At 40.8% G+C, this 144,179-nt stretch overlaps 4 protein-coding genes and 2 pseudogenes across 6 annotated transcripts; 4 read left to right on the forward strand and 2 right to left on the reverse strand.

The window, feature by feature from the left end:
* The first annotated feature begins 12,868 nt into the window (after positions 1-12,868).
* LOC122748375 (immunoglobulin superfamily member 1-like) lies at positions 12,869-28,272 on the forward strand. Its single transcript, XM_043994021.1, has 8 exons — positions 12,869-12,952; positions 23,496-23,578; positions 23,840-23,875; positions 24,085-24,360; positions 26,402-26,692; positions 27,007-27,306; positions 28,032-28,199; positions 28,241-28,272. The coding sequence occupies exons 2-8, from the start codon at positions 23,545-23,547 to the stop codon at positions 28,270-28,272; spliced, it is 1,137 nt and encodes a 378-aa protein (XP_043849956.1). The 5' UTR covers positions 12,869-12,952; positions 23,496-23,544.
* LOC122746608 (T-cell-interacting, activating receptor on myeloid cells protein 1-like) lies at positions 28,251-31,576 on the forward strand. Of its 3 annotated transcripts, none has more exons than XM_043992352.1 (6): positions 28,251-28,331; positions 28,777-29,064; positions 29,436-29,546; positions 29,875-29,945; positions 30,059-30,096; positions 30,612-31,576. In XM_043992352.1, the coding sequence occupies exons 1-6, from the start codon at positions 28,277-28,279 to the stop codon at positions 30,640-30,642; spliced, it is 594 nt and encodes a 197-aa protein (XP_043848287.1). In that variant the 5' UTR covers positions 28,251-28,276; the 3' UTR covers positions 30,643-31,576. The 3 variants fall into 3 exon arrangements, with proteins under 3 accessions (XP_043848287.1, XP_043848288.1, XP_043848289.1); XM_043992353.1 differs by having other exon boundaries at positions 30,065-30,096; XM_043992354.1 differs by lacking the exons at positions 29,875-29,945; positions 30,059-30,096; positions 30,612-31,576 and adding an exon at positions 29,679-29,736.
* Positions 31,577-50,419: 18,843 nt separating this feature from the next.
* Positions 50,420-54,944, forward strand: LOC122748376 (annotated as a pseudogene).
* An 840-nt stretch (positions 54,945-55,784) lies between these two features.
* Positions 55,785-78,609, forward strand: LOC122748378 (annotated as a pseudogene).
* A 393-nt stretch (positions 78,610-79,002) lies between these two features.
* LOC122748379 (immunoglobulin superfamily member 1-like) lies at positions 79,003-86,860 on the reverse strand. Its single transcript, XM_043994022.1, has 5 exons — positions 86,827-86,860; positions 86,533-86,568; positions 86,051-86,326; positions 83,140-83,439; positions 79,003-79,313 (listed from the first exon to the last, which is right to left on the reverse strand). Exons 1-5 carry the CDS (start codon positions 86,858-86,860, stop codon positions 79,003-79,005), a joined length of 957 nt encoding a protein of 318 aa, XP_043849957.1.
* Positions 86,861-111,222: 24,362 nt separating this feature from the next.
* Positions 111,223-124,839, reverse strand: LOC122748380 (immunoglobulin superfamily member 1-like). Its single transcript, XM_043994023.1, has 8 exons — positions 124,806-124,839; positions 119,853-119,888; positions 119,371-119,646; positions 116,458-116,757; positions 113,305-113,604; positions 112,572-112,859; positions 112,037-112,147; positions 111,223-111,281 (listed from the first exon to the last, which is right to left on the reverse strand). The coding sequence occupies exons 1-8, from the start codon at positions 124,837-124,839 to the stop codon at positions 111,268-111,270; spliced, it is 1,359 nt and encodes a 452-aa protein (XP_043849958.1). The 3' UTR covers positions 111,223-111,267.
* Between the last annotated feature and the right edge of the window lie 19,340 nt (positions 124,840-144,179).

Raw genomic sequence — 144,179 nt, forward strand, 5'->3', positions numbered from 1 at the left:
CTTGGCAGCTCTGAGTCTCTGTGACTCTTCTCCAAACCTCAGCTCAGTCCCCACCACCACCTTTCTTCCCAAGATTCTAGATCACAACAAAAATGCCTCATTTCTTCCAAGACCCCTGTGTGCTGCCAGGCCCCAGGGCTCAGCTGGTTTTGTAGATACCATTCCTTTTTTAGTCTAAGGCCCTTTTCTGGACAGAGAGCAGAGGGGTCATACTTAGAGTCATTCTGGGGACCACAGACAGCTCACCTGGCACGACCAGCTCCAGGGCCTCACTGGGCTCTGATCCTCTGTCAGGGGCTCTCCCCTCCCTGTAAGCACAGCTGTAACTCCCAGTATCCTGGGGTCTCACAGAAGGGAGGAGGAAGCTCGTCCAGGGCTCTGCTGAGCTCTGCTGCCTTAAGGGCTCCTGGGTCCCAGCCTTCCACAGACTGAAAGTCACCTCTTCAAGAGAAAACAGCTTGGGCCTTGAGCACCAGAAAGTGAGGTTTGCCCCTTGGGCCAGCACAAGGCCAGGCTGGGCCCAGAGTGTGGGCTGGGGGAGTTGTCCTGTGGAGAAAGGGGCACTAGAGGTCAAGGGCACATGTCATTCCAGGGACCATCCCCCTGACCTCTTAAGAGATGGGAAATAGCAGCCTAGCCTTTAATCTCCATTTCTTGTCAGCAGCCTGCCTTGAGCTGGGAAAACCACCACTGTCCTTGAAGCCCAGTGTGAGTGCATGCAGCAAAGGGGGGGTGGGGGTGTGTGGTCTCCTCTAGGCTTGCCCAGACCATCCCCACAGAATTCCCAGGATTTTCTGCTGCTCCCATAGGTCTGTGGGTGCCTATGTGGGGGATGAGATTAAGGACTTTGGGAGGTTTCCATCTCCAGTTACCAGACACACTCAGCTCCAAGGCCTCACTGGGGTGAGACACACTGTGCGGGTCATTCTTCCTGTAGTAAATACAGCTGTAGTTCCCAGAGTCCTCAGCCCTCACAGAGGGAAGCGAGAAAAAGGCCCAGTGCTCAGCAGTGCTCTGTCTCTGTAAGACCTGCAGGCTCTTCGCCTCCAGAAGGGCAAACATGTTGTCCTGAGAGGACTCCTGTGGTAATATTTGACACTCAGTGGTCACTTTTGTCCCTGGGGATATTATATAATGCTTTGAAGCTGTAAAGGTGGGTTTGGGAAGGTCTCCTGTGAGAGGTGAAAGGAAGAAAGTTAGGGACCTTCTCTCTCTCCCCAGTCTCCTCAAATGCTTCTCTGAAGCAGAGCTGTGTAGGATCTGGGTAGGCTGAGAGACCCTGTTAGTCCCCCCTTGCCCAGTCCTGTGGGCCTGTTCATGGCTGGGTCACTTGGATGCCTGGTCACAGATATTCTGGGTCCAGTAAATTGCCCGCTCCCACCTGCCCTTCTTTCCACATCCTCCAAGGGGCCCAGCTCAGTCCCTACATTCTGCGCTGCAGGTCCAAGGCAGGATCCTAATGCAACATCACTGGCAAAATCAGAGCTTCGTCTTAAACCTTGAGGTTTGCAGAGCTCTTTGCCCCCAATGACCCCATGATTGGGGGTTAGACAGAGACCCAGATTCCCAGTTCTGAGTCCTCCTCATTTGCCCACAGCGTCATGTGCTGGCAGGTCCCTGTTAGGACACCCCCTGCCCACCCCCTCAGTGAAGCCAGAGCAGAGCAGGCAGGGCTGGGTGTGTCCCACAGGTGCTGTGGGAGGAGGAGGGGGCTCCCTCTGGGCAGTTCTCTGAGGACTTAGGTTTCCTCTGGCTCCCCTGCAGCCCTGATCACCCACCTATCAGGTGCCTCCTGCTCCACAGTGGGGGAGGCCCAGAAGATTTGGGAAGACTCCACCCTGCTGCCCTCAGGGAGCTCAGCGTCCCATGGATCTCAGGGGATTGAGCTTAAATGGCCTCATTTGATGAGCTTCATGTCATAGAAGAGGACACCGAGGTCCAGAGAGGGTTGCTGACTTTCCCACACTCATGCACCCAGGACTGAGGGGGCAGGAGTTTGAACCCCCTGCCCAGGCTCCTACTCTCAGGTTCCTTCCTGCTTCAACAGTCTGCATCCTATCTCAGGACAGAGGGTCAGTGTCCTGGTGCGGGGGAAAGGGACTCAGTGTTGGAGGGAGAACATGAGGGAGGTGTGGGCAACAGGCTGGAAGGCCAAGGGCCAGGATACTGCCCTTTGATTGAATCAGGGACAGGATTGTGGAGCGGCCAGGATCTGACCTGGGCTTTAGGTGTGGGTAGGAAAATAATGAAGGGGGGATGGAATCACAGGCAGGGGGGACCTGTGTGAGCAAAGGCAGAATGGTGGGACGTGATGGGAGGTGATGTGGTCATCGGTCCAGGCTAATGTAGTTTGGGCAGAAGGGAACAAGGGGAGAGACAAGTGCACAGGTTGGATGTTCCCAGTCTGGGCCTTAGAAAAGACAGGAAAAGTTTATCTAAATAAAGCTTTCTCAGTACAAGTCTGTGCCCCTTCTCCCAAGGGCTGCTGAGTACCCTCTGAGGGAGGAGCAGCCCAGCTCTCCTGACTGTGTCACCAGGGGACACTGAGCATATGGGGAAGTTCCCTGGGTTTGGGAGTGCAAGAAATGGGTTCAAATCCTGGCCCTGACATTAGCGATCAAATGCATCATTTCACCTTATCTCCTCTCCAGCCCTCACTTTCCCCATTTTAAAAAGGAAAATCACGGTACATGTGTTCTCCTCCTTGCATGGTTACTGGGGAGAAAGATTTCAGCACCTTATTTGTGTCCTCACAATGTGGTCTGGAGAGCCAGGGGCTCCCAGAGTGTGAGGAGGTGGGAGGTCCCAAGGAGAGGCAGGTAGTAAAGCCTGAAGGTTTTCTCCTCTTGTAGCCCGCTCTCTAGAGAGGGATCTCGGGCTTGTCTCTGAGGACTGATCTCCTTCCCCCTAGGGATGGTTGCATACCAGCACCCCCTTACCTGTCATGACAGTCAAGGCCAGGACTTCGCTGAGGTCTGACCACCAGGGCCCCTGCCCAGAGCGGCAGCTGTAGCTTCTCGCATCTCTCACACCATCCACCTTCCTGAGCACAAACTCTGCCAGTTCCCAGGATGCATTTCTCTCTTCTCTGAGCTCTCCATCCTTCCACAGCTGGAACTGTTCACTCCCCAGGGGGCCCTGGCACCTGAGGGTCACATTGGCTCCCATGAGGACCACAGGACTGGGGACAGCCCAGAGGGTGGGCCTGGGGAGGGTGGCTGAGAAGGAAACAAAATCGATTCTTTGAGATTGCTCTGGCCTTGTTTCTTTATTCTCTGGCTTCTGAAGCTATTCCACAAGTCACCCCCATCCATTCATTGCAATGTCCCCATGTCCCTCCCTACTTATCCTGGGAGTGGACATCAGAATAGTTGTGGGAGCAGGAAGGGGAAAAGGGCCTTGGGAGGTTGGGGGCAGGACTCATCCATCTGTGCCCTAATCGCCCAGTGTAGACACAGCCCTGGAAGAGAAGTTCAGGTTATAGACAGCTTCCCCGCAGCTCACACTGACCCATCCCCAGCTCCTGCTAAGACCCCAGAACCTCTTATTCGGCTTTGGTCAGAATATGAAGGAAGAGCCATTTCCAATGACACTGGGTCCTGCTCTGCCCCAGAAGTTGTTGGTTCCTCCTCAGGCTTGTTTCCTGTTCTTCAGCATCAGCAGGCAATGACCTAGTCATAGCCTCCCTCCCCAGTCCTAACCCTGGAGACTCACCAAGGGAGAGCAGGAAAGTGACTGTGGGGTCCATGGTGGGTCTTCAGCTCTGTCCTGGGCTGCCCAGCCCCAAGTGTGTGGAGGGGAAATGGTAGCAGGACTGGAGGCTGGTCCAGGATGTGGTGACCAGCCCTACAGCCTTACACCCCCTAAAACCCAGCCCCAGAATTTCTGCTCTGATACTGATGAAGTAGGAACTGTGGTCCTTCAAGGCTTTATTCTGAGGGCTTCAAGGTGTCTTATGTTTAGTATAACCTGGCAAGGACAGGGGCCTCTGATGGATAGTCAGTAATGGAGACCACTGAAGGGGACCAGCGTCAGAACTACTGAGGCTTGTCTGGAAATGAACTGGGTCCCATGAAAGTTGTACTCTGAAGAGACCAAGGTCTGGAGCAAAGGCCTAAGGCCATTTCTCATTTGATCCTCACCACAACATGAGAAGGAGCTTTGAGATCATCCATCTTTTACACATGAAAACCTGAGGTAGACAGGTCAATTTCCCTTGCTTGATAAAGGACACACAAAAAATACTGAAGAAGATAGCACCTTGAAAATATACCAGGACAAAAGGTAAAAAAGGTAGAAAAACTCAACGAGGAAAAGAATCCCTGGAAAAGTCAAATTGACCAAATGAAAAAGGAGATACAAAAGCTCACTGTAGAAAATAACTCCTTAAAAGTTAAGATTGAGGGGCAGCTAGATGGCGCAGTGGTTAAAGTGCTGGCCCTGGATTAAGGAGTACCTGAGTTCAAATCCAGCCTCAGACACTTGACACTTACTAGCTGTGTGACCCTGGGCAAGTCACTTAACCCCCATTGCCCTGGCCAAAAAACCCACAAAAAACAGTTAAGATTGAGCAAATGGAAGCTAATTACTGTATGAGAAATCAAGATACAATCAAGCAAAACCAATACAGTGGGAAAAAATAGAAGTCAATGTGAAATATCTCATCTGAAAAAACAAACAAACAAAAAACTGACCTGGAAAATAGATCCAGGAGAAATAATTTGAAAATTATTGGGTTACCTGAAAGACATGATCAAAAAAATTCTTCTACATCATCTTGCATTAAATAAGTAAGCAAAACTGCCCTGATATTCTAGAATCACATGGTAAAGTAGAAATTGAAAGAATAAACTGATCACCTCCTGACAGAGATCCCAAAGGATAACCACCAGGAATATCATAGCCAGATTCAAGTGCTCCCAGATCAAGGACAAAATATTGTAAGCAGCCGGAAAGAAACCAGTGAAGTATAATTGAGCCTCTGTCAGGATAACACAAGATTTAGCAGTTTCTATATTAAAGCATCATAGGGCTTGGGATATGATATTCCACAAAGCAAAGGAACTGGGATTACAACCAAGAATCAACTACCCAGCAAAATGGAGTATAATCCTTCAGGGGAAAAATGGGCATTCAATGAAAGAGAAGACTTTCAGGCATTCTTGATGAAGAGACCTGAGCTGAATACAAAATTTGACTTTCAAATATGACTCAAGAGAAGCATAAAAAGGAAAACAGGAAAAAAGAATAATAAAGATTTCTTTACATGTATGATTGTATAAAATATTACTGTACATGTCATTTTGTAAAAGAAAACTAGATTAAAAGAAAAGAAATGAAAGAAAATGAAAAATAGCATGCTTCAAACTTTTCCCTCCATATAAGTTCTTTCTTTGGAGGTAGATGATATGTTTTATCATTAGTCCTTTGCAATTATCCTGTATCACTATATGGTTGAGAATAGCCAAGTCATTTACAATTCTTCATCACACAATATTGCTATCTCTATGTACAATGTTCTCTTCATTCTGTTCATTTCACTATAAATCATTTCATACATGTTTTTTCTAGGCCTTTCTGAAGTCATCCTGCTTGTCATTTCTTAAAACACAATAATATTCCATCACCATCATATACTACAGTTTGTTTGGCCATTGGCCAATTGGTGGGCATTCCTGTGATTGTCCAATTCTTAGCCACCACAAAAAAGAGGTGCTGTAATTTTTTTTTTTTTTTTTTTACAAATAGGTCTTTTTCTCTTTTGGGGAATGTCTTTGGGATATAAATTTAGTAGTGGTATTGCTGTATCTAAGGAGTTGTATAGTTCTGTAACCCTATAGGTATATTTTCAAATTGTTCCCCATAATGTTTGGATCTTTTCACAACTCCACCAACATTGGATTAGTGTCCCACCTTTCCCACATCCTCTAAGACATCCAGTATTTTCCATTTCTGTTATATTTGCACTCTGATAGGTGTGAGGTGATACCTCAGAGTTGTTTTAATTTGCATTTCTCTAATCAATAGTAATCTAGAGCATTTTATCATATGATTATAGATCACTTTGATTTCTTTGAAAACTGCCTGTTCATATCCTTTGACCAATTATTAACTGGGGAATGACTTTTTTTTTTTTATAAATTTGACTCAGTTCTCTTTATATTTGAGAAATGAGGCCTTTATTAGAGATATTTGTTCCAAAAATTATTTCCCAGTTTTGTGCTTCCCTTGTCATCTTGGTTACAATAGTTTTGTTTGTTCAAAAGGTTTTTAATTTTATGTAATCAAAAGGAACTATTTTATATTTTGTTTTACTCTCTATATTTTCTTTCATCCTAAATTCTTCCTTTGTCCATAAATCTGACAGATAAACAATTCCATACTCTCTTAATTTGCTTATGGTTTTGAATAAATCATGTACCCATTTTGACCTTATTTTTGTATACAATGTGAGATGTTGGTTCATATCTAGTTTCTGCCACACTGTTTTTTAATTTTTCCAGTATTTTTTCCAAATAATAAGTTTTTGTCCTAAAAGGTGGGATCTTTGTGTTTATCATATACCATATTACTATAGTCCTTTACCATAGTGCAATTCATTCCTATTTTATTACACTGACCCACAACTCTATTTCTTAGCCAGTACCAGATTGCTTTGATAATTACCACTTTTGATTACAATTTGAGATGTTATTACTAGACCACCTTCTTTTGTATTTTTCGTTGATGCCCATGATATCCTTGAAATTTTCTTTTTCCAGATGAATTTTGTTAATATTTTTATATAAAATATCTTAGATAGTTTGATTTTTATAGTACTAAATAAACAAATCAACTTAGGTAGGATTTCCATTTTTATTTATATTGGTTCTGCCTACCCATGAGCAATTAATATTTTTCCAATTGTGTAGATATGTCTTTATTTCTTTGAAAAGTATTTTGTAGTTCTGGTCATATAGTTGCTATGTTTGTCTTGGCAAGTAGATGCCCAAGTATTTTATGTTGGTCACAATTATTTTAAATGGAATTGTTCTTTCTATCTCTTGTTGTTGGATATTATTGGTAAAACAGGGAAATTCTGATGATTTATGTGAGTTTATTTTGTATACTGCAAGTTTGTTAAAGTTGTTAATAATTTCAAATAATCTTTTAGTTGCTTCTACAGGATTTTATAAGTATAATATCATATTATCTGGAAAGGATGAAAGTTTTGTTTCCTCATTACCTATTCTAATTTTTAAAATTTATTTTTCTTCTCTTATTTCCATAGTTAATATTTCTAGTAGAATATTACATAATAGAGGTGATAATGGGAATCCTTGCTTCAACCCTGATTATATTGGGAAGGGTTTTAGCTTATTCCCATTACAGATAATGTTTGCTAATGGTTTTACATAATAATATTTATAATTTAAAAGTAAACTCCTTTTTTTTCCTATGCTCTCTAGTGTTTTTAATAGGAATGGATGCTATATTTTGTCAGGGGCCTTTTCTGCATCTATTGAGATGATAGGATTTCTGTTGCTTCTGTTATTGATATGGTCAAATATGTTGATAGTTTTCCTAATATTGAACCAGCCCTGCATTCCTGGTATAAATATGACCACATCATAGTGTATTATCCTTGTGATATATTGCTGTAATCTTTTTTTTTTTTTTTTTAGTGAGGCAATTGGGGTCAAGTGACTTGCCCAGGGTCACACGACAGTAAGTGTTAAGTGTCTGAGGCCGGATCTGAACTCAGGTACTCCTGACTCCAGGGCTGGTGCTCCATCCACTGTGCCACCTAGCTGCCCTTGTAATCTTTTTGCTAGTATTTTATTTAAAATTTTTGCATCAATATTAATTATTGAGATTGGTCCATAATTTTTTTCTCTGTTTCGTCTCTTCCTGCTTTGGGTATCAGCACCATATTTGTGTCACAAAAGGAATTTGGTAGGACTCCACTTATTTTTGAAATTATTTATGTAATGTTGGCATTAATTATTCATTAAACATTTGGTAGAATGCACTTGTAAATACATCTGGTCCTAGGAATTTTTTCTTAGGAAGTTCACTGGTGGCTTGTTCGATTCCTTTTTCCAAAATTGTGTTATTTAAATATTTTATTTCTTCTTATGCTAATGTGGTTAATTTATAATTTTGTAGATATTCATCCATTTCATTTAGATTGTCAAATTTATTGGCATATAATTAGACGAAACATTTCCTAATAATTGTTTTAATTTTCTCTTCATTTCTGGTGAGTTAAACCCTTTCATTTTTGATACACGTAATTTGTTTTTCTTCTTTCCTTTTTTTGATCAAATGAATCAATTGTTTATCTATTTTATTTGTGTTCTTTCCATAAAACCAGCTTTTAATTTTGTTATTCTCTCTTTGATTTTCAGGATTTCCAATTTGGTGTTTAGTTGTGTATTTTTCATGTGTTCCTTTTCCACTTAGTTTCCAGCTGTTGAAGGATGTAGAGCTCAAAGATGAGAGAAATGCATCCTGGCAGCTGGCAGAGTTTGTGCTCATGAAGGTGGGTGACTGGACAGATGTGAAAAGCTACAGCTGCAACTGTGGAAAGGGGCTCTATTGGTCAGAGCTCAGTGAACCCCTGGCCCTGTTGGTGATAATAGGTGAGTAGGTGCTGGTATACAACCATCCCTGGTGTGAAGGAGGCCAATCCTGAGAGATGAACCCCAGGTGCCTCTCTAGAGAGTCAGCTATAAGCAGGGAAAAATTTTAGCCTTTACTACCTGCATCCCCTTAGTACTCCACCTACCAAGGTTCTGGGAACCCCTGTCTCCCCACCTCACATTTTGGGGATTCAAATATACTTCTGAAATTGTTCCTTCAATAGCCCTCTGAGGAGGACAGCATATGTACGATGATTTTTCTTTTAGAGATGGGGAAACTGAGGCCTGAAGAAGAGCCAAGGTGACTTGAGCAGGTCACCTGGATCTTTAGCATCATGGCCAAGATTTGAACCCATGCCTCCCACTCTCAAACGCAGGGATCTTTTCCCTTCTCTCAATGTCCCCTGGTGACATAATCAGGAGAGCTGGGCTGCTCCTCCCTCAGAGGATACACAGCAGCCTTTATGAGAAGGGGCACAGCCTTTAACTGGAAAGCTTTTTCTGCCCCAACCTGCACTTTGTCTCTCCCATTGTTCCCTTTTGCCCACTGCATTCACCAAGATAGATGACTCTATCACCTGTCACCATTTCCTACCATTCTGCCTTTGCTTACACAGTCCCCCTGCCTGTGATGCCCTTCCCATCTTCATCTATCACTTTCATCCAGGTGCTTAAACCCAGGCTCAAATCCCAGATGCTCCAGCATGCTGTCTCTGATTGCATCAAGTGTCCTCAGGCCTCCAGCCAGGGGCCTATACCTCTCTCATGTGCCCAGTTTAGCAGCAGGACCCTTCTAATGACACCAGGATGCAGTCCTTCTGGCCTGCATTAGAAGTCAGTCTGGGGGCAGCTAGGTGGCGCAGTGGATAGAGCACCGGCCCTGGATTCAGGAGGATCTGAGTTCAAGTCCGGCCTCAGACACTTAACACTTAGTAGCTGTGTGACCCTGGGCAAGTCACTTAACCCCAATTGCCTCACCAAAAACCAAAAACAAACAAAAAAAAGTCAGTCTGATGGATGAATAATCCAAAGCTACTTATTGCCATATTAAAAGTGCTCTAAATCACTATATTTTTTAATTTTTAATTACAACTGTACAACAGACCACCTGATTCTTACATCTTCTCAATGGTTTCTTCTTCATATTTGACCTTTTCCTTTCCAATTTGTCAGGATTTGGCTTTATGCTCAAAAATCTTTTTACAATCTTTGTCCAGTTTTCATCTGGTGATAACTACCTTACTAGGGTGAATGCCCACATGGACAGTTAGCTTTTTCACGCTGCACACGCTCAATGTAGATGACCTATTTCTTTCTTTAAATCTGCACTACCTTGCCAATTTGCTGGCCTTTGTAGTGTCCACAAACAACCTGGACGTCGTCGTCCTTCTGGATGGGCATGGAGCAGACTTTGTATTTCTGCCTCAGCTCCTTGGAGAGTGGGGATGACGTGATCTTGCGCCACATGTACGGGGGCACGTCGAAGTGTCTTTTGTAATTCTTGCTGCAGTCCAAGGTCACAAAGGGATTGAACTTCATTTTGGCTGCACAAACTGGACCACCTGAAAAGAGACACTTGTGCCGCCAGGCACCAGAAACCTAGCCTTTAAATCACCATTGATTAGAGAGATGCAAATTAAAAGAACTCTGAGGTACCACCTGACACCTATCAGATTGGCTAATATGACAAAAAAGGAAAATAATAAATGTTGGGAAGCCATGGAAAAATTGGAACACTAATGCATTGTTGGTAGTGCTGTGAAATGATCCAACCATTCTGGAAAGCAATTTGGAAGTATGCCCAAAGGGATATGGGACTGTGTACAACCTTTGACCTAATAATACCACTACTCTGTCTGTATACCACAGAGATCATAGAAAAGAAAGGACCCACATGTACAAAAATATTTATAGCTGCTCTCTTTGTGGTGGCAAAGAATTGAATGCCCATCATTTGGAGAATAGCTGAACAACTTGTGGTATATGATTGCAATTGAACACTAATGTGCTGTAAGAAATGATGAATAGGCAGATTTCAGAAAAAACTGGAAAGTCTATGAGAAAATTATTAATAATGGGTTTTGGGGAAAACCCAGTGACCCTACCCCCACTGAGGAACTCTGGCTGGTTTCTGAAAGCCAGCCTAGAATCATTAGAAATGGAGATCAGACTCCCAATAGAAACCACACCTACCTGAGGGCCTTTGTCTTCAGAGGGTCTGACTTTCACTGGACCCTGTAGCCACTGCTCATTTTGATATGGACCACCATCATGTCCCATAAACCAATAGAACTGAATGATGCTAGCCAATTTGCTTTGAGCGATGTGGAAGACCTGTCTCTGGGTTGGACCACAGGAGGCTTAGTCTCACTCTCTTGGCCTGGGATCATGAAGGGGGTAGCCAATCCTCCCCCTTCTCTTCTCTCTCTAGCTCTATGTGATGTAGGATCTCTGACCTCTGCAGGCATGTGCTTTCTCTCTCTCTCTCTCCCTCTATGGTGCTGGTTATTTTCAGCTTGTGCTAAATGCAGTCAATTCTTTACTAAAATTACTTTGATTTAATAAATGCTTGCTGCCCCAAACCGGTGCAATAGCCATTAATTTATAAGAAGCAATATATTAGAAATCCCAGCTAAGTTCCCCAATAACTTAGAACAGCGACAGATTTCCCCATAATATTTCAAATGACACAAGACTTAAGTGTACTGGTGCTGAGTGAAGTGAGCAGAACCTGGAGAACTCTTCTCAGCAGTGCAATGATCCAAGACAATTCCAAAGGACTCAGGAAGGAAAATGTTCTCCACATCCAGAAGAAAATACGGTGGATCTGAATGCAGATTGAACCATACTGTTTCTACTTTTTTCTTCTCTTTTTAGGTTTTTCCCTTGTGTTCTGATTCTTTATTCACAACCTGTTTAATGTGATTGTACATATATAACCTATATTAGATACGTTTCTCTCTTGTGGAGGGGGGAGGAAATGGATGGAGGGAGAACAATTTGGAACTAAAAATCTTTTGAACACAAATGTTGAAAAGTATCTTTACCTGTAACGAGAAAATAATAATATACTTTTATAATAAAAAAAGAAGTCAGTGCAATGGAGGGGGAAGGACCCTGAAAGAAGGAACCTAGGATAGGACGTATAAGCATCTGCCCCTTTAGTTCCTGGGTGCATGATTGTGGGCAAGTCAGCAACACTCTGTAGACCTTAGTTTACTCTTCCCTGACATGAAGTCCATCAGCCATATTATTTAATGAGGCCATTTGGGCATAAAACCCTGTGCTCCATGGAACTGTGAGCTCCCTTGAAGGAAGCAAGGGTGCTTAGGAGAAAGATTTGAATTTGCAAGTGTTAAGGGCTAAAATTCTAGCTAGTCTGTCTAAAATATCTAATGAGTGGTCGCCAATAAATTATAAGCTTTAGCAAGAGTTAGGCTTTTAAGCATTTATTAAGGAAAACAAGAATTTGGTAAAGAGAGAGAGAGAAAGGCCTAGATTCCTATCTATTAAAGGGAGAGCACATTTCTAGCTCTGCTCTCCATCAGAGTCCAAAGGCAAGAGAGCAAGAGTGAGCGCCAGTCTCTTCCTTCCTCCTCCCACTAGTCCGCGTCACTTCCTGATGCCAAAGAAAAGATTCCTGGTCTTGCCCTCAAAGACCTTCGCTTCATGGGCAGAACTCTTCTACAGTAAGTCTCCAGCAGGTGGCGTTATTCCAATCGTTACACAAGTGATGTAACATTAGGATCCTGCCTTGGCCCAGAAAGTACAGGCTATAGAGCCAGAGATGAGCCCCTTGGAGGTGAGAAGAGGGGCAGGTGGTGAGGTGTGACCTCTATCCCCTATCTCCCTTTTCCTCCTATCATTCTGTGTCCTCAGAAACCTCCTGGGCCCAGAACATGATTCTGAGGGAGCGCCAGGGAGTCCAGTTATGCAGCCATGAAAAGGCCTAGAGGACTGGGCCAAGGGGCTTGGCCTGGGGCACTCTGCTCACCCTGCCTCTCTGGGACTTAGAGAGGTTGCAGCATAGGGGAAAATGGAAACATGGCCCTGATTTCTCAACTTTCTGATGAATAAATGTGGCCTGGGGTTTGACCAACTCTCATATGTTTCTGGGGGACAGCTGTTCCTTCTACTGCAGGATATCCTGTACCCAAGCTGTAGTCCTGTTATCTCCTTCATTTTGCCAAGAAGAAGTGCATTCTGGGTGCTCACTTCCCCATTTCAGCCAAATGGGTTCAAGGGCTGCACTGCAGACATGGCAGAGAATCTGAAGAGACCTTTGGAATGGAGGTTTTATAGGACAAAAGGCACCCCTGGGGACTAAAGTGAGTAGAGAACAGAACCCATGCACCTGATCACTCTCCTTTTTGCTCTCTTTCTGTTTTTATCTATGTCTCTGTCCCTCTGTATCAAAGTCTGCCAGTCTCTCTCTTGCCTTCAGTTAGTATTTTTAGCCAAGGACAGGACCTGGGTATTTGGGGGAAGCAAGATTATCTGCATGTGGCTGGCCAACAGTTCAGAAAAGCAAAGAAGAGGAAGGTATATCCTTCTCCTTCAAATTCCCCTTGTCCCTGCTCAGGACAAATGTTCCTTCAGTAGAGCTCAGGAGGCTGAGGCTGGAGAAATCCAGTAAAGAATGGCAACTTTCTTGGAAGTTCAGACTTTGATTTTCTTCTAAGGACACACTGCCTCACCCCAGTTCTGGACCCAGCAGGGCTCAGAGTCTCCAGAAAATCAGATATGAGTCTTCATCACCAGGGATCCCTGGTAAGATCTTTTTTTCATGACTGAAAAATAGAAACCTTAGAACTATCAGAAACTGATCAACATGGCAACGGCCACAGAGCCCTCCAGAATGTAGGCTCTGATGATGTAGACTTGGGTGATGTCATTGAAAAATGATCACTTGCCAGGGATGTTGTATTGGGAACACTTTACACAAATGAGTGGGAGACCATCATTCCTGAAGTCCCTTCCAATGTTCACATTCACATGCAATGAACTTGACATTCACCAGGGATGTGATCAGGATTCAGTGGACTTTTGGGAACTGGTTGATGCAGAGAAGAGGGAAATGATATCTGAAGAGTGGCTGCAGCCATGGATAGAGCCACAGATGGATACAGCTGGACTTGTTACATGAAAACAGCAGTAGCGACTCCATTTTGCCTTTATATACCATTTCGTGAAGCTAAGTCTCAGCTGCTTGCAAATCACCTGATTATTCCTCCTTCTTATGGTCATTTAACTTAGGGAATGTTACAAAACTGCCCCTTTTAACTCAGTATTTCCTGATCTCCTCTACCAAGTCTCAGTCTCTCTCTCACTTAAATATCACCTGATTCTCTCCACCAATAAGAAAACATGTGTCTAAATCCCTACATCTGTTTTTCTTCTTTTTCCTTCATCCACTAAACTGTTTAGGAACCAATAGGAAATATCCTTGGCTGATGAGTGGCTTGCACTTGGTTTGTTTCTGCAACCATATCCATTGCTAAATTGATCATTGTTTGGATATAATTACTCAGTTGCTTTATTCCTCTGTAACCACCCCTTCTTCTACGGATGCCAAGAAGATTCTATGGCTCCTCTATGCAGAAGATAGAAACAAATAGGTTCTGAATCTAGTATGCACGGATAGGGGAATCAGGACAAGATGGCTGTAGCTGAGGGTTCCATATCCCTGCCTGCATTCTGTGGATAGGACCCTAATGCATGATCATGCACCACAAGCCAACAGGAGGGGAAGAAGGGTGGTCCCTTAGCTGCTCAACCCTGTCCCAAAGCTGAGCCCCAGGGAGATGAATGGTAGAGAATATGTTTCCATATTTTGTATCTCCTCTCCCCAGAATTCTCCACAAACTCTCCATTCCAGCTTCATTCAACCACAAGCTAGCTAAAAGAGCAAACTTTTCTTTTTTTTTTTTTAACATTTGAGTCTCAATCTCGGTATGACATCTGTGTTGCTCAAGAAAGAGGAGAGGGAAATAGCACCCTTGTTTGTTTGTTTTATCAAAAGATCTGGTGGTTTTAGTGGGCAGAAAGTTTGAGAAGTCAACAATGTGGTGAGATGGTGGCCCCAGACGTAGCTGGGATCATCTGTAAAAGCCATAGAATGTTGAAAATACAGGTGGTGATGGTCTTACTGTACCATGCTCTGGTCAGACCCTGCCCAGCATATTTTGATAAGAGCTGGGTAGAATACTCTAAGAAGGAAATGTAGAACCTGGAGAAAATCTAGTGTAGAGTGATCAGAATGGATCTTTTTTAGCACCATAGATTTCATAGAGTTTGGAGGGATCTCAGAGGCAGTTTATTCTAACCCTTTCATTTACATATGGGGAAACAGGGGCCATTGACTTGGAAGACCTTGTCACAATAAGGATAGAGTGGAGTAACAGAGCAAATGGACTTGGAGAAAACTGAGGGGCCATTGTTGTTATCATCAAGTATTTGAAAGGCCACTGGGTGGAGACAGCATTAGATTTGGAGTGCTAACATCCAAATTGAAGAATTAGGAGCAATATTCTCAAATTATAGAAAGACATATTTTGCCTTGATGGGAGGAAAATATATATATATACATAACTTATAACATATATATGAATAATTAATATATGTAGTTTTCCAAAGGGGAAAAGTGCTGCCTTAGGAAATAGTGAGTCCTCTGTCAGTAGAGGTCTTCAAGCCAAGTCTAAAAACTTGTCAAATAAATGTAGTGGTGTAGTGGGAATCAGAATGATAACTTATGATAAATGACTCCATTTTATTTGAAGACTTCTTTTTGTGACTAAGTAATTCTGATGTAGCTTGTTTTCTTTCTTTTTTTTTTCTTGTAAGAATGCCCACACTTGAGTGGTATAGTTTGGCAATGACAAATATTTCCCTCAAATATGATTAAAATATCTTACTAATGCCCTGTGTCGGCAAACCATTCATACTGTGAATCCCCCAATTCGGTAAACACTTGACAAATACTAGCTAATAATGTTAGTTTTGATCAATAGTTCCCTTTTCAGAACTTAAATGTAATTTGTAAACATCCTTGGCCAGAAACCTAAAAACCACCTAGTGACTCCAGCCATCTACCAGTTCCTGGGGCACCACATGGACAGATTCCTGTGTAACATACACATGGAAATATGAGGCTAACATGTTTCCTTGAAAGGAAAACTGATTAAGGGAAACTTATCAGAATACCACCTCAGTGGTGGAGGTTATGAAGGGGGTGGTGTGTGTGGGGGGACTCATTACCTTCACCTAGGAAGAGAGAGAAGTTTTTCATGGGCATTGGTTGTACTACTTGCTTCCTGGGAAGTATAGGAATCAGACTGTTACTTTCTGCTGAGAGAAACATATGTTTGTACTATTAATTGCATACACTGTTGACTATAATTTTTCTGAGTGTTATATCAGCCCTAATATAAGCATAAATAACACTAATCCTATTCCATACATGTGCTGTGTACCACAGTACCTTTTGCTGTAGGTACCTATGAAGGCAGAGGTAGACTCGATATTCTTTGACATTCATGGTCACTGAGAAATTCTGTAATTCTCTGTATCTAAAAGAGTGTAAAATATCATATGACTACTCTTTAGATTCTTACCAACTTACCTTCTGAGTTTCTTCTTGACTTGGATCTTGCATTTATTGGGAGTAGAGGAGAAGACCTGTGTAGTCCCCCCTGGACTCCTTGCTTATTCTCCCAAGAGTCTATTTGGAAAGGTGCAACATTTTTTACTTTGACTTAGTCCCTACATATGGAGAACTCATTAGATCCAGTTAGAAAACAATAGGATCAGCCCCATGTTGTAGCAAAAGAAAATGTTTTTTTTCCCAATCAGGAAGCAGATGTTTTAGCTACATCTTGGTGCCAAATATTGGCTTAAGGGTTTGGGATACACATATTAAAGCAAATTAGACCTTGCTCTCAAGGAGCTTAGATGCTACAAGAAGAAAAAATGCACCCATATTTATGTTAAGGGGAGGGGCACTTTACTATAGAAAGTTGTAGGAAGGGCAAACTTTTAGGGACTAAATTGGCACAGACTATTCAGGAACAATGGAACCAGTCTAATCAAGGTTGGTCTAATGTTCTTGTCTCTAAAAATGGAGGAGGGGCAATGGCAGGGTCTGTAGTTACTGAGGAAAGCCTGAGCTAGAGAGAAAGGAATGGAGTGAAACCCAGCTGGAGTTTTCCTGAAATAATATTCTGGGAAAGGTTGTCAACAACTAGGAAAGTGGGGACTCAAGGTAGAACATCCTCCAGGTGATGGTCTAGGGTGTTTGGAGCAAGTTTTTTTCAGAAGATGTGGTGGATTTGGCTGCCGAGGAACTATATAATTCAGAGTACATCACTTCCCCATTTCTATTTTTAATGTATTTTTTCAACTGAAAATTTTCACACTTGCCTACTCTCTCCACAAGTGGAAAAATACCCCCAATCTTGTAATAAATATATAGTGAAGTGAAACAAGTTCTTACTTTGGTCATGCTCCAAATACATGTTTAATTTTGCATTTTGAGTGCACTGCTTTTTTGTTTAAGAAGTGGATATAACATTTCACTATTGGTCGATATCATGACTTCCCAAGGTCAACATTCTTTTCTGCCATTGAAACCCAGTTTTGAGAGGAAGGTGTCATGTCTGATTCCCAGTTGGTCACAGCCATATATTTTCTGTCCCTATGTGTCCATTCTTTCTTCTATATTTTCACCTATCCTACTACCTCAGACCTTCTGGCTGGCTCACTTTTCTTCTAGGTCCCAGAAAAAGAAAAGAGAAAATGAAACTAAATTGGAATATCAAGGTCCTGGCCACACACACACACACAGAGACAGAGAGACAGAGAGAGACAGAGACAGAGAGAGACAGAAAAAGAGAGAGAGAGAAAGAGAGAGAGAGAGAGAGAGAGAGAGAGAGACAGAGAGAGAGACAGAGAGAGAGACAGAGACAGAGAGAGAGACATAGACAGAGAGAGACACAGACTAAGGACCCAACAGGGAACAAGTGATGTCTGGTACACTGAGTTCAGAACTTTGAATCAGATACATGGGTACCAGTGAAAACAGTGAGTAACTCAGAAGGGAAGGATTTTTATAGAGCACTTCAATATTAACAGATCCTTTTACAAGTATTGTATTTTCTGATAATTAACATTAGCTTCTGCAGACAAGAATACAAAAACTCTGAGGGCTTCAGTCACTTTTTCATGACTGCACACTATGGTAAGACCAATCAAACCATGGCTACTGCAGGATGATCCATATCACTATTCACAGTCATTCTTTATCACTGTTCCTATGGTGTTGAAGAATCTGTTCCCTGTAGAGGGTTCTTAGAGCTCCAAGGGTCATCTTTCCTCTTTAAATATAAGGAATTTGATAGTGTTTAATTTATTTTAACCAAATCACTAAGTTTTATCCTCCCCCTCTCTGCTGTCCTCTCTTTTCTTCCATCTCCCTTTTGTCCCCTCTCCTCTTCTTTCCCCTATTTTCCTTTGCCTTCTCCCTTCTCTTCCCTCCTATTCTTTCTTCTCTTACCTTCCCCTCCACTCCATTCCTTTCTACCTTCTTGTTCCCCCTTTTCTTCCCTCCCTTCTTCTACCTCTTTGGTCCTTATTCTCTCATAGAAAACAGGAAAGATTGTGAACCATCTTTGATTCTAACACCTGGGGCTGACTTGGGTGGTAGCATTTCCCCTCCCCCTCTCCCACACTGACCACAGGTTTCTATATTGCCCATAGCTGGTGGAAAGCCATTTCTGTCACTGCAAATTTCTGAAACCCCTGCTATGACCACTAGACATTTGGAGGTATGAGCTGCACCCTTCCACTTCAGTTTTCTACTTAAGATAATTTAATGCTTAAGACTTATACACCTCTCCCAGAGTTAACAGGGTCCTAACTCCAGATGTAGTTCAAAGCAGCATCCCATATTGTTTCCATTTTTGGTGACTGGTTCCAAAACTAATCGTTCTATAAGATCTGATGATTCTATGCATTTGTGTTGTTTTCCCCCATCCTGCTTTTGGTGCTTAGTTTGGCACAAAATCACTCATTTGAAGGACAATTGCAGCTAAAGGTAGAACAAAATGTTAATAGGAAAATATAATGACTCACCCCTCAAAAAAACCCAAACAACCTGATACTATATAAATGTTATCCATTACTGTTGTTGCAATAATCAACCTCATGGGTTTATTGTAAGAAAATCTCTCTTTCAAGTACTATGTAAATGCAGTATAGTATAAAAACATGATGAGCAGGATGCTATCAGAAAAACCTGGAAAGACTTACATGAACTAATGCAGAGTGAAATGTACTGTATACAAAATAACAGCAATATCCTAAGATGATCTGCTGAGAATTAATTAGTTATTTTCAGGAGTGCAATGATCCAAGACAACTCTGAAGGGCTTATGAAAAATGTAATCCATCTACAGAGAAAGAACTGATGGTACCTGAATATAGATGGAAGTATATTTTGTTGTTGTTTCTCTTTAAAAAATTGAAAAGCCATCCATTCCTTCTAAAGATATTCATTAAGCTCCTGTGATTTTCTCATGCACAGTGATTGGCTCTGGAGAGACAAAAATAAAAAAATAATGTCTCTGACCTCAAGAAATAGATAATCTAAAAAAAGGATACAGTAAATCTCTGAATGTCTGGAATACAAGACATAACGGGATACATTTACAGATTTTGTCTAAATAGGATGGGAAGAGGGATTTAAGAAGGTAGAAATGTCAGTCAGCAAACATTTATTAAGCTTCTACTATGTGTCATGTCCAGGGCTAGGCACTAGAGACATAAAGACAAAAACCAAGACGTACTTACTCTCAGGGGTGGGGAGAGTGGTAGTCAAAGAAGTGCTTATAGAATTGAAGAGGGGGTCATCCTTTGGAATATCCTTGAGGTTGCCCGTCCTATTTCTTGCTGAATCACATAAAAGTTGTTCTGGTGACCAGGTTACATGGTTATCTCAGTGCCCCTTCTATTTTCTTCTGATCTGATAAAAAAATAAGTAGGACAGAATAAATTATACTCACTTACCCATATTATTAGCTAGATGCCACAGTAGATATAGTGCCTGGCCTGAAGTGAGGGCAACTTATTTTCCTGAATATAAATCCAGGCTGGATTTGCATTTCTCTAATCAATAGTAATTTAGAGTGTGAAACGTGTTTTGTAATTATGTCCATATAGTGTTCCTGGGCTTGTGTAGGCAAGTAGACACCCAAGTATTTTATATTCTCTATCATGACCTTAAATTTCTCTTTATATCTCTTGTTGCTGGAATTTGTTGGTCATGTATAGGAATTTTGATGATTTATGTGAATTTATTTTATAGCCTTCTATTTTCTAAAGTATTAATTGTTTCAAGTAATTTTTTAGTTGATTCTCTAGGATTCTCTAAGTATACCATCATATCATCTGCAAAGAGGGATAGTTTTGTTTCCTCCTTGCCTATTCTAATTCCTTTAATTCCTTTTTCTTCTCTGATTGCTAAAGCTAACATTTCTAGTAAAATATTAAATAATAGAGGTGATAATAGATATCCCTGTTTCACACCTTATCTTATTCAGAAGGCCTCTAACTTATATCCATTACATATAATGCTTGCTGATGGTTTTAGGTAGAGACTGCTAATCATTTTAAGGAAAGCACCACCTATTCCTAAGCTCTCTGGTGTTTATATTAGAAGTGGGTGCTGTATTTTGTCAAAAGCTTTCTCTGTATCTATTGAAATAATCATATGATTTTGATTAGTTTTCTCATTTATGTGGTTGATTATGTTAATAGTTTTCCTAATGTTAAACGAGCCCTGCATTACTGGTATAAATCCCACCTGGTCATAGTGAATTATCCTGGTGTTCACTTGCTGTAATCTCCTTGCTAATATCTTATTTAAGATTTTTGCATCAATATTTATTAGGGAAATTGGTCTATAATTTTCTTTCTCTTTTTTTTGCTCTGCCTAGTTTTGGTATTAACATCATATTTGTGTCATAAAAGGAATTTGGTAACACTCCTTCTTCACCTATTTTACCAAATAATTTCTATAATATTGAAATCCATTGTTCTTTAAATGTTTGGCAGAATTCACTTGTAAACCCAGCTGGCCCTGGAGATTTTTTCTTAGGGAGTTCATTAATGGCATGTTCAATTTCTTTTTCTGATATGGGCTTAGTTAACCTAGGCAGTTTGTATTTTTGTAAATATTTATCCATTTCATTTAGATTGTCAAATTTATTGGCATACAGTTGGGCAAAATAGTTCCTAATTATTACTTTAATTTCCACTTCATTGGTGGTGAAATCACCCCTTTCATTTATGATACCAGTAATTTGGTTTTCTTCTTTATTTTTTTAACCAAATTAACCAAAGGTTTATCTATTTTATTCTATTGTTTTTTTCATAAAACCAGCTCTTAGTTTTATTGATTAATTTTATAGTTTTCTTGCTTTTAATTTTATTAATTTCTCCTTTAATTTTCAGGATTTCTAATTTAGTATTTAATTGGGGATTTTTAATTTGTTCTTTTTCTAGCTTTATAAATTGCGTGCCCAATTCATTGATCTTCCTCTTTTTTATTGATGTAAGCATTTAGAGATATAAAATTTCCCCCTAAGGAATGCTTTGGCTGCTTCCCATAGATTTTGTTGGTGTTTCATTATGGTCATTCTCATGGATGAAGTTACTGATTATTTCTATGATCTTTTGTTTGACCCACTCATTCTTTAGAATGAAATTATTTAGTTTCCACTTAATTTTCAGCCTACCTTTCCATGGTTCTTTATTACATGTAATTTTTATTGCATCATGATCTGATAAGGATGCATTTACTATTTCTACCTTTCTACATTTGATTTTGAGGTTTTTGTGCCCTAATACATGGTCAATTTTTGAATATGTGTGATGTACCCCTGAAAAAATCATATATTCCTTTCTATCCCCATTCAATTTTCTCCAGACATCCATCATGTCTAACTTTTCCAACTTTCTAATAACCTCTTTGACTTCTTTCTTATTTATTTTGTGGCTAGATTAATCTAATTCTGAGAGGGGAAGATTCAGATCCCCCACTACTATAGTTTTGCTGTCTATTTCCTCTAGTAACATATTTAACTTCTCTAAGAATTTGGATGCTATACCACTTGCCACATGCATGTTTACTATGGATATTACTTCATTATAGTAACTTTTAGCAAGATGTAGTTTCCTTCCTAATCTCTTTTAATTAGATCTATTTTGCCTTTTCTTCATTTGAGATAAGGATTGCTACCCCTTTTTTTTTCTTTTTCTTTTTTTTTGGGGGGTGGGGCAGGGCAGGGCAATGAGGATTAAGTGGCTTGCCCAGGGACACACAGCTAGTAAGTGTCAAGTGTCTGATGCTGGATTTGACCTCAGGTCCTCCTGAATCCAGGGTTGGTGCTTTATCTACTGCACCACCTAGCTGCCCCTACCGCTGCTTTTCTTAAATTCAGCTGAAGCACAATATATTTCGCTCCAACCTTTTACCTTTACTCTGTGTGTATCTCTCTCCTTCAAATGTGTTTCTTTTAAACAGCATATTGTAGGATTCTGGTTTTTAATCTGCTCTGCTATTCGCTTCCATTTTATGGCAGAGTTCATCCCATTCACATTCACAGTTTTTATTACTAGCTGTATATTCCCCTCCATTGTATTTACCCCCTTTGTACTTTTCCCTCCTTTGTTCACCCTATTCCTCCCCACCAACATTTTGCTTCTTACCCCTGCCTCTCCCAATCTGCCCTCCCTTTTATCAGACCACTCCCTTTTCTTTATCCTTTTCTCCCCTGCTTCTGCCCTCCCTTCTGTCAGTCCCCCCTTTTCCCTTTTCTCTTTTACTTCCCTAGAGAATACACTAAGTTTCTTTATCCAAATGAATGTATATGTTATTTCCTCTTTGAATCAAATCTAGTGAGGGTAAGGTTGAAACAATGTTCACCCTTCCCTTCTTTCCCTCTATTGTAATAGGTTTTTTGCACCTCTTCATATGATGTTATTCACTCCATTCTACCTTCCCTTAACTATTATCCCCATAAACTACTTTTTAAACCCTTAATTTTCTTTTTATCATCAAATCAAAGACAATTTATATTTATACCCTCTGTGTATAATCCTTCTCTCTGCCCAAATAGATATACAGTTCTCAAGAGTTATAAGTACTATTTTCCCATGTAGGCATGTGAACAGTTTAACCTTATTGAATACCTTTTTTCCCCCTATTTACCTTTTCTTTACTTCTCTTGAATCTTGTATGTTAAGATTGAATTTTCTATTCAATGCTAGTCTTTTCATTAGTATTCCTTGAATGTCTCCTATTTCATTGAATGTCCATCTTTTCCCCTGAGAGAGAGAACGATCAGTTTTGCTGGGTTATAGATTCTTGGCTGCAATCCATGCTCCTTTGCCTTCTGGAATATCATATTCTACCTCAGGTTTTTTTCATATGTAAAATAGGAATAATGTAGAACCTGCTTCCTATCTTGCTGTGAGGATCAAAGGAGAAGAGCTGTTAGGCCTTTGTGCCCAGTCTTGGTGCTTTCAGACGGAGGCTTTCATGGGTTCCCAAGTTATTCCCGGGGAAGTCTCAGTATATTTTATCCTGGTCCCACACATTGTCTCCAGCACTAGATGCCCTTCAGAACCCCTGCTCCTTGCCAGGCTACACTGACCTTAAGACACCCTCATCCCCTCAGAGTTAAGCCTTGAAGGCCCATGGTCCTTCTTTGATCAATAAAAAGAGCGGAAATTGTGGGGCCGGGTTTAGGGGGTGTAAGGAGCAGGGCTGGCCACCACATCCTGGGCCAGCCTCCAGTCCTGCTACATTTTCAGCTCTGTACAGTTGAGGCTGGGAAGCCCAGGGCAGAGCTGAAGACCCAGCATGGACCCTACAGTCACTCTTCTGTTCTCCATTGGTGAGTCTCCAGGATCAGGCCTGGGAAGGGACGGCACTGGGACAAGGCTTTTGACTGGCTGGCTCTGATGGGCAGGGAGGAAGCCTAAGGAAAAGCCAGAATATTCTTGGGCAGAGCAGGACCCAGTGTCTGCTCTCACAGGGCTCTTCCTTCATATTCTGACCAAAGCAGAATGAGAGGTTCAGGGGCTTTTGCAAGAGCTGTGGATGGAGTCAGCATGGGCTGGAGGGGAGACATGAATAACCTGAGCTTCTCTTACAGGGCTGTGTCTGCACTGGGTGATGAGGGCACAGATGAGTGAGTTCTGCCCCCAAGAGCCCACTTTCCTCTTCCCTCCCCCGTTTTCCAGATAAAATCCAATAACCACTACCAAGATAAGTAGGGAGGGAAACATGGGACATTGTGATGAATGGATGGGGTGACTCAGTGAGGAACTTCAGATTGCAGAGGTAATAGAAACAAAAGGGCCAGAGGCCTCTCTGGAAATCAATTTGTTTCCTTCTCAGCCACCCTCCCCAGACCCAGCCTCTGGGCTGTCCCCAGTCCTGTGGTCCCCAAGGGAGCAGATGTGACCCTTAGGTGCCAGGGCCACCTGGGGAGTGACCGGTTCCAGCTGTGGAAGGATGGAGAGCTCAGAGAAGAGAGAAATGCATCCTGGGAGCTGGCAGAGTTTGTGCTCAGGAAGGTGGATGATGTGATAGATGCGAGAAGCTACAGGTGCCGCTCTGGGCAGGGGCCCTGGTGGTCAGAGCTCAGTGAACCCCTGGCCCTGGTGGTGACAGGTGAGGGGGTGCTGGTATATACCCATCTTTGGTGGGAGGGAGGCCAGTCCTGAGGGAGGAGCCAGAGATCCCTCTCTATGGAGTCGGCTACAAAAGGGACAAACCCTTAGGTATTAGTACCTGCCTACCCTTTGTACCACCACTTCCCAAGACTCTGGGAAACCCTGACTCCCCAGCTCACATTTTGGGTTCTTAAAACTTTCTCCTTAATAACCCTCTGAGGAGGAGAGTTCATGTGCTCTTTCATAGATGGGGAGACTTGTGCCTGGGGAGGAGGTAATGTGACTTGCACAGATCACCTTGATCATTAGAATCAGGTCCAGGATTTGAACCCAGATCCCATTGTGGAACGTCAGCTACAAGTGGGGAAAACCATCAGGCTTTACTACCTTGCCTTTTCTTAGCACCTCCGCCTTCCCAGGTTCTGGTACCACCTTGCTCATTGCTCACATTTTGGGAACACAAATAAGTTTCTCAAATCTTTCCCTCAGTTATCCTGTAAGGAAGAGAGCACATGCACCGTGATTTCCCTTTTAGATATGGAGAAACAGATGCCTGGGAAGGAAGTCGGGTGACTTGAGCAGGACAAATGGAACTTTATTGTGAGGGACAGGATTTGGCCCCATGTCTCCAACCCCTAAACCCAAGGTCTTTTCCCATCAGGTCAGTGTCCCCTGGTGACCCAGCCAGGAGAGCCAAGGTGCTTCTCCCTCAGAGGACACTCAGCAGCCTCTGGGAGAAGGAGCACACAGCTTGTACTGAGGGCATTTTATCCTATCTTCTCCATGGCACAAACTGGCAACATCTACCCTAGCCAGATGTCTCTCCCCTTGTTCCCTTCTGCCCAAACTACATGACCCTGGACAGATGACAACTTCACCTCCCAACATGCCCCACCATTCTGCCTCTGCTCACACAGCTCCCCTCCCTGGGATGCCCTGCCCACCTTCACTCATCTTTTTCCTACACATGCCTAAAACCCAGCTCCGACCCTGACTGCACCAGGAAGCCATCCCTGATTGCATCAAGGGGCAGTGTCCCGGTCCTTCTCTTCCCACCTTGGTGCCTACTCCTTTCATGTGTGCACTCTGGCACTGGGTCCTTCCCGCCACCCCAGGCCACTGTCCATGCAGACTGTGTTAGAAGGCAATTTATTAAAGGGCAGGTACCTAGTGCAGGGGGTTCAAACTCCTGGCCCGCTAAGTCGTGGCTGCATGACTGCAGGAAGTCCCTTCTCCTCTGTGTACCTCGGTTCCCTCTTCCATGACATGAAGCTCAGGGGCTGTATTATCTAAGGAATCACTTGAGCTCCAACCCCTTTGATCCATGGGCCTGTGAGCTCCCTGGGGACATCAGGGATGGAGTCTTCCCTAAACCTTTTGACTTCCCCATTGTGGAGCAGGGGGCACCTGATAGGTGAGTGATCACTAAGGCAAGAGAAGCAGAGGAAACCTCATTCCTCCCAGAGCTGCCTGGAGGGAGCCCCCTCCTTCTCTCCAGCCCCTGCTGAGCACACCCAGCTCTGCCCTGGCTAACCTGAGGAGTGGACAGGGGGTGACAGGACGGGCAATTGGCATGATGTGGCTGTGTGGGGAAGTGGATGGTGGACAGACCTGGGAATCTGGGTCTCTGTCAAACCCCCAATCATGGGCTTATAGAGAGGAAAGGGCTTTGCAAACCTCAAACCTTAAGAGAAAGGTCTGAACTCACCAGAGATATTACATCAGGATCCTGCATTGGTCCAGCAGCCCAGGCTGTAGGACCAGACCTGGGCCCCTTCCAGAAGCTGAGAAGAGGGACGGGGGGAGAGGACAATTTCTTCTTCCCTTGGCCCTTCTCCCATGAATCTGTGCTCTCCAAATCTTGTTGGGAGCAGGGATCCAAGTAACATGGCAAGGAACCGGCCCAGAGGACTGGGCCAAGGGGCTATAAAAAGTTTCCTTGGCCCATAGTCACTTCAGAACTCTGTTTCAGGGATGTATGTGAGGAGAATGGGGAAATGGTTCAGGTCCCTAACTTTTTTCCTCCCTTCCTTTCACAGAAGTCTTTCGCAAACCCTCCATTGGAGCCTCATCTGGCCATATGACACCAGGAACCACAGCGACCATTTGGTGCTCAAAACAGGGATCCTCTCAGGACTACATGTTTGCTCTGTTGGAGGCCAAGAGCCTGCAGGTCTTACAGCACCAGAAGGCTACAGGGACCCGGGCTGATTTCTCACTTCCATCTGTGAGAGCCGAGGACACCGGGAGCTACAGCTGTATTTACTATAGGAAGACAGCCCCCCACAGGGGCTCACATCCCAGCCATGCCCTGGAGCTGACTGTGTCTGGTGACTATAGAGAGAATGCCCCTAAGTCTCCAATATTATCCCAGACATAGGGGCCCATTGAGCTAGGGGGACAGTATGAGATCCAGGGAATTCTGAAGGGCTGTTTTGGGGGAGACTGCTGGAGACCCCAGGATCCTTTGCAGCTCTACACGGACTCATACTTGGGATGCCGGGATAGTGGGGGTTTTCCCAGCCCAAGGCAGGCCCAGGCAAGAAAGGGAAAATAAAGGCTAGGCTGCTATTGCACTTCTCACCAGGGGGAGGGTCCCTGATATGAAATCTCACCTTGACCCCTATTGCATCTTTCCCCTCAGGACCACTCCCCAAGCCCACTCTCTGGGCCCAACCTGGCCTTGTGGTGAATACAGGGACCAACCTCACCCTGTGGTGCTCACGGCCCAAGCTGCCTTCCCTTGAAGAGGTGACTTTCACTCTGTCCAAGGCTGGGACTCGGGAGCCCTTAAGGCAGCAGAGCTCAGCAGATTCCTGGGCTAGCTTCCTCCTCCCTTCTGTGAGTCCCCAGGACACTGGGAGCTACAGCTGTGCTTACAGGGAGGGGAGAGCCCCTGCTAGAGGATCAGAGCCCAGTGAGGCCCTGGAGCTGATGGTGCCAGGTGAGGGGGGTGTGTGGGCCCCACAATGACTCTGAGTGTGACCCCTCTGCTCTCTGCCCAGACAAGGGCCTCATAAAGACATAGACATGGTGTGTACTCAGGCAGTTCTGTCCTGTGGCCTGTCCAGATGTGGGGTCATTGAAGAGAGGAAGCATTTCTCTTCTGATCTAGAATCTTGGGAAGAAAGGTGGTGGTGGGCTCTTAGCTGGGGCTTAGGACAAGAGTCTCAGAGCCCCAGAGCTGAAAGGGGCCTGGAAGGTGCTTGAGGGCCAACCCTCCCATCACCAATGAACAAAGTGAGGCTCTGAGAGAGGGGAGGACTTGCCCAAGGTCACACAATAAGTGAGTGAAAAGAGCCTGGAAATGAGCCTGAGCCTCTTTGCTCCTGGTGCATGATCTGAGCCCAGGTTTATGCTGAGCCCTGGGCCTCTCTGTGACACCCCAGATGAAAGTGAGGAGTCATGAACTTTCCTCACAGTCCTCCTCAAAGGCCTAAGGACAGAGGTTACATGAGCCCCCTCGAATGTGAAGGTATCTCTAGATTCCTGGGTTACTAGAGCAGGAAGGGTCAGAGATATTTTAGTCCAACCAATGTGTTTACAGAGGACTTAACTGGGGTTCATATGGGGCCAGTGAATGGGCCAAGGTTTCACAGGGACTCAGGGACACAGCAGGACCTTGACCCAGGTGTCCTGATTTCCTGCCCCATGTCCTTCCTCTCCCAGGCTCTCTGCCCAAGCCTTCCCTCTCAGCCCTCCCAGGCCTTGTGGTGGAGCCCGGGACCCATGTGACTCTCCAGTGCCGGCAGCCCCCTCCGTCATCCCTCTGGAGAGTGACCTTCACTCTGCTGAAAGGGGGAACCTTTCAGCCCTTGCAGAGCCAGAGCCCAGCTGGTTCCTCAGCTGACTTTCCCCTCCTGTCTGTGAGGGCCCAGGATGCTGGAAACTACAGCTGTGTCTACTATAGCAGGATGGCTCCATCCCAGGTGTCTGAGCCCAGTGAGGTCCTGGAGATCTGGGTGACAGGTGAGGGGGTGTCCAGGTTCCCAGGGAACCAAGTACAGGATTAGAAGTCAAGATTAAGAGGCAGCCCAGGAAGTTTGGAAAGGAAGAGAGTGAGGGTCTCTTTTGAGCATCATGAGGTGGAGGTTGGGATAAGGGCTGGGGGTCCCTATGGAAGGGGAAAGACAAAGTGGAAGGATAGGCCAGCTCAGGTCCTACCTCAACCTCTAGAGACAAGGATGGAAGAGGAACAACGTCCCTGTTCCTAAGCAGCCTCAGAGAACATGTGAGATTTAGCTTCCAACCCTCCATAAGAAGGAGGTTTGGGGCAAGGATGACCAAGGAGCCATTGAAAGCAGGAGTCAATGGTCAGGGAGCTCTTCTGGGACCTCCACGTTCTTGTTCCCCCCCATCCCCTCCCAACTGTGGGAAGGACCTCGTGTTCTCTGGTTTCTATTTGAGTTTCCAGGTTCTCTTCCCAAGCCTTTCCTCTCAGTCTGGCCTGGTCCAGAGGTGACATCAGGGTCTGATGTGACCCTCCTGTGCTGGGGGCCCTCAAGAGCTACTAGGTTTATTCTCTACAAGGAAGGAGATGAAAAAAACCTGTCAAGCATAGATGCCACTCAAAATGGGACCCAATATTTCTTGACTCAAGTGACACCCAAAGATTCTGGCAGTTACAGCTGCCAATACCAGCTTGTCACCAATGGAAGTCTCCTGACACAATGCAGTGACCCCCTGGAGCTCATAGTGAGAGGTGAGAGGGATAAGTCCACAGGACCTACTGGATGGTACCAAGAACCACTCCTTCCCTCAGTCTCTACAAGGAAATAATACCAAGGCTTTGATTCTGGCCGAGAGACACAATGTAAGAGACGACAGAGACTGAGTCTCCTCAGTTCCTGACCCATAGAGACCAAAGGGCTGAGTTGTCTCATGAGGCTTCCCCCATACTTCTCTGTGACTTCCGGGTTTCTCAGTGCAATCCCAAGGGCTAAGCCCTCTCTGAACAGGGTTTGATGTGGTGCTGGGGAGGGGGCATCAGAAGGGAAAAAGCAGGGACCCTTTCAGGGCAAGGGGAGGGTCCCTTAGGTGATTTCTGAAGATTCCTCTCTCCCCCAATCCCAGGTTCAGAAGCTAGAAACCCCCTCATCATCACCCTCAGCTGTGTTTCCTTCCTCCTCCTCCTCCTCTGCCTTCTCTTGCTCACATGCCTGTGCTGTGGATCCAGCCCAATGGGTGAGTGTACAAAGACAGAACAAAACCCATTAGAGTCTGAAGGAATAAAGAGATGGGTCAGGACTGGGACCTCCATGTCCTTTGTGGTCTTCCCTGACCTTGCTTCTTCCCTTCCCACGTGTCTCTCACCAGGGTCTTTACAAGGAGGGAGCCCTAGCAGGTAAGGAGACTCAGCTTCTCTTCCCATAGTTCCTTGTTCCTTCTATTCCATGGAACCCTGGAATGTCTACACTGAAGAGAGTCTCTGGTGAGGAGAGGATGGTCCCAGAGACTTCCAGCATGAACTCTGTAGCCATGTCCCATTTCTTACCTCTCACTCTCCTAACAGCTGCCCTTGTTGCCCTTGTCTTCCTTGGAATCTGTCCAGTCAGCCTGAGGCCCCCGGAAAGGAAGCCCTGTGTAAGTTATGTTGGCAGGAAAGGGGCATGATGCTGGGACAGGGAGAGGGGCTGGTGAAGGGGCTTTTTGCTTCAGAGAGGTGGGAGATTGATGGAAGCTTCCCTCTGCCTCAGATACAGATGTGTTGCATGCCAGACCAAGGGAACCATTGGTGAGTAAGCACCATCCTGTCCTTCAGCTAGTGGAATTGGTTTCATCCTTAACTCTAGTCAAGCCAATAGGCTCTATACCCAATGTTGGACCACTTCTAATTTGCTTGCCTATTATTTCTTCTCCTCCCAAATAGACTACATTTGACTTGGGCATTCTTGAAATTATTTAGTTTTTTTAATATTTCAATAACTGTATTTCATTATCATTCATTTCCTTTAAAATCCTATGGAGTTTAGTTCATGTAATTAAAGGAATGAGACTGAGAAGCCATCCCTAGGTTTTGCCAGACAGGGTATCAAAGCTTTCATGACACACAAATACATTAAGGACTTTTGCTCCAATGTCACTCACTGTTCTCTATTTTTGTGTGTGTGTGAGATAGTTGGGGTTAAGTGTCAAGTGTCTGAGGTCGGATTTGAACTCAGGTCCTTCTGACTCCAGGTTCGGTGATCTATCCACTGCACAACCTAACTGCCCCTCACTGTTCTCTTTATCTTTGCATTTCTCTTTCAGGCTTCCACAGCTGAAGATCCCCAGGGAGTGACCTATACTCATCTGAACCTAAGAACCTTGAATAAGAAAACAACTGACCCCAAGGAGACTCCCATGGAGCCCACCCTCTATGCTACTGTGTACTTGGACTAAGGATTTGGGCACCTTTACCAAAGGAATCCCTCCTTTTCCTTCCTTCATCTCCTCTCCTCTCTGCAACCCCATTTTATTCTCTAGTACTTCTCCAGGTTCTCATCACCATGGAGCCATAATATCTATTCAGGTTATCCACTGGAATCTAGAATCGTGCAATCCAAATGTATCAGTCTACCATGATGAGATACATCCAAATTATATATGGAGTAGAAGCAGGACGGGTGATCATCTCTGGGTTCAAGTCACTAGCAGTTGTGGTCAGAAGTAAGGGACTTCTGTACTCAATGGGATTGGAACTAAGTTTTAAAGGAAACCAAGCAAACTAAGAGGCAGATTGGAGGAAAGATTCCATTCCAAGGATGGGGAAACAGACACCACAGAGATTTGGAGTTAGGAGACAATTTTGTGCCAAAAAAAAAAAGTCAACCTGGGTAGCTGGCTTATGGAGTGAGTGGATGGAAATAAAGTACAAGAAGATTGAAAAAGTAAGAAACCACTGAGGAACATCACTTCACTGTATTCATCCACTTATCACTCCAACTAAGCTCATGCATTTGGTCTGGTGCCAAGTCCTATTTTTTCTACCTTAATAACATCTCTTGTATATGCCCCCTTCTCTTTGATCACAGTTACTACCCTAAAGCTCACCTCACACCTGGACTATTGCAATCACCTGGTGGTGAGTCTGCCTGACGTCACTCTCTCCCACTCCAATCTACGGTCTATTCAGCCATTAAATTGATGTTTCTAAATTGCCCATCTGACTGTTTTAGCCCCCTAGTTAATAAATTCCATTTGCTCCCTATCAGCTCTAGGATTCAAAATAAAACCCTCTGTCTTTAAAAATCCTTTGTAACCTCCCCCATGATTTTTCAAGTCTTTTTTTTTTTTCCAAGTCTTACAGTTTATGTCCTCTCACACACTTACTGGCACAAAGTACAAAACAAAGTCCATCAAATACATCAAGGAAATTCCATGACCACCCCTCTTCAATTCAACTCATTCATATGGTCAGTGACTATCACAGTGGCTCATACAGTGTAGGTGCTTAATAGCTTTTTGTAGAATTTCATTGGCAACAAGTTCTGGCAAGCCAGGCCCAGACAGTTCTCTAATACAGCTTTAAGGTCTAATGGGACTTCTATATGGCTTCTTGATTGATCATGGAGGTCGGCACAGATTAGGTGGCTAGGGAGCTGAAAGGTTAGAGACTCACAAAAAGTAGGATTCTTTTGGAATATAGGCTCGATGAAGAAGTCACGAAGGGGCTAAGGAATGATGGGGCACTGGTAAGGGAAAGGACCTTAACTTCAAACAAGGTTTTCTAAGGAAAAAGGCAGATTGTTGGGAATTGTGTGGCATCCCTTTAAATATCTATTGCAGGGGCAGCTAGGTGGTGGAGTGGATAAAGCACCAACCCTGGATTCTGAAGGACCTGAGTTCAAATCCAGCCTCAGACACTTGATACTAGCTGTGTGACCCTGGGCAAGTCACTTAACTCCCATTGCCCACCAAAAACAAACAAACACACCAAAAAAAAAAATTAAGTAAAAGGTTTGTTTTTTTTTAATTATTTGGCACACAGAGGTATGGCCAGGAGAGGAAGCCTATACTTCAATTCCCAGGGAGGTACAAGTTTATGGCATGTTCCTTAATCAGGCAGCCTTAGAGGTGTGGCTGGGAGGAGAAGTCTAACTTCAACTCCCCAAACAAAAAAGGTGACAATTTGATAGAGGCGAGAAGGGGGTGGGGGTAGAGACCTAAGACTGAAAAGTTACAGCAGTTTGAAAATGATGATGTTCGCTATTCGGATATATGAAAATTCCACATTTCCAACTTGAGATTATTGTCACTACCTGGCCCTAATCACATAGCAAACACGACTGGCTCCAGACTAAGCTCATGTTGTAAATTCAAGGCGCCCAGCTTTCTGGGTGTCCCTGACATGTCTGCTTTATTATCTGTTTGACCAACCACTGCCTGGCTAATCAGATACTTTGCTTCTTCAAACAAAGAGTCATCTCTAACTGACCCCAGCAAGCTGATCAACTGTATTTCTTCATGGTCATAGTGTCCCCCTCAGGGCCACAGCATCCCTAACTGGGCCCAGGCCCACCAGGCTGCTACTACAATTTAAACATGGAAAACCACCCTGCACATTTCCACATTTCAAATGGAACATAAAAGCAGATTGCATATGAGATGAAGAATGTCTGTTTCATACACACGTAGGCACACACATACACATGTAACTTTCATGTGTTTTTAAAAACAATCCTGGAGGGGCAGCTAGTTGGCGCAGTGCATAAAGCACCAGCCCTAGATTCAGCAGGACCTGAGTTCAAATTGGGCCTCAGACACTTAACACTTACTAGCTGTGTGACCCTGGGCACGTCACTTAACCCTCATTGCCCCGCAAAAAAAAAAAAAACCCAAAACAAACAAAAAACCCAATCCTGTTTAATATCCTTCCTATATGTGTGTGTGTATGTATGTGTGTGTATTGTGAGATTTAAAATGTGAGATTTAAAATTGGATACAAGAGCATTAAACTCCCTTTTAACCTTTCCCTTATATATCTCCCAGACCAATAAGTGAAAGAAACCTCTGAGCTTTAGTTAGAGCTTTTATTGTTTGGGAATTACAAGGTGATGTTGATTAGAGAGATAGGAAAGTAGAAATACAAATAAATAGTCTTAGACCTAAGCTTAGTCTATATTCCATATAGAACTCACCAAAAACCCAAGGCCACCTCTGAGGTTGAGAACTGCATCAAGCACGTGCTGTTATGGAGAACCAGGCCGAGTCGAACCTGAGTCAGCGTCTGTGTGTGCAGAGCAAGCCAGCGGGCGAGGAGAGCGGAAAAAGACCTCACTTCCATTCTCTCCTTGCCTGTTAAGCTCGCACCCTGGAAGTGGAATGCTTAGCAGGCGGACAGACGGTTCGTCAGGGTCTCCTCCCTGAAAGAGTGGTCCTTCAGTTTTCGCTAACCGACAGTTAAAAGCTTTCACTTTTTACCACAGTATATACACACAAACACACACATATACACTTCTCTTCTTTTGGCATTTCCTTTTAAAAAAATAAACATTTGATTTAAATTTTGAGTTCTAAATTCTATCCCTCTTTCCCTCCTTTCCCTCCCCCCACCATGAGGCAGTAAACTATAGATGTAGGTTATACATGTACAATTATGTAAAGCATTTCTAGATTATTCATTTTGTATAAGAAGACTCCAATAAAAGGAAAAAAAATGAAAAAAGAGAAAGTGAAAATTAGCATGCTTCAGTCTGTTTTCAATCAATATCTGTTCTTTTTCTAGAGGGCGATATGTTTCATCATTAGTCCTTTGGGATTGTCTTGGATCATTGTATTGCTAATAATAGCTGTCATTCACAATTCTTCATTGAACAATATTGCTGTTATCATTTACTATGTTCTCCTGGTTCTGTTCTGTGTTTTAAAAATTATTTGTGTTAGGCTGTGCTTGCTAAAATATTTGCTACTTATAATTTTAATGATTATTTATATAAGGGCTATTTCACCTAGTTTGGCAGTAAGCATTTATTATTAATTAATATTAAAAACTAGTAAAGAATAGACTGTGAGGAAGTTAACACAAGCAAAAAAGCACCAGCACCATGTTGTCTCCCAGAGAGCACATGGCCTACCCACCTACCCTGTGCTGAGTGCACACCAAGTGACAGTGGGTCCAGGAAGCCTAGAACAACAAAAACAATGGCGTCCCTCATGTGATCTCATCTTTTATCCTCTTTTGATAGAGGTGAATCATTATATATTGATCAAAGCTAATTGGATAGCATCCTTCAACTCCATTGGTTGACATGACTTGAGGGTGGGTCATATTAAAATGATCTCTACAGATGACAGACATCAGGAAGAAGTGTGCAAAAAGACTCTCCCCCATGGTGCTCAGGACAAAGTCCATTATGTGGGTGTGGTAAAATCCCATAAAAATAAAATAAAAATAAAATCACTTTGCTAGACAAAAAGGTTATCTCCATTCCCATTATACACCTGGAGTTGGCCCTGAACATGATCAAAACTTCCTCCTAAGAATTTCACTTGCTGGCATCAGGGGGAGAGAAAGACAACTAAAACCGATTCTCCTCAAGAAATCCATTATTAATAATCATTTTCTCACAGTTCACATAGGTATGCATCAATTCATGTAAGTCTTTCCAGTTTTTTTCTGAAATCATCCAGCTTGTCATTTCTTATAATTCAATATTTTGTTATATTCATATACACCTGCTTGTTTAGTCATCCCCAAATTCATGAGCATCCTATTGATTTCCAATTCTTAGCTACCACAAAGAGTTCCTATTAATATACATATATACACATACATACATATTTACATACATATATACATATATGTAGATAGACACATTATACATACAGGTCCTTTCCCCTTTTTTTTGATGTCTTTAGTATATAAACCACACAGTGTTATTTATGGATTAAAGGGTATTTTCTAGAGCATTTTTACATAGCTGTAGATAGCTTTTATTTCTTTGTCTGAAAACTGCCTATTTATATATTTCAGGCATTTATCAATTGGGTAATGACGTATTTGTTTATGTAAATTTGTTTTGTTTTTGGTTATTTGTGGGGCAATGAGGGTTAAGTGACATGGGTCACACAGCTAGTAAGTGTCAAGAGTCCAAGGATGGATTTGAACTTAGGTCCTCCTGAATCCAGGACCGGTGCTTTATCCATTGTGCCACCTACCTGCCCCTGTTTATATAAGTTCGAATCAGGTCTTTGTATATTTGGAAAATGAAGCTTTTATCAGAGATACTTATTGCAAAAATTCTTTCCCAGTTTTATGCTTTTCTTATAATTTAGGTTACATTGGTTTCATTTGTGGAAAAGGTTTTTAATTTTCTATAATGGAAATTATCTATTTTACATTTTTTAATAGTCTCTACAGCTTTTTTGGTTCTAAATTCTCCCCCTCTCCATAAATCTGACACATAAACTATTCCATACTCTTTTAATTTGCTTATGGTATCACATTTTATGTGTAAATAATGTACATCTTTTGACTTTATTTTAGTATGGAGTGTGAGATGTTGGTCTATGCCTAGTTTTTGCCATAGTGTTTTCCAGTTTTTGCAGAAATTTTTGTCAAATAATGATTTTTTTGGTCCCCAAGCCCTAGATATTTGGTTCATCATGTACTAGATTACTCTGGACATTTACTATGGTATAATTTTTACCTATTATATTCCCCTGATCCACTACTCTATTTATGAGCCAATACAAGATAGTTTTGATAATTACTGCTTTATAATACAATTTGAAATCTGCTAGAGTTAGAGCACCTACTTTCCTTTTTTTCCCCCTCCAATTGATCCCTTTGATATCCTTGAGCTTTTGTTCTTCCATAGTTTAATTTAGATAGGATTCCCATTTGTGTTATATTGGCTCAGCCAACCCATGAGAAATTGATATTTTTCCAGTTCTTTAGATCTGACTTTATTTGTATTTGTGACTTTGTGTTTTATAATTGTGTTTATATATTTCTTGTGTTTGTCTTGGGAACTAGACTCCTAAGTATTTTATTATTCAGTTATTTTAAATGGAATTTCTCTTTCTATTTCATGCTGCTTGACTTGGTACTATATAGAAATGCTTATGATTTAATTTTGTATCCTGCAATTTTGCTAAATTTGTTAATAATTTAAAGTAGTTTTTAGCTGATTCTCTATTATTTTCAAATATAATATCATATCACCTATAAAGATTTGTTGTTTTGTTTCCTCATTGCCTATTCTCATTCCTTTAATTTATTTTTCATCTCTTATTGCAATAGCTAACATTTAAAATATAATATTAAATATTATTTAATATTTTATTGTTCCTCAATTACATGTAATTTTTTATTAAGTATTTTATTTTTCCAGGATAATTTTCAACATTTTTTTCACAGGATTTTTAGTTCCAAATTTTCTTTTTCTACCACCCTCCCTTCCCTCCCTCCTCCCCAAGATGGAAAGAAGTCTGATATAGGTTGTATATGTGCAATCACATTAAACATATTTCTGTATTAGTCATATTGTGAAAGAAGAGTTAGAGCACAAGGGAAAACCTCAAGCAAGAGGGAATAAAAACAGTACAAAGTAGAAACAGTATGGTTCAATCTGGATTCATAATTCACAGTGATTTTTTCTGGATGTTGAGAGCACTTTCTTTTTTTTAATTAATTAATTAATTAATTAAGTTTTAAACATTTGTTTATATAAGATTTCAAATTTCAACTTTTTCTACCTCCCTCCCCTCCCTCACCCCTCCTCTAGACAGCAGGTAATCTGATATAGGTTATATATATATGTAACATTAAACATATTTCTGCATTAGGGATGTTATAAGAGAAGAATCAGAGCAAAAAGGAAAAACCTCAAAAAAGAAAAACAACAGCACCAAAAACAAAAGAACTAGTATGTTCCATCCAGCATCCACATTCCACAGTTCCTTTTTTTTCTTCTGGATTTGGAGAGCCTTTTCCATCATGAGTCCTTTGGAACTTTCTTGTACCATTGGATTAGTGAGAAGAATCTAGTCTATCACAGTTGATCAAGACATAATGTTGATCTTTGGAAAGGAGAACAGTTTATGACCAAACAAGATATAGAGAATATTATGAAATTCAAAATGGATGATTTTAATTACATTAAATTAAAAAAGATTTTGTACAAACAGAAGCAATGCATCCAAAATTAGAAGGGATGCAGAAAGCTGGGAAACAATTTTTATGGCCAGTACTTCTGATAAAGCCCTCATTTCTAAAATATATCAGGAACTAAATCAAATTTATAAGAATCCAAGTCATTCCCCAATTGAGAAATGGTCAAAGGATATAAACAGGCAGTTTTTTGATGAAGAAATCAAAGCTATCTATTGCCATATGAAAAAATGATCTAAATCACTATTGATTAGAGAGATGCAAATTAAAACAACTCTGAGGTACCACCTGACTCCTATAAAATTGGCTAATATGACAAGAAAGGAAAATAATAAATGTTGGAGAAGCTGTGGAAAAATTGGAACACTAATGAATTGTTTGTGGAGCTGTGAACTGATCCAACCATTCTGGAGAACAATTTGGAATTATGCTCAAAGGGCTATAAAGCTGTGTATACCCTTTGACCCAGCAATACCACTTTTGGGTCTTTTTCCAAAAGAGATCATAAAAAAGAGAGCACTTTCTATCATGAATTCTTTGAAACTTTTGGATCATTGCACTGCTGAGAGGAGCCGAGTCTATCCCCATTGTTCATCACACAATGTTGCTATTACTGTGTACAATATTTTCCTGGTTCTGCTCCTCTCAGTCAGCATCAGTTCATGTAAGTCCTTCCAGGTTTCTCCTCCTATTCCTTCTCCTCCTCATTGTTTCTTACAGCACAATAATATTCCATATGCCACAACTTGTTTAGCCTTTCCACTATTGATGGACATTCCCTCAATTTCCAGTTCTTTGCCACCAAAGACATTTTCTCCTATTCTCTCTCCTTTCACCCTGTCCCTCCTCAAAAGCATTTTGCTTCTGACCACTCCCTCACCCAATCCAACTTCCCTTATATCACCCATCCTACCTCTATTTGTTATCTTTCCCTCCTATTTTCCTCTAGGATAAGATAAATTTCTATACTCAAGTGATCACACATTATTCCCTTTTTGAGGCAATTCTGATGAGCATGAGGCTCACTCATTTCTCTTCAGCTCCCCATATTCCCATCCTCTGTATAAGCTTTTTATTGTTTCTTATAAGTGAGATAATTTATCCTGTTCCACTTCTCTCTTTTTCCTTCTGCATTTCTCTCTCACTTCCTATTTTATTTTTGTAAGAAATCATCCCTTCCTATTCAGCTCGTGTCTGTGTCCTCTATATATTATCCTTGAAATTGCTTAATAATAAAAAAGTTTTTATGAATTACAAGTATAATCTTCCCATATAGGTATCCCTTATGATTTCCTCTTTCTGTTTCCCATTTTATGCTTCTCATGAGTCTTGTATTTGAAAGTTAAATTTTCAGCTTTATGGAGAAATAAAAAGTCACCATAACTATAAATATGAATGGGATGAACTCACCCATTAAATAGAAGCAGATAGCAGAATGGATTAAAAAACAAAATCCTATAATATGCTGTTTACAAGAAACACATTTAACACTGAATGATACACGTAGGGTAAATGTAAAGGGATGGAGAAAATATATTATATTTAAGCTGAAGCAAAGAAATCAGGGGTAGCAATAATTATTTCAGACAAAGCAAAAGCAAAAATAGATCTAGGTACAAGAGATAAAGAAGGAAAATATATCTTGCTGAAAGACACCATAGACAATGAAATCATATTAATACTTAACATATATGCACCAAATGGTATAGCTTCTAAATTTTTGAAGGAGAAGTTGAATGACTTACAGCAGGAAATAGGTAACAAAGCTATCCTAGTGGGAGACCTTAACTTTCCCCAGTTAGAACTGTATAAATCTGACCAAAAATAAATGAGAAAGAAGTTAAGGAAATGAATAAAATTCCTGAAAAATTAGATATAATAGGTCACTGGATAAAATTGAATGGGAATAGAAAGGAATATACCTTCTTCTTAGCAGTACATGGGACTTACACAAAAATTAACCATGTATTAGGGCATAAAAATTTAGCAACCAGATGCAGAAAAGCAGAAATAATAAATATTTCCTTTTCAGATCATAATGCAATAAAATTACATTCAATAATGCACAATTGAAAAAGAGATTAAAAACCAATTGGAAATTAAATAATCTGATCCTAAAAATCAAGTGGGTCAAAGAACAAGTCATAGAAACAATTGATGATTTCATTAAATAAAATGACAATGATGAGACGACATATCAAAATTTATGCAATGCAGCAAAAGCAATTCCAAGGGGAAAATTTATATCCCTAACCACTTACATAATTAAAATAGAGAAGAAGAAAATCAATGATTTGGTCATCCCACTAAAAAAAACTCGATAATGAACAAATTAAAAATTCCCATTTAAGCACCAAATTGGAAATCCTGAAAATCAAAGGAGAGATTAATACAATTGAAAGTAAGAAAACCATTGAATTAGTAAATAAAACTAGAAGCTGGTTCTATGAAGAAAACAAAGAAAAAAAAACCATTGATTAATTTGATCAAAAAAAGAAAAGAATAAAACCAAATTACTAGGATCAAAAATGAAAGGGGTGAAATCACCACCCATGAAGAGGAAAATTAGACAATTATCAATAACTAGTTTGCCAAATTGTATGCCAATAAATTTAACAATCTAAATGAAATGGATGAATATCTACAAAAATATGAGTTACCCAGATTAGCAGAAGAAGAAATAAAATATTTAATTAACCCAATTTTAGAAAAATAAATTGATCAAGTCATCAATGAACCTCCTAAGAAAACCCCCCCAGGAGCAGATGGATTCACTAGTAAATTCTAGCAAATGTTTAAAGAACAATTAATGCCAATACTACATGAAATATTTGAAAAAAAATAGGTGGAGTCCTACCAAATTCCTTTTATGAGACAAATATGGTGCTCATACCCAAAACAGGAAGAGCCAGAACAGAGAAAGAAAATTATAGACCAATCTCACTGATGAATATTGATGCAAACATTTTAAATAAAATAGTAGCAAATAGATTACAGAAATATATCACAAAGACCATACACTATGACCAAGAGGGATTGATACTAGGAATGCAGAGATGTCTCAATATTAGGAAAACTATTAGCATAATTGACTACATTAATAACAAAAGCAACAGAAATAATATGATTATCACAATAGATACAGAAAAGACCTATGACAAAATACAGCACCCATTCCTATTAAAAACTCTAGAGAACATAGAACTAAAAGCTTACCTTAAAATGATAAGTACTAATTATCTAAGAGTATCAGCAAGCATTATCTGAAAGGGGGATAACCTAAAAGCCTTTCCAATACAATCAGAGGTGAAGCAAGGATGCCCATTATCACCTTCATTATTTAATATTGTATTAGAAATGTTAGCTATAGGAATAAGAAAAGAAAAAGAAATGAAAGGAATTAGAATAAGCAGGGATGAAGCAAAATTATCACTCTTTACAGATGATATGATTGTGTACTTAGAAAATCCTACTTGAAGACCAGAAGATGGAGGTTCAGCTTTCCTCTTTGTGGTCAGCCAAACTGTTGTTCAAAAATCTAAATGTGGGTTCTAATCTGTCCCCACCCCCAGTTTTGGGGGGAAACTGGCTAAAATCACTGATAAATTCACCAGGAGTTTAGGCTTTTAAGGGTTTATTCAAAGATATAAGATAGTAAAGAGAGAGAAAGACTGAGGACAGATTTCTTATATTATGAAAATCCTAGCCTTCCTAACCTCCCACATGAAGTCCTGCCACCAAGCCGATGTTTCTCACCCAAAGAGGAAGAACCCCTCTGCCAGCATCCGTTTCCTACTTTGTGTTCTCCTCCCAGAAATGGGAGGCTCCTCAAGTGGATTGGCTGGTAGTTTTGATAGACAGTACCCACGAGCAAACGTCATTTCCTGAGGCCAAAGAACTTGACCACATGGATTGCCCTCAGACGCCTTCTCCTCATGGTGGAGCTTTCCTGTAGTAACTCTCCAGCAGGTGGTATCACTCCAATTATTACAGTGGTAATTATCAAAACAATCTGGTACTGGCTAAGAAATAGAGAGGTAGATCAGTGGAATAGAAGAGATAGAAACAACACTATAGTAAAATGACTATAGTAATCTAGTCTATGATGAAGGCAAGGTTGTAAGTTTTTGTATCAAAAACTCATTGTTTAACAAAAATTTCTGGGAAAACTAGAAAACAGCATGGCAGAAATTAGGGATAGCCAAACATCTCACACATATACTAAAATAAAGTCAAAATGGGTACATGATTTACAAATAAAAGCTGAAACCATAAGAAAATTAAAGGACTATGGAATTGTCTGGCAGATTTATGGACAGAGGAAGGATTTAGGACCAAAGAAGATATAGAGAATAAAAGTAAATGTAAAATAGATCATTTTGATTATATAAAATTAAAAAGCTTTTGGAAAAACAAAACTAATTTATCCAAGATTACAAAGCAAGTAGAAAACTGTGAAAGAATTTTTGAAACAAATATCTCTGATAAATGCCTTATTTCTTAAATATATAAAGAACTGCATCAGTTTTTTAAAAATACAAGTCATTCCCCAATTGATAAATGGTCAAAGGATTTGAACAGACAGTTTTCAGACAAAGAAATCAAAACTATCTATAATCATATGAAAAAAATGCCCTAGATCATTAATGAACAGAGAAATGCAAATTAAAACAACTGAGATATTACCTTACACCTATTAGAATGCCAAATATATCAAGAATGGAAAATATTGGTTGTTAGAGGGATTGTGGGAAAACTGGAATGCTAATCCACTGTTGGTGGACCTGTGAAAAGATTCAACCATTCTGGTGAGCAATTTGGAACAATGCCCAAAAGGCTATGGAATTGTGCATACCCTTTGATTGAGGAATACCACTACTTAGTTTATATCCCAAAGACAACACCAAAAAGAGAAAAAAAGACCTATTTGTACAAAAATATTTAGAGCAGATCTTTGAATGACTATTCTCAACAATATGATAATCCAAGACAATCCCAAAAGAATATTCATGAAACATACTATCCACCTTCGAAGAAGGAACTGATATTGATGGAACAGACTGAAGGATGCTATTTTTCACATTCTCTCATTAAGTGACAAATATGGTGATGTTTTGCATGATCATATATGTATAACCCATATCGGATTGTTTGCCACCTCAGGAAGAGGGGAGGGAAGGGATGGAGGGAGGGATAGAGATTGAAATATAAAAATATAAATAATAATGTTTAAACTGAAAAAATATTTAAAAATTAAAAACAAACAAAACAAACAAAACTTTATGTAATCAAAATGATATATTTTACATTTTATAATGCTCTTTAGATTATTGGTTCTAAATTCTTCACCTTTCCATAAATCTGACATGCTCTCTTAATTTTCATAAGGTATCACCCTTTATATGTAAATCATGTATCCATTTTGACCTTATATTTGTATACAGTGTGAGATGTTGGTGTATAAACAGTTTCTGCCATACTGTTTTCCAGTTTTCCCAGCAGATTTTGTCAAAAAATTAGTATTTCTTCCAAAAGCTTGGATATTTGGGTTAATCATATACTAGATTACTATAGTCATTTACTATGGTATAATTTCTACCTACTCTATTACACTGATTCACCTCTTTAGTTCTTAGCCAGAACCATAGTTTTTTCATTGATTTCTTTGATATCCTTGAACTTTTGTTCTTCCAGATGAATGCTATTATTTTTTCTGCATATTCATCTTCCAGATGAATGCTATTATTTTTTCTGCATATAAAACACATTTTTGATAGTTTGGTATACTACTAAATAAATCGATTAATTGAGGTAGGATTGCCATTTTTATAATATTGGCTCAGTCTTTCCTGGAGCAATTAATATTTTTTCAAATTGTTTATATCTGGCTTTATTTTTGTGAAAAATGTTTTATAGTTGTATTCATATATTTCTTGGGTTTGTCTTGGCAAGTAGACTCCCAAGTATTTTAGACTGTTTATAGTTATTTTAAATGGAATTCCCATTTAATTTTAATCTCTCTTGCCATTGTCCATTATTGCACTATGAAATTTTATTGCACTATGAAATTAAAAGAATTTGTTTACTATTTCTGCTTTTCTGTATTTGGTTGTAACTATTTTTTATATCCTACTACATGGTTAATTTTTGTGTGGCTAGGTACTAGGTATTGCTGAGAAAATGTACAATTCTTTCTATCCCCATTCACTTTTTTCCAAAGATCTAATTTTTTCCAGAATTTTATTCACATCCTTAACTTCTTTCTTGTTTATTTGTTAGTTAGATTTATCTAGTTCTGAAAGGGGAACATTAAGGTACCCTACCAGTATGGTTTTATTATTTATTTCCTCCTGTAACTCATTCAACTTCTTAAAACATTTAGATTCTATACCATTTGGTGCAAATATATTAAGTATTGACTTTGTACCTATGGTACCTTTCAGGAATGTATAGTTTCCTTCTCTTTTAACTAGATCTATTTTCACTTTTTCTTTGTCTGAAATCATGATTGCTACCCCTTGTTATTTTTCATTTGTTTGTTTTTTGCTTTAGCTGAAACATAATTGATTCTGCTCTAGCCCCTTAACTTTACCCTGTGAGTATCTCTCTACTTCAAATATGTTTCTTGTAAACATATTGTAGAATTTTGTTCTTTAATCCATTCTGTTATCTGCTTCCACTTAATGGATGAGTTAATCCCATTCACATTTATAGTTATGATAACTAATTGTGTATTTCCCTATATCCTTTATTCCCCTGTTTCCCCCTCTTTAATTTATCCCCACCTTTTCCCTCATTACAAGTTTCTTTTTTACTTCTGATCACCACATTCCCCAATGTGCCTACCCTTTTATCTATCCCCCATTCCTCTTCTATTATTCCCATCCTTTTTCTACTTCCTCAAACAATAAGATAGATTTCTATATCCAACTGAATTTGAATGTTATTTACTCTTTGTGCCAATTTTGATGTGAGTAAGGTTTAAACTGTTCCTACATTCCCCCTGCCCCATCTTCCCCTCTTTTATAATAGCTCTTTCATGCCTCTCTTATGTGGTATAATCTTTTACCCCTTTCAACCCTCCCCTTCTTCTTCCAGTGCTATATCTCAACCCTTAATTTTGTTTTTTAGGGTATCATTCCATTTTGATGTCCACTTATATCCACACTTTCTATCTACATATACGCTTTCTAATTAATAGATTTTTGGGAGTTATAAATATGATTTTTTTCATATAGAAACATAAACATATATTCAGTTCTGGTCTTTTAATTAGAAATGCTTGACAGTTTTATATTTCATTAAATATCAATTTTCCCCCAAAAAAGAATATATTCAATTTTCCTAGCTAGGTGATTCTTGGTTGTAAACCTAACTCCTTTGCCTTCTGTTATTTCATATCCCAAGCCTTCTGCTTCTTTAATGCAGAAGCTGCCATATCTTGTGTAATCTTTAATGTAGTTCAATTATATATGAACTCTTTCTTTTTGGTTGTTTGCAGTAATTTCTCCTTGATCTGTGAGCTCTTGAATTGGGCTATGATTTTCCTAGAAGTTTTCATTTTCAGATCACTTTCAGGAAGTGATCAGTGGATTATTTCCATGTCTATTTTGCCATCTGGTTTTAATATTTCAGGGCAATTTCTTTTTAAATAATTTGAAAGATGCCCGTAATTTTTTATTTAATTTTTTGTTTTTTATGTTTGTTTTTGATCATGGACTTTGGGTAATTAAACAATTCTTATATTATCTTCCTAGTATCTATTTTCTAGGTTAGTTAGTTAGTTTGCTTGTTTTTATAGAGTCATTAGTTTTCACTTGTTCAATTCTAAATTTTGAGGAAGTACTTTCTTCAGTGAGCCTTTGTAGTTGTAGTTCTTTTTTTTCCTATTTGGAAAAATTCTTTTTTTGTTTGTTTTTGTTTTTTATTTTAAGGGAGCTTTTTTCCGCAGTTAATTTTGTGTATCTTTTCTCATACTATTTACTCTTTTTGATGAATCTTTTTTCTTTGTTGGTCAGTCAATAAACTGAATCTCTTGCTTTAGTCTTATTTCTTTTCCCAAATTTTCTCCTTCTCTAATTTGCTATTTAAAACCATTTTTAAACTTTTCCAGGAATTTTTTTTGGGCCTGGGAAAAAACTATATTTTTCTTTGAGGTTTCAAATGTAGACATTTTCACTCTATCATTTTTCTGATTTTCTGCTTTGATCCTCCCTATCAGTATAGAAAGCTTATATTGTCAAGCTTAATTTTTTCCTCATTTTTTTGCCTTTATTTCCATGACCTGCTGTTTTTATGTTGGCGTCTCTCCATTATTGCTAGCCAACTGTTAAAACTTTTTTTTACCACATTCCCCCCTTTTGTTCCTCAAGAAACAAAATATTTCCTAGATGGAACAGTAAAAAGAATATAATAACTATTGCTAACTAATAATATGTGAACAATATAGAAAAGGAAGAGAGGAAAGTTTTGTTCAGAGGGGTGATTTTTTTTGTCCTCATGAACTGATGCTTTGACATTAGTCTGTAAAGACTAAAAGTTTTAACAGTCGGCTAGCGATAATGGAGAGATGCCAGTTTTTTTAAGGACCACCCTTTTGGGCAGGAGACCAACGGCATGAGCTACGCACGCCAGATTGCCTGCTATGCACTCGACTTCCGGGGTGCAAGCTTAAAAGGCAAAGAGAGAATGGAAGTGGGAGATCTTTTTCCTGCTCTGCTGGTCTCCTGACTGCACTGTACTCCAGACGCTGACTGGAATTCGACTCAACCCGGCTCGCGGTTAGCAGCACGCGCTTGACTCGGTCTCTCTCTCTCCCCAAAGGTGGCCTTGGGCTTTTGGTGAGTTTTATACGGAATATAGACTAAGCTTATAGACTAAGCTTAGACTTAAGATGATTTGTATTGTATTTCTACTTTCCTATCCCTCTAATCAACATCACCTGGTAACTACCACACACTAAAGCTCTAACTAGAAAACCAGAAGCTTCTTCCATTTACTAGTCTGGGAGATAAATTAAGGGAAAGGTTAAAGAGGGGAGATTTATGATCTAATATCCAATTTTAAATCTCACAGTGTGAGAGTTGGACTTTAGTCCTGCAGTGTCCTTTGTTTTTGTGCTTGGGCTCAGGGTCTTACTGCTGGCTTCCACTGTGCTTTAGGGCTTAGCAGCTTGCTTTATTTCTATAATAGCCTTCTTTCCTGGTTTGTACTGATGGGTGGATTCTCCATGTCTGCCTTCCCTGGTGTGAGGTTCAGCTGCTGGCCTGCTCCAATGATTGGTTTCTATGGGAACAGAGTCTTTCTGGTGGCTGGTGCTAAAGGAAAGATATGGTTGCTCATCAGTTCCATGAGTAGTGAACTGTTGCTTGGTTGCTATAGAAGCAGGGTCTCTCTACTAGCAGGATCTGGGGGAATAATTTTGTTCAGGATCTGCCTGAGGGTTGAGGGACCTGCTACTGGGTTGTGATGGAAACAGAATCTCTCCACTGGTAGGCTCTCAGGGCAGGAGATTTAATACTGTTCAGTAGTGTGATGAAGGCCTCCCAGGTGGCTTGTGCTATGAGTGGGGTCAATGGTGTGGGGCCTGTGGAGCTCTGCAGCTCCAGTTGCTCACTTGTTTAGGGGATAGCTGGTTTGTAAGAGGGCAGGGCCTCACTGATGCATTGAACTGGGCTTATACCCTTGCAGCAGTTAGACTGGCTGCTGTTGTTACTGCTGCTCTCAGACTTCACCCCCACTCTCACTCCAATAAGAAAGATCATTCCTGAAGGACTGGTAACCTGATTTCATGGTCCTGGAATAATTCTGTCAGTTTATTGTTTAGAGGGGAAATTTCTGAAGGCGTCAGAGGGTTCCTTCCACGCTCCACCATCTTTGCATTGGGAGATCTTGCATTCCTATTGTTAATCCTATGTAGACTCAAACAACTTTCTAATTAAAGGGGGAAAAAAAACAAAAACAAATAAGCACAGTTAAATAGAATTAACCCAAATTATGTTCCTGTCAAAAATATGTTTCTGTACTTTATGTCTGTCTATTACTTTCAGTCAAGAGTTGAGCACCATGATTCAACAGAGGTCCTCTTAAAACATTGTAGTTTTTTGAGTTGTTCATGAGTTCTTAAGTCTTTGAAAGTTTTTTTCCACCCTTACACCATTATTGTCCTTGCATAAAATATTCCCCTACTTATGTTCCATTCACTCAACATCAGTTCATATTACCCAGGGTTCTCTGAAATAATTTGATTTGCAGTTTCACATAATTGCACTATGACACCTTCATTTTCATTTACTCTTCATATAGCTATTTCCCCAATTTTCTTTTTTTTCATAAAATGCAGAATATGATATATTTTATTTATTTAGTTAGTTGTTATTTTTGCAGGGAAATAAGGGTTAAATAACTTTCCCAGGGTCACACAGCCAATAAGTGTCAAGTGTCTGAGGCCAGATTTGAACTCAGGTACTCCTGAATCCAGGGCCAGTGCTTTATTCACTGCACCACCTAGTTGCCCCCATATTTTATTTTTTAATCATAAAAGTATTTTATTATTTTTCAGTTACATGTAAAGATAGTTTTCAACATTTGTTTTGAGTTCCAAATTTTTCTCCCTCCCTTCCTTCCCTCCCCCTCCACTAGACAGAAAGCAATCTGATATAGGTTACACATGTACAATCAGAATAAATATATTTCTGCATTAGTCGATGTTGTTAAAGAAAAATCAGAATAAAAGGGGAAAAAACCTCATAAAAGAAAAAAAAAAGTAGAAACAGTATGGTTCAATCTGAATTCAGATTCCACAATTCTTTTTTTTTTCTGTATGTGGAGAGCATTTCCTATCATGATTCCTTTGGAATTGTCTTGGATTATTTTTATTGCTGAGAAGAGCAAAGTCTATCACAGTTGACCATCGCACAATGTTGCTGTTACTGTGTACAGTGTTCTCCTGATTCTGCTTACTTCACTCAGCATCAGTCCATTTAAGTCTTTCCAGGTTTTTTCTGAAATCTACCTGCTCATCATTTCTTATAACACAATAATATCCCATTACATTCATTTACCACAACATGTTCAGCCTTTCCCCAATCGATGGGCATTCCTTCAATTTCCAATTCTTTGCCAATATGTTTTGTACATATGAGTCCTTTTCCCTTTTGTATGATCTCTTTGGGATACAGACCTAGTAGTGGCATTACTGGGTCAAAGGGCATGCACAGTCCCATAGCCCTTTGGGCATAGTTCCAAATTGTTCTCCATAATGATTGGATGAATTCACAACTCCACAAACAATGCATTAGTGTACCAATTTTTCCATAACTTCTCCCACATTTATTGTTTTCTTTTTTTGCTTTATTGTCATATTAGCTATTTTGATAGGTGTGAGGTGGTACCTCAGAGTTGTTCTTTATTTGGGGGGGCCAGGTAATGAGGGTTAAGTAACTTGCCACACAGCTAGTGTCAAGTGGCTGAGGCCAAATTTGAACTCAGGGCCTCCTAAATCCAGCACCAGTGTTTTATCCACCTAGCTGACCCAAAGGATTTTCTATATAAACATGAGGTTTGTTATGCTTGTAAATAATCTTTATTCATTTTTTTTTTTTTTTTTTGGTGAGGCAATTGGAGTCAAGTGACTTGCCCAGAGTCACACAGCTAGTAAGTGTTAAATGTCTGAGGCTGGATTTGAACTTAGGTCCTCCTGACTCCAAGGCCAGTGCTCTATCCACTGTGCCACCTAGCTGCCCCTCAGAGTTGTTTCAATTTTCATTTCTCTAATCAGTATTGATTTAGGGAATTTTTTTCAAATGGCAATATATAGTTTTGATTTCTTCATCTGAAAACTGCCTGTTCATATCCGTTGACCATTTCTCAAATGGGGAATGACTTGCATTCTTATAAATTTGATTTTGTTCCCAGTATATTTTAGAAATGAGGTCTTTATCAGAAACACTCAGTCCAAAAATTCTTTCCCAGCTTTCTGCTTCCCTTCTAATCTTGGTTGTATTGTTCTTGTTTGTACAAAAACTTTAATTTAATGTACTCAAAATACTACATTTTGAATTTCATATTAATCTTTATCTCTTATTTGATCATAAATTCTTCTTCCCTCCATAGATCTTAGTTCTAAACTTTTCCTTCCTCTCCTAATTTACCTATGGTATCACTATGTCTAAATCATGTACACAATTTGATCTTCTTTTGGTATATGGAGTAAGATGTTGGTTTTATTTTGTCTACAGTTACTTTGAATGAACTTTCTCTTTCTTCAATTTTCTAAAGGATCATATAGGGTACCCACTTAGCATCTTGTTCTCTGATTTTCCCTCTTTGATTCCTTCTTTAAGATTAGATAGATTTACTAATAACTATTCCCTCCTTACTATTGTCCTCCCCTTTAACCCATTCCATCACGGTCCCTGCTTTTTCCTTCTTGAGTGTGATAACTTCTTATAATAAATAGTTTATATGTATGTGTTTGAATCTTATTTGTATATTTTCTATAAAGGTGAGGTTCTTCTCCCACTTCTCCCTACTTGTTTGTATGCTCTTTTTCCATGTATCCCAAATACAAGGAAAAGTTAACCCACCTTCCTCTCTTCTACACTAATGCATTCTTTCTACCCTTCCTTCTCTTCTGGCTCTCAAAACCATTAAAACAATAAGAATTCATGGTGTGTGGTTTTTTTAAATTTAAAACTGGGGGCAGCTAGGTGGTACAGTGGATAAAGCACTGGCCCTGGAATCAGGAGGACCTGACTTCAAATCCAGCCAGAGACACTTGATACTTACTAGCTGTGTGACCCTGGGCAAGTCACTTAACACTCATTGCCCTGCCAAAAAAACTACAAAAAACCCCCCAACTAAATGTGCATTTCTTTGTAGCCACACTCAAGTCAAGTATGGAGTCACTGCCTCTGACTGAACAAGATGATGCTGAGCATCAAAAGGCAGAGAAGGCTTCATGGGGAAGGTTCAGGGCTTGCCCTGGTCCTGCTTTGCTGATAAAGTCCGATGCTCCTTCTTAGAATGCAAAATTTGAAAAGGGGAATCAGGCATACCTTTCATCTATACCTCAAAAGCCAGACCAAGTGGAGAAATATTTGTTGAACTTGAACATGAAGTCAAATTGGCACTGAAAAAAGACATAGAAACAATGGGACACAGATATGTTGAAGTATTCAAGTCAAACAACGTTGAAATGGTTTGGGTGTTGAAACGCCTGATGCTGCCAATGATGGCTTTGTGTTCCTTAGAGAACTCCCATTTCACTGTAGCAAAGAAGATAACACAGGCTATAACAGCCTTGGTAGAGGAGCTGGGTTTGAAAGAATGAGGTGAGGTGACTATGGTGGAGGGTATGGAGGTTATTGTGACTACAATGTATATAATGATGGATATGGCTTTGGGTCACATAGATGTGGAAGAGACAACAATTACTGATCTGCAGGAATGTCTGGTCATAGATATGGTGATGGTGGGTCCACCTTCCAGAGTATAACAGACCATTGTATGCACACAAGGGGATTACCTTACAGAGCTACTGAAAATGATATTTACAATTTTTTCTCACCACTCAACCCTCAAGGACACGTTGAAATTGGACTAAATGGCAGAATGACTGGAGAGGCAGATGTTGAATTTGCTACTCATGAAGATGCTGTGGGAGCTATGTCAAAGAAAATATGCAGCACAGTAATGAAGACTTAAATTCTACAGCAGGAGCAACTGGTGGTGCTTATGGTTGCCAAATGATGTGAGGTGTGAGCTTGTCAAACAAGTCCACTTATGGTAGTCCAGATAGCCAGCAGCTGAGTGGGAGTTTCAGCAGAGGCTAATGTGGTCAAAGCAGCATGAGCAGATATGACCAAGGAAAATTCCAGTGGTTTTTGTTTGTTTGTTTATTTGGGGTTTTTTGGGGGGGAAGGGTGGCAATGAGGGTTAAGTGATTTGCCTAGGGTCACACAGCTAGTAATTGTCAAGTGTCTGCAGCCAGATTTGAACTCAGGTCTTCCTGAATCCAGGACCAGTGCTTTAGTCAAAAGCACCTAGCTGCCCCCCAAAACTGCCATAATTTTCTTTTTTTTCCCCCAGCAACAAACATTTATTTTACTTTCCAGTTACATGTAAGGGTAATTTTCAACATTCATTTTCATAAGATTTAGAGTTCCAAATTTTTCTCCCTCCCTCCCTTTCCTCCCCCCTCCACAAGATTGCAATCAGGTTATATATGTACAATCCACAAGTGTTCTTTTTATCAGTTCTTTCTATAGGGGTTCAGAGTAAGCTTCCTCATTAGTTCCTTGGGATTGTCTTGGATCATTGCACTGCTGAGAGTAGTTAAGTCATTCACAATTGCTCATTGAACAATACTGCTGTCACTATGCACAATGTCCTGCCAGCTCTGCTCACTTCACTATACATTGATGTTCATTAGTCTTTCCAGGTTTTTGGGGGATCATCCTCTTTGTCATTTCCTGGAGCACAAGATCATTCCAGTACAATCATATAACACAGCTTTTCCCATCATTCCACAATTGATGGACATTCCCTTGATTCTCAATTCTTAGCCTCCACCAAGAGTTGCTATAAATAGTTTTTGTACAATTTTCCCCCTTTTCTCTTTTTCATGATTACTATTGTTAACTGTTTCCCTTCCATCCTATTCCCTTCTCCATGATATTTATTCTATTATCCATCTTCTTTCATCCTATCACTCTTCAAAAGGGATTTGCTTTTTTCTGTCCCCTTCCCCCACTCTGCCCTTCCTTCTTTTGCTCCTTTCTCTTTATCCCCTTCCCCTCCTATTTTCCTGCAGGGTTAGAGAGATTACTCCACCGGATTGAGTGTGTACATTATTCCATCCTTGAGCCAATTCTAATGAGATTGAGGTCTTTGAGCCAATTCTCTACTGTCCAGATTAAACAGATTACTCCACCCAGTTGGGTGTGTGTGTGTGTCAGTACCTCCTTGAGGCAGCTCTGATGAGTTTAAGGTCTTTGAGCCTTTTCTGATGAGTGTAAAATTAATTTGCTGTCCTGCTCCTCTCCCATCTCTTCCCCCTCTTCATAAACCTTTTCCTGTTTCTTTCATGTAGGATTTTACCTCTGCCCTTCCCCCTCCCCCAGTGAATTCCCTTCACCCCTCAATTTAACCCTAAAGATGTCATCACTCAGCTAAGTGACACAGTGGACAGAACATCACCCCCTGGACTCAGGGGGATCCCAGCCAAAACCTGGCCTCAGACACAAGACAGTTGCCCACTGTATGACCCAGGTATGTCCCCCAGCTTCAATTTTTTATGGTTCTCTAGGGTCTTGTAATTGAAAGTCAAATTTGCCATTGAGTTCAGGTCTTTTCATCACAAATATCTGAAAGTCTTCTTTTTCATTAAAGTCCCATTTTTTCCGCTGAAAGATTATGCTGACTTTTGCTGGGTAGGTGATTCTTGGTTGTAATCCCATTTCCTTTGCCCTCTGGAATATCATATTCCATGTCCTCCAGTCCTTTAATGTAGAAGCTGCTAGATCTTGTGCTATCCTGACTAGGGTTCAACAGTATTTGAATTCTTTCTTTTTGACAGCTTGCAATATTTTCTCCTTGACCTGAGAGCTCTGGAATTTGGCTATGATATTCCTAGGAGTTTTCCTTTGGGGATCTCTTTCTGGAAGTGATTGGTAGATTCTTTCAATTTCTATTTTAGCTTCTTCTTCTAGAATTTCAGGGCAATTTTCCCTGAGAATATCTTGGAAGATGGTGTCTAAGCTCTTTCCTTGATCATGGTTTTCAGGTAGACCAATAATCTTCAAACTATCTCTCCTGGACCTATTTTCCAGGTCGGCAGTTTTTCCCAGAAGATATTACACATTGCTCTCTATTATTTTATTCATTTGGATTTACTTTATTGTGTTGTGAGATTTAAAATTGGATATATGAGCATTAAACTCCCCCTTTAACTTTTCCCTTATATATCTCCCAGACCACTAAGAAAAAAAAAAGCCTCTGAGCTTTAATCAGTGAGGGATTGGTTTTTATCGTTTGGGAATTAATTAGACAACAAAAGGTGATACCAATTAGGGAAATAGGAAAGTAGAAATACAAATGAATAATCTTAGATCTAAGCTTAGTCTATATTCCTTTATAAAACTCACCGAATCCCAAACTTCCTGCCAGGCCGAGAACCAGAGCCGACCACCAAACATGTGTGCCACCACGGCTAAGCTGCAAAGCCACAGAGAGAGTCTAAACTTCCGTTCTACCCTCAGTTTTAAGCTGGCGTCCCGGAAGTTCATCACAGTCTCCACCCCAAAAGGGAGGTCCTTCAAAAGCCACTTCAGTAGCATGCACTCAACTCTCAAATGATTCAGCTAAAACTTCCATTTTTTACCAGTGTCTTGGTTTCTCCTAAAGTCACTGGCTTCCATTTGTTCAATCCTTATTCTTAGGCAATTATTTTCATCAGAGAACTTTTGTACCTCCTTTTCCATTTGGCCAATTTGACTTTTCAAGCTGTTGACTTTTTTCTCATGTCTTTCCTGCATTACCCTCATTTCTCTTTCCATTTTCCCCTCTACCTCTCTAACTTTATCTTCAAAGTCCTTTTTGAGCACCTCTATTGCTTGAGACCAATTCATATTTTTCTTGGAAACTTTAGATATAAGGGCCCTGATGTTGACATCTTCCTTTGAGGGTGCAGCTCGATCTTCCTTGTTACTGAAGAAACTTTCTATGTTGCTCACCTTTCTCTGTCTGCTCATCTTGCCTTTCTTTTACTTGACTTTTAGCTCCTTAAAGTGGGGCACTGTTTCCAGGCTGCAGTATCCCAAGCTTAAGAAGTCCCAGGTGGTAAGATTTAAGGAGAATCAGGTTCCTCACTCACACGGCCTGTTCCCTGGCCCTTATATGACCCCAGACCAACTTGCTAATCAACCAGCTTTGTGTGTTGTGGTTGTTAGCTCTGATGAGCCTGTGCCCTTCCCTGTCCTGGGCCACTCTTACTCGAGCCTACTTCCTGGTTCTCAGCAGGGGTGTAAAATCCAAGTTCTGCCTTAGCACCAGCATAGAACCCTGTATTCTCCCCCCTCCCCAGGGCTCAGCCCTCTTACCAGATTGTGAGCTTAGTTCCAGACAACACTGGTGCTTCAGCTGATTGAGAGGCTCTGGGGGTCTGTTTCTCTGGTGAGGCCTTCCTGGGACTGGCTCTATGTCAGGGTGACTGTGGGGTTGGGCTCGACCCCTGTATTAGCAGAGCATCTCCCTCCTTCTGACCTTCCAAGCCGTTCTTGGTTAGAAGATGATTTCAGCACATTCTTCTGTGAATTTTGCTGCTCCGGGCATTTTCCTATGAAGTTATTTGGATGTTTTTTTGAGCGATTGTGTCATGAGTTCAGGAGCTCACTGCCTTTCCTCTGCCACCTTCAACTGCTGTGATTTTCAATCAGACATTGCATAGGGAGCCAAGGAGGGATGAACAGCAGCTACTACAGTAGCAGGAGCCATGTATCTATGGGACTGAACAGAATGGGAGGGATGCCTGGAATGTCCAGTATGAGTGGTGGATGGAGAATGTAATCCTGATCAATGACTCTTGGTCAACTTTTTTTTTTTTTTAAAGAAACACACACACACAAAAAATGAAGTTTAACAGTTTTGCAATGCAGGCTTGTGATTTATGCTTACTGCAAGTAAAATCAGGATTGTTTTAAAAACTTCAGGTTCAGTATTTTTGAACACAGAAAAACATTCATCTAGGATGTTATAACCAAGTTGAGTAAAGACTATAACATTTTTTTGTTTGTTTGTTTTGTTTGTTTTTTGTTTGTTTGTGTGTGTGTGTGTGTTTACAGGGCAATGAAGGTTAAGTGACTTGTCCAGGGTCACACAGCTAGTAAGTGTCAAGTGTATGAGGCAATATTTGAACTCAGGTCCTCCTGATGCCAGAGCGAGTACTCTACCTGCTATGCCACCTAGCTGTCCCCCAAGACTAAAACTGTTAAACAATTTCAGCTTTTCTCAAGGTCACAGTTATGTTGTAGGACTGTACTTAAGCAGTAAGCTTATTTAGGTTAAAGCAGGTTCAATAATGTTAAATATTGCTCTTATACTGCATTACATGGAACACTGTTGGAGATGCATTTTGGGAGACATACTTTTTTGGAAAACAAAACAAATATATGAGCTGTGCATTTGGCAGGTTCTAGTTTATTTTTTTTTAGTATCCTATAAGGTGCATGTGCATTTAAGCTTTTTTTTATGGGAGAGGTCAACACTGTAAAGCATGGAGGTCTCTGCTTCCTCTTGACAGTGGAGGCCACTTCCCGGACATGGCTATGGCTGCCATTCTCCTGAGACCCCACGAGTCCTGGGTGGTGTCCTTGCAGCTGTCAGCCTGAGGCCTCTGGGCCATGGGCACCCCACATGCAGCAGGAATTCATAAAGTTTTGCAACACCAGCAGCAGTATGTTGCCTTGGTGCACATGTCTGTGAGGGAACCACAGAGTTACTGAGAAAAGCAAAGTGCTAACTGTGCATGGCAATTTATATTCTGGAAAAGGTGACCCCAGAAGCAATTAGCAGAAAATCTCAGTTTGTAGCGCTTTCCTGAATTTGACATTCATTACTCGGAGAAAACCTCTGGGGTGGCATGATTCAAGTCCAGAGCTGGGCTACAACTGCAGCTTAGAGAAGTTCTATGATGCCCCCAGGAGTAACCATGGCAACTTGGAGTGCCTGCATCCTGGCTCAGTGCTAACCACGTTCTTCAGTATTCCAGATGCCCTGGAGCACATGCTGAGCACAGGACAAGATGTCGTCCTAGAGCAGTCTATCTTCAGTGACTTAGTCTTCATGGAGGCCATGTTCAGGGCTTCATCAGAAAACAGCACATAGAGAACTACAATGAAATGAAATGTTTCACTTTTTCCGCATATATGCCACCTCATCTGGTTATCTATATGGACGTGCCTGTTCCCAAGATGCTAAAGAGGATTCAGGAGCAAGGAAATGTCCATGAAAGAAGATCACAGATGCCTGCCTAGAAGACATTGAAAATGGCCACAAGAAGACCTCCCTTCTGGAAATGAGTAATCATTGTGAGATTTTACAATATACATGAAAGGAAGCAAGGATGTAGAAAAAGTTTTGGAAGACCTTGAGTACATCAAGTTTGATAAGGGCCCTCAGCTGGAGCAGAACAACCATTCTTTGCTCCAATTGAAGATGTTGGTCTAGAATAAATACGAGGTGTTGAATTGCAGGACTGTTCCCATCTGCCTCCTGGAGGTCCCCATCAATGCTCACCAGTGTGATCATCTCTATCACCAGTTCAGAGAGCTGAAAGGTCAAAATACAGTCCACGCTATAATGCAGACATGAGGGACAAGTGGATGGCTGAAATGAAGCCTTTGTCCCTTGGAAGAAGCAGCCAGAGTAATTACAGAACCCAGCCAGTACAAGAAGCAGCCACTAAGGAAATGAGCATCCAGTTACCTGAGAGAAGAAAGGAATGGCCTTGCCAAGAAACAGTGCTCTGTGCACCCCACAATGAGGATGCAGGAGGGGAGCAGTTTTCTGCCAGGACCCTGAGCATTGTTAGACTAAGAAATGGAAAACAAAAACCCAGAATGTCCCTATGATAAAATAATGGAATTTGGTAGAAGCCCAGGGGTCCCACCTGATTGATTTTGTTTGATATTGATATTGCTTGAGAAACCAATGAAGTACCTACTAGGGATGATTAGATATAGGCCACACCTTGCCTGCCCTGAGTGATGTATACTGCTGATGTCAGCAGGGGGACCACTCTCAGCCATGTAACTTAAAGGACCTCCCTTTTGGGGGAAGGAGAGAAAAGGTAGAAAAGAGAATGCTGAGGCTGGGAGCTCTCTCTTTCCTGTTGGTGAACTTCTGTGAGGGGACTGGAGAGGGGCTGCACAGCTCACTGCCACAGAAACTACGGACCCCAGGTGGTGACTTAATAGAAACAAGACCAGCTCTTTGAATTAGCTGAGCTGGAAGCAAGTTTGGGGATTGAGTCAGTCTTTGCTAGAGCCAGGGAGCTTATACATTTTTCTCTTCCCCTATTACCTTGTTCCTGGCTTTATTAACTTCACCTTTGTTATACATTTTATTCCTATTAATAAAACCTGATTTGTTTGTGGAAAAGAGGCTGTTAATCTCCTTTCTTATTAGTCTGGGAGAAATAACTAAAAAAGGGAATTTGGAAGGGAGGAAACTTTGGACCTCGAGGTTCCTCATTATTTTCTGAAACCCAATATTACAGCGAGCCACCCAATTAACTCTCCCCATATTAAATTTGGCCCCTACATCCCCAAACTAGTCAGTAGAACCAGAAGCACCTTCCTTTCATTGCTTCAGCCTCTGGCTCTTGTAGGGGCTGTATTTTGCTTCCTTACCCTTCCAAGAAATAAAACCTTTTGGGCAGTTTGGTGGCACAGTGGATAAAGCATTGGTCCTCCATTCAGGAGGACCTAAGTTCAAATTTGGCCTCAGACACTTGACACTTACTAGCTGTGTGACCCTGGACAAGTCACTTAACCCTCATTGCCAGTTCCCCCCCCAAAAATAAAACAACAACAACTATATGAGTCCTTTGAAGACATTAACTTTCTGAAAGGGCACTTCTTTCTTCTCTACTCAGATGTCAGCAAGGCAGACACAATATGGCAGAGGGAGAGCTAGCAACTTTGCCTCAGCTCCCACAAAAGCTTTTCCAAAATAACCAAGAAAATGTGTCAAACCAAATAGTGAGAAGCAAAACCAAGAAAAAGTCACCATGAGTAATTTTTTCAATACAGTATATTGAAATGTTGGAACTCCACCAATCATAAAGCCCCATTCAATTTTTCAAGTAAATTTGCCTTTTTAGTTTTCTCTGGACTCTTGTGTTTCTACCCAACTGTTATTACTCTTCTTCTTGTTTCTTAAATCTATCAGAAAATTTTGCACGTTCTCTATCCCATTGAATTTCTCCATTATTTTTCCTTTTGGGCAGATACTCAGGTTTACTATGTAAGTTATTCTAAATCTTGATGTTACGCAGTTTTGAATATTTTATTCCAAAAACCTTCACTAATTTAGAAGAGAAATTTCCAAGTCTTTTGTGATGCTGATTTGAAGATTCTCTTTCAAATGCTGGCAGCATCATTTTTCTCTAAAGTGAGAGATCCAGAGTTTGGTGCATGGGATTCCTCTGAATTATTCTGTTGATATTCACTATACCCTCTAGTTCTAATATATGCGGATCATTTTTAACGATTTCTTGAAATATAATGAACAGGGGGATTATTTGGTCATGGTTTCAAGAAATCCAGCAATTCCTAAAGTATTTCTTCTTTCTTTTGTCTAGACATGTTGTTTCCTCTATCAGATATTACATTTTTTTCAGTCCTTTTATTTAAAATTTCTTGATATCCATGGAATCATTTATCCTCATTGCATAAATTTTAATATAACTCTTTAAGAAAATCCACATTTTCCTTATGAATGAATACTAATAAAATTTTAATTCATTCATGTAGTAATGAGATTTGGTGACTGATTGGATTGGGAGGGATGAGAGAGAAGAAAGAGTTAAGAATGACTATGGGCCGTGATCCTGGTTGAATAGATGGATGGGGATGCCTGAAGCGGAAATTGAAATTTCAGAAAAGCAATAGATTTGGGGAAAGAGACAGTGATCTCAGGTTTAGACATCTTGAGTTTCAAATAGCTATTGGACACCCAGTTTGAAATGTCAAAAAGTCATTTTCAACAAAGCATTGTAAGACTCAATATCCCAGTATTGACATTGGGGTAGGTAGAAAGATTTGGGCATCAATAGCATAGATAGTAAGAAGTTAAAATTTTTATTTATTGATGGAGAAGCCTCTTGTAATGAAGTAAAATAATAAAGAAAAAACAAAAACGAGATAGTGACCTTATCTTAAAGCGAACATGACATCCTATATCTATAACATTTCCACTTCTATATAAAAAATAAATACCAGAAATCTATTCTCATCCCTCACCCTATTATTAAAAATGTAGAAAAAATCCTAGTTAAAATATGCATATTTACACAAAACAAATCCTTCACTGGCTGGAAGTGTCTATGTCTATGCATATGTGTCTATGTATGTGCATTTATACCCACATATATGTATATATGCAAACAAATATGCATAATGTGCATGTTTATATAATCCTCTCTCCCCTGTGTGTATATATATGTATGTAAATGCTGTGAGGGCCAAAATTTGATATATGGAGCATTATTTGGGTGACTCGCTTTAATATTGGGGCCCCAGAAATATGAGGGACCCTTTAAGGTTTAACCTCCCCTCTGAACTGCCCCTTTTAGATATTTCTCCTAGGCCAATAAGAAAGGAGCCTCTAAGCTTTAGTTCACAAAAGGATCAGATTTTATTACTTGGGAATTAAACAACAAAGGTGAAACTAATACAAAATCAAAGATAAGGAAATAGGAAAATGAAAATACAGATGAATATTATTAACTCTAAACTTAAACTATGCAACCCCAGACTGATTTCCAATTAAGCTAATTCAAAGGAATTTAGGGTTTTCTGTAAGTAATTCACCGAACCTGAAAGTTTCCAGTTGCTGACCAGAGACAGCAGTCACCTGAGAGAGAGCACGAACAAAGCTGCACCACCACCACCACCACAAGGGCCCAAGAAGAAAGAATGAGTGGCAGCTTATGTTCTGGAAACAGCCTATGCTCCCTTCCAGTAGCGTTCAATCCCCTCTCCCCCAAAAGGGGAGTTCCTTCAAAAGCTGCTCAGTAGCATACATAATCTCAGGGTAGGCCAGGTGTGGCTCCTCCCAAATGAGCTAGCTAAAAATGGGAATATTAATCTTTAACGCAAATAATTTTTACCACAATGCATATGTATGTGCATATGCATATGGGTATGCATTTGTATATACGTATATATACTTTTACATACAAATATATGTATATGTGTATATATGTATGTGTATGTATATGTATATGTGTATATATGTGTGTATGGTTGGAAGGATATCTATTTCCCAACAAGTTTATGGAGCTTTCTTCATAGAGGTTTTTGTTTGTTTGTTTTTTGTGGAACAATGAGGGTTAAGTGACTTGCCTAGGGTCATACAGCTAGTAAGTGCCAAGTGTTTGAAGTCAGATTTGAACTCAGGTCCTCCTGAATCCAGGGCCAGTGCTTTATCCACAATGCCACCTAGCTACTCTCAATATATGTGCATATGTATGTATCTATGTGTGTGTATACAAACACATGTATGTATGCTTATATATATGTATATATTCTATCCCTGAATCCATCTCCTTTCTTTTTTTGGGGGGGTAGTATATTTCATCATCAGTCTTCATGAATTATGGATGCTCACTGTTAAGTACAGTTAATATAACTTTCAAAATTGTTTGTTTTAAAATGATGTCATTGTAGAAATCATTCCCCTTGTTCTGTTAATTTCATTCTTCATCAATATACAAAAGCTCTCCAATTTGTTCAGTTTTGTAATGCCATTGTTAGAATATAAATGCTAATTTTATACTCTTCATCTGCATCCCTTGATATGTCTTTCTATATGTTTTTTAAAACCATCTATTTCCTCAGGTTTTTTTTTTTTTTTTACAACACTAATGCATTACCAGTGCAGCTGTTAACTGATTCAATCATTCTAAAGAGCAATTTGGAACTATGCCCAAAGGGCTATGGGCCTGTGCATACCCTTTGACCCATTAATACCATATCCCAAAGAGATGATAAAAAAAGGAAAAGGACCCACATGTACAAAACTATTTATAGCAGTTCTCTTTGTGGTGGCAAAGAATTAGAAATTGAGAGAATGTCCATCAATTAGGGAATGGCTGAATAAGTTGTGATACATGAATATAGTGAAAGACTATTGTGCTGTAAGAAATGATGAACAGGCAGATTTCAGAAAAAAACTGAAAAAACCTAAGTGGACTGATGTTGAGTGAAGTGAGCAGAACCAGGAGAACATAATACACCTTAACAGCAACATTGTGTGATGATCAACTGTAATAGACTTAGCTCTTCTCAGCAATACAATGATCCAAGACAATTCCAAAGGACTCATAATGACAATGCTCTCCATATACAGAAAAAAAAAAGAAACATGAAATCTGAATGGAGATTAAACCACACTGCTTCAATTTTTTTTTCTTATTTTGAGGTTTTTCCCTTTTGTTCTGATTCTTCTTTCACAGCATGACTAATGCGGAAATATGTTTAATGTGATTGCATATATATGTGTGTGTGTGTGTGTGTATATATATAACCTATATCAAATTGCCCTTTGTTTTGGGGAGGGGGGAGGGAAGTGAGTGAGGGAGAAAAATTTCAGTCAAAATTTTTCAAAAACAAATGTTGAAGGGGCAGCTAGTTGACACAGTGGATAAAGGACCAGCCCTAGATTCAGGAGGACCTGAGTTCAAATTCAGTCTCAGACACTTGACACTTACCAGCTGTGTTTCCCTGGGCAAGTCACTTAACTCTCATTGCCCCCTCACCAAAAATGTTGAAAATTATCTTTAAATGTTAGTGGAAAAAATGTAAGGGGAAAATAATAAAATTCTTATAAGATTAAAAATAAAAGTTACTGCCTTTTAAAAATATAAACACTTCCAATGAGTCACTCAACAAATCAGTTTTTTTTCCTGAAATTTGCCTCCTCATTTCTTACAGCACAATAATTACCATTACATACATATATGAAAACTTGTTCAGCCATTTCTCAATTGATGGGCATCCCCTCGATTTCTAATTCTTTGTCACCAGAAAGAGAGCTGCTATAAATATTTTTGTACATGTGGGTCCTTTGCCCTTCTCATTTTCTTTTTTTATTTCTCTTTACTTTTTAAAATTTTGTTTTATTATATTTTGATGTCTCATAGAGTCATTAGATTCTATTTGTTCAACTCTAATTTTATTATTTTTAATTTAAAAAAATTTTTTTTTGCAAGGCAATGGGGGTTAAGTGACTTGTCCAGGGTCACAGAGCTCATAAGTGTCAAGTGTCTGAGGCCGGATTTGAACTCAGGTACTCCTGAATCCCCGGGCCAGTGCTTTATCCACTGTGCCACCTAGCTGCCCTCAATTCTAATTTTTTTTTCTGATTTTTTATTAGCAGTTTATTTAAATTATATATATTTTTTAATGTATGAGGTATTTTATTTTTTCCGTTACATGCAAAGATAGTTCTCAACTTTTGTTTATACATGCTTTACAATTTCAGATTTTTCTACCTCCCTCCCCTCCCTCCCCCCTCCCCCAGACAGCAGGCAATCTGATATAGGTTATATCTATATATCTCTATACATATAGATATAGATATAGATATACACACACACACACATATATATATACACATAATAACATTAATCCTATTTCTGCATTAATCCTCTTACAAGAGAAAGAATCAGAGCAGTGATGCAAAACCTCAAAATAGAAAAAAAAAACAACAGCACCCAAAACAAAAGAAATAATATGGTTCAATCAGCATCTATACTCCACAGTTCTTTCTTTCTTTTTTTTCTCTTGTTGTTGGAGATCCTCTTCTATCATGAGTTCCCTGGAACTCTTCTGTACCTTTGCATTGGTGAGAAGAATATAGTCCATCACAGTAGGTCAACACTCAATGTTGATGATACTGTGTACAATGTTCTTCTGGTTCTGCTCATCTCACTCATCATCAGCTCACGTAAGACCCTCCAGGTTTCTCTGAACTCTTCCTGCTCATCATTTCTTACAGCACAATAGAATTCCATTGTATTCATATACCACAACTTGTCCAGCCATTCCCCAATTGATGGGCACCCTCTCAACTTCCAATTCCTTGCTACCACGTAAAGAGCAGCTATAAATATTTTTGTACATGTGGGACCCTGTCCCCCGTCCATGATTTCTTTGGGCAAAAGACCTAAAAGTGGGATTGCTGGGTCAAAGGGTATGCACAGCTTTATCGCCCTTTGGGCATAATTCCAAATTGCTCTCCAGAATGGTTGGATCAGCTCACAGCTCCACCAACAATGCATTAGTGTTCCAATTTTCCCACAGCCTCTCCAACATTTATTATCTTCCTTTTTTGTCATTTTAGCCAATCTGATAGGTGTCAGGTGGTACCTCAGAGTTGTTTTAATTTGCATCTCTCTAATCATTAGAGATTTAGAGCATTTTTTCATATGGGAATAGATAGCTTTGGTTTCTTCATCAGAAAACTGCCTGTTCATATCCTTTGACCATTTCTCAATTGGGGAATGACTTGGATTCTTATAAATTTGATTTAATTCCCTATATATTTTAGAGATGAGGCCTTTATCAGAAGCACTGGCCTCAAAAATTGTTTCCCAGCTTTCTGCCTCCCTTCCAATTTTGGATGCATTGCTTCTGTTTGTACGAAAATTTTTTAATTTAATATAATCAAAATCATCCATTTTGCATTTTATAATATACTCTATCTCTTGTTTGGTCAAAAACTGTTTTCCTTTCCAAAGATCTGATAGGTACACTATTCCTTTCTCTCCTAATTTACCTATGGTATCACCTCTTATGTCTAAATCATGTATCCATTTTGACCTTATTTTAGTATAAGGTGTAAGATGTTGGTCTATGCCTAATTTCTGCCATACTATCTTCCAGTTTTCCCAGCAGTTTTTGTCAAATACTGAGTTCCTATCCCAGAAGCTGGAGTCTTTGGGTTTATCAAACACTACATTACTAGTGTCATTTACTACTGCATTTCCTGAGCCTAGCCTATTCCATTGATCTACCACTCTATTTTTTAGCCAGTACCAGATAGTTTTGATGACTGTCGCTTTATAGTAAAGCTCCAGGTTTGGTACTGCTAACCCACCTTCCTGTGAATTTTTTTTCATTATTTCCCTGGATATTCTTGATTTTTTGTTTTTCCAGATGAATTTTATTATTATTTTTTCTAGCTCTATAAAATAATTTTTAGGTAGTCTGATTGGTATGGCACTGAATAAGTAAATTAATTTAGGTAGAATTGTCATTTTTACTATATTAGCTCTGCCTATCCATGAGCAATTGATATCTTTCCAATTATTTAGATCTGATTTGATTTGTGTGAAGAGTGTTTGGTAGTTGTGTTCATAGAGTTCCTGGGTTTGTCTTGGCAAGTAGACTCCCAAGTATTTTATATTATCTACCGTTACTTTAAATGGAATTTCTCTTTCTATCTCTTGCTGCTGGACTTTGTTGGTCATGTATAGAAATGCTGATGATTTCTGTGGATTTATTTTATATCCTGCTACTTGGCTAAAGTGGTTAATTGTTTCAAGTAATTTTTGACTTGATTCTCGAGGATTCCTTAAGTATACCATCATATCATCTGCAAAGAGTGATAGTTTTGTTTCCTCCTTGCCTATTCTAATTCCTTTAATTCCTTTCTCTTCTCTGATTGCTAAAGCTAACATTTCTAGAACAATATTAAATAATAGGGGTGATAATGGACATCCCTGTTTCACCCCTAATCTTATTGGGAAGGCCTCTAATTTATCTCCATTGCATATAATACTTGCTGATGGCTTTAGGTAGATACTGTTTATTATTCTAAAGAAAGCTCCTCCTATTCCTAAACTCTCTAGTGTTTTTATTAGGAATGGGTGCTGTACTTTGTCAAAAGCTTTCTCTGCATCTATTGAGATAATCATATGATTTTAGTTGGTTTTCTTATTAATGTGGTTGATTATGTTAATAGTTTTCCTAATGTTGAACCAGCCCTGCATTCCTGGTATAAATCCCACCTGGTCATAGTGTATTATCCTGGTGATCACTTGCTGTAATCTCCTTGCTAATATCTTATTTAAGATTTTAGCATCAATATTCATTAGGGAAATTGGTCTATAATTTTCTTTCTCTGTTTTTGCTTTGCCTGGTTTTGGTATCACCACCATATTTGTGTCATAAAACGAATTTGGTAGAACTCCTTCTTCACCTATTTTTCCAAATAATTTGTATAATATTGGAATTAATTGTTCTTTAAATGTTTGGTAAAATTTACCCGTAAACCCATCTGGCCCTGGGGATTTTTTCTTAGGGAGTTCATTAATAGCTTGTTCAATTTCTTTTTCTAATATGGGTTTATTTAAGGATTTTATTTCCTCTTCAGTTAACCTGGGCAGTTGGTATTTTTGTACATGTTCATCCATTTCATTTAGATTGTCAAATTTATTGGCATACAGTTGGGCAAAATAATTCCTAATTATTGCTTTAATTTCCACTTCATTGGTGGTAACATCACCCTTTTCATTTTTGATACTGGTAATTTGGTTTTCTTCTTTCTTTTTTTTAAATCAAATTAACCAATATTTTATCTATTTTATTGGTTTTTTCATAAAACCAGCTCTTAGTTTTATTGATTAATTCTATAGTTTTTTTGCTTTCAATGTTATTAATTTCTCCTTTAATTTTCAGGATCTCTAATTTAGTGTCTAATTGGGGATTTCTAATTTCTAATTTGTTCTTTTTCTGGCTTTTTAAGTTGCATGCCCAATTCATTAATCTCCTCTCTCTTTTTTATTCATGTAAGCATTTAGAGCTATAAATTTTCCCCTAAGCACTGCTTTGGCTGCATCCCATAGATTTTGGTATGTTGTCTCATTATTGTCATTCTCTTGGATAAAGTTATTGATTGTTTCTATGATTTCTTGTTTGGCCCATTCATTCTTTAGAATGAAATTATTTAGTTTCCAATTGATTTTCATTCTACTTTTCCCTGGCTCTTTCTTACATGTAATTTTTATTGCATCATGATCTGAGAAGGATGCATTACTATTTCTGCCTTTCTACATTTGACTATGATGTTTTTGTGCCCTAATACATGGTCAGTTTTTGAAAATGTGCCATGTACTGCTGAGAAAAAGGTATATTCCTTTATATCCCCATTCAATTTTCTCCAGACATCTATCATATCTAACTTTTCTAGTAATTTATTCACCTCTTTCACTTCTTTCTTATTTATTTTTTGGCTAGATTTATCTAATTCTGAGAGGGGGAGATTCAGATCCCCCACTAGTATAGTATTACTATCTAATTCCTCTTGTAACTCATTTAACTTCTCCTCTAAGAAATTGGATGCTATACCACTTGGCGCATACATATTTAATATTGATATTACTTCATTATCTATAGTACCTTTAAGTAAGATGTAATTTCCTTCCTTATCTCTTTTAATGAGACCTATTTTTGCCTGCACTTTGTCTGAGATAAGGATTGCTACCCCTGCCTTTTTTACTTTAGCTGAGGCATAATATATTCTGCTCCAGCCTTTTACCTTTACTCTGTGTGTATCTCTCTGCTTCAAATGTGTTTCTTGTAAACAGCATATTGTAGGGTTCTGGTTTTTAATCCACTCTGCAATTCGCTTCCGTTTTATAGCAGAGTTCATCCCATTCACATTCACAGTTATTATTACTGACTGTCTATTCCCCTCCATTCTATTTACCCCCTTTGTACTTTCCCCCCTTCTTTCACCCTATGCCTCCTCACCAACATTTTACTTCTTACCCCTGCCTCTCCCGATCTGCCCTCCCTTTTTATCACCCCCCTCTCTTTTCTTTACCCTTTTCTCCCTTGCTTTTGTCCTCCCTTCTATCAGTTCCCCCTTTCCCTTCCCCTTTTGTTTCCCTAAAGAATGAGTTAAGTTTCTTTATCCCAATGAACGTATATGTTATTCCCTCTCTGAGTCAAATCTAATGAGAATAGGGTTGAAACAATGTTCCCCCCTCCTTTCTTTCCCTCTATTGTAATAGGTTTTTTTCCACCTCTTCATATGATATAATTCATCCCATTCCACCTCCCCTTTCCTCTCCTCCCTATAGACCCGCTTTTTATCCCCTTAATTCTTTTGTATCATCACATCAAAGACAATTTATATTTATACCCTCTATATAAAGTCCTTCTCCCTGCCCAAATACATTTACAGTTCTTAAGAGTTATGAGTATTATCTTCCTGTGTAGGGATATACACAGTTTAACCTAATAGGGTAACTTTTTTTTTCCCCTCTGTTTACCTTTTTAAACTTCTCTTGAGTCTTGTATGTTGAGATCAAATTTTCTATTCAGTTCTGGTCTTTTCACTAGGAAAGATCGAAAGTCCCCAATGTCATTAAATGTCCATCTTTTCTCCTGAAAGAAAATGCACATTTTTGCTGGGTAATAGATTCTCGGCTGCAATCCAAGCTCCTTTGCCTTCCGGAATATCATATCCCAAGCCTTGCGGTCCTTTAATGTTGAAGCTGCCAGGTCCTGAGCAATCCTGACTGTGGCTCCATGATATTTAAATTGCTTCTTTCTGGCTGCTTGGAGTATTTTCTCCTTCACCTGATAATTCTGGAATTTGGCTACAATATTCCTTGGAGTTTTCCTTTTGAGGTCTCTTTCAGGAGGTGATCAGTGGATTCTTTCAATGATGATTTTATCCTCTGATTCTATGATATCAGGGCAGTTCTCCTTAATAATTTCCTGGAATATGGTGTCTAGATTCTTTTTCTGGTCATGGCTTTCAGGCAGTCCAATGATTCTCAAATTGTCTCTCCTCGATCTGTTTTCCAGATCAGTTGTCTTTCCAATGAGGTATTTCACATTTTCTTCTATTTTTTCATTTTTTAATTTTGCTTGACTGATTCTTGGTGTCTCATGGATTCCTTATCTTCCAACTGTCCCATTTTAATTTTTAAGGCATTGTTTTCTTCAGTGAGATTATGCACCTTTTTTTCCATTTGGCTAAGTGAATTTTTTAAGGTATTGTTTTCTTCAGTGAGATTATGTAGCTTTTTTTCCATTTGGCCAAATGAATTTTTTAAGGCTTTGTTTTCTTCAGCTTCCTTTTCCAAGCTGCTGATTCTTTTTTCATAGTTTTCTTGTTTTGCTTTCATTTCTCTCCCCATTTTTTCTTCTACCTCTCACAATTGATTTTTAAAATCCTTTTTGACCTCTTCCAGGAAGGCTTTTTGTTCTTGTGACCAATTCACCTTCCCTTGTGAGGCTTCAGATGTAGACAATTTGAGGCTATTGTCCTCATCTGAGTTTGTGTTGGCTTCTTCCCTATTGATACAGAAGCTCTCAATGGAGAGGGCTCTTTTTTGCTTCTTACTCATTATTGGAGCTTATTTATTTATTCTTTAAGTTGAGGTCTGCTCTGGGGGCACCAGGGTCCCTGTTTTGGGCTTCTTGTGCAGGTGTATAGGTGCTGTGTGACCGGGCTTTTATTCTGAAGCCTTTATGGTGTGTGGAGATCCCCCGCCCTGCACTTCCTGTCTGATTGTGCTTGGCCAGCCAGGAGCCAGACCTCGGCGTCTGATCCCGCCGTTCGTGGCCCTCTCGGCCAGTGCAGGTAGGTTTTTCCACTGTCCTTCTTGGCCACCAGATTTTTGAACCAGGTTCCGGGAGCCTCAGTTGTTCGGCTGTGGCCCGCAGCTCCTGCTGACTTGCCCCGACCCCCTCAGTGCTGGGTTGCTGCCCTGCGCTGGGCCTCCCTTTTGCCCGAGTCAGACCGACCTTTTCCTGAAGTCTTCTAAATTATCTCTGGTTGGAGGACTGTGTCTCTATGTCTCTTTGCAGGTTCTGTAGTTTCAGAATCCGTCCAGAGGCTTGATTTAATGTTTGTTTTGAGGGAACAGAAGGAGAGCTCAGGCAGCTTGCTGCTTCCTCTCTGCCATCTTGGCTCCGCCCCCCTCAATTCTAATTTTTAAAGAATTATTTTCTTCAGTGACCTTTTGTACATTTTTTTCCATTTGGCTAATTCTGTTTTTGGGGGGAGTTATTCAGTAAATTTTTGTATATCTTTTTCCATGTTATTGAGTCCTTTTTTTTTCATGGTTCTATGGTATTACCTTCATTTCTTTTACCATTTTTCTTCTACTTCTCTAATTTGCTTTTTAAAGTCCTTTTTAAGCTCTTCCAGGATTTCTTTTTGGACATGAGACCAATTTACATTTTACTTTGAAAATTCACCTGTAGCCATTTTGTTACTATTATCCTCCTCCAGGTTTATACCTTGATCTTACCTATCACCATAGTAACTTTCAATAGTCAACCTTTTTTGTTGTTTTTTAAATTCATTTTATGCCTTTCTTGTTGTGATGAAATAATGAGATTTAGTAGATACTCAAAGACCCACCTGGAGATTAATCTAGACTGATTGAATCAAGTGAGAGTGATTAACTGCTGATTAGCCTACTTCAAGTTAACTGGATTGTAATCACAATTTGAGAACACCTTCAGAACCAATGGATTTGGATGACACCAACCAATCAGCTTAAAGCAGTGTGTAAGGACTGCCTCTGTTCCAGACCTATAAAAAGCTTCCACAATCAGTTTGCTGGAGAGAGTTTGTGATTGAAGCAGGCTAGTGGCAGAGGACTTGAGGAAGAACCAGACCAGGCTGGAACTCTAGGCTAAATAGACTTTTTTCTTAACTTCCTGAACTCTTTGTAAATATCTGTATGCTTTAATAAATGTTTAATGCCCAAGGACTGGTGCTAAAGCTTCTAATTTAAGGCGACCATAATTTAGATTTTAAACATCACATTGTGATAGTGTTTTTTGTTTTGTTTTTTTTTAGTGAGGCAATTGGGGTTAAGTGACTTGCCCAGGGTCACACAGCTAGTAAGTGTTAAGTGTCTGAGGCTGGATTTGAACTCAGGTACTGCTGACTCCAGGGCTGGTGCTCTATCCACTGCGCCACCTAGCTGCCCCATGATAGTGTTTTTTAATTATAAAAGTATTTTATTATTTTCCAGTTACATGTAGAGATAGTTTTCAGTATTTGTTTTTATAAGATTTCTAGTTTCACTTTTTTCTCCCTCCTTCTCCTCCCTCCGCCCTCCCCAAGACAGCAAGTAATCTGATATAGGTTATATATGTACAATAACATTAAACATATTTCTGCATTAGTCATGTAATAAGAGAAGAATCAGAGCAAAAAAGGAAAAACCTCAAAAAATAAAAACAACAGCACCAAAAACAAAAGAAATAGTATGGTTCAATCTGCATCCATATTCCACAGTTCTTTTTTTTTTTTTTTCTGGATTTGGAGAGTGTTTTCCATCATGAGTCCCTTGGAACTATCTTGGATCATTGTGTTGCTGAGAAGAATCAAGTCTATCACAGTTGATCAACACATAATGTTGATGATACTGTGAACAATGTTCTCCTGGTTCTGCTCATCTCACTCATCATCAGTTCATGCAAGTCCTTCCAGGTTTCTCTGAAATCAACCTGCCCATCATTTCTTACAGCACAATAGTATTCCATTATATTCATATACTACAACTTGTTCAGCCATTCCCCAATTGATGGGCATCCCCTCAATTTCCAATTCCTTGCCACCACAAAAAGAGCAGCTATAAATATTTTTGTACATGTGGGTCCTTTTCCCGTTTTTATGATCTCCTTGGGAAAAAGACCCAATAGTGGTATTGCTAGGTCAGAGGGCATGCACAGCTTTATAGCCCTTTGGGAATAATCCCAAATTGCTCTACAGAATGGTTGGATCAGTTCACAGCTCCACCAACAATGCATTAGTGTTCCAAATTTTCCACAGCTTCTCCAACATTCATTATTTTCCTTTTTTGTCATACATATTAGCCAATCTGATAGGTGTCAGGTGGTACCTCAGAGTTGTTTTAATTTGCATTTCTCTAATCAATAATGATTTAGAGCATTTTTCCATATGGCAACATATTACTTTGATTTCTTCATCAGAAAACTGCTCGTTCGTATCATTTGACCATTTCTCAATTGGGGAATGATTTGGATTCTTATAAATTTGATTTAGTTCCTGATATAGTTTAGAAATGAGGCCTTTATCAGAAGTACCGGTTATAAAAATTGTTTCCCAGCTTTCTGCCTCCCTTCTAATTTTGGATGCATTGCTTCTGTTTGTACAAAACCTTTTTAATTTAATGTAATAAAAATCATCCATTTTGCATTTAATAATATTCTCTATCTCTTGTTTGGTCATAAACTGTTCTCCTTTCCAAAGATCTGAAAGGTAGATTATTCCTTCTTTTCTAATTTACCTTTGGTATCACCTTTTATGTGATAGTGTTTTTATGAGAGTGTTGGGAGCTATTCATAAACTGTCCCAAGTTTTTGTGCTGAGGCCCTAGGTCTTACTATTGGTTTTAACTGGGCTTCAGGGTTTAGCTGCTTGCTTTCTCTGTAGAGTAAGCTTTCCTTCTGATTTGTATTCGGGTGTTAGTCCTCCTTTTTGGCCCTCCCTGACTGTGGATTGGCCTTCTCCAGGGGTGGTATCCTGGTCCTGGGTTGCAAAAGTTAACAAAGTCTTTTTGGTGGCTGGCCCTGGAGAAGTACTTTTGTTGTCAATCTGCCCAAGTGTAGGGGCCCTACTCCTGAGATGCTATGGCAACTGAGTCCCTAAGCTAGCAGGGCCTGGAAAGTTAATTTTTTTGAAGATCTGCTAAGGGTTGGAGCCCCCTGTTACTGATTTACCCCAGAAAGAGTATCTCTCCTGGTAGGTCCCAGGGGAGAGAACTTGCTGTGGCCCCACCTTGGGCAGGGCTTCACTACTGGTCAACAGTGTGGTCAAGGCCTCACTGGTGGTCTAAGCTGGCTGTGGGATGGCTGGTGAGGGTCCCTCCAAGGCTGCCCAGGCTGCTCACTTGCCCAAGGGGTTTCTGGTTTGCAGGTAGGTGGAGCCTCACTGGTGGCTTGCTCCAGGCTCAGAGTCCTGCTCCAGGATCCCTGCTGTGAGCCCAGAAGATGTTGCTACTGCTGCTCTTGGACCTCACTTCCCTCCCACCCAGGTAAGATAGACCTTTTCTTCAGGGCTGCTAGACTGCCTCCCTGCTATTCAAATACCTCAGAGGTAGTTGGATATTGGTTTGGAGGGGAAATTTGGGAGAGCTCTAGAGGGTTCCTTCCTCCACCATCTTGGCACAGGAAGTCAAATCTGGCGATTTCAGGGTTTTTCCAATTATTTTTTCCTATTGCTCATTGTCTGAGTCCGTCCACTCTGTTGGTGGTTTCCTCAGGGACTGGATCTCTAATCATCTCAACTTTCTCCTTTACTGAGGCAGTCATGGTTTAGCAGATTGAGTGTATGGATGAAATAAGTTTTGGGTGAACAAAACTGACATGATTTTGATGTTGAAGTTTTGACCTCAGCCTGAGTAGAGTGCTAATAATCCTACCTCTTCCCCTCTATGCAGTGAGAGATTCCAGTTTCCTTGTCCTGCTCCCCCTGTTCCCCAGTTCTCTGGCCCAGCACCAGCAATTAGAGAGGTGCAGCACTGGTGAAGTGGTGTTGATTTCTGTAATTTGGTTTTCCAAGGCTCTAGGATGATATGGGCAGTGGTATATGTATATGTATATGTATATGTATATGTATATGTATATGTATATGTATATGTATATGTATATGTATATGTATATGTATATGTCCATGTCCATGTCCATGTCCATGTCCATGTCCATGTCCATGTCCATACATACACACATATAATACATACATACATACATACATACATATATATATATACATAGCACTAGTTGGGGGGGGGAGCAGATAAATATGCAGTGGACAGAGCATTGTCCCTAGAGTCAAGAGGACCTGAGTTCAAATCTTACCTCAGACAGATACTTGCTTGTGTGACCTTGGGTAATTGCCTAAGGCATCCAGGGCCATCTCCAGTTGTCCTGATATACATCTTGCCACTGGTCCCAGATGACTCTGGAGGAGAGACTGAGGCTTGTGACTTTGCACAGCCCTTTCTCACTTAAATCCAATTCAGTGCAAGTCATGACATCACTTTCTGATGTCATGGTCCTCTTCAAGAATAAAGGACAACCAACAATGACAAGTGGGGGACCGATTTTGTATAACTATTTATGTTTGTTATGAGGAATTTTCTTTTCTTTTCCTTTTTCTCTTTAAAGAAAAAGTGTAAAAATTAGAATAAATGAATTATTTTGTTAGTACAGAAGATGCTATCAATTGTGGGATGCCATGTGCTCTTACAGATGTGGTAACTGTGATGTTAGTTTTGCTTACTAATTTTACTTAGCTACAAAGAGCTTTCACAGAGGCATGGTCATTAATCAATAAACATGTATTAAGTTCCTACTGTGGGACTTAGTAAGTGCCATGATGTACTTGGATTTCCCATCTACCAACACATGGGAGGTTGTCCTGAGATGCAATTGATAAAATATATAAGACTATGGTCCAAGATTCACCACAGGTTTACATTAATGTAAGAGTAAACACAGGGACTATGGCTTGAGAAAGAGCATGTTGAGAATGAAGTTCTGTCTCAGAGTTTTGTGGGTTTGGGGTTTTTTTTTTGCCATAATCATGACAAGAGGATGCTACATCCACATTACCACCTGTGTAATCAAGGTTGAGAAGCCAACCACTGCTCCTACAGGCAGAGGCCTGGGCTTCTCCTTTCTGATGGGTGTACAGTGATCTTCCTCTCCTGATTTCAGTATTTTTCTTTATGCTTCTTATCTTTTCACATGCTACATATTGTTACTAAAGCAAATGACATTCTGTGCTCCCTGACATTTCCATCCAGATGAGCCTGTACTCTAAGCATTGTGAATCTGCAGAAATGTATCTCCATGCCATTAATTCAGTGAGTGAAAGGAGTAGCTAATCAATGGACTGTTGGATGAGCTGATCATACCTTGGAGGCCTGCCAGGGTCAGAGGAGTGAATAGCCTTGGCCACACATAGTTTCTCCATGGGTGCCTCCGTACCATTCAACTCTAAGTCTGTGCCCATTCTTCCCATGGATCTGGTATGTGTTTGTTGGAGAGTGTTCCTTACGGATAAGAGGGAAATTATCTACAATTACTGTTCCTGGTATGTCATCTGATAAAATCATTTTTCTTTTAGCTTTCTTTTTCTACTAGTCAACTATTATAGGGGAAGGACAACCATAAGGACTCATGAGCTTGGGGAGTAGTGAGTACAGATCCATGAACTATGGCCATCACCTAGAAGCAATATCCTCCCTCTGGGGAAGTAGCCTAAAGTGTGGGTTACATTCACCCATACTCTTGCATAGGGATGAGAACTGAAATGTGTGTGTATGTATATGTGTATGTGTGTGTGTGGGGGGGAGTGGCCAGCATTGCTAAATCCCCAAGAGCAGAAGCAGGAGAGTGTCCTTGTAGTTTTTGAAGCTGATATGCTAATCATGTTTTCTTGTTGCTCCCACTAGGGCCCGTGATCTCACAGCATCTACTGGATCGATGTGTTCCCCATAGTCTCATAGTCTATGACAAACTCCTCTGTTGTACACATGGACTTCCCAAACCTGCTTGGTAAGATGCTACTTGGTTGTCCGCTTTTCTGTGCCAATGTCTGACTCAGCTGATATCCATGGAAATCATCTTTCCATCTCCTCTGTACTCTGACCTTGGCCCTCTTCTTTTTTCCTTCTATGCTCCCTTGTTCTCTGGGTTCACATCGGCTCCATTGGGTTAAATTTCCATTTCTATGCAGGTAATTTAATTGGGAAATAAGCAAGAACTGGGGTACAGATGGTTAAGAGGGAGAATTAGAGCAAGTAGGAAATACTGAATAGCAAACCTAACTTACAAGTCCTGAAGAGGAGCTTAACAGGTGGGGAGAGCATCTAAGGAGTGTCCTAGATAGTCCTTTAGACAATTGTGGAATGGCTTCACCAACTATGTTAAATGAAAATAATGTAGTGATATTTAATTATATGAAAATTCAAATGAAATGATCTCAGAGAATCCTGATGCAGAGTCAAGGAAGCAGAACCAGGAGAATAATTTATATTGGGAAAACAATATTGTAAACAAAAAGAACTTTGAAAATCTAAACATCTCTGAGCTATGTAATGATTAAGTATTCCTTCAGAGGATGCATGATGAAGTGTGGCACCCAATTTTTGACTGAGCTTTTATGGACCAAACTGTATATACATACATTTATAACACACAAATGTGTATATATAAAAATACACATATACATATATTCTTATACATATGTACATTCATATACACATATATATGCATATATACACACATATTTAAAGGAGTAAAAGGTAAGAAATGGAAATTTCCATACTCAAACAGAACCTTTTTTGTGCTCTTTTGGGTATAAGGAAATTCTTTAATTTTTGATGTGTGGTTGTGTGTGTAAGTTTAAAATAATAGGAAACGATATTGAATCATTACTTGATCCCCTGGTGCAAAACAACATATATGAAGGAAACTAAGCACAATAACAACTACCCAATTTCCATTAGGAAAGTGTTTTCACATGACCACAGGTATACTTGAGGGCTATTTTCCTCCTTCGTGCCCCATAATTCCTTCTTCCATCCCTGGATTCTTCATCTAGACTATATTCCAAGAGACTCTTCCTGTATGTGAGTTATGAGAGAACCTAGATTCTCTTCTCTAGTCTTTTGACATTTTCCTGCTTGTAGATCTCATCAATTCCTACACGCTGAGTCCTCATCCCTTTGAAGATGAATCCCTTACCTAGGTAACCAGTTAGTACTAAGTCTGTTTGAAATTTCAAAATAAATATCTCATGGTCCTCTCAAACACAGAATGACCAGTAACACCAAATATCAATCACATGTTTATTAAATGCCTCACTCTTACCAGTTATCAGACTAGTCCCTGAGATACAAACATACAAACACAATAGTTCCTGCTCTCATTCTTTTATTTCTTTTATTTTTTTTTAGTGGAGCAAACAGGGTTAAGTGACTTGCCCAGGGTCACACAGCTAGTAAGTGTCAAGTGTCTGAGGCCGGATTTGAACTCAGGTACTCCTGAATCCAGGGCCAGTGCTTTATGCACTGTGCCACCTAGCTGCCCCTCCTGCTCTCATTCTTGAAAATTCTGTAGGAAAAAACAATATGTACATATAATTGGGGAATAAACAAAGCTTCTAGGATTGGTAAATTTTCACCACATGTAAGTAGATAAAAGAAATCTTAATTGTTCTCTTAAGTACTAATGTATGTAATAATGGTGGGTTGAGGGATGGTATTTAATCACACGAATACCAGCAAAGGATCCAAAGGGTACCTGCACCAAGAGTGTGTGAGAGGACAGAAGATATAAGAAAATTTGAAGGGTCATGGGGGAGGTTGTGAAGGGCACAAGGTGATTGGAAAGAAATGGAGTTTATTGGCTAGGGGCTTGAATCTAGTGTGGTTAGAGCTGTATTTTAGTCATCAGCCTGATGACTGAGTGGATAATAGACTGGAGGGGGAGAGAGGCTGGTGGCAGGCAGACCCACCGGCAGGTGGTTGTAATAGTGGAAGTATGAGGAGAGCCCCAGGGTAGGAGCTGTGAGATTGGAGAGAAGAGAACATCTAAAAGATGTTATGAAGTTGGAAAACACTGGTTTGACACCAGACTCAATACATGGGGTGAGTTTGAGCGATGAGCAGAGGATGGCAATGACATGATGAGCCTCAGTGGTTAGTTCCTTTATCAACATTCTTATACTTCTCTCCACTCACTCTATGGACCAGCTACAAGGCAAACTATTTTTTTCCTTTTACACAATAATCTTCTCAGTCCATGAGTTTGAGGTGGTCACTCCCCATGTCTGGGGATGATATCTTTCTTCCAATATGTGTCTTCCTTTGCCTGGATTCCTTTAGCGCTCAGATCCAATGCAGTCTAGTTCAGAAGGCATTCCCTGGGCCCCACATCTGCCAGTGACTTCCCCTGGAGAGATTCTCCCCCTTCCCTTCTGTATGTATCTTATATGTTTCTCATCATTGTACATGGATACACTTGTTTTACACAAATCTAGAAATGAATAACCCCAACAGGCATCATGGCTCCTCAATAATGGAAACCTGTGGAAGATGAACTACAAAACAGATGAAATAAGAGTGAGGGAAAGGAGAGGAGATGGGAAAAGCGAGGATGGGATAGGACAGGATGGGAGACAATTTCTTCTGTGAAAGGTTCTCAAACGCTCAGTTCCTCAGCACAGTAGAGTAGAGGGTAGGCTCTGAGGGTGTCTTTGTGGGGTCAGTTTTCTTCTCATTCAAATTATTTATGTTCAGCTGAGCATAGGTCACTCCCTTAGGGCCTTCAGTCATAGAGACCTGAAGGAGAAATACAAGGGTGAGGGAAGAGTGAGTAACATTGGAGCAAGAATTCTTAATCTGTGTGTCATGAAGCCTTTGACTGCCTTTCTGGTGAAAACTAGAGATGCCCTCTCAGACTCATTCTTTTAATTATATGAAGTTAACTCCATAAAATTAAAAAGGAAACGAAGTACAGTGATTGAAATATTTAACAAATTACCCCCATAAGTTAACAGATGCTCAGTTCTGAGGCTCCATATTAGGTGGCTAGAAGAAAAATTATAAACTATTAAGAAGTTGTACAACTCTGGACCTAGAACTTGTTGGAAAAGGTAAGGGTCAAGGAATTAAGAGAATCCTACACAGACTGGGGTAACTCACCAATGGTTCCCTTGATCTCTCCTTAGCCACGTCTGCATCTGAGGGGTAGGGAAGGTTCCATCATTTCCACAGCTCCCAGGACCAGGACTCCCATTTACTATCACCTTCCCCATACCCATTGTCATACCCCCTCCCTCCCATATAATTTACATGGAACTTCTTCTTTGGGCCCCTCAGGATGATGGGGCAGGCAGATACTCCAAAGAAGACAAGGACAACAGAGGCTCCTATAGGAGGCAGAAAGAGAAGAAATGGGATTAGGGAGAGTTCTACCTCAGAGGCTCTATGAACATCATCTAATCACCATAGTACAGATGGTCCAAGGTTCCATGGGAAGGAAGAAACAGGGGACTATAGGAAGAGGAGATGAGTCTCCTTACCTCCTAGGGCTGTCTCCTTGCAAAGACCCTGGTAAGAGAGACATGAAAAGGGAAAAAGCAAGGTCATGGAAGATCACAAAGGATGAAATTGAGGTCCCAGTCCTTACCCATATTTATTCCTTAAGACATTAAGGGTTTTCACTCTGTCTCACCCATAGGGATGGATCCTTGGCAGAGCAAAGCCAGCAGGAGGAGGCAGAGGAGGAGGAGGAGGAAGGAAACACAGCTGAGGGTGATGATGAGGGTGTTACTGGGCACTGTGCCTAGGGTGGCAGAGAGAGTAGAATCTTCATAAATCATCATACTTAGGGGACCCTGAACTTGTCCTTGAAATTGCACCTGTATTTTCTTCTCATCTCCCTTCGCAGCCACCCATCACCACCAACATCAAACAGTTTGGCACAAATGCTACTCCTTGGAATGAGGTTGAGAAACTCAGAAACCAAGATAAAGGTTTTGGGGTCAAAGGAAAATATGGGTGGAGGGAAGCCTCATGTCCTAGCTCACACCATTGGTGTCCAAAGGCCTAGAACTGAGGAAAGTGTCAAAGTCCCTGTTATCTCTTATCCTCTGTCTCTTGGCCAGGGCCAAGTCCTTGGTTTCATTTCCTTGTAGGGGATAAGGGAGGGAGTGGTTATTGGCACCCCACCCTCCAGTGGGTCACATGGGCTTCTTCTTCTCACCTCTCACTATAAGCTCCAGGGGCTCACTGTGTTGTGTCCAGACACTTCCATTGGTGTCAAGCTGGTAGCTGCAGCGGTAAGAGCCAGAATGCTCAGCAGTCACATGAGACAAGGAGAATTGGGCCCCTTCTTGAGTGGTATCCACGGTCTGAAGGATTGTCTCATCTCCCTCTTTCCACAAAACAAATCTAGTAGCCCACAAGGGTCCCCAGCACAGCAGCATCATGTTGGCTCCTGAAGCTATCTCTAGGCGAGGCCAGGCTGAGAGGGAAGGCTTGGGAAGTACATCTAGAAACCCAAATAGAGGCAAGACATACTCAAGGTCACTTCCATAGTTGGGATAGAGATGGGGGCAGAGCAAGAGTTGAAAGGTCCCTGAGAAACTCTGACCACCAGGTCTTACTTCCTCTAGCTCGTTGGTCATTCCCTGCCCAAAATCTCCTTTCCTAGAGAGGCATGGATGCTGAACCTCAGGTGTTCTCTGGGGTGATCTAGAAACAGGGAGGTTTTTTCCTTCTGTCTTTGTCCCCTGAGTCTATAATACTACTTCATTCAGGCCATCCTTCGACTTTTGCTTTCCCTTTTCTTAAGGACCCTCAGCCCTTGTGCCAACCTCTACCTCATGATGGTCCAAGTGCCCAGAACAATATGTCCTCCCAGATTTCTCAGGCTGTCTCTCAGGTTTGAGCCTCTATCCTGAACTTTATGCCTTGGGGACCATGACACCCACTCACCTGTCACCCAGATCTCTAATATCTCACTGGGTTCAGACACCTGGTTTGGAGCCATCCTCCCATAGTAGACACAGCTGTAGTTACCAGTATCCTGGGCCCTCACAGAGAGGAGGGGAAAGTCAGCTGAGGTCCCAGCTGGGCTCTGGATCTGCAAAGGCTGGGGTGTCCCCACCTTCAGCAGAATGAATGTCACCCTCCAAAGAGATGACTGAAGGGGCTGCCGGCACTGGAGAGTCACATGTGTCCCGGGCTCTACAATAAGGCCTGGGAGGGCTGAGAGGGAAGGCTTGGGCAGAGATCCTGGGAGGAAAAGAACATGGGGATTAGAGTCATGACACCTAAATTAAGGCCCTGCTCTGCCCCTGAGTCCCTGTGTGACCTTATGCATTCCCTCTTTGAGTGTCAGTGTGGTTGTTTCTCAGTCATGTTCTTAATGTGCCCATTACAGGTTTTCTTGGCAAACATACTGCAGTGATTTTCCATACCATTATCAAGCTCATTCTATAGATTAGGAAACAAAAGGCAGGACAGTAAGTGACTTGGTCAGCGTCACACAGCTTGTTTTTAAGTCCAGATTTGACCTCAGGAAAATGGGTCTCCACAGAACTCACTAGCTGCCCATGAGTCTCAATTAACTCCTCTGTAAATGAGGTATTTGCGGTGGAGCAAAGATGGCAGAAGAAAACCAGGAAGCTGCCTGAGCTCTCCCAAGTTTTCCTCAGAAATAACATTAAATTAAGCCTCTCAACAGATTCTGGAGCTGAAAAACCTGCAAAAATATATGTAGTGAAACAATCTTCCTACTTAACCTAGAAGATCTTCAGGAAATGTCTGCACTCTTTGCAGATGATATGATAGTATACTTAGAGAATCCCAAAGAATTAACTAAAAAAAACCCCTACTTGAAACAATTAACTTTAGTAAAGTTGCAGGATATAAAATAAATCCATATAAAACATCAGCATTTCTATACATGACCAACAAAGTTCAGCAGCAAGTGATAGAAGGAGAGATTTCATTTAAAATAACTTTTGACAATATAAAATATTTGGGAGTCTACCTGAGAAGACAAACCAAGGAACTCTATGAGCACAATTACAAAACAATTCACACAAATAAAATCATAACAAAATAATTGGACAAATATCAATTGCTCATGGATATGCTGAACTAATACGATAAAAAGGACAATTCTACCTAAATCAATTCACCTATTCACTGCCATACCAATCAGAGTACCTAAAATTTATTTTATAGAGTAACAAAAAGGGGCAGCTGGGTTGCGCAGTGGATAGAGCACTGGCCCTGGAGTCAGGAGTACCTGAGTTCAAATCCGGCCTCAGACATTTAATACGTACTAGCTGTGTGACCCTGGGCAAGTCACTTAACCCCAATTGCCTCACTAAAAAAAAAAAAACAAAAAACAAAAAAACAAAAAACAAAAAAACAAAACAAAACAAAACCACAAAACACAAAACAAAACAAAAAAAAGAGTAACAAAAAAATAATTACAAAGTCCATTTGGAAGAACAAAAGGTCAAGATTATCAAGGTAACTAATAAAAAATGCACAGGAAGATGGGCTAGCCATACAAAATCTAAAGCTATATTATATAGTGGAAGCCACCCAAACTATTTGGTATTCACTAAGAAATAGAGAGGTGGATCAATGGAATAAGTTAGGCACAGGAGACACAGTAGTAAATTTCTATAGTAATCTACTGTTTCATAAAGCCAAAGACACCAGCTTCTGTGAGAGGTACTCAGTATTTGACAAAAACTGCTTGGAAAACTGCAAGACAGTATGGCAGAAACCAGGCATAGATCTATATCTTGGATCAAATACTAAAATAAGGTCAGAATGGGTACATGGTTTAGACATAAATGGTGATACCCTAGGTAAATTAGGAGAGGAAGGAATAGTTTAACTCTCAGATTTACGGAGAGGAGGAGAATTCATGACCAACCAAGAGACAGAGGATAATTTGAAATACAAAAGGGATGATTTTGTTTATATTAAATTAAAAAGGTTTTGTACACATATAAGCAACAGCCAAAATTAGAAAGGGAGCAAAAAGCTGGGAAACCATTTTTACATCCATTGTTTCTGATAAAGGCTTCATTGTAAAAATATATAGGGAATGAAATCAAATTTATAAGAATGCAAGTCATTCCCCAATTGTGAAACGATCAAAGGGTATGAAAGCACAGTTTTCAGGCGAAGAAATCAAAGCTATCTATTTTCATATTGCCATATGAAAAAAATGCACTAACATCCTATCGATTAGACAAATGAGAGATTTCAGAAAAACCTGGGAAGACTTAAGTAGACTGATGATGAGTGAAATGAACAGAACCAGGAGACCATTGGACACAGTAACAGAAACATTTTGTGGTGATTTACTGTGATAGACTTAACTCTTCTTAGCAATACAGTGATCCAAGAAAATTCCAAAGGACTCATGATGGAAAATATTCTCTACATCTAGCAAAAAAAGAATTGTGGATTCTCAATGCAGACTAAAACATACTCTTTCTACTTTTTTTTTTTTAGATTTTTAGATTGTATTTTGATTCTTCTTTCACATCATGAGTAATGCAGAAATATGTTGAACGTGATTCAACATATCTAGTGTATATCAAATTGCTTTCTATCTTGGGGAGGAGGGAGGGAAAGAAGGGGAGGGAGACAAATTCAGAAGTAAAAATCTGATGGAAACAAATGTTGAATATAATCTTCACAGGTAATTGGAAAATTAGAAAATACTTTTTTGATTTAAAAAGAAATTAAAAATAAATGAATGATTTGACAAGAAAATCAGAATCTTCTAGCTGTACTTGGCTAGGAATCTGAGACCTTCCTACAAGAGGGAGCTCCCCCAGGTTATGGTCCTATGCATTTAATAACTCTCACTAGGGAAGCTCATAACATTTCACACTTTGCATTTGGGGTGTCACAGGTAGACCCAGGGCTCAGCCAAATTCAGCCCTCAGATCATGGTCCTGAAGGAAGAAATCTCAGGCTCATTTGCAGTCTCTGTCACTCTCTTATTGTCTGACCTTAGACAAGTCCTTCCCTCTCTCTGGGCTTCACTTTGCTCATTGGTAATGGGAGCTTTTGGCCCCAAGAACCCCCAAGGCCCATTTCAGCTCTGAGCCTCTTCTCCTGACCCCCAGCTCAGTCCCCACCATGACCTTTCTTCCCAAGATTCTAGATCAGAACAGAAATGCCTCAGATATTCCAAGACTCCAGAGTAATGACAGGTCCTAAGGCAGAGCTGGTTGTGTAGACAACATTCCCAGGTCTCTGTGAGGCCCCTGTCTGAGCAGAAACAAGAGGGGTCACACACAGAGTCATTCTGGGGCTCACACCCCCCTCACCTGTCACCACCAGCTCCAAGGCATCACTGGACTCTGATCTTGTAGCAGAGGCTCTCCCGTCCCTGTAAGTGCAGCTGTAGCTCCCAGCGCTCTCAGGTCTCACAGAAGGGAGAAGGAAGCTAGTCCAGGACTCTGCTGATCTCTTCTGCTGTAAGGGCTCCTGGGTCCCAGCCTTCCACAGAGAGAAAGTCACCTCTTCAATGGCAGAGAGCTTTGGCCTTGAGCACCAGAGGGTGAGGTTGCCCCCTGGGGCCACCACAAGGCCAGGATGGACCCACACAGTCGGCTTGGGGAGTAGTTCTGAGGAGAAAGGGTGTCAGAGTCAAGGGCAGATGGCATTTCTAGTACCCCTCCCCTGACCAGTGAGAGGGGTAACTGCAATAGAGCCTCTGTTCTCACTTGCTTGTCTGGGTCCTAGCTTGAGCTGAGGATATGCCCACTGTTCTGGGGCCAAGTCTGAGTGCATGCAGAATAGGAGAGGGCACCAGTGCCTCCTTCAGCCTCCCCACCCCAAACCATGCCTACACTCTTGCCTGGATCTTACGCTATTTTCAGAGTTCTGTGGGTGTCTATTTGGGGTTGGACTTTGGGATTTAGGGGGTTCCCAGCTCAAGTCACCTTGTGTACTCAGCCTCAGCTCCAGGGCCAGGCTGGGGTGTGACCCTCTGTAGGGGGCTGTTGTCCTGTAGTAAATACAGCTGTAGCTCCCAGTGTCCTTGGCCCTCACAGATGGAAGTGAGAAATCAGCCCCGGTCCCTGCAGGGCTCTGCAGCTGCAAGGGCTCCAGGCTCTTTGCTTCCAGGAGGGCAAAGCTGTAGTCCCAAGAAGGGGCCTCCTTGGACCTTTCACACCTGATGGTCACTGTTGTCCCTGAGACTATATAGGAGGCAGGTGAGGCTGAAATGGAGGGCTGAGAAAGGGCTCCTGTGAAGGGATGAAGGAATGAAGTTAGGGACCTGGCCTCTCTCGCCCTAATCCCCTCTAATCATCCCCTGAGAGGGAGAATAACAGAGAAGGGTGGGCTGAGGGTTCCTGGCCAGGCCCCTTTGCCCAGTCCCGTAGGCCTGTTCATGGCACGCTAACTGGGCTCTCTGGGGCCCCTTTAGAATGGTGTGCTGGGCCCAGGAGGGCTGTAAGGGCACAGAGTGATGGGAGAAGAAGGGAGATAGGAAGAGGAGGTCACCCTACCCCTCCTGCCCCTCCTCTCCCCCTCCAAGGGGCCCAGCTCTGGGCACACAGCCTGGGCTGCTGGACCAAGGGAAGATCTAATGTAACATCCCTGGACAATTCAGATGTTTGCTTAAGCTCTGAGGTTTGCAAAGCTCTTTCCTCCCTTAACCCCGTGACTGAGGAGTTAGACAGGGACTCCTATCCTCAGTCCTGGAGCCCACCCATTTCCCCATATGGCCCCATGGTGCCAGGTCTCTGTCCTGCCACTCCCTCCCCATCTCTCAGTGAAACCAGGGCAGAATTGACAGAGTTATATGAGCATTCCTGGTTGGGAAGAAGCCGGGAGAGGAAGAGGGGGCTCCCTCTGGGCAGCTCAGGGAGGAATTAGGTTTTCTCCAGTTTTCTTGCCTTACTGATCACCCACTAATCAGGAGCCTCCTGCTTAGTGATGGGGGAGCACCAAATCTTTAGGGAAGACCATCCCTGCTGGCCTTGGGGAGCTCACAGTCCCAGGGGTCACAGGGGTTTGAGCTACAATGGCCTCATTAGATGATCCAGCCCTTGGGCTTCATGTCATGGAAGAGGAAACAGACATGCAGAGAGTGGTATGGGGGCTGCTAAGTGGCACAGTGGATAAAGCACTGGCCCTGGATTCAGGAGGTCTTGAGTTCAAATCTAGCCTCAGACACTTAACACTTACTAGCTGTGTGACTCTGGGCAAGTCACTTAAACCTCATGGCCCCCCACAAAAAGAGAATGAGTCTACAATCATGCAGCCAAGAACTATGGGGATAGTCGTTTGAACCTCCTGACACAGGATGCTAGTCTCAGGCTGTTTCCCCCTTCACCAGGCTGTCTTCTAACATGGGCCAGAAAGACATTGGCTTGGAGTGTGGAACATGCCCCAGTGCCAGAGTGGGAACTCAAGATGTCTTTGGACACGATGCTGGTAGTGCCAAGAACAAGGACAGTGCCACTGGATGCAACGAGGGGCAGGCAGCATGCTGGATCATCTGGGAATTGGGCCTTGCTTTAAGCATGTGTATGAAAGTGATGGGTTAGGGTGGGGAAGGCATCACAGGCAGGAGGAAATGGGTGAGCAAGGGCAGAATGGTGGGACATGTTGAGAAGTGATAAAGTCATCTATCCAGTGCAGTGTGGGCAGAAGGGTACAAGGGCAGACACCACTGGACAGGGTGGATTTTCCCAGTTTGGCCCTGAGAGGAGATGGGAAAAGTTTATCTAGATGAAGTTTTCTCAGTGAAAGTCTGTGTGCCCCTTCTCACAAAGGCTGCTGGGTATCCCCTAAAGGAGGAGCAGACCAGCCCTCCTGTACAGGTCATGGGGAAACACTCACCAGATGGGGAAAGATCACTGGTTTGGGAATGGGGGACAAAGATTCAAATCCCGGCCCAGACATTAAAGATCCAGGCGACCTGCTCATGTCATTTTACCTGCTCTCTGGCCCCCAGTTTCCCCATCTCTAAAAGAGAAATCATGGTACATGTGCTCTCCTCCTCACAGGATTGTTGAGGGGAAAGATTTCAGAACATCACTTATGTCCCCAAAATGTGAGCTGGTAAGCCAGCAGTTCTGGGAGGTGGGGGTGCTAAGGGGAGGCAGATCATGAGCCTGAGGGTTTGCCCTGCTTGTAGCCCAATCTCCAGAGGGGATTTGGGCCTTGTCTCTCAAGGTTGGCATCCTTTCCACCAGGGATGGTTGTATACCAGCATCCCCTCACCTGTCACCACCAGGACCAAGGGTTCACTGAGCTCTGACCACCAGGGCCCTTGCCCGGAGCGGCAGCTGTAGCTTCTCGCATCCCTCACATCATCCACCTTCCTGAGCACAAACTCTGCCAGCTGCCAGGATGCATGTCTCTCTTCTCTGAGCTCTCCATCCTTCCACAGCTGGAACCTGTCACTCCCCAGGTGGCCCTGGCACCTGAGGGTCACATCTGCTCCCTTGGGGACCACGGGACTTGGTAGAGCCCAGAGGGTGGGCCTGGGCAGAGTGGCTGAGAAGGAAACACGTTGATTTTCAGAGAGGCCTCTGGCCCTGGTGTTTATTTCACGTCTGGATTCTGAAGTCCCTCCCTGAGTCATCCCATCCATGCATCACAGTGTCCCATGTTTCCCTCCCTACTTCTCCTGGGAGTGGTTATTGGGATTTATCTGGGAAAGGGAGAGGAAGAGGGCAGGGGGCTGTTGGGGCAGGACTCACCCATCTGTGCCCTCATCACCCAGTTCAGACCCAGCCCTGGAAGAGAAGCTCAGGTTACAGATGGCTCCCCTCCAGCCCACACTGACTATCTCCAGCTCTTGCCAAAGCACTTGAACCTCTCAGTCTGCTTTGGTCAGAATATGAAGGAAGAGCCCTTTGAGCAGACTCTGGCTCCTGCTCTGGACAAGAAGATCCTGACTCTTCCTTATGCTGCTTCCCTGTCCCCAGCATCAGGCAATCAGGCACTTTGTCACAATACTCCCTTCCCCCCCAAGCCTGACCCTGGAGACTCACCAATGGAGAGCAGGAAAGTGACTGTGGGGGCCATGCTGGGTCTTCTGCTCTGTCCTGGGCTGCCCAGCCTCATCTGTGTGGAGGGGAAAAGGTAGCAGAACTGGAGGCTGTCCCAGGATGTGGTGGCCAGCCCTGCTGCCTTACACCCCCTTTACACAGTCCCACAATTTCCGCTTTAATAATGATGAAAGAAGGACCACTGTCCTTCAAGGCTTAGCTCTAAAGAGATCAGGGTGTCTTGAGGTTTAGGGCAGCCTGGCAAGGACCAGGGCCACCCGTAAAATTCTCACCCAGAAAGGACAAAGACTGGACACCAAGGCCCAGTGCTATGGGCCCAGGAGAGTCAGCCTCAGATCCATGGCTTATTTGGTTTTTGAGCACATGTTCTATGTGCTTAGATCTTTCTGGGTCATTATCATCTTCAACTTTCTTGGGATGATTAACATGAACAACAGCAATAGCAACAGCAACAACAATGGCTGTCATTTGTCTAATGGTTCAGGATTGCAAATTATTTAACAAAATTTTCTCATTTGATCCTCACAGCAAAATGGGAGGTAGATTCTATGATATCCCCATTTTATAGATGAGAAAACTTAGGTACACAGAGGATAACTTTCATGCTCAGGATCACAAGGTGGGACTAGATACAGATATAGATAAGAGAGATATAAAAATAGAGATGGAGATATTGATATTGATAAGCATGTACATATAGACCTACACATACACACACATAAACACATGTATACAATTTTCCATCTCACGAGCAGTTGTTTTAGTGAATTGAAAGCTTGACATGTAAACAATATGGTGCGACAGCCACCCCTAACGATGCTGAGATTGTCACCTGCTTATGGAGAAGTGGTGGTGATAACACACATGCTGTACATGCCTAGGTCAGACCACACCCAGAGAACTGTGTTCAGGGATGAGTGTGATCCTCTAGGAGGAATGTGGATAAACTGGAGCAAATCTCATACAGGATGATCTGAATAAATCATCACATCAGAGATCACAGATGTACTGATGGAAGGGAACTCAGTTGTGATTTGTTCCTTTCCCCTCATTTTACACAAGAGGAGACTGTCTGAGGGAATTTAAATGACATGCTCAGTGTTAGAAAATGGCAAATCCTTCCATATGAGGCAAATTTAAAGAACTGGATATTTTAAGAAGAGATAGTAAAAGGCAGGCATCATTGGTATATTCATTTTTTTAATTCTGAATAGAATTTTATTTTCCAGAATATATGTAAAAACAAAATTTTAACATCAATTTTTAAAAAAATTTGTTTTCCAACTTCTCTTCCCCCCTCCATTCCCACTCCCACCCACAAGAACTCAAGGAATTCAAAATACGTTATACATGAGTAGTCACGGAAAAATTCCCATATTAGCTAGTTGTGGGGAAAAAAGTAAAAAAAAAAAAACCCAAAACTTTAGATTAAGGGATTGTCAAAGAGGAAAAGAAAAAAAAATTAAAAATGTGTTTCCATCTGTTTTCAGATACTATCAGTTCTTTCTCTGCAGATGGGCTGCAATCTTCATAAGTCCCTCAGGGTTACATTGGATCATTGCCTTGCTGAAAATAACCACATGCTTCCCAGCAGATCATCCCCCACTATTGCTGTTATTTTGTATACAGTACATTTCACTCTGCTTCAGTTCATGTAGGTCTTTCCAGGTTTTCCTGATAGTATCCTGTTCATCATAACATTTGTATAGTACCTTAAGCTTGACAGAGAATTTTCTTCATAAAAGCCTAGCAAAGTAGTTACCATACGTTTTGCCATTATAATCAATCATCATAACTATTTCCTTCCATCCCACTCCCTTCCCATGACATTTACTCTATCTTCTTTTGACCTATTCCTCTTCAGAGGTGTTTTACTTCTGACTGTCCTCTCCCTCACTCTGCACTCCCTTTTTTCACCCTTCCTTCCTTGTCCTCTTCTCCTCCTATTTTCCTGCAGGGTTAAATAGATTGCTCCTCCCAATTGGGTATGAAAGCTATTCCCTCCATGAGCCCACTCCAATGAGATCAGGGTCTCTGAGCTAATTCTGTGTTCTAAATTTTTCTTCCTCGCTCCCTCCTCAACCTTCCCTATGAGATCAAGCAATTCAATATGTCATGCTGGTGCAGTAATGCAGAACATCTTCATCTTCCTTGAAAGTGTTGTGCTTTTTACTATTCTCTCCCCCAATCTGCCCTTTTCTCCTTCCCATCTTTCTCCCAACCGCTTTATACCCCACCCCCTCAGGACAAAAATATATTACTATAGCTACTTGAGTATGTATGTTAGTCCTTCTTTGAGCCAATTCTGATGATATCAAGGTTCACTCACCCCCAACTCCTTCCCCCTCTTCTATTCTCCTCCATAAGCTTTCTTCTTGTTTCCTTCATGTGAACTACCTCTCCCCAGACCATCTCTTCCCTTCTCCCTCCCCCAGTTTATTCCTCCTACACCTCAACTCTATTTTAATGATGTCATCATGGATTAGTTAGGTGGCACAGTGGACAAAGCACCAGCCCTGGACCCAGGAGGCCCCAAGCCCAAATCCAGCCCTAGACATAAGACACCCCACCCTGTCTGCCCTACAAAGAACAAAACATAAATGCTTTACAGATATCATCCCTTCATATTCAGTTCAGCCCTGTCTTCTGTGAATTTCTTGTGAAGACTATTTTGTTTTGCTTTTTGGTGAGGCAGTTGGGGTTAAGTGACTTGCCTAGGGTCACACAGCTAATAATTGTTAAGTGTCTGAGGTCACATTTGAACTCAGGTTCTCCTGAGTCCAGGGCCGGTGCTCTATCCACTGTGCCACTCAGCTGCCCCTGAATTTCTTACTGAGATAGTTCTTATGATTTCAAAATATTATCTTCCTATGTAGGAATGTAAACAGTTTGACCTTTTGAAAAAAAGACCTCATGAAGTCTTTTTCCTGTTTACCTTTTTATGCTTTTCTAGGATCTTGTATTTGAAAGTCAAATTTTCTATTCAGTTCAGGTCTTTTCATCATAAATGCTTGAAAGACCTCTTTCTCATTGAAATCCCATTTTTTCCTCTGAAAGATTACAATCAGTTTTGCTGGGTATGTGATTTTTGGCTGAAGTCCCATTTCCTTTGCCCTCTGGAATATTATATTCCATGCCCTTCGGTCCTTTAATGTAGAAGCTGCTAGATCTTGCTTCATCCTTATTGGAGCTCCACAGTGTTTGAATTCCTTTTTTTCTACCTGTTTGCAGTATTTTCTCCTTGACCTGGGAGTTCTGGAATTTGGCTATAATATTCCTGGAGGTTTTCCTTTTGGGATCTCTTTCAGGAGGTGATCGGTGGATTCTTTCAATTTCTATTTTAGCTTCTGCTTCTAGAATATCAGGGCAAATTTCCCTCACAATCTCTTGGAGGATGGTGTCTAAGCTTTTGTTTTGGTCATGGTTTTCAGGTAGTCCAAAGATTTTCAAATTATCTCTCCTAGATTTATTTTCTAGGTCAGCTGTTTTTCCAAGGAGATATTTCACACTGCCCTCTATTTTTTCATTCAATTGGATTTGCTTTACTGTGTCTTGGTTTCTCATAAAGTCACTAGCTTCCATTTGTTCAATCCTAATTCTTAGGCAGTTATTTTCATCAGTTTTTTAATCTCCTTTTCCATTTGCCTTTTCAAACTGTTGACTTTTTTTTCATGACTCTCCTGCATCGCTCTCATTTCCCTTTCCATTATTTCCTCCTTTTCTCTACATCTTCTTTCTATTTCTCCTACTTTCTCTTCAAAGTCCCTTTTGTGAGCTTCCATGGCCTGAGACCAGTTCATAATTTTCTTGGAAGCTTTGCATGTTGGAGCTTTGACCCTGTTATTATCTTTTTCTTCTGAGTTTGTATTGTGGTCTACCTTACCCCCAAAGAAGTTTTCAATGGTCTTCTGCTTTCTCTGCCTACTCATCCTGGCTTACTATTTCTTGGCTTTTAACTCCTTCTTAAAGTGTGGCACTGCTTCTAAGACACACTGTTCAAGCTACAGCTTGGCCTGGGGGATGGGTGGGCTTCTTCTCAGCCTGCCTGGCATTGCTTTCATTTGATTTTTTTTTTAATGTATGAGGTATTTTATTTTTTTCCGTTACATGTAAAGATAGTTCTCAACTTTTGTTTATACATGCTTTACAATTTCAGATTTTTCTCCCTCCCTCCCCTCCCTCCCCCCTCCCCTAGACAGCAGGTAATCTGATATAGGTTTTATATATATATATATATACATATATACATATACATATATATATATATATACATATACATATATATATATATATACACACACACACATATATATATACACATACTAACATTAATCCTATTTCTGCATTAATCCTGTTACAAGAGAAAGAATCAGAGCAGTGATGCAAAACCTCAAAATAGAAAAAAAAAACAACAGCACCCAAAACAAAAGAAATAATATGGTTCAATCAGCATCTATACTCCACAGTTCTTTCTTTCTTTTTTTTCCTGTTGTTGGAGATCCTCTTCTATCATGAGTTCCCTGGAACCCTTCTGTACCATTGCATTGGTGAGAAGAATATAGTCCATCACAGTAGGTCAACACTCAATGTTGATGATACTGTGTACAATGTTCTTCTGGTTCTGCTCATCTCACTCATCATCAGCTCACGTAAGACCCTCCAGGTTTCTCTGAACTCTTCCTGCTCATCATTTCTTACAGCACAATAGTATTCCATTGTATTCATAAACCACAACTTGTCCAGCCATTCCCCAATTGATGGGCACCCTCTCAACTTCCAATTCCTTGCTACCACGTAAAGAGCAGCTATAAATATTTTTGTACATGTGGGACCCTTTCCCCCTTCCATGATTTCTTTGGGCAAAAGACCTAAAAGTAGGATTGCTGGGTCAAAGGGTATGCACAGCTTTATCGCCCTTTGGGCATAATTCCAAATTGCTCTCCAGAATGGTTGGATCAGCTCACAGCTCCACCAACAATGCATTAGTGTTCCAATTTTCCCACAGCCTCTCCAACATTTATTATCTTCCTTTTTTGTCATTTTAGCCAATCTGATAGGTGTCAGGTGGTACCTCAGAGTTGTTTTAATTTGCATCTCTCTAATCATTAGAGGTTTAGAGCATTTTTTCATATGGGAATAGATAGCTTTGGTTTCTTCATCAGAAAACTGCCTGTTCATATCCTTTGACCATTTCTCAATTGGGGAATGACTTGGATTCTTATCAATTTGATTTAATTCCCTATATATTTTAGAGATGAGGCCTTTATCAGAAGCACTGGCCTCAAAAATTGTTTCCCAGCTTTCTGCCTCCCTTCCAATTTTGGATGCATTGCTTCTGTTTGTACAAAAATTTTTTAATTTAATATAATCAAAATCATCCATTTTGCATTTTATAATATACTCTATCTCTTGTTTGGTCAAAAACTGTTTTCCTTTCCAAAGATCTGATAGGTACACTATTCCTTTCTCTCCTAATTTACCTATGGTATCACCTCTTATGTCTAAATCATGTATCCATTTTGACCTTATTTTAGTATAAGGTGTAAGATGTTGGTCTATGCCTAATTTCTGCCATACTATCTTCCAGTTTTCCCAGCAGTTTTTGCCAAATACTGAGTTCCTATCCCAGAAGCTGGAGTCTTTGGGTTTATCAAACACTACATTGCTAGTGTCATTTACTACTGCATTTCCTGAGCCTAGCCTATTCCATTGATCTACCACTCTATTTTTTAGCCAGTACCAGATAGTTTTGATGACTGCCGCTTTATAGTAAAGCTCCAGGTTTGGTACTGCTATCCCACCTTCCTGTGAATTTTTTTTCATTATTTCCCTGGATATTCTTGATTTTTTGTTTTTCCAGATGAATTTTGTTATTATTTTTTCTAGCTCTATAAAATAATTTTTAGGTAGTCTGATTGGTATGGCACTGAATAAGTAAATTAATTTAGGTAGAATTGTCATTTTTACTATATTAGCTCTGCCTATCCATGAGCAATTGATATTTTTCCAATTATTTAGATCTGAGCTTTCATTTGATTTTAAACTCTCCACTATGGGGTGGGGGTGGGGCTGCTTCATGGCTCCACTCCTGTTTGCAGCTTCAGAGGGTCCCAGGTGTTTTGGGTTGAGGAGGGGCAGGCTTTAATCTCACCTGGCCTGTTTTCAGGTCCAGAGATAACCTCAGGCCTAGTTTACTAAGCAATCAACCAGCAAAGCTTTCAGTGGTGTGGTTCTCAGCTTCCAATGAGACTGCTCCCCTGCTCCCCTCCCCCACCTGGGTCTCCCCCAGCTCAGGATTTCTTCCTGGTTCCCCACTAGAGTGGGACAGTTGAATCCTTCCCCCTGTCCACTGGTGCCCCTGCACTTACCTTCTGCCCCCCCACTCCCACCCCTGCCCCAGGCCAGCCATTTAGTCTGACTACACTGCTAGGTTCCAGAAGACACCTGTGCTGCAGCTGATTCAGAGGCACTGGGGAAAATTCCTCTGGAAGGTGTCTGGTGTGTTGGCCCGATTGCAGGGTTAGGCTTTATTTGTGGCCCAGCACGGCCCCCTGGAATCTATCTATAGTTGGAGAAAACTCTCAGCCCGTATTTTTGTTTTTATCTGCCCCAAGGGTTCTTTTATTGCTATTTTGGGGGTTATTATATCAGGAGCCCTGTGGGTTTAATGTCTTTCCTCTGCCATCTTGGCTCTGCCCTTCTGGTATCTTCATTTTTAATATAGATTTTTATTCATGTTATTTTTTAGTTTTTGTGTCATCAATTTTTTTTTCTGCAGTATAAATGCAGCTTGGTTCTCTCACAAAGCATCTTCCCATATATCTAATGATTTTGTGACAAGGAAAAAGAAAGGAAAAAGTGAAAAAGTAGCAAACCCAGATAATACATTGATGATGTCTGGAAACAAATTCAACATACCACACCCATAGAGTTCTTTCCTTCAGAGCAATGAATCTGTGTTGTCTTCTAATATCTCTTGAAGACTATGCTCCTTCTAGGCCATTTTGTCACATTCACTCTGATTTTTTAATCATAAAACAATTTACCCCATTTTACCTTTCCATTCCTCTTTTCCCAGTATAATCCTTTTTGTTTCACCTCAAGTTAGTTTTAAAATAACATCCCATTAGAATGAACTTATACGCACACCTTCTATCTATGTGTACTCCTATCTACCTTAAAAATATACAGTTCTCATATGTTAAAAGTATCTTCTTTCCATTTAGGGATGCAAATATTTTAACCTTATGGATTAACATGTTTATTGTGTTTTTTCCCCTTTCATGCATCTCTTGGCCTTGCATTTGTATATTAAATTTTCTGTTCAGTTCTGGGCTTTTCATTTAGGAAAATTTTAAGGTCCCCTATTTTATGGAATGTCCATCTTTTTCCCTGAAGGATTATACTTAATTTTGCTTGGTAGTACATTCTTGATTGTAATTCCTGTTCCTTTGCCCTCCAGAATATCATATTCTACACCCTCCAATCCTTCAATGTTGAAGCTACCAGGTCCTGTGCAATTATCATAGTTGTTCCCTAATATTGAAATTGTTTCTTTCTGGCTGCTTGCAGTATTTTCTTCTTTACTTGATAATATTTTTAATTTAGTTATGGTATTCCTTGGAGTTTTCTTTTTGTGATCTCATTCATGAAGTGATTGGTGGATTTTTTCAACAAATTCTTTTTCCTCTAGTTGTAACACACTGGGGTCCTTCCCCTCATTGATGTCATGGAGTATGCTGTCTAAGCTCTCTTTTTGATCCTGGTCCTCAGCTAGTCAAATTATACACAGGATGTCCCTCCTGGATCTATTTTCCAGGTCTGTTGGTTTTTTTTTTCCTGATGAGGTATTTTACTTTATCTTCTACTTTTATATTTTGTTGATTCTGCTTTACTTCTTCCTCTTGCTGATTGAGTGATTAGCTTCCATCTGCACAATTCTTATTCTTAAGGCATTATTTTCCACAGTCAGCTTTGGCATCTCCTTTTCCATTTGGCCAGTTGTATTTTCTAAAAATTTGTTTTGCTCAATCATTTTTTGTACTTCTTTTTCCAAGTTATTCACTGTCTCTGGCATAACTTTCATTTCTTGTCCCATTTTTTCTTCTACCTCTCTTATTTGGTTTGTCAGATCCTTTATGAGCTTTTCCAAGAGGGTTTCTTGGTCTCAAGACAAATTCTTCCCCTTTAAGGCTTCATATTGTATGGGACAATTGCCTCAGTTTACTCCCAAAATTCAAGAAGCCCACCAAGTCAAGCAGAGACAGATTTATTTCATTCTCAAGAGAATGGGGGACCTCATGCAAGGAATGAGGAATGTGCTAATGAGCTCATGAGTTTGGTTTTTATGGAAGTTTGAGGGGTTATTCCCCTTGTGCACAGGGTGAGTTCACAGTCTTACATCCAATTCTCTCTCACCTAGTTTGCGTGTTCAGCATGTGATCATAGTGTGGAGGCATGCTCAGCTATGTCTGAGAGCTGGGGGGAAGGGGAGGGGGAAAGGGTGAAACCATTCCACCAATGTAAGGAGAGGGCAAGGGGAAGAAGGGAGATATCATACCAGGATCTGGTACCAGGAGCTAGGGCTTAGGAATGCAAGAAGGGAGAGGTAGTATCAGAGTGGGTCTACACTAACAGGAGACAGCTCTCCTGCTTGGCAACAGAACAAGGGGATGATGTGTGTTTTAGCAATGGGATGGAATATAGACAGAATGGTTTAACAATAACAGGGATTGAGGTCTGTGTACTTTCCAGACCCCAGCTTCAGAGTTGGAACTGACTCAAGTCTACCATATCCCACTCAACATGTAGGCATTTTATCATTGTTGTCCTCCTATGAGTTTATGTTTTGATCCTTCCTGTCACCATAGTTATTGTCAATGGTGAGGGTTCCTCTTTGTTTCTTATTCATATTTTAGCCTCTTTTGTGCCTTTTAAGGCTGAGTTCTGCTCCTGGTGCACAGGGTTCATTTTCCCAAGGTTCTTTTCTTTTCTTTTCTTTTTTTTAGGGAAATGAGGGTTAAGTGACTTGCCCAGGGTCACACAGCTAGTAATTGTTAATTGTCTGAGGCCAGATTTGAACTCAGGTCTTCCTGAATACAGGGCCAATGCTTTATCCACTGTACCACCTAGCTTACCCCAATCCCAAGGTTTTGTGGGTTTTTTTGCTGGGGTCAGGGGCTTGCTCACCAGCTTTCTGCTCTTAGGCATCATCAGCAGCTTGCAGCTTCCTCACTGTACTTGAGTGGCCTAATCTAGTTGGCTCTGTTGGGTAGGTGATACCTCAGATGGCAAATTGCCTTCTGTGTTGGGGCTGTGGGTCTCACAGCTGGCCTGCTGTGCTACTACCTTGCTTAGCTAGGATCTTGGGTCCTTAGCTGCTGATTTCTGCTGTGACTAAGAGCCTTTGTTTGTTTGTTTGTTTGTTTTTGGTGGGGCAATGAGGGTTAAGTAAATTGTCCATGGTCATACAACTACTAAGTGTCAAGTGTCTGAGGACTGATTTGAACTCAGGTTCTCCTGAATCCAGGGTCGATGCTTTATCCACTGAGCCACCTAGCTGCCCCAGACTAAGAGCCTTTTTATGGCTTGCCCAGACACCTTCAGAGCTGAATTCCCTTTTACCCAGATGAAATGGACCTTTCCTGAATATCTTTTAGGTTGTATTAAATTGGGAAATCATTTCACTCTGTTTTTTTTAATGTGTTTTTTTCTTTTTTTGCAGGTTTTGCAGCTCCAGAATCTGTTGAGAGGATTAATTTAATGTTTTCTCTGAGGGAAATTTAGGAGAGCTCAGACAGCTTCCTGGTTTCAATCTGCCATCTTGGCTTTGCCTCTGGAAGTACCCATGATACAACATTGTTGTTACTGTGTACAATGTGCTCCAGGTCCTGTCTACATCACTATGCAACAACTCAAGTAAGGCCTAGCAGTGGTGCTAGCCTCTCTTCTTTAAACAGATTGGCTAAATATCAATAAATTTCCTGGACTCTTCAAAGAATCAGCTTTCATTTTTATTTGTCATTTTTATAGATTTTATGTTTGTTTCCAGTTTATATGTTTCTCCTCTATTTTTTATGTCTCCTTCTTTGTGTCAAATTTAAACTTGCTTATTTGTTGATTTTCTAATGTTTAATGAATATCTAGTTAATCATTCTTTTTCCTATTTTGTTAATATATGTTTGAAGACATATATATATATTTCTCCCCCCCCATGCAGATGGATTTAGTTGTATCCCATGAAATTTAGTACAGTTTTATACCTTCTTCTTTTGTGCAATTATTATTTCTCTGATTTGTTCTTTGATTTGTCATTATTTAGGATTTCATTGTTAAGTCTTTATTTTAAACTATGTGTTTTATTTGTGATCCCTGAACCATTTCTTAATGTTATGTCTATGTGAGAAAATAATTATTAATAATGAATTTCTTGGGGGAACCCAGAGACCAGGTTCAGCCTCCCCACCACACTTCCAAAAGACCAGTTCTAGAGGAAATTCACATCTTGTTTGGGACAAGCCCAAGGGAACAAAAGAAATATAGACTGATTCTTTTGCCTAGTTACGTGAATTAATGGGATCAAACCACAACTAGATACTGGACTTTGCTTTGCTCTTCCGTGAGGGTCTATTTGCATACTCTTCCTTTTTGTCCTTATAGAGTTCATTTTGGTTTGGACCACTCTTAAGTCTTGTCAGCCAAAGGAATTGAATGATGTTAACCAATTAGCTCTGATCAATGCATAATGACCCAGCTCTCTCAAAAGAGGATAAAACCCTTGACCACTTGAGGGTCCTGGGAATCTCTTAGTGTATGCTCTGCCTCTTAGGACAGGGTAAGTTTTGTATGTCTTCTGAACCCTCCTTGAGACTATGTGCTATTTCTCTTATAGACAACATATGTCTGGGGCTTTTCTCTTGCTTGTGCTAACTGCTAGGCAGTCAGTTCTTTACTGGTATACATGATATTAATTAATGATAAATACTGTCAAAATGAGTGCTATAGCCATTGATATATAAGGAGCAATCAATTAACTTATAAAATAATGCAGCAGGTAATTTAAAAACACCTTAATAAAGAATATAGAATATATTTACTAATATTGTGCTATAAGAATTGATGAGCAGCTTCTCAGCAGTGCAATGATTCAAGACAATTTCAAAGAACTCATGATAGCAAATGTTCTCCATGTACAGAAAAAAAAGAACTCTGGATTCTGGATGCAGTTTGAACCATACTGTTTCTACTTTTTAGCTGTTTTGTTTTTTGTTTTTTGAGTTTTGTTTCCCTTATGTTCTGATTCTTCTTTCACAATAGGACCAATGCAGAAATATGTTTAATGTAATTGTACATATATAACCTATTATCAATCAGATTACTTTCTGTCTTGAGGAGGGGAGAAAGAAGGAAAGGGGGAGAAAACAATTAAAGTTAAAAATCTTATGAAAACAAATCTTGAAAACTATCTTTGCATGTAATTGGAAAACAATAAAATACTTTTATGATAAAAATTTAAATTAAAAAAAATAAAGAAATGATGAGCAGGCTGATTTCAGAAAAACCTGGAAAGACTTAAGTGGACTGATGCTGAGTGAAGTGAGCAGAACCAGGAGAACATTATACACAGTCACAGCAACACTGAGGGATGATCAGCTGTGATAGACAGCTCTCTTCTGAGCAATACAATGATCAAAGACAATTCCTAAGGGATTCATGATAGAAAATACTCTCCACGTTCAGAAAAAAGAACTGTGGAAACTGAATTCAGATTGAACCATACATTTTCTACTTTTTTTTTCTTTTTTTGAGGTTTTTCCTTTTTGTTCTGACTAATGCAGAGATATGTTCATTATGATTGTACATATTTAACCTATATCAGATTGCTTTCTGTCTTGGGGAGTGGGGAAGAAAGAGAGAGAGGGAGAAAAATTTGGAACTCAAAATCTTATAAAAACAAATGTTGACAACTATCTCTATATGTAACTGGAAAATAATAAAATACTTTTTATTATACACACGCGTGCACACACACACATATGCTTCTTCTGCATTTAAAAAAGTTATTGCTTATTTATTTATTTTTGAAGAGAAGTGAGAGTTAAGTGACTTGGCCAGTGTCACACAATTAGTAAGTATCAAGTGTCTGAGGCCGGATTTGAACTAAAGTTCTCCTGAATCCAGGGCCAGTGCTATATCCACTGAGCCACCTAGCTGCCCCTGCTTCTCCATTTTTACAGGTGTTTGCAATATCTCTGGGCATTTATACAGAGTAGGCTAAAATTCACAAAGGGGTAAAATCTCATAAATGGCTTAAATTATTTGAAAATAATTTTCAAGAAGTTATTAAAACATCAGAGCCCTTTGTGACTATGTTCTAACCCCATACAAGATCAATATTATATTATACCCACATTTATTTGCAGTTTCAGTGAGAAGACATCATACATATTTTGGCCTTAGTTTCTCCACTAATTTCTTCAGTTCCCTATTTTTCTTTTCATTTGACTTTCTTTCCTATGTAACTAAAACCAAGGCAGTGAAATTACCAGTCATTATTTTGTCATTGTCTATAGGTTATTATAGCTACATTAGTATTTTATGAATTTAGATTCTAAGACATTTGGAAATATATATTTTAATATTGATGCAGATTTGCTGTCTTTGAGAAAATTTTATGAAAAACAAATTCATGTTTCCTGTGAAAGAATTCATCATAATGTGGTTTCCTTGTTTTGCTTTTTGTGTTGTAAATATTTCTGATTTTTCTGATATCATCAAACTAATTCCTCCCCTTTTTGGGGGGAGGGAGATTGTGGATCATGTAATTCCCAGTAATTCTGTCATCCCCTCATCTTAATTCTGTTTAGGTATCTGTTTCATAATACACTCCTTCTAAGCAACAATTATGTATCTGTGTTTACTTATCCAATCTGGCATTCTTTTAGTATTATTATTTTCTTAAATTTATTTCCTTCCCATTTAACATTCTGAGATTTATATTTATATTTTACTCCTTTTGTTCTTCACATTGTCCCCAAATGAAATTTTAAGCTTTTCAAAAATAAATACAGGATTATGTATCTTCAGTTATTTCACATTAATTTATTTGAATACAGTCTATTTTATCAGTTTCCTTGCCCTCATCCTGAAAACCTACAATACTACCATTAACAAAATGTCACCTCTTTGCCTGATTTTAGAGTTTTCTTATTACCTCTTTTTTCTTCCATGCTTTTCCTTAATTATTTATTATTTCCCATCTTTTTTCCCTTCAACTAAGTACATGAGGTATAACCCTTTCCTCTGATCACTTTCAACTTGTCTTTTCATTACTTAAAATCTCATTTTTCTGGGGCAGCTAGATGGCACAGTGGATAGAGCACCAGCTCTGGAGTCAGGAGTACCTGAGTTCAAATCCAGCCTCAGACACTTAACACTTACTAGCTGTGTGACCCTGGGCAAGTCACTTAACCCCAATTGCCTCACTAAAAAAAAAAAATTCATTTTTTTCTGTAGGTGTTTTTTTTCTAAAATATGATACATTTCTCCAATTTTCTTCATTATTTAATATTTTCTATCTCTTAATGTTGGCCACATGATCCCATATTACCAGATTTAAAGACTATTATTTGCATCCTATCAGTGTCACTAGAATATTAGTGAGCAGTGGCAGTGATCATTATTAGTCCAGGACTCTCTGAGACACACTGAGGAAAGGAAGCCTCTGGATTCAAGGATCCAGGAAGAAAAGCTATAAAATACCTAAAGGGAAATAAATGAGTACTCCTCAGTTGAAGAAAAAATGTATTTCTGGTAACTGGGAACTGTATTACAACATGGGCTCTCTAATCTTGAGCCCACTTCTCACTGGACACTGTATACTGATGTGAGGGTTTGTCAAAGACATTTGAGGGTATAGTGAAGTCTTGTGCCAAATAAATGTTCTTACACTTTTGTCTAAATAAATACACATTCCAGCAAGCTAATTACCTTTCCATGATTGTTTGATATCAACTGATATTATGGGGACACACTGAGGAAGACTCATGTGTAGTAACAGGAGAAATTTCTCCCGTCCCTCATAAACCACTCCTCTGCACTGCTCATGTCCCACAACTTCTCTCATAGAAGTTAGAGACTTGGAATATTCTTTTATCCCCTTTTCATTTCTAGAGTCTCCTGCCATGATCACTCAAAAATTCTCCTTAGAGATTCACAATCCAAATACTTTTCTCACCCCAGGCCCATTTGTCCTCCTCTATTAATTCTCAAATGATTCACCTTCCTCAATGATTTTCGTCTTTTTGTTTGTTTGTTTGCTTTTTGCCGGGCAATTGGGTTTAAGTGACTTGCCCAGGGTCACCCAGCTAGTAAGTATCAAGTGTCTCATGCCAGATTGGAACTCAGATCCTCCTGAATCCAGGGCCAGTGCTTTATGCACTGTGCCATCTCACTGCCCCCATCAGTGATTTTAGTCTTGACTCTCCACCACTCTATTTCTTAGCCAGTATCAAATAATTTTGATGACTGATGCTTTATAGTAAAGCTTCAGTTTGGTTCAGCTAGCACAGCTTCCTGTGCAGTTTGTTTTTCATTACTTCCCTTGGTGACAGAATTTCATGAGGGCTGTTAGGAAAGGAAAGGTTTATGTCTCTCTGGCTGTACCGAATAGATCCAAGCTTTAATAAATCCTTAAAAGCCTAAACTCTTGGTGAATTTATCAATGATTTTAGCCAGTTTCCTCCCAAACTGGGAGAACAGATTAGAACCCACATCTAGATTTTTAAACAACACACTGGGAATGCTTCTAACTTATCTCCATTACATATAATGCTTGCTGATGGTTTTAGGTAGATACTGCTTATTGTTTTAAGGAAAGCTCCATCTATTCCTATGTTCTCTAGTTTTTTCTTAGGAATGACTGTTGTACTTTGTCAAAAGCTTTCTCTGCATCTATTGAGATAATCATATGCTTTTGTTTTGTTTTCTTATTGATGTGGTTGATTGTGTTGATAGCTTTCTTAATGTTGAACCAGCCCTGCATTCCTGGTATAAATCCCACCTGGTCATAGTGTATTATCCTGGTGATCACTTGCTGTAATCTCCTTGCAAATATCTTATTTAAGATTTTTTCATCAATATTCATTAGGGAAATTGGTCTATAATTTTCATTCTTTGCTTTTGTTCTGCCTGGTTTTGGTATCACCACCATGTTTGTGTCATAAAACGAATTTGGTAGAACTCCTTCTTCACCTATTTTTTCAAATAATTTGTATAGTATTCGAATTAATTCGGCTTTTATTCTTTGGTAGAATTCACCTGTAAACCCATTTGGCCCTGGCAGTTGTTTCTTAGGGAGTTCATTAGTGGCTTGTCCAATTTCTTTTTCTAATATGGGCTTATTTAAGGACTTTATTTCCTCTTCAGTTAACCTGGGCAATCTGTATTTTTGTAAATATTTATCCATTTCATTTAGATTGTCAAATTTATTGGCATACAGTTGGGCAAAATAGCTCCTAATTATTACTTTAATTTCCACTTCATTGGTGGGGAAATCACCCTTTTCACTTTTGGTACTAGTAATTTGGTTTTCTTTTTTCTTGTTTTTTAATCAAATGTACACAAGCTTTATCTATTTTATAGTTTTTTTCATAAAACCAGCTCTTAGATTTATTTATTAATTCTATAGTTTTCTCACTTTCAATCTTACTAATTTCTCTTTTGATTTTCAGGATTTCTTATTTAGTATTTAATTGGGGATTATTAATTTGTTCTTTTTCTAGCTATTTTAGTTGCATGCCCAATTCATTGAACTCCTCTTTCTCTTTTTTATTCATGTAAGCATTTAGAGAGGTAAAATTCCCCCTAAGCACTGCTTTGGCTGCATCCCATAGGTTTTGGTATGTTTTCCCATTATTGTTATTCTACTGGATGCTGTTACTGATTGTTTCTATGATTTGTTGGGCTAGTTTAGGGTCATTTTTTAAGGATGAGATTATTTAGTTTCCAATTAATTTTCAGTCTACCTTTCCATGGCTCTTTATCACATGTAATTTTTATTGCATAATGATCTGAAAAGGATGAATTTACTATTTCTCTCTTTCTACATTTGACTATGAGGTTTTTGTACCCTAATACATGGTGAATTTTCAAACATGTGCCATGTACCATTGAGAAAAAGGTATGTTCCTTTCTCTACCCATTCAATTTTCTCCTGACATCTATCATATCAACCTTTTGTAACTTTCTGTTTACCTCTGTAACTTCTTTCATATTTATTTTGTGGCTAAATTTATCTAATTCTGAGAGGAGAAGATTCAGATACCCCACCAGTATAGTTTTGCTCTATTTCCTCTTTTAAATCATTTAACTTCTCCTCTAAGAATTTGGATGCTATACCACTTGTTGCATACATGTTTAGAATTGATATTACTTCATTATCTAGAGTACCTTTCAGCAAGATGTAGTTTCCTTCCTTATCTCTTTTAATTTGATCTATTTTTGCCTTTGCTTTGTCTGAGATAAGTATTGCTACACCTGCTTTTTTATTTCAGCTGCTCCAACCTTTTACCTTTACTCTGTGTGTATCTTTCTGCTTCAAATGTATTTCTTGTAAACAACATATTGTAGGATTCTGGTTTTTAATCCACTCTGCTGTTCACTTCTGTTTCATGGCAGAGTTCATCCCATGCATATTCAGTTATTATTACTAACTGTCTATTTTCCTCCATTCTATTTAACCCCTTTGTTCCCCCCTTCTTTCACCCCATTCCTCTGCACCAATATTTTACTTCTTACCCCTGCCTCCCCAAATCAGCCCTCTGTTTTATCAGCCCCCCTCCTTTTTCTTTTCTTTTTTTTATTTTTCCCCCTGTAATCAGTGTTTATTTTTTTAAATGAATAAAGTATTTTATATTTTTCTGTTACATGTAAAGATAGTTCTCAACTTTTGATTATACAAGCTTTACAATTTCAGATTTTTCTCCCTCCCTCCCCTCCCTCCCCCCCTCCCCTAGACAGCAGGTAATCTGATATAGGTTATATATATATATATATATATACATATATACATATATATACACACATAACAACATTAAACAAATTTCTGCATTAGTCATGTTATAAGAAAAAATCAGAGCAATGATGAAAAACCTCAAAATAGAAAAAAAACAACAGCATCAAAAACAAAAGAAATAATATGGTTCAATCAGCATCTATACTTTGCAGTTCTTTTTTTTTTCTTGGATTTGGAGATCCTCTTCCATCACAAGTTCCGTGGAACTCTTCTGTGCCATTGCATTGGTGAGAAGAATATAGTCCATCACAGTAGATCAACACTCAATGTTGATGATACTGTGTACAATGTTCTTCTGGTTCTGCTCATCTCACTCATCATCAGCTCATGCAAGACCCTCCAGGTTTCTCTGAAGTCCTCCTGCTCATCATTTCTTACAGCACAATAGTATTCCATTGTATTCATATACCACAACTTGTCCAACCATTCCCCAATTGATGGGCATCCCCATAACTTCCAATTCCTTGCTACCACATAAAGAGCAGCTATAAATATTTTTGTACATGTGGGTCCCTTTCCCCTTTCCATGATTTCTTTGGGGAAAAGACCCAAAAGTGGTATTGCTGGGTCAAAGGGTATGCACAGCTTTATCGCCCTTTGGGCATAATTCCAAATTGCTCTTCAGAATGGTTGGATCAGTTCACAGCTCCACCAACAATGCATTAGTGTTCCAATTTTCCCACAGCCTCTCCAACATTTATTATCTTCCTTTTTTGTCATTTTAGCCAATCTGACAGGTGTCAGGTGGTACCTCAGAGTTGTTTTAATTTGCATCTCTCTAATCATTAGAGATTTAGAGCATTTTTTCATATGGGAATAGATAGCTTTGGTTTCTTCATCAGAAAACTGCCTGTTCATATCCTTTGACCATTTCTCAATTGGGGAATGACTTGGATTCTTATCAATTTGATTTAATTCCCTATATATTTTAGAGATGAGGCCTTTATCAGAAGCACTGGCCTCAAAAATTGTTTCCCAGCTTTCTGCCTCCCTTCCAATTTTGGATGCATTGCTTCTGTTTGTACAAAAATTTTTTAATTTAATATAATCAAAATCATCCATTTTGCATTTTATAATATACTCTATCTCTTGTTTGGTCAAAAACTGTTTTCCTTTCCAAAGATCTGATAGGTACACTATTCCTTTCTCTCCTAATTTACCTATGGTATCACCTCTTATGTCTAAATCATGTATCCATTTTGACCTTATTTTAGTATAAGGTGTAAGATGTTGGTCTATGCCTAATTTCTGCCATATTATCTTCCAGTTTTCCCAGCAGTTTTTGTCAAATACTGAGTTCCTATCCCAGAAGCTGGATTCTTTGGGTTTATCAAACACTACATTACTAGTGTCATTTACTACTGCATTTCCTGAGCCTAGCCTATTCCATTGATCTACCACCCTATTTTTTAGCCAGTACCAGATAGTTTTGATGACTGCCGCTTTATAGTAAAGCTCCAGGTTTGGTACTGCTATCCCACCTTCCTGTGAATTTTTTTTCATTATTTCCCTGGATATTCTTGATTTTTTGTTTTTCCAGATGAATTTTGTTATGATTTTTTCTAGCTCTATAAAATAATTTTTAGGTAGTCTGATTGGTATGGCACTGAATAAGTAAATTAATTTAGGCAGTATTGTCATTTTTACTATATTAACTCTGCCTATCCATGAGCAATTGATATCTTTCCAATTATTTAGATCTGATTTGATTTGTGTGAAGAGTGTTTGGTAGTTGTGTTCATAGAGTTCCTGGGTTTGTCTTGGCAAGTAGACTCCCAAGTATTTTATATTATCTACTCTTACTTTAAATGGAATTTCTCTTTCTATCTCTTGCTGCTGAACTTTGTTGGTCATGTATAGAAATGCTGATGATTTATGTGGATTTATTTTATATCCTGCTACTTGGCTAAAGTTGTTAATTGTTTCAAGTAATTTTTGAGTTGATTCTCTAGGATTCCTTAAGTATACCATCAGATCATCTACAAAGAGTGATAGTTTTGTTTCCTCCTTGCCTATTCTAATTCCTTTAATTCCTTTCTCTTCTCTGATTGCTAAAGCTAACATTTCTAGAACAATATTAAATAATAGGGGTGATAATGGACATCCCTGTTTCACCCCTGATCTTATTGGGAAGGCCTCTAATTTATCTCCATTGCATATAATACTTGCTGATGGCTTTAGGTAGATACTGTTTATTATTTTAAGGAAAGCTCCCCCTATTCCTAAACTCTCCAGGGTTTTTTTAGGAATGGGTGTTGTATTTTGTCAAAAGCTTTCTCTGCATCTATTGAGATAATCATAAGATTTTGGTTGGTTTTCTTATTGATGTGGTTGATTATGTTAATAGTTTTCCTAATGTTGAACCAGCCCTGCATTCCTGGAATAAATCCCACCTGGTCATAGTGTATTATCCTGGTGATCACTTGCTGTAATCTCCTTGCTAATATCTTATTTAAGATTTTAGCATCAATATTCATTAGGGAAATTGGTCTATAATTTTCTTTCTCTGTTTTTGCTTTGCCTGGTTTTGGTATCACCACCGTACTTGTGTCATAAAATGAATTTGGTAGAACTCCTTCTTCACCTATTTTTCCAAATAATTTGTATAATATTGGAATTAATTGTTCTTTAAATGTTTGGTAAAATTCACCCATAAACCCATCTGGCCCTGGGGATCTCTTCTTAGGGAGTTCATTAATGGCTTGTTCAATTTCTTTTTCTAATATGGGTTTATTTAAGGATTTTATTTCCTCTTCAGTTAACCTGGGCAGTTGGTATTTTTGTACATATTCATCCATTTCATTTAGATTGTCAAATTTAGTGGCATACAGTTGGGCAAAATAATTCCTAATTATTGATTTAATTTCCACTTCATTGGTGGTAACATCCCCTTTTTCATTTTTGATACTGGTAATTTGGTTTTCTTCTTTCTTTTTTTAAATCAAATTAACCAATATTTTATCTATTTTATTGTTTTTTTCATAAAACCAGCCCTTAGTTTTATTGATTAATTCTATAGATTATTTTGCTTTCAGTCTTATTAATTTCTCCTTTGATTTTCAGGATCTCTAATTTAGTATCTAATTGGGGTTTCTAATTTGTTCTTTTTCTAGCTTTTTAAGTTGCATGCCCAATTCATTAATATCTTCTTTCTCTTTTTTATTCATGTAAGCATTTAGAGCTATAAATCTTCCCCTAAGCACTGCTTTGGCTGCATCCCATAGATTTTGGTATGTTGTCTCATTATTGTCATTCTCTTGGATAAAGTTATTGATTGTTTTTTATGATTTCTTGTTTGGCCCATTCATTCTTTAGAATGAAATTATTTAGTTTCCAATTGATTTTCATTCTACTTTTCCCTGGCTCTTTCTTACATGTAATTTTTATTGCATCATGATCTGAAAAAGATGCATTTACTATTTCTGCCTTTCTACATTTAACTATGATGTTTTTGTGCCCTAATACATGGTCAATTTTTGAAAATGTTCCATGTACTGCTGAGAAAATGGTATATTCCTTTCTATCCCCATTCAATTTTCTCCAGACATCTATCATGTCTAACTTTTCTAGTAATCTATTCACCTCTTTCACTTCTTTCTTATTTATTTTTTGGCTAGATTTATCTAATTCTGAGAGGGGGAGATTCAAATCCCCCACTAGTATGGTATTACTGTCTAATTCCTCTTGTAACTCATTTAACTTCTCTTCTTAGAACTTGGATGCTATACCACTTGGCACATACATATTCAATATTGATATTACTTCATTCTCTATAGTACCTTTAAGCAAGATGTAATTTCTTTCCTTATCTCTTTTAATGAGATCTATTTTTGCCTGCACTTTGTCTGAGATAAGGATTGCTACCCCTGCTTTTTTTACTTTAGCTGAAGCATAATATATTCTGCTCCAGCCTTTTACCTTTACTCTGTGTGTATCTCTCTGCTTCAAATGTGTTTCTTGTAAACAGCATATTGTAGGATTCTGTTTTTTAATCCACTCTGCAATTCGCTTCCGTTTTATAGCAGAGTTCATCCCATTCACATTCACAGTTATTATTACTGACTGTCTATTCCCCTCCATTCTATTTACCCCCTTTGTACTTTCCCCCCCTTCTTTCTCCCTATTCCTCCTCACCGACGTTTTACTTCTTACCCCTGCCTCCCCCAATCTGCCCTCCCTTTTTATCACCCCCCTCTCTTTTCTTTACCCTTTTCTCCCTTGCTTTTGTCCTCCCTTCTATCAGTCCCCCCCTTTCCCTTCCCCTTTTGCTTCCCTAAAGAATAAGTTAAGTTTCTTTATCCCAATGAACGTATATGTTATTCCCTCTTTGAATCAAATCTAATGAGAATAGGGTTGAAACAATGTTCCCCCCTCCTTTCTTTCCCTCTATTGCAATAGGTTTTTTTTTACACCTCTTCATGTGATATAATTCATCCCCTTCCACCTCCCCTTTCCTCTCCTCCCCATAGACTCCCTTTTTAACCCCTTAATTCTTTTGTATCATCACATCAAAGACAATTTATATTTATACCCTCTGTGTAAAGTCCTTCTCTCTGCCCAAATACATTTACAGTTCTTAAGAGTTATGAGTATTATTTTCCCACGTAGGGATATAAGCAGTTTAACCTAATAGGGTAACCTGTTTTTTTTTTTCCTCCCCCTCTGTTTACCTTTTTAAACTTCTCTTGAGTCTTGTATGTTGAGATCAAATTTTCTATTCAGTTCTGGTCTTTTCACCAGGAAAGATCGAAAGTCCCCAATGTCATTAAATGTCCATCTTTTCCCCTGAAAGAAAATGCACATTTTTGCTGGGTAATAGATTCTCGGCTGCAATCCAAGCTCCTTTGCCTTCCGGAATATCATATTCCAAGCCTTGCTGTCCTTTAATATTGAAGCTGCCAGGTCCTGAGCAATCCTGACTGTGGCTCCATGATATTTAAATTGCTTCTTTCTGGCTGCTTGGAGTATTTTCTCCTTCACCTGATAATTCTGGAATTTGGCTACAATATTCCTTGGAGTTTTCCTTTTGGGGTCTCTTTCAGGAGGTGATCGGTGGATTCTTTCAATGATGATTTTATCCTCTGATTCTATGATATCAGGGCAGTTCTCCTTAATAATTTCCTGGAATATGGTGTCTAGATTCTTTTTCTGGTCATGGCTTTCAGGCAGTCCAGTGATTCTCAAATTGCCTCTCCTTGATCTCTTTTTCAGATCAGTTGTCTTTCCAATGAGGTATTTCACATTTTCTTCTATTTTTTTCATTCTTTTGATTCTGCTTGACTGATTCCTGGTGTCTCATGGATTCCTTATCTTCCAAGTGTCCAATTTTAATTTTTAAGGCATTGTTTTCTTCAGTAAGATTATGCACCGTTTTTTCCATTTGGCCATCTGAATTTTTTAAGGCATTGTTTTCTTCAGTGAAATTATGCACTTTTTTTTTCCATTTGGCCAGATGAATTTTTTAAGGAATTGTTTTCTGCAGTCAATCTTTGTGCTTCCTTTTCCAAGCTGCTGATTCTTTTTTCATAGTTTTCTTGTTTTGCTTTCATTTCTCTCCCCATTTTTTCTTCTACCTCTCTCAATTGATTTTTAAAATCCTTTTTGAGCTCTTCCAGGAAGGCTTTTTGTTCTTGAGACCAATTCACCTTCCCTTGTGAGGCTTCAGATGTAGGCAATTTGAGGCTATTGTCCTCATCTGAGTTTGAGTTGGCTTCTTCCCTATTGATACAGAAGCTCTCAATGGAGAGGGCTCTTTTTTTGCTTCTTACTCATTATTGCAGCTTATTTATTTATTTTTTAAGTTGAGGTCTGCTCTGGGGGCACCAGGGTCCCTGTTTTGGGCTTCTTGTGCAGGGGTATAGGTGCTGTGTGACTGGTTTTTTACTCTGAGGCCTTTATGGTGTGTGGAGATCCCCCGCCCTGCACTTCCTGTCTGGGTGCGCTCGGCCAGCCAGGCGCCCACTCCCGGCATCCGTTCCCGCCTGACCCATTCGTGGCCCTCCCGGCCGGTGCAGGTAGGTTTTTCTACTGTCCTTCTTTGCCACCAGATTTTTGAACCAGCTTCCAGGGGCTTCAGTTGTTCGGCTGTGGCCCGCAGCTCCTGCTGACTTGCCCTGACCCCCTCGGCACTGGATTTGCTGCCGTGCGCTGGGCCTCCCTTTTGCCCGAGTCAGACCGACCTTTTCCTGAAGTCTTCTAAATTATCTCTGGTTGGAGGACTGTGTCTCTCTGTCCCTTTGCAGGTTCTGTAGTTTCAGAATCCGTCCAGAGGCTTGATTTAATGTTTGTTTTGAGGGAACAGAAGGAGAGCTCAGGAAGCTTGCTGCTTCCTCTCTGCCATCTTGGCTCCGCCCCCCCCCTCCTTTTTCTTTACCCAATTGATAAGTGGTCAAAGGATATGACTAGGCAGTTTGCAGACAAAGAAATCAAAGCTATTTATAATTTATATGAAAAAATGCTCTAGATCACTATTGCTGAGAGAAATGCAGATTAAGACAACTCTGAGATATCACCTCACACCTATCAGTGGCAAATATAACAGAAACAGAAAATATTGCATGTTCGAGGGGATATGGGAAAGCTGGAATGCTAAACTACTGTTGGTGGAGTTGTGAAAAGATCCAACAATTCTGGAAAGCAATTTGGAACTATGCCCATAGGGCTATAGAACTGTGCTTACCCTTTGATCCAGCAATACCACTGTTAACTTTATATTCCAAAGTAATTTCCCCAAAAGAGAGGAAGACTTATTTGTACAAAATATTTATAGCAGCTCTTTTTGTGGTGGCTAAGAATGGGAATTCAAAGCAATGTCCATCATTTGGGGAATGGCTAAACAAGCTGTTGTATATGCTGGCGATAGAATATCAGTGTGCTATAAGAAATGATGAGCAGGATGACTTCAGAATGGCCTGAAAAATAGTTAAGAGAGCAGAACCAAGAGAGCATTGTGCATAGAGACAGCAATATTGTTTAATGAAGAACTGTGAATGACTTCACTATTCTCAACAATACAGTGATCCAAGACAATCTCAAGGGACTCATGATGAAACATACTGTCTATGTCCAAAGAAACAATTAATATTGATGGGACAGACAGAAGAATACTGTTTCCCTTTCTTAATTTTTTCTTTTAATCAAGTTTTCTTGTACATAATGACAAATTTGGCTATGTTTTATGTTCTCCTACATGCATAACCCATACCTGATTGTTTGCCAACTCAGTGAGGGGGCAGGGGAGGGAGGAAAGGAGGGATAATAATTGGAACCAAAAACTATAAAGAAAAATGTTTATTACATTAAAAACCAATACAACCAAAGTGGACATCCCCAACAGACATCATGGCTCCTCAGAGGTGGGGACCTGAGGAAAATGTATCAGATGTCACATGAAATGGGAGTGAGGGAGAGGAGAACTGAAGGAGAGGACAAGAGAAGAAAAGAGTGAGAAAAGTAAAGGGAAGGAGCGAGTGAGGATTCCTTTTCCAAAGGTTGGTAATGCCTTTATACTTGTGCCTCAGTCCAAGGACACAGGGTCTTGGAATGTGGGTGCTGTGGATGTCCCCACACTCCTTGCCTTCTACTCAAGCTCCTTAAGTTTAGCTTAATATGAGTCACTCCCTGAGGGCTCCTCATTCCCCTAGGTCCCAGGACCAGGACTGCCTTCCACCAACCCCTCTTCCTGTCCCAGGATCATGCCATTTCCTTCCTAAATAACTTATACAGAGCCTCCTCTTGTGGGCCTCAAGGACTTTGGGGAGGCGGATACCTCAAGAAAGACAAGAGCAGCAGAGCCACCTGTAGGGAAAGGAAGATGGCATAGGAAAGGGGGCCATAGGTCATTCTGGGAGGCTCTGTAAGCATCCTTGCCTCACCACGGACTCTGTCCAGTGCAGAAGATTCAGAGTTACATGGGAAGGAAGGAACAGGGGGCTATGGGCAGAGGAGCTGAATTTAAAAAAAAAATCACCTACAACTCTTTTCCTCCAAGATCCCAGGGAGAAAGAGAGATGGGAAGGGAAGCAAGATGAAAGAGCATCCCACAAGAGGAAATGAAGGTCAAGTCCACACCCATCTTCTTGTACCTTCAAAGGGGTCACTCTCTTCTCCCACACTCACCCACAGGGATGGATCCATGGCAGAAGAATTCCAGCAGGAGGAGGCAGAGGAGGAGGCAGAGGAAGGCAACACAGCTGAGGGTGACGATGAGAGTGTACCTGGGTTCTGAAACTGGGGTGGGGGAGAGGGAAGAATTCTCATGAATGACTGCAAAGAGGGAAGCTCATCCTGCTTCTGCAGCTATCCCAGCTGTCCTCCCATCTTACTCCACAGCCTCATATCACCACCAGCTTACAACAGTTTGGCACAAATCCTGCTCCAATGGAGCCATTCCTTCAAATGAGGGCTAGAAAGCCAGAGACCCAGAAGAAGTGAGTCATAGAGACAAGTCTGGGGAAAAGCCTCAGGTCCCAGATTACATCCTGGGACCCCAAGGGCCTAGAACTGGGGAAAGTGTCAAAGTCCCTGTTATCTCTTATCCTCTGTCTCTTGGCCAGGGCCAAGTCCTTGGTTTCATTTCCTTGTAGGGGATAAGGGAGGGAGTGGTTATTGGCACCCCACCCTCCAGTGGGTCACATGGGCTTCTTCCTCTCACCTCTCACTATAAGCTCCAGGGGCTCACTGTGTTGTGTCCAGACACTTCCATTGGTGTCAAGCTGGTAGCTACAGCGGTAAGAGCCAGAATGCTCAGGGATCACATAAGACAAGGAGAATTGGGCCCCATCTTGAGTGGTATCCACGGTCTGAAGGATTGTCTCATCTCCCTCTTTCCACAAAACAAATCTAGTAGCCCACAAGGGTCCCCAGCACAGCAGCATCATGTTGGCTCCTGAAGCTATCTCTAGGCGAGGCCAGGCTGAGAGGGAAGGCTTGGGAAGTACATCTAGAAACCCAAATAGAGGCAAGACATACTCAAGGTCACTTCCATAGTTGGGATAGGGATGGGGGCAGAGCAAGAGTTGAAAGGTCCCTGAGAAACTCTGACCACCAGGTCTTACTTCCTCTAGCTCGTTGGTCATTCCCTGCCCAAAATCTCCTTTCCTAGAGAGGCATGGATGCTGAACCTCAGGTGTTCTCTGGGGTGATCTAGAAACAGGGAGGCTTTTTCCTTCTGTCTTTGTCCTCTAGTCTATAATACTACTTCATTCAGGCCATCCTTCGACTTTTGCTTTCCCCTTCCTTAAGGACCTTCAGCCCTTGTGCCAACCTCTACCTCATGATGGTCCAAGTGCCCAGAACAATATGTCCTCCCAGATTTCTCAGGCTGTCTCTCAGGTTTGAGCCTCTATCCTGAACTTTATGCCTTGGGGACCATGACACCCACTCACCTGTCACCCAGATCTCTAATATCTCACTGGGTTCAGACACCTGGTTTGGAGCCATCCTCCCATAGTAGACACAGCTGTAGTTACCAGTATCCTGGGCCCTCACAGAGAGGAGGGGAAAGTCAGCTGAGGTCCCAGCTGGGCTCTGGATCTGCAAAGGCTGGGGTGTTCCCACCTTCAGCAGAATGAATGTCACCCTCCAAAGAGATGACTGAAGGGGCTGCCGGCACTGGAGAGTCACATGTGTCCCGGGCTCTACAATAAGGCCTGGGAGGGCTGAGAGGGAAGGCTTGGGCAGAGATCCTGGGAGGAAAAGAACATGGGGCTTAGAGTCACAACACTTAAATTAAGACCCTGTTCTGTCCCTGAGTCCCTGTGTGACCATATGCATTCCCTCTGTGAGTGTCAGTGTGGTTGTTGAGTTATTTCTCAGTCATGTTCAACTCTCAATGTGCCCATTACAGGTTTTCTTGGCAAACATACTGCAGTGATTTTCCATACCATTCTCAAGCTCATTCTATAGATTAGGAAACAAAAGGCAGGACAGTAAGTGACTTGGTCAGCGTCACACAGCTGGTTTTTAAGTCCAGATTTGACCTCAGGAAAATGGGTCTCCACAGAACTCACTAGCTGCCCATGAGCCTCAATTAACTCCTATGTAAATGAGGTATTTGAGGTGGAGCAAAGATGGCAGAAGAAAACCAGGAAGCTGCCTGAGCTCTCCCAAGTTTTCCTCAGAAATAACATTAAATTAAGCCTCTCAACAGATTCTGGAGCTGAAAAACCTGCAAAAATATATGTAGTGAAACAATCTTCCTACTTAACCTAGAAGATCTTCAGGAAATATCTGCTCTCTTTGCAGATGATATGATAGTATACTTAGAGAATCCCAAAGAATTAACTAAAAAAAAAACCTACTTGAAACAATTAACTTTAGTGAAGTTGCAGGATATAAAATAAATCCATATAAAACATCAGCATTTCTATACATGACCAACAAAGTTCAGCAGCAAGTGATAGAAGGAGAGATTTCATTTAAAATATCTTTTGACAATATAAAATATTTTGGAGTCTACCTGAGAAGACAAACCAAGGAACTCTATGAGCACAATTACAAAAGAATTCATACAAATAAAAGCATAACAAAATAACTGGACAAATATCAATTGCTCATGGATATGCTGAACTAATACAATAAAAAGGACAATTCTACCTAAATCAATTCACCTATTCACTGCCATACCAATCAGAGTACCTAAAATTTATTTTATAGAGTTACAAAAAAATAATTACAAAGTCCATTTGGAAGAACAAAAGGTCAAGAATATCAAGGTAACTAATAAAAAATGCAGAGGAAGATGGGCTAGCCATACAAAATCTAAAGCTATATTATATAGTGGAAGCCACCCAAACTATTTGGTATTCACTAAGAAATAGAGAGGTGGATCAATGGAATAAGTTACGCACAGGAGACACAGTAGTAAATTTCTATAGTAATCTACTGTTTCATAAAGCCAAAGACACCAGCTTCTGTGATAGGAACTCAGTATTTAACAAAAAACTGCTTGGAAAACTGCAAGACTGTACGGCAGAAACCAGGCATAGATCTATATCTTGGATCAAATACTAAAATAAGGTCAAAATGGGTACATGGTTTAGACATAAATGGTGATACCCTAGGTAAATTAGGAGAGGAAGGAATAGTTTAACTCTCAGATTTATGGAGAGGAGGAGAATTCATGACCAACCAAGAGACAGAGGGTAATTTGAAATACAAAAGGGATGATTTTGTTTATATTAAATTAAAAAGTTTTTGTACACATATAAGCAACAGCCAAAATTAGAAAGGGAGCAAAAAGCTGGGAAACCATTTTTACATCCATTGTTTCTGATAAAGGCTTCATTGTAAAAATATATAGGGAATGAAATCAAATTTATAAGAATGCAAGTCATTCCCCAATTGTGAAACGATCAAAGGGTATGAAAGGGCAGTTTTCAGGTGAAGAAATTAATGCCGTCTATTGCTATATGAAAAAAAAGTGCACTAAAATCACATCAATTAGAGAAATGAGAAATTTCAGAAAAACCTGGGAAGACTTAAGTAGACTGATGCTGAGTGAAATGAGCAGAACCAGTTGACCATTGGACACAGTAACAGAAACATTTTGTGGTGATTTACTGGGATAGACTTAACTCTTCTTAGCAATACAGTGATCCAAGAGAATTCCAAAGGACTCATGATGGAAAATATTCTCTACATCTAGCAAAAAAAGAACTGTGGATTCTTAATGCAGATTAAAACATACTCTTTATACTTTTTTTTTTTTTAGATTTTTAGCTTGTATTCTGATTCTTCTTTCACATCACGAGTAATGCAGAAATATGTTGAACATGATTCAACATATCTAGTGTATATCAAATTGCTTTCTATCTTGGGGAGGAGGGAGGGAAGGAAGGGGAGGGAGACAAATTCAGAAGTAAAAATCTGATGGAAACAAATGTTGAATATAATCTTTACAGGTAATTGGAAAATTAGAAAATACTTTTATGATTTAAAAAGAAATTAAAAAATAAATGAATGATTTGACAAGAAAATCAGAATCTTCTAGCTGTACTTGGCTAGGAATCTGAGACCTTCCTACAAGAGGGAGCTCCCCCAGGTTATGGTCCTATGCATTTAATAACTCTCACTAGGGAAGCTCATAACATTTCACTTTGCATTTGGGGTGTCACAGATAGACCCAGGGCTCAGCCAAACCCAGCCCTCAGATCATGGTCCTGAAGGAAGAAATCTCAGGCTCATTTGCAGTCTCTGTCACTCTCTTATTGTCTGACCTTAGACAAGTCCTTCCCTCTCTCTGGGCTTCACTTTGCTCATTGGTAATGGGAGCTTTTGGCCCCCAAAACCCCCAAGGCCCATTTCAGCTCTGAGCCTCTTCTCCTGACCCCCAGCTCAGTCCCCACCATGACCTTTCTTCCCAAGATTCTAGATCAGAACAGAAATGCCTCAGATATTCCAAGACTCCAGAGTAATGACAGGTCCTAAGGCAGAGCTGGCTGTGTAGACAACATTCCCAGGTCTCTGTGAGGCCCCTGTCTGAGCAGAAACAAGAGGGGTCACACACAGAGTCATTCTGGGGCTCACACCCCCCTCACCTGTCACCACCAGCTCCAAGGCATCACTGGACTCTGATCTTGTAGCAGAGGCTCTCTCGTCCCTGTAAGTGCAGCTGTAGCTCCCAGCGCTCTCAGGTCTCACAGAAGGGAGAAGGAAGCTAGTCCAGGGCTCTGCTGATCTCTTCTGCTGTAAGGGCTCCTGGGTCCCAGCCTTCCACAGAGAGAAAGTCACCTCTTCAATGGCAGAGAGCTTTGGCCTTGAGCACCAGAGGGTGAGGTTGGCCCCTGGGGCCACCACAAGGCCAGGATGGACCCACACAGTCGGCTTGGGGAATAGGTCTGAGGAGAAAGGGGTGTCAGAGTCAAGGGCAGATGGCATTTCTAGTACCCCTCCCCTGACCAGTGAGAGGGGTAACTGCAATAGAGCCTCTGTTCTCACTTGCTTGTCTGGGTCCTAGCTTGAGCTGAGGATATGCCCACTGTTCTGGGGCCAAGTCTGAGTGCATGCAGAATAGGAGAGGGCACCAGTGCCTCCTTCAGCCTCCCCACCCCAAACCATGCCTACACTCTTGCCTGGATCTTACGCTATTTTCAGAGTTCTGTGGGTGTCTATTTGGGGTTGGACTTTGGGATTTAGGGGGTTCCCAGCTCAAGTCACCTTGTGTACTCAGCCTCAGCCCCAGGGCCAGGCTGTGGTGTGACCCTCTGTAGGGGGCTGTTGTCCTGTAGTAAATACAGCTGTAGCTCCCAGTGTCCTCGGCCCTCACAGATGGAAGTGAGAAATCAGCCCGGGTCCCTGCAGGGCTCTGCAGCTGCAAGGGCTCCAGGCTCTTTGCTTCCAGGAGGGCAAAGCTGTAGTCCCAAGAAGGGGCCTCCTTGGACCTTTCACACCTGATGGTCACTGTTGTCCCTGAGACTATATAGGAGGCAGGTGAGGCTGAAATGGAGGGCTGAGAAAGGGCTCCTGTGAAGGGATGAAGGAATGAAGTTAGGGACCTGGCCTCTCTCGCCCTAATCCCCTCTAATCATCCCCTGAGAGGGAGAATAACAGAGAAGGGTGGGCTGAGGGTTCCTGGCCAGGCCCCTTTGCCCAGTCCCGTAGGCCTGTTCATGGCACGCTAACTGGGCTCTCTGGGGCCCCTTTAGAATGGTGTGCTGGGCCCAGGAGGGCTGTAAGGGCACAGAGTGATGGGAGAAGAAGGGAGATAGGAAGAGGAGGTCACCCTACCCCTCCTGCCCCTCCTCTCCCCCTCCAAGGGGCCCAGCTCTGGGCCCACAGCCTGGGCTGCTGGACCAAGGGAAGATCTAATGTAACATCCCTGGACAATTCAGATGTTTGCTTTAAGCTCTGAGGTTTGCAAAGCTCTTTCCTCCCTTAACCCCGTGACTGAGGAGTTAGACAGGGACTCCTATCCTCAGTCCTGGAGCCCACCCATTTCCCCATATGGCCCCATGGTGCCAGGTCTCTGTCCTGCCACTCCCTCCCCATCTCTCAGTGAAACCAGGGCAGAATTGACAGAGTTATATGAGCATTCCTGGTTGGGAAGAAGCCGGGAGAGGAAGAGGGGGCTCCCTCTGGGCAGCTCAGGGAGGAATTAGGTTTTCTCCGGTTTTCTTGCCTTACTGATCACCCACTAATCAGGAGCCTCCTGCTTAGTGATGGGGGACCCCCAAATCTTTAGGGAAGACCATCCCTGCTGGCCTTGGGGAGCTCACAGTCCCAGGGGTTACAGTGGTTTGAGCTACAATGGCCTCATTAGATGATCCAGCCCTTGGGCTTCATGTCATGGAAGAGGAAACAGACATGCAGAGAGTGGTATGGGGGCTGCTAAGTGGCACAGTGGATAAAGCACTGGCCCTGGATTCAGGAGGTCTTGAGTTCAAATCTAGCCTCAGACACTTAACACTTACTAGCTGTGTGACTCTGGGCAAGTCACTTAAACCTCATGGCCCCCCACAAAAAGAGAATGAGTCTACAATCATGCAGCCAAGAACTATGGGGATAGTCGTTTGAACCTCCTGACACAGGATGCTAGTCTCAGGCTGTTTCCCCCTTCACCAGGCTGTCTTCTAACACGGGCCAGAAAGACATTGGCTTGGAGTGTGGAACATGCCCCAGTGCCAGAGTGGGAACTCAAGAGGTCTTTGGGCACGATGCTGGTAGTGCCAAGAACAAGGACAGTGCCACTGGATGCAACGAGGGGCAGGCAGCATGCTGGATCATCTGGGAATTGGGCCTTGCTTTAAGCATGTGTATGAAAGTGATGGGTTAGGGTGGGGAAGGCATCACAGGCAGGAGGAAATGGGTGAGCAAGGGCAGAATGGTGGGACATGTTGAGAAGTGATAAAGTCATCTATCCAGTGCAGTGTGGGCAGAAGGGTACAAGGGCAGACACCACTGGACAGGGTGGATTTTCCCAGTTTGGCCCTGAGAGGAGATGGGAAAAGTTTATCTAGATGAAGTTTTCTCAGTGAAAGTCTGTGTGCCCCTTCTCACAAAGGCTGCTGGGTATCCCCTAAAGGAGGAGCAGACCAGCCCTCCTGTACAGGTCATGGGGAAACACTCACCAGATGGGGAAAGATCACTGGTTTGGGAATGGGGGACAAAGATTCAAATCCCGGCCCAGACATTAAAGATCCAGGCGACCTGCTCATGTCATTTTACCTGCTCTCTGGCCCCCAGTTTCCCCATCTCTAAAAGAGAAATCATGGTACATGTGCTCTCCTCCTCACAGGATTGTTGAGGGGAAAGATTTCAGAACATCACTTATGTCCCCAAAATGTGAGCTGGTAAGCCAGCAGTTCTGGGAGGTGGGGGTGCTAAGGGGAGGCAGATCATGAGCCTGAGGGTTTGCCCTGCTTGTAGCCCAATCTCCAGAGGGGATTTGGGCCTTGTCTCTCAAGGTTGGCATCCTTTCCACCAGGGATGGTTGTATACCAGCATCCCCTCACCTGTCACCACCAGGACCAAGGGTTCACTGAGCTCTGACCACCAGGGCCCTTGCCCGGAGCAGCAGCTGTAGCTTCTCGCATCCCTCACATCATCCACCTTCCTGAGCACAAACTCTGCCAGCTGCCAGGATGCATGTCTCTCTTCTCTGAGCTCTCCATCCTTCCACAGCTGGAACCTGTCACTCCCCAGGTGGCCCTGGCACCTGAGGGTCACATCTGCTCCCTTGGGGACCACGGGACTTGGTAGAGCCCAGAGGGTGGGCCTGGGCAGAGTGGCTGAGAAGGAAACACATTGATTTTCAGAGAGGCCTCTGGCCCTGGTGTTTATTTCACATCTGGATTCTGAAGTCCCTCCCTGAGTCATCCCATCCATGCATCACAGTGTCCCATGTTTCCCTCCCTACTTCTCCTGGGAGTGGTTATTGGGATTTATCTGGGAAAGGGAGAGGAAGAGGGCAGGGGGCTGTTGGGGCAGGACTCACCCATCTGTGCCCTCATCACCCAGTTCAGACCCAGCCCTGGAAGAGAAGCTCAGGTTACAGATGGCTCCCCTCCAGCCCACACTGACTATCTCCAGCTCTTGCCAAAGCACTTGAACCTCTCAGTCTGCTTTGGTCAGAATATGAAGGAAGAGCCCTTTGAGCAGACTCTGGCTCCTGCTCTGGACAAGAAGATCCTGACTCTTCCTTATGCTGCTTCCCTGTCCCCAGCATCAGGCAGTCAGGCACTTTGTCACAATACTCCCCTCCCCCCCAAGCCTGACCCTGGAGACTCACCAATGGAGAGCAGGAAAGTGACTGTGGGGGCCATGCTGGGTCTTCTGCTCTGTCCTGGGCTGCCCAGCCTCATCTGTGTGGAGGGGAAAAGCTAGCAGGACTTGAGGCTGTCCCAGGATGTGGTGGCCAGCCCTGCTGCCTTACACCCCCTTTACACAGTCCCACAATTTCCGCTTTAATAATGATGAAAGAAGGACCACTGTCCTTCAAGGCTTAGCTCTAAAGAGATCAGGGTGTCTTGAGGTTTAGGGCAGCCTGGCAAGGACCAGGGCCACCCATGAAATTCTCACCCAGAAAGGACAAAGACTGGACACCAAGGCACAATGCTATGGGCCCAGGAGAGTCAGCCTCAGACCCATGGCTTATTTGGTTTTTGAGCACATGTTCTATGTGCTTAGATCTTTCTGGGTCATTATCATCTTCAACTTTCTTGGGATGATTAACATGAACAACAGCAATAGCAACAGCAACAACAATGGCTGTCATTTGTCTAATGGTTCAGGATTGCAAATTATTTAACAATATTTTCTCATTTGATCCTCACAACAAAATGGGAGGTAGATTCTATGATATCCCCAATTTATTGATATAGAAATAGAGATAGAGATATTGATGTTGATAAGCATATACATATAGACCTACACATATACACACACATAAACACATGTATATAATTTTCCATCTAATGAGCAGTTGTTTTAGTGAATTGAAAGCTTGACATGTAAACAATATGGTGCGACAGCCACCCCTAACGATGCTGAGATTGTCATCTGCTTATGGAGAAGTGGTGGTGATAACACATATGCTGTACATGCCTAGGTCAGACCACACCCAGAGAACTGTGTTCAGGGATGAGTGTGATCCTCTAGGAGGAATGTGGATAAACTGGAGCAAATCTCATACAGAATGATCTGAATAAATCATCACATCAGAGATCATACATGTACTGATAGAAGCAAACTCAGTGGTGATTTGTTCCTTTCCCCTAATTTTACACGAGATGACTGTCCCAGGGAATTTAAATGATATACTCAGTGTTAGAAAATGGAAAATCTTTCCATATGAGGCAATTTAAAGAACTGGATATATTATGAAAGGATAGTAAGACAGGCATCCTTGGTATATTCATTTTAACTATAGATTTTTTAATATTATTTTTTAGTTTTTGTATCATCAAATATTTTCTCCAGTATAAATGCAGCATGGTCCTCTCACAGAGCATCTTCCCATATATCTAATGATTTTGTGACAAGAAAAAAGAAAGGAAAAAGTGAAAAAGTAACAAATCCAGATAATACATTGAAGATGTCTGGAAACAAATTCAACATACCACACGCATAGAGTTCTTTCCTTCAGAGCAATGTTTCTGTGCTGTCTTCTAATATCTCTTGAAGGCTATGCTTTTTCCAGGCCATTGTCACATTCACTCTTTTTTTTTTTTTTTGCAGGACAGTTGGGTTTAAGTGACTTGCCCATGGTCTCACAGCTTCTAAATGTCAAGTGTCTGAGGCCGGATTTGAACTCAGGTACTCCTGAATCCATGGTAGGTGCTTTATCCACTGTGCCATGTCGCTGCCCCTGACTCTTATTTTTTTTAATCATAAAATAATTTACCCCATTCTGCCTTTCCATTTCTCTTCTTATAGCATAATCCTTTTTGTTTCCCCTTAAGTTTTTTTTTTAAATAACATCACATTAGAATCAATTTATACCCACACCTTCTGTCTATGTGTACTCCTATCTACCTTAATAAATACAGTTCTCAGGAGTTAAAAGTATCTTCTTTCCATTTAGGGATGCAAACATTTTAACCTCATGGAGTAACATGTTTATTTCTGTCTTTTTTTTTTCCTTTTCATGCATCTCATGGTCTTGCATTTGTAGATTAAATTTTCTGTTCAGTTCTGGGCTTTTCATTAGGAAAGTTTGAATGTCCAACTTTTCCCCTGAAAGATCATGTTTAATTTTGCTTGGTAGTACATTGTTGCTTGTAATACCAGTTCCTTTGCCCTCCAGAATATCATATTCTAAACCCTCCATTCCTTCAGTGTTGAAACTGCCAGGTCCTGTGTAATTCTGATAATTGTTCCTTAATATTTCAATTTTTGCTTTCTGGCAGTACTTGCAGTATTTTCTTATTTATTTGATAATTTTTTAATTTAGTTATGATATTCCTTGGAGTTTTCTTTTTTGGGATCTCATTCAGGAGAAGATTGGTGGATACTTTCAATGAATAATTTTTCTTCTGGTTGTAAGATATTGGGACAGTTCTCGCTGATTTCATGGAGTGTGCTGTTCAGGCTCTTTTTTTTATCACAGTCCTCATCTAGTCCAATTATACAGTTACTCCCTCCTGGATCTATTTTCCAGGTCTGTTGTTTTTTTTCTGAGGAGGTATTTTACTTTTTCTTCTACTTTCATATTCTTTTGATTCTGCTTTACTTCTTCCTGTTGCTGACTGAGTCATTAGCTTCCATCTATACAATTATTATTCTTATGGAATTATTTTCCACAGTCAGCTTTTGCATCTCCTTTTCCATTTGGCCATTTGTATTATTTAACGATTTGTTTTCCTTAAACATTTTTTGGTACTTCTTTTTCCAAGCTATTGATTCTCTCTGGCATAACTCTCATTTCTTGTCCTAATATTTGTTCTACCTCTCTTATTTGGTTTATAAAATCCTTTTTGAGCTCTTCCAAGAGGGCTTTTTGGTCTCAAGACCAAGTCTTCCCCTTTAAGGCTTCACATGTAGGCATTTTATCATTGTTGTCCTCCTCTGAATTTATGTTTTGATCCTCCCTGTCACCATAGTAATTGTCAATGGTGAGAGTTCATCATTGTTTCTATTTATATTTTAACCTCTTTGGTGCCTTTTAAAGTTGAGTTCTGCTCCCGGTGTACAGGGCTCATTGTCCCAAGTTTTTTCTTTGTTTCTTTGTTTGTTTTGTTTTGTTTTTGTTTTTTCTGCAGGGCAATGAGGGTTAAGTGACTTGCCCAGGGTCACACAGCTAGTAAGTGTCAACTGTCTGAGCCCTGATTTGAACTCACTTCCTCCTGATTCCAGGAATGGTGCTTTATCCACTCTGCCACCTAGCTGCCACCGACTGAGATCCTTTTTATGGCTTGCCCACACACCCTCTGAGCTGAACTGTGTTCCCCTTTTACCCAGATGAAACAGACCTTTCCTGAAAACCTTTTAGGTTGTCTTAAATTGGGAGATCATTTCACTCTGTTTTGTTTATTTGTTGTTTTTTTTTTTTTTTGCAGGTTTTGCAGCTCCAGAATCTGTTGAGAAGATTTATTTAATGTTTTCTCTGAGGGAAATTTGGGAGAGCTCAGACAGCTTCCTGCTTTCAATCTTCCATCTTGTATCCTCCTCTGGAAAATCCCATCACACAATATTGTTGTTACTGTGTACAATGTGCTTCAGATTCTGTCTACTTCACTATGCATCAAATCAAGTAAGTCTTTATAATTTTTTCCCCCCGATATCATTCTGTGTATTATTTCTTATAGTAGAATAATATTCCATTACACTTGTATACCACAGCTTATTTAGCCATTCCCCAATTGATGGGCAGCACTTTAATTTCTGATTCTTAGCCACCACAAAAAGAGCTTTTATAAATATCGTTTTACAAATATGTCCTTTCCCATGTTTTTGAATGTTTCAGGGATACAGACCTAGTGGTGGTGCTAGCCTCTCTTCTTTAAACAGATTGGCTAAATATTAATCAATTTCTTGGGCTCTTCAAAGAATCAGCTTTCATTTTTATTTGCCATTTTTATAGACTTTATGTTTGTTTCCAGTTTATGTGTTTCTCTGTTTTTTATGTCTTTTCCCTTGTGGCAAATTTAAACTTGCCTTTTTGATGATTTTCTAATGTTTAATGAATATCTAGTTAATCATTCTTTTTCCTATTTTGTTAATATATGTTTGAAGGCATATATATATATATACTTTGGTTTTGGTTTTGGTTTGGTTTGTTTTTTTCCCCCATGTATACAGCTTTAGCTGTATCCCAGGAAATTTAGTAGTTTTAGATCATCTTCTTGTCTGTAATTATTATTTCTCTAATTTGTTCTTTGATTACTCATTATTGGGGATTTCATTGTTAAGTCTTTATTTTAAACTATGTGGGTTTTTTTGTGATCCCTGAACCAACTTTTAAATGTTATGTCTATGTGAGAAAATTTTATTTATTTATTTATTTATCTATCCATCTATCTCCATATCTATCACCCCATCCATTTATCTGAATTTCTCCTATTTTTCCTCCCTGATTATTGGTGGGATGGCTATGTGGGCTGAGCTAGAACAAAGAGAATAAGGAAGGAAATAGAGTGCTGGGGATAACTTACGCATCTGTGCCTCAATTGCCCAGTTCCAATACAGCTCTGTAAGAGAAACTCAAAATATAGATGGCTCCCCTCCAGCCCACACTGACCTCATCCACAGCTCTTGCCAAACCCCTGAACTTCTCATTCTGCTTTGGTCACAATATGAAGGGAGAGCCCTTTGAACAGATGGTGGGGTCCTCCTCTGCCCCAAAATATTCCGTCTGCTCCTTAAGGTTCCTCCCTGTCCCTCAGAGAAAGCCAGCCAAGGACCTTGTCACAATGTCCCTCCCTCCCCAGGCCTGACCCTGGAGACTCACCAATGGAAAGCAAGATAGCGACTGTAGGGCCCATGGTGGATCTTCAGCTCTGCCCTGGGCTGCCCAGCCTCAATTGTGTAAAGGGGAAAGTGTAGCAGGACTGGAGGCTGGCCCAGGATGTGGTAGCCAGCCCTGCTTCCTTATACCCTCAAACTCAGACCCCGCAATTTCCACTTTTATAATGATGAAAGAGGGACGCTGGTCCTTCAAGGTTTAGGACTGAGGGCATCAGAGTATCTTCAGTTTTAGTGTACAATGGCAACAAGCGGGGGTTCTGATGGGTATCTCCTACTGAAGACCAATGAAGAGGAAAAGAGGTCCAGACATTTCTGGAACAGGTCAATGACACCCTGTAAAAAAGCCTGTTGCAAAAAGGACCAAGATTGGGCACAAAGGCCTAATGCCATGTCGCCTGAAGACTCAGCCTCAGACCCTGAGCTCAGATGGTTGTTGATATTATTCATGTGGTATAACTCTGGGGTCCATGTCATCCTCAGTTCTTCTAGGATTAATAACGACCACCCCCACAACAATAATACCTAAGAATTGTGTAGCACATTCAGTTTTGCAAAATAACATACCAATATTATCCCAGTTGATCTTCACAATAAGAAGGGAGGTAAGTACTCTGTTATTCCCATTTTATGGATGAGAAAAGTGAAGTAGAGTGCTTAAGTTACTTGCCCAGTTCTCACTGTCAGGTTCTCATAGCTAGTAAGTGTGTGAAGCAGGATTTGAATCCAGGTCTTCCTGACTACAAATCTGCTGAAGTTATGAAGCTGACACCAGGTACTGTAGGGTTTCTAAAGAGAGGTACCTGGCCTGTGGGTATTTAAATGCTCTGGTTTCTGCATTTCCCCAAGGCTACCCCAATGGCAGAATCCTTCACCTCAGGGATAGGCAGTAGGAGTGTTGACATCTGCATTCAAAGGTATTGTAAATACCCACAGAGCTCACCCTTGAAGGGAGGGGGGGGGGAAGGGGGGTGTCTAAGGACTCTGCCTGAGCACAGCTGATCATTCTGTGCTGCCTTGTCCATCCTCACTCAGAACTTTCCTGGCACAGCCCCATGAGTCTGGGAGCCTCCAGCCTAGACAAGACCCAGCTCAGACACAGTGGCCATTTATTAAGACCTGTGCTGTGTGCTGGGGGTGCAAAGAGAAAAGAGGAACAGGACTGCCCTCAGGGAGCTTTCATTCTACTGGTGGGGAAAACAGAGTGAAGTGTACATGTCAGTAAAAAGTATGTGTGCCAACATTTTGAGGGTGGCAGCTTTAACTTTCAAGGGCAGTTTGTTAAGAGAACTGGGCTTCCAAAGGGCACAGTGTAAAGGTTGGGGATAGAGGACTGAAACCCAGGGAGGATTGAAGTTGAAATGAATTAGAGGTGATAGAACAGAGTCTGGTGTCCTTAAATGCAGATTTGGCCTGGGCAGCTGTTGGCTCAGAATCCTGAGTGGGCACATGGGGCAGCTAGCCCTTGACTGTAGGAATAAGTAAGATGACCTAACATTCATCTCTTGTGGATGGAAAAGGGGGTGAGTACACATGGATGATGGCAAGTCAGGAGATCACTGGTCCTGCCTTATGCCCTCATCCATCATCATTCATTAAGCACCCATTGTCACCAGGGTCCAAGGTACCTGGGGGGATCAGAGACAATAAAGGTTCTCAAGGGGCCTCCATTGCTTCATGTGAGACAACAAGTGCATAGGTGGATGTCTGTGCAGAATAAATATATAGAGCAGTAATATATAGTAAAGACACGCATGTGGGCAGATGCACATTAGTTTGAGAGGGAGGGCACCAGCCCTGGGGAAGCAGGAAATGCTTTTATGTTGAAGATGCTGCTTCAGCAGGGTCTTGAATGAATGGCAGTATCCTGGGAGGAAAGGTGTGGGGGTGCATGACAGACAGACACAAGGTCCTTACAAAGATGGAGATGGGGTTGGGAAGCAGTGGCTCTTTTGGCCGGACCTTAGAGCACAGGCAGGGGAACAATGCATGACAAGTCAGGAAAGGTCCCTTGGGGATGGATTGTGGAGGGCTTTAAAGCCCTCCAGGGCAAAGTCTTATTTTATTCTAGAGGTCCCAGGGAGCCACAGAGGGGTCATAGTTCCTGGACCCTGTACAAGTTCCAATTAGTGAAAGTGTTTGATTGAACGTGGTGTCTGGAAGGAGGATTGTGCCCAAAGGATCCCAGGAGGAACTTGACAGTGTGGAAGGCCATGGGTAGGGAACAAGCTCTCTGGGATGTGGGGAAACTACTGGGCAGGGGAAGGTAGAAACTCGGCCCTAGTTTCTTAATTTCCTGATAGTAAAGTGTGGGCTAGGGTTTAGCCAGCTTCTGCACATGTCTGTGGGACAGCCATTCCTGTCACCACATCCTGTGCCCAACCTCCAACCCTGCTCACTCCTTCCTTCTGCCCAGCAGAAGTGGTACCAGGCACTCACCCCCTTTCTCTGGCCTAGTGACTCCAAGGATTGTGCTGGAGACCTGGGGGTGGATGTGAAGAGATCTTTGTAATGGGGACCTGGAGGACAGGATGGGACCCTGGAGAACAAGGAGAGGGCTCCCAGAAAGAACAGAACATAAGCATGCGTGCTGTCCTTTCTTCTCTTTGACCATGAACTGTGTTGGTGGGTGTGAGTGGAGGACCATGTCCTATGTGGGCTACCCAGAGAGGGATGACCAGAATAAGCCAGAGCAAAAGAGACAAGAACATTGTGTGTGTGTGTGTGAGTCTGTGTGTGTCTATGTGTGTGCATCTGTGTAAAATCATCAACTTCTATTTATTAGTTCTTTCTGAGGGAGCAGAATCACATTCAAAATGACGATTAGTATTTGTGAATTTCCCTCCAGTTTATTTTTTACTATTTTCTCCCTCCCTGAGGCGCTGCCACCCTCCCAATCCTAATGTACACAACACTCAAAGGTCCTCCCTCACTCCATCCCCCAGTTTTCTCAATTCTCTAATTGTTCACTAGACGTCTTCCCTAACCTTACATGGTGCTTCCTCTTCAGCCAGGATGAGAGTAAGTTTCCAACATTACCAGTCCTCCACCCAACCTGCTTCTTCCATATTAGTTTTTCCTTCCATGCCACATTGTTATAATAGAATATCATATTTATAATATAATTATTTGCTTTTACATTTTCCTACGTAATTTTTTTATACTCACCTCATTGTACACAACTCCAGTGTAGAGAGTAAAAGAGAGTCCTGGGAAGAAGAGAGCCAAGAGCCAAGAGCCAAGAGCAGGACCCTGGTGTGGCCAGGGATTTTAGCCTCTTTTTGGTAGAGGTAGGTCACCACACATTGATCTAAGCTAATGGCTTAGCATCATTCATCTCCTTTGGTTAACATGACTTGGGGGGGTGTTCTAGAGATCAAATTTCAACTTTGTAGGTGTGCTTCCTCCCCTGGCTAATCAGAAGGACCAATCTGCATTCCTTTTGTTAAACTGAAAGCTCATCCCAGGCTGGTTTGGGGGCGGGGGGAGAGCATCTAACAGTAGCACACCTAGGTTTTTCCTAGATATTCATTATTCATAATTATTTTCTCACAACACCAAAGCAATTATCTATGATTGGCTTATTTCCCCTTTGCACACTCATTTTTATTTTTATTTTGTTTTAGCATTATGCTAATCAGGGTTTAATCCGGAGTTGTGGGTAAGTGTAATGTTATCCTGAGCTTCAGGTCTTATTTTTATTTCCTGTCCAGGGATCAAACTGAGGGATACCTCTCCTCCCCTAAGCCACAGTTAGGATCTCCAGCCACACTATGCAGACAATGTTCCTACTCCCTTTGGTACCACACTCCCTGGGCAAATAGTCAAAGCCCAGGATCACTTTTGGTTAGTACTGCTAGACTTGGCTTCTGGAAACAGCACGGGGGAGGGTCTTTTAGGTCTTCCCCTATTCAGCATCTACTGTTCATTAGATGAAAGTTTGTGAGATCAAAGTCCCCGAGTCAATGAGGTGAAATTTATTGAGGCCTAGGACTCACAAAGTTGCTACAAAGCCTACTATTTGTTGATTCAGTGGAATCAGCCTGGAGGTGTCTATACTTGAGTCAAGCCAAACTTCAGCCCCTGGAGCCTTCCCTGAGGTACTCTCAAGTTATTTCAGTAGGACAACTGCTTTACCCTTTTATTTTTCCTCCTCTATGAACATTTTGTACTGATTTTCTGTCTGTGGAGGAAAGTTGGAGAACCTGGAAGTTTTCAACCTACTTTACCTTTTTTTCCCAGAATCCTCTTCTATATTTGCTTATGGAAGAGTATTTCTCCCTCTCTCTCTCTTTTTTTTTTGTTTTTTTTTTTTGTTTTGAGAAGGAGCTGTGATGGAGGAGATATACTGTTACATCTATACAACTGTAGCAAAATAACCTCTTCCCATTTTTAGAGATTTAAACTATATTTATGTCTGGCTGACTAAGTGATAACAGCCCCAAATCATTAAGGGGAGCAGACCTGAGAAGGTTTTAAAGCAATAACATTAGAGAAAATGTCATAACCTCAGAGGGTTACCTTTGAACTACAGAGAGGAAAGCTCAGGGGAAAGTAAGTTGAGGGGCTATGTTAATTGTTAATTTTTAAAAATTTATTAATTTAGTTAGAATTTTCCCCTAGTTACATGTAAAAAAATGTTTTTCACATTAATTTTTTTGTTTTGTTTTGTTTTGTTTTTGGTGGGGCAATGATGGTTAAGTGACTTAACAAGGGTCATACAGCTAGACAGTGTCAAGTGTCTGAAGCTGGATTTGAACTCAGGTCCTCCTGAATCCAGGACCAGTGCTTTATCCACTGTGCCATCTAGCTGATGCCCACATTGAATTTTAAAACTTCGTTTTCCAAATTTTCTTCCTCCCTTCTTCCTTACCCCTCCCCAAGAAATCAAGCAATTCTATATGTCATACATTTACAGTCATGCAAAACATTTTCACATTAGTCTGCTTGTTAAAGAAAATAGACAAAATAACTTTAGAAAGAAGAACTAACACATAAAACTCTACTTCAATCTGTATTCAGATGCCATCAGTTCTTTCCCTGTTGATGGTTTGCATTTTTCATATGCCCTTCTGATAGCATCCTGCTCATCATTTCTTTCACAGTTATTATTGTTAACTGTATTACCCTCCATCTTAATCCCTCCCCCTGGATATTTACTCTATTATCTATCTTCCTTCACCCTATCCCTCCTTGAAAGTGTTTTGCTGTTTACTGAACCCTGCCCCAACCTGCCCTCCCTTCCTTCACCTCTCCCTCCCTTATCCTTTTCTCCTTCTATTTTCCTTCAGGTCAAAATATATTACTATACCCACTTGAATGTGTATGTTATTCCCTCTTTGAGCCAATTCTGATGAGAGTAAGGTTCACTCACTCCTGAGCTCCTTCCCCATCTTCCCCTCCACTCCATAAGCTTTTTATTATTTCTTTTATGTGAGCTATTATACCACATTCCACTTCCCCCCTTTCCTTTTTTTCAGTGCATTCCTCTTTCCATTTAAGTTTATTTTAAATATGTCATCATGTGTCAGCTAGGTGACCCAGTGGACAAAGCACCAGCCCTGGACCCAGGAGTCCACGATTCCAAATTCAGCTCCACACATAAGCCACCCCACCTTGCCTGCCCCACAAAAAAAAGGATAAACAAAAAATAAATCCTTTATAGTTATCATCCCTTCATATTCATTTCACACATGTGCCCTCTTTTGAAGTTTATTCCTTTCAGCTGTCTTAATAGTGAAAAAGTTCTTAAGAGTTAGAAACATTATCTTCCCACGTAGGAATGTAAACAGTTTAACCTTTTAATATCCCTCATGATTTCTTTTTTCTGTTTACCTTTTTATGCTTCTCTAGGGTCTTGTTTTTGAAATTCAAATTTTCTATTCAGTTCAGGTCTTTTCACCACTAATGCCTGAAAGTCCTCTTTTTCATTGATGTCCCTTTATCCCCCCTGAAAGATTATATACAGTTTTGCTGGGTAGTTGATTCTTCATTGTAATTCCAATTCCTTTGCCCTAAGGAATATCATATTCCATGACCTCCAGTCCTTTAATGTAGAAGCTGCTAGATTTTGTGTTAACCTGCTTGAACTTTCCAAGACTCTGGAGGCTCAGCCTGGCTGGGGCAGGATCTGTGCTGTATGCTGAGCTCCTCTCTCATCCTGAACAGCAGATGATCCCAGTCACCTAATTAAGACATCTTTGGCTGGAAAATAGTCTCACTGTGTTCTTTTGTGGGTTATGCTGCTCCAGGAGTTGTCTTATGGCATTATTTTTGGAGGTATGTGGATGGATTTTTCAGTAGCAGGGGTGAGTCACAGACTTTCCTCCACCATCTTGGCTCTGCCCACACCTTCAGCTTTGCTACTAGTTGAGGATAATCTGCAATAAACATTTGGCCCTGCTCATTTGCAGTGACCCACTGGAGAAATTCTTAACCTGGTCTTTGAGGAGGATGTGTACCCACAGTCACAGTTCTAGAAATGAGAGGGGCAACAGAATAGACCCTTAGCTGCTTGTCCTCTTTATAGCTCAGCATCCTGAAGATAGATGAGAGGAGTATGGAGTACATTTCTAGAAACATTCCCTCCAGGCTTAATTCAGCTACATTGTTTCAAAAATGAATGTATATTAAAGGGCTAGGCACTAATCCACATATGGCATTCATGTTGCTGAAGGCAGAGTATGGTGGAAATATCACCCTCAAATGTTAATTTGAACATGTTAAGGGCTAAAATTCTAGCTAGTCTGTCTAAAATATCCAATGAGTGGTCGCCAATAAATTATAAGCTTTAGCAAGAGTTAGACTTTTAAGCATTTATTAAGGAGAATAAGAATTTGGTAAAGAGAGAGAGAAAGGCCTAGATTCCTATCTATTAAAGGGAGAGCACATTTCTAGCTCCCTTCTCCGCCAGCGTCCTCAGGAAAGAGCCCCAGAGTCAGCGCCAGTCTCTTCCTTCCTCCTCCCACTAGTCTGCGTCACTTCCTCCCCGCCAAAGAAAAGACTCCTGGTCTTGCCCTCAAAGACCTTCGCTTCATGGGCAGAACTCTTCTACAGTAAGTATCCAGCAGGTGGCGTCATTCCAATCGTTACAAACACCTGGTGGTTTTAGTGAATGGAAAGCTTGACAAGTCAACATTATTGTGACATGGTGGCCTCAAACTCTGCTGAGACTTCCACATGCCTTAGAGATGTAGTATTATGAACACAGGGAGTAATAGTGCTAGTGTGCCATGCCCACTTAGACCCACACTCAGAGTAATGTGTTCAGTAGAAAGTGTAATACTGTAGGAAGAATGTGGAGTAACTTGGGAAAATCCAGTGCAAGGTGATCTGTTTTTTGCATTTATTGTCTCCTATTTTTCATGATCTGATTCCTTTCCCTTCAGGACTGATTCTCCAAGCATCTCAGAATCTTCCAATACTGAATATTTCAAGCTTAACTGGTGAGGATTTCTGCCTTAGTGATTGTTGGGTGGACAAAACTGACTACAGTTTAATGCTTAATGCCTTAATGGAATGCTACTCATGCTTACCACTTTACTCCATGCATACTGACTGGTTCTATTGCCTTGTCCTGTCCTACATCACCTGTTCCTCAGTTTTCTGGCCAAGCACCAGTCATCAGAGCAGCCATGGTGTTGATATGTTTTTTTTTTTTATATTTAGAATTTTGTTTTCCCAAATTACAAGTAAAATACAAATTTTGTCATCATTTTTTAAACTTTGTGTTCCAAATTCTCTTCATCCCTCCTCCCACCCCAAGGAGTCAAGCAATTCAATATAAGCTATACATGAGCAGTCATGCAAAACATTTCCACATTAGCCAGGTTGTGAAAGAAAACAAACAAAAAAACTTCAGATAAAGGAACTAACAAAAAAATTATGCTTCAATCTGTATTCAAGTATCGTCTGTTCTCTCTGTATATGGACTGCATTTTTCATCAGACCTTAAGAGTTGTCTTGTATCATTGCATTGCTGAAAATGACTGAGTTGTTCACAGCGGATCATCTCACAATTTTGCTGTTATTTTGTGTATAGTATATGACACTTTGCATCAGCTCATGCAGGTCCTTCCAGGTCCTTCTGATGGCAACCTACACATCATTTTTATAGCACATTAAATTTATTTAGTAATTTAAAGAGAGATTTCCTTACAATAAACCCATGAAATTGATTATTACAATAGTAATAGATAACATTTATATAGTACTTTATACCTGACAAAGAATTTTCTTCCCAATAGCCCAGCAATGTAAGTAGCATACCTTTTGTCATCATCATTAATCGGTCCTCATTTTACTTATTAAAAATCCTCCTCTTCCTCCAATCATCATCAATTTATCAATCATCATCACCATCATTGTATGTTACTCTTGGCTTTGCTTCAAAATTTTTTCACAATTACTATTGTTAACTGTACCCCTCCATCCTATTCACTTACCATGATATTTACTCTATTTTCATCTTCTTTTACCCTATCCCTCCTCAAAAGTGTTTTACTTCTGACTTCCTCCTCCCTCACTCTGCCCTCCCTTCTATGCCCCTCCCTCCTTATCCCCTTCCCCTCCTATTTTCCTACAGGGTTAGATAGATTACTCCACCCAATTAAGGTGCATGCTATTACCTCCTTGAGCCAACTCTGATGAGATTAAGGTCTTTGAGACAATTCTAATGAATGTAATGCTATTTCACTGCCCCACTCCTCCCTCACCTCCCCCCCACACACACTCCATAAGCCATTTGCTGCTTCTTTCATGTGAGATTTCACTCCATTCTACCTCTCCCCTTCCCCCTCCTCCAGTGCAATTCTCTCCCAGCTCAATTTTAGTCTAAGGATGTCATCATGGGGCAGCTAGGTGACACAGTGGACAATGCACCAGCCCTGGACCCAGGAGTACCCAAGCTCAAAGCTGGCCTCAGACACAAGACACCAACCCGTGACCCCAGGCGTGCCATTCAGCCTTAACCACCCCCCCCCCATGAAGATAAACAAAAAATAAATGCTTGACAGTTATCATCCCTTCATAATCAATGCTACCTGTGCCCTCTGACTAAATTTATTCCTATCATCTGCCCTAATACTCAGAAAGCTCTTATGAGGTAGACATATCCAAAGAATACAAATGTTAAGACACCCAAATCTCCATTTCTTTGCCATGTTTATGGCATCAGTCTTCACGTTTAAATCATTTACCCATTTCAATTTGATCTTGTTCTACTCTGTGAGATGTTGGTCTATACTTATTTTCTGACAAAGTGCTTTGCAGTCTTCCCACAAGTTTTTGTCAAATAGTGAGTTCTCATTCCAGAAGTGTGGATCTTTGTGTTGATCAAACATTAGATTTCTATGGTCATCCACTGCTGTGGATTATGTATCTAAACAATTTCACTGATCTAGCACCCAATACCTTGACCAGTTTGAAAACTTAATCAGTTTTGATGTTTTATTTTTGTTTGTTTTTTGTTTTGTTTTGTTTTTTCCTTTATAACACACCCTGAGATAGGCTACCTTCCTCTACATTTTTTTCACTGATTCCTTTTGTATTCTTGAACTTTTGTTCCTCCAGATGAAATTAAAAAAAAAAAAGTTTTAGATCTATTTTTTTTTTGGTAGTTCAATTGGAATGGCACTTAATTTGGTAGATTAATTTAGGTAGAATTATATTTTTTTTATTATATCATCTTAGCCCCCCACCATGAGCAGTTAATATTTTCCCAATTGTTTAGATCTAACTTTATTTATGTGAAAAGATGGTTTTTTTATTTGTTTGTTTGTTTTGTAATTATGTTCATATAGTTTCTGGAATTGTCTTGGTATGTAGATTTTAAGTACTTTATCTTGTCTACAAGTGTTTTAAATGACACTTTGTTTTCTGTTTCTTGCTCCTGTACTTTGTTGGTAATAAATATAAATGTTGTTTATTTATCTGGGTTTCTTTTATATCCTGCAATTTTGCTAAGATTGTTACTTATTTCAACTAGTATTTAGTTCTATTTACCTAGGACTCATATCATATGCAAAGATTGATAATTTTCTTTCCTTATCGTCTATTCTAATTCCCTCATTTTTTTCTTTTCTTATTACTAACACTGGCATCTCTAGTACAATATTAACCAGTAGTGATGATAATGTCCATCTTTACTTCATCTCTGAACTTATTGGAAAGGCATCTACTGTATCTCATTATAGATGCTTGCTGATAGTTTTAGATTACCTATCATTTTACTTATTAGTTATAATTTTAATGAAAGCTCCATTTATCCATAAGCTCTCTAGTAGTGTTTTTCATTAGGAATAGGCATTATTTTTTGTCAAAAAGCTTTTTCTGCATTAATTGATTTAATAATATGATTGCTATTGGTTTTGTTAATGATACAGTCAATTATGCTGAGTTTTCTAGTATTGAACCATCCCTGCATTCCTGTGTGAGAAATTATTATTAATAATCAATACCTTGAGGGGCAGCTAGGTAGCACAGTGGATAGAGCACCGGCCCTGGAGTCAGGAGTACCTGAGTTCAAATCCAGCCTCAGACACTTAACACTTACTAGCTGTGTAACCATGGGCAAGTCACTTAAACCCAATTGCCTCACCAAAAAAAACAAAAACAAAAACAATAATCAATACCTTGAGGGAACCAGAGTTCTCCCTTTCTTTCTTTGTCCTCTCTTCTCTCCACTCAAAGGCAAGGGCTTCTGGAGAAATTTCATCAAATCTCTTCATCTGGGTCAGGCCCACCCCAAGCTCATAAGGAATATTGGGTAGAGACAGATCCATTTATCTAGATAGCTGAAGGCTTCTCTTTGTAGGGTGGGGGTCACTGGGTGGATGGGAGCATAGAAGAGGAGGACTTTCTTTGAAATCTGGAGATAATCTTTCCAAGGGTCAAATATTTTTTAATGTAATAAATATTTTTATTCCTAATTTTGGGTTCCAATTTTTATCCCTCCTTCTCTTCCTCCCCTCCACCCTACCTGAGGTGTCAAGGAATCATATATGGGTTATACCTACATGTATGGTTACGTAAAACATCACCATATTTGTCATTTTGTACAAGAAAACTTTATTAAAAGAAAATGAAAGAAAGTGGAATATAGCAAGCTTCAGTCTGTGTTGAACCAATATCAGTTCTTTCTTTAGAGGTGGACAGTTGGCTGCATCATTAGTCTTTTGGGATTGTCTTGGATCACTGTATTATTGAGAATAGTCAAGTCATTCACAGTTCATCAAACAGCATTGCTGTCTCCATGCACAGTGTTCTCCTAGTTCTCCTCACTTCCCTATACATCATTTCATACAAGCTTTTGTAGGCCTTTCTGAAAACATCCCACTTGTCATGTCTTATAGAACAATAAAATTCCATCACCATCATACACTACAGGTTGTTTAGCCATTCCCCAATTGATGGACATTCTTTTAATTTCCAATTCTTAGCTACCACCAAAAAAACCTGCTATAAATATTTTTTTTAGTACAAATTGGTCTTTTTTATTTTGGAGATGTCTTTGATATATAAACCTAGCAGTGGTATTGCTGGATCAAAGGGTATACAGAGTTCTATAGCCTTTTGCACATAGTTCGTAATTGCTTTCCAGAATGGTTGGATCTTTTCACAACTCCACCAACAGTGGATTAGTGTGCCAGTTTTCCCACATCCGGAGGTCAATTCTTGACCCCATTGATCACTTACAGTTTCAAGGGTATATAAGCTCTGTGCCCCACCACCATGGGTCCATTGTTCTGAGAGAGATGACCACAGACCTCATTTTTTAGTAACCCACTGACCGTTTTACTAAAATAATTAAATAACCCAGACACAATGTCTTTCATATTTTAATCATCAGAGTTATGACCAAGCAGGTAAGAAAGAAGAGCCTTTTCATTCCAGAATCTTAACAAGAAGCTCCCCTTAAAATGGGCACAGTTAGAGAGGTTTTCCACCAGGGGAACTTTCTGTTAGGATGATCTGACTGTGTTTTTGTTTGTTTGTTTGTTTGACCAGAAAAAAAAAATATCTGGGTAAACAGTTATGTTTCTGTATAACTGTTCCTAGTTTTGGTGTTTTGCTAAATGCATGTATCTAAGTTTTCATATGTTGTTTGTTGTTTTTGTTTGTTTGTCTGTTTTTTTCTAAGTGCTTGGTGAATTTCCCTCTCAAACTGTCTGATTTAGCCTTCTCAGAGCAGGCATGAAGGTAAGGGGGAGCATCCTAGAAATTTTGATGCTTCTGGGGGATCAACCTGCGTTATCGAAGACTCATTTCAAGAGCAATACTCAGATACCACTGCACAACAAGTTCATAAAAAAAAGTTAGCCCTGAGATTAACAGGGTCCTGAACTCAAGGTCATTACTGAGACTAATTCTCTTCCTCTGTGCATGGTGTATGTTACCACAGCTGTAACTCTATGTAGAGCAATGATGTACATTTTGTTGTTGTTGATGTTATTGTTTCTTTTTTCTTTGTTTTTGTCTGTGTCTTTCTGTCTCATTTGGTGTGTTTTTTTCCTTAAAAAAGGGATTTTTAAGAGTAGGGGATTTTCCTCTCTTAATGGCTTTAGGCGAGGGCTAAAATTTAGGAGCAAGGCAAGTGAGATCAATTAAATGAGCTAATTAAAGATCATTCATGTTTAGCTAAAGTTTGTAGTTTTTGTTTAACTCAAATTTGGGGGAAAAATTTTCTTTGCTGCCCAAATATCTGACATCAAGGCAATGTGTTAAAAACTGGGAAACGTTTTTAAAGATAAACTTTGATGGGGTTAGTTTTTTGTTGGTTTGTTTCATTCTATTATGAACATTGTGAAAACTGGGGGAGAGGGGTTGTTTCTTTTTTAAATAATTAATGTAGGTGAAGGCTCTCTTGATATGTAAATTAACCCTCCCAATCCAAAAAAGTTAAGAGTAGCAAGACAATGGAAGGGTGAGTATATAATTTTTGTAAAAAATTTTCAAAACTATTAAGTTGGCAATCAAGGATTTCCTAGGGTATCTCTCAATTTTGTAATAAGCAGATTAATATAGAAAATCTCCTGGGCTCAACTTTGGAAAAATAGGGCTTTAGTAAGGCATTAGACAAAGTTACAGGGGGCTAGGACCAAAATTCATGATGACAAGTGTCCTAAGCCCCTCTCTTGTTCCACACAGCTGTTTCTACTATAGGAGTAAGGAAGAATCTGATAGTAGCAGGTACCTAAGTGTAATAGGATTTATTAGAGTTAAAATTCAGTTTATGCTGCCACTTTAAAAAAATATTTTGTAGGGGAAGTTTAATATCAGGAAATCCTCTATATTTAATGCTTCTAATAAGTACCTTTTGTGTAAGATATAATACCAAGTAATTAAAATTATAAATTAAGGTTTTATATGATAACATTTGGAATATAGATCAGGATTTGAAAAATCAAGGTATGCATTCTCACAACTTGGATCTTTATTGCAGGTAATCAGAAAAGCTTATGAGGACTGGCTACTTTGGTTAACACAAAAACAATCTTTTCAGTGACCAAAGTCAACCTAGCTAGAAAATCAGTAACTCTGGAGTCAATGAAGCTCATAAGAACATTGAAGCAGATTCTGAACTATTTGGTGATGATGGTTTATGGACCTTGAAGAGACATTCCTATGTTACCTGACTGCAAGTTTTTAGACTATGAACATGTCCTGTTTATGGCCTTATTGTCTCCAGCTCTCTCCCAACTCTAGCTATGGGACTCTTAGATTTATCCTATTTTTTGAGAGATCTCCTTATCAATACATCTCCTAATCAAGCCTTGATCTGTGAACTTCTTATCAACAAGGATGCTTTCTGATTTGTGTATCCAGGGAATCCCTCACTGCCCTTCCCCTTGGGAATGGAACCCAGTGACTAAGCCTACTTATGTCCCTCAGGCTTTTATTAATCAGGCAAAATATTTCTCATTTCACATTTCTCTTAACCCATCCTCATATGGGATTGTCTTCCATTTTCCAACACTGAGTATGCCACTAAGGTTTTCTGGGCTCCAGTTCCTTCTTCTATAAAATGTAGTGATTTTAATAAATCACTACTAACCTCCCTTCTCTCAGTTGATCCTTGCTCTATGATCATTCCAATGCACTGGATTTTCTTCAATTTAGCCACATTCTTTCTACAGGATCCCACTCACCACAGAACATACTCTGGATGTGGTCTGACATAGCCACAGTACAGTAGCACTCTCACAGTCTTTGTTCTCAGCACCACTTGTTGAAAAGTAAATGATGATCTCAGCAGTGTTTGGGGTGGTTGGCTCATCACATTGTTTACATCTTAAGTTTCCATTCATTAAAACCACCAGATCAATAGATTAAAAATTGACTGTGATGTTTCCACAATACTCTGATAAATGGGGATGTGTGTGGGTGTATATATGTGTAAGTATACACGTACATCTGTATTCACACCGGCTATATCTTTGTTCAGACCATCTGTTCTGCCATCACGCGTGTGCACTCAACCCCCTTTCCACCTACAGGGAATAAAAATTAGGTCGATATTACATTTACTGAACCGAAGGGCTGACTGTCTACTACCCACAGCCTCCACTCAGGATTCTGAGCCCTGGGCTGTGCAGGACCAAAATGTCTGATCACCAGACATTCTTCGATTATGTCTAATTTATTTCAACTTCAGTGCCACTTCTATCCCAGGCCATTTTCTCCTAACTTTCTTTTGTGCAGTCTGGAAGCCCCATTATGTCATTAACAAACTTCCATTTAAGATTCAGCTGTGATTTGCCCCCCGCCCCCCAAAATCATTATATATAAATATTTTGGACTGACATGTATATTTAAATATGTTCTGTCCTCACTGATAGGGTGCAAACTCCGTGAAATAGGTCCTATTACTTTTTTCTGTTTGCACTCCTAGCACCTAGCACAGACCAGACCACAAAGCAGAAGTTTAATGATGGGTCAATAAGTTTGAGCTGGTTCTACTCTACCCAGGAAGCTGCCTGCCCCAATGAGGCTCTGTGCCAGGGGATTGCTGAATGTTGATATGCAGAGAAGCACAGAACTGGCAGCTTTTGCCCTGAAGGACTCCTGAGATATCCTGGTCAGGGTCAAATTTTAGTATAGGTATAACACCTGTAGGGTACCATGGCATTAGCTGACTGGCTGGGTCTCACAAGGAAAATCTGATCTCTCATTCACTCCAGTAGCTTTGGGGAGGTATGTGTGCATGCACATCTTTCAGGCACACTGATATATCTTTAGCCCATCCTTGACAGTCTTGGGGACTTACTTATCAATAGTTTCACAGGGAGGTACAGGTGGAGTGTGGATATTCCATTCTGTCTGTCTTGGATCCCAAATTAGAAAGAGCCCTAGGGGGCAGCTTGGGTTCATATGGAAAGGAAGGACCAGGGGACAATGGGCAGAGGAGCTGAGTTTTATCTCCTAGAGATGTTTCCTGGAAGGTCCCTGGGAGAGAGAGAGAGAGAGAGAGAGAGAGAGAGAGAGAGAGAGAGAGAGAGAGAGAGAGAGAGAGAGAGAGAGAGAGAGAAGTAAAAGGAAGCAAGATGAGAGAGGATCCTACAGGAAGAAATGAAGTCCCAGTCTTCACCCACATCCTTGTGCCTTTGGACCCCAAGTGGGTCACTCTCTCTTCCCACCCTCACCCACAAGGATGGATCCATGGCAGAAGAATTCCAGCAGGAGGAGGCAGAGGAGGAAGGCAACAGATGAGGGTGGCAATGAGGGTGTAACTGGGTTGTGAAGCTGGGGTGGAGGAGAGAGAAGAATTCTCTTGAATTATTGCCCAGAGGGGACCCTCATCCTGCCTCTGCAGCTGTCCCTGAACTTTGTCCTTCTTTTCCATCCTCCTCCATAGTCACCCATCACCACCAGCATCCAAGAGTTTGGCACAAATTCTACTCAGAGGGGGTTTATCCCTTCATATTAATGGGCAGAAACCCAGAGACTACGATGGGGTAGTAGGAGGGGAAGCCTCATGCCCCAGATCATACCCTGGGTCTCCATGAGCCTAGAATTGAGGACAATGTCAAAGTCTCTGGTGTCTCTTATCCTGTGTCGCTTGGTCAGAGCCAAGGCCTTGGTTTGATTTCCTTGTAGGAGCTGAGGGAAGGAGTGGTCACTGGTACCTCCACTGGGTCCCATGGGCTTCTTCCTCTCACCTCTCACTATAAGCTTCAGGAGGTCACTGTGCTGTGTCCAGAGCAGGACAAGGACACATTGATGTTGAACTGGTAGCTGCAGATATAAGTGTCAGAGTCCTTCATGGTCACATGAGACAAAGGAAACTGGGCCCCATCTTGAGTGGTACCAGTATTCTGCAGAATCTTTTCATTTCCCTCCTTGTATAGAACAAACCTAGGATCCCATAAAGGCCCCCAGCATAAGGTCACATGGGCCCCAGAAGCCACATCTGGGCCTGGCCGGGCTGAGAGGAAAGACACTTGGGTCAGGTTCCTGCTCTGCCTCTGAGTCCCTGTTGACCTTGACCCAATTCCTGGCCATGGCCGAGTCTCACTTTGGTTGTTCAGTTGTTTTCCAGCCAGGTCCAACTCTCTGGGGTTTTCTTTGCAAAGATAATGTAGTGGTTTTAACACTTCATTCTCTAGCTCATGTTGCAGATTAGGAAAATGAGGCAAAAGGCTTAAGTGACTTGGTCAGGGTTATGCAGCTGGTGTCCAAGGCCAGATCTGATCTCAGGAAGAAGGGTCTTCCCTAAGCCCCCTAACTGCCCATGAGCCTGGGTTATCTCCTTTGTAATTGAGGGGTTAGACTAGAAGATCTGTCTGGCCTTTTATCTGTATTTAGCTAGGAATCTGTGGAGACTTTCACATTAGAGGGAACTCATCCAACCTATGATCTGATGCCTCTAAGGACTCCCAGGAGGGAAGTTCATGACCCCTCACCTTTCTTTTTTTAAAAATTATTTATTTTATTATTATTATAATTTTTTTTTGTGAGGCAATTGGGGTTAAGTGACTTGCCCAGGGTCACACAGCTAGTAAGGGTTAACTGTCTGAGGCTGGATTTGAACTCAGGTACTCCTGACTCCAGGGCCGGTGGTCTATCCACTGTGCCACCTAGCTGCCCCATAACTTTCATTTGAGGTATCACAGACAGGCCCAGGGCTTACCCTAAATGTGAATCCAGGGGAGAGAAGGCTCAGGCTCATTTCCAGACTCTGTCACTCACTGGTTGTGTGACCCTGGACAAGTCCTTCTCTCTTTCTGGGCCTCAATTTGCTCATTGTTGATGGAAGTGTTTGGCCTCAGGCACCTCCAAGGACCCTTTCAGCTCTGTGACTCTTCTCCTAACCCCCAGCTCTGTCCTCACCAACACCTTTCTTTCCAAGGTTCTAGATCAGAACAGAAATGCCTCCTGTCTTCTAAGACGACTGAATCCTAATGACCCAATCCAGGTTCCTCCTGGGCTCTGTGGCTGCAAAGGCTCCCGGCTCTCTGCCTCCAGGAGGGCCAAGCTGTAGTCCTGAGAGGGGGCCTGTGGTGACACGTGGCAGCTGATAGTCACTGTTGTCCCCGGGGATACTATGGAGACAGACGAGGCTGAAATGGAGGCTTCAGAAAGGGCTCCTGGGAAACTTAGGGACCCAATTTTTAGTCTCATTTCCTTCAATCATCCCCTGAAACAGAGGGTAGCAGGGGAGGGCAGGCCGAGGGTCCCAGCTCAGGCCCCTTTGCCCAGTCCTCTAGGCCTGCTCATGGCTTGGTAGCCTGGGACACTCTCAGAAAGGGTTCTGGGTCCAGGAAGGCTGTGAGAGCACAGAGTGATGGGGGGAGAAGAGAGATAGGAAGGGCTATGGGAGGGGGTGGCCATCCTCCCCATGTCTACAGCCTGGACTGCTGGACCTAATGCAACATCACTGCTGAATTCAGGCCTTTCTATTAAGCTTTGGGGTTTGCAAATCTCTTTCCTCCCCATCACCCTATAACTGGTGTGTTAGAGACACAGATGCCCAGTTCTGGACACTGGCCACTCCCCACACAGCCACATGGTACCAGGGCCCTGTCTTGCCACCCAGTCTACCCCTCAGAGAAGCCAGAGCAGAGCAGGCCAGGCTGGGCTTGTCCCTGGGTGGTTAGGGGCTAGAGAGGAAGAGGGGGCTCCCTCTGGGTGGCTCTGGGAGGAATGAGGTGTAATCTAGTTCTCTTACCTTACTGATCACTCACCTATGATGTGCCTCCTGCTCAGTGACAGGGGAGGCCCAGAGGGTTAGAGAAGACTCCTTCCCTCCTGCCCTAGGGAGCTCACAGTCCCAGGGAACACAGGGGTTTGAGCTCAAATGGCCTCATTAGATGACCCAGCCCCCAAACTTCATGTCATGGAAAAAGAAACTGAGGGCCAGAGAGTGCTGCTGACTTGCCCACAGTCACACAGCCAGGAACTAGGGGCGCAGGTGTTTGAACCTCCTGTCCCAGGCTCCCAATCTCAGGCCCCTTCCCCCTTTAGCATGCTGATTCCCAACACAGGCCCGATTGATGGCAGCCTGCGATGGTGAGAAGGGTCACAATGCTAGAGTGGGCACACACGAGAGGTGTAACCACCATACTGGGAGGGCTGAGAGCAAAGACACTGCCACTGGATGCAATCAGGAGCAGCATGCTGGACCAGCCAGGATTCAAGCTGGGCTTTAACATGTGTATGAAAGTGATGGATGACAGTGGGAAGGGCATCCCAGGCAGGGGGCACTGTGTGAGCAAAGGCACAATGGTAGGACATGATGAGAGGTGATAGAGTCATCTCTCCAGGCTAATGCAGTACGGGCAGAAGGGAATAACAGGAGACACAACTGGACATGGAGGGTGTTGCCAGTTTGGGCCTGAGAGAAGAGAGGAAATGTTTATCTAGATGAAGTTTTCTCAGTAAAAGGCTGTGTCCCTGCTCTCAGAGGCTGCTGAGTATCCTCTAAGGGAAGAGCAGCCCAGCTCTCCCTCCAGGCTGGGTGCCCACAGACACTGAGCAAATGGGGAAGGATCCTTGGGTTTGAGGGTGGGAGACATGGGTTCAAATCCTGGCTCTGATGCTAAAGAACCTGGTATACTGTTCAAGTCACCTTTCCTTCTAACAGGACCTTAGTTTCCCCAGTCTAAAAGAGAAATCATGGTGCATATGCTCTCCTCCTCACAGGATTATTGAGGAGAAAGATTTCCCCAAAATATGAGCTGGTGAGCTGGGTGTTTCCAGAACCTTTGGGAGGTGGGGGTGCTTAGGGGAAGCAGGTGGTAAAGGCTGAGGCTTTTCTCCATTTGTAGCAGACTCTCCAGAGAGGGATCTGGGGCTCATCTCTCAGGACTGGGAGGGATGTATACCAGCAGCCCCTCACCTGTCACCACCAGGGCCAGGGGTT

This window comes from Dromiciops gliroides, chromosome 3 (assembly GCF_019393635.1).
Source record: "Dromiciops gliroides isolate mDroGli1 chromosome 3, mDroGli1.pri, whole genome shotgun sequence".
Taxonomy (NCBI): Eukaryota; Metazoa; Chordata; class Mammalia; order Microbiotheria; family Microbiotheriidae; genus Dromiciops; species Dromiciops gliroides.

Coding starts and splice junctions, on each gene's coding strand:
- LOC122748380 (XM_043994023.1), bottom strand. CDS start 124,839: ATGGGCCCTACAGTCGCTATCTTGCTTTCCATTG. Junction 119,647..119,852: donor GGTGATGAGGGCACAGATGG/GTGAGTCCTGCC, acceptor TTTCCTTCTCAG/CCACTCTGCCCAGGCCCACC. Junction 112,860..113,304: donor ATTAGAGATCTGGGTGACAG/GTGAGTGGGTGT, acceptor TTGGGTTTCTAG/ATGTACTTCCCAAGCCTTCC.
- LOC122746608 (XM_043992352.1), top strand. CDS start 28,277: ATGGCTCCATCCCAGGTGTCTGAGCCCAGTGAGGTCCTGGAGATCTGG. Junction 29,065..29,435: donor CCTGGAGCTCATAGTGAGAG/GTGAGAGGGATA, acceptor CCCCAATCCCAG/GTTCAGAAGCTAGAAACCCC. Junction 30,097..30,611: donor CCAGACCAAGGGAACCATTG/GTGAGTAAGCAC, acceptor TTTCTCTTTCAG/GCTTCCACAGCTGAAGATCC.
- LOC122748375 (XM_043994021.1), top strand. CDS start 23,545: ATGGACCCTACAGTCACTCTTCTGTTCTCCATTG. Junction 23,876..24,084: donor GGTGATGAGGGCACAGATGA/GTGAGTTCTGCC, acceptor TTTCCTTCTCAG/CCACCCTCCCCAGACCCAGC. Junction 27,307..28,031: donor CCTGGAGCTGATGGTGCCAG/GTGAGGGGGGTG, acceptor TTCCTCTCCCAG/GCTCTCTGCCCAAGCCTTCC.
- LOC122748379 (XM_043994022.1), bottom strand. CDS start 86,860: ATGGCCCCCACAGTCACTTTCCTGCTCTCCATTG. Junction 86,569..86,826: donor CACTTTCCTGCTCTCCATTG/GTGAGTCTCCAG, acceptor CTTCTCTTCCAG/GGCTGGGTCTGAACTGGGTG. Junction 79,314..83,139: donor CTTGGAGCTGGTGGTGACAG/GTGAGGGGGGTG, acceptor TTGGGTTTCTAG/ATGTACTTCCCAAGCCTTCC.